The following is a 144,179-nucleotide window of genomic DNA, read 5'->3' on the forward strand; positions in this document are numbered from 1 at the left end:
TTTAAAAAGATGTTTCTTGAGACTTTAACATAGAAATAAAGCCTTTTGGAAAAATTGATATTTTAATGGAAGAAAAACTTCACCAAAAATCTACTGTAAAACTGGTCCTATTTTATTTAGCAAAATAGACACAGCATTGAGCAGGCTATTTTTGTTTTTGTCTTTGTAGCATAAATAGGTTAAAATGAAAGTATCTGAGAATTAGTGTGATAAGGGAGCAAAAATGCACCACCAGTCAACTGCTACCCACTGAAAATCTACAAAAAGTTTTATCTAAAAAGCAAACACTTTGCACTTTCAGAGGCAAAGACTGAATGAACAATTGCAGTCTCAAACATGCATTAAAGTGAGAGCTTTTGCATTCCTTAGGACTACTGAAAAAAGTGAATTCCCAAATAGAAAGCTCATGTCTTGAGACCATTTTGCTCTCAGGTGCCCAAGACACAATATGGACTGTTACCTCTAGGTCATTGGCCTTTATAGACATTCATCCTGGTTAGACAGTGTGCCGTGCAGTTTATTAAAGGTTCTCTTTCATCCCCTGCAATCTTGTGTAAACTGTCACTTCTCCAGAGCTTTGCAAAATGTGAATCCAAGCATGCAAACTCCCAACTATACAACAGGAACTTGTACCAACACATTCCGGCTACTGCGTTAAGGTCAGGCCTGGAGGTCACTGTTGTACTTTCAGAGACACCAGTCATGGTAAACTCCCAAATAATGTGTTCATTGGGGGTACAGTAAAAGAAAACTCACTTGAGTGACAGGAGATACCAAGTGGCTCTTTCACAATATTTACATATATTCCAGTACCATCAAGTATTGAAACACAATAAAAGCCTTTGGAAATGAGATATGTGGGGGTCTTTTCTCCACAAACTGAATTTGTGCTGAGGTTGACAGCTCACAATGAAGTCTGTAGTAGGAAGCAGACTAGAAGCCCTTACCTCCTGCGCCTTCCTCATATATAACTGTATTTCCTGCCTCCCTAAACATGGACTTCAATAATTTCTTTAATAAATCCCATATCTGCCCACTCTTACCCACTCTTTGTGTGGAGAAAAGTAGTTGTGCCAGTTGTGCTAGTTAATTTTGCTACAGCTTGGTATCAGATACATTTAGGATGGTACCCTGGCACAGTTCTCTATTACCATTTCCCAAATCCTCATTTATGGTGGGGATTTACTTATTCTCTGCTTGGACATGTTTACTCAACAAGCAGTAATGATTCTACACTGTGAACCAGTCATGACATTTGTGACACTTTAATGGCAACTGTCGTTTCCTTTCATGCAAAGGAAGAGCTCTGGCAGCACAGCTCAGCAAGGGGGATCATCTTTTCTGGAAAAGAAATTGCCTCAGAAAGAAAATTCCCATTTTGTGAATTTATTTGAGATTTTTTTCCTCTCCAAGAAACTCTCGAAGTTGTCAATTAAAAAACAATTAAGACAATTAATGATAAATTTTGGAATAGACACAGGCTTTGCGTTTATGGTATACAGCAAGGATATAAAGAGTCAGTGTTTAGTCCTATAAAAGAGACTTTGGATGCTTTTTTCCACCCCTCCAAATATCTTTGCAGCCCCATGTTCAAATCCTTCACATAAAATACAGGAGAGTCATGTTCAACTCTTTGCTTTTATGTGAATTTAAATTATTTAAAGAGCTCCAACAGGGCAATAAAAGAAATCTGACACACTCCCCACCTACCTCCCCAAATAATAGTCTTTGTGGTCAAAGTAACTTTTAATGCCCTTTGCAAACAGCGTCACAGCAAGTGTTGGATGTGGAACTCGCACCAAGCAAATGTCCTTTTCACCATATCAATGGCTTTTCTGAACTGTGGCTGTAAGAGATTTGTTCCTACCTGGATATTCCACCATGGAGTAAAGAAACCTTTCCTAACTAAACTGATCAAAAGTATCCATATGTTCCCATGAAACACTTCTTTTCAGATATGAACCATTTTCAGTTTTCGTAAGAGAAGCCCTGCATCAGCTCTACCACCACCTCTTTGTTGTTACACATGGCACAGCTAAAGGGAACCCCAATTTGTCAAGGATTCTATTGGTCTCTTTTTTTTTCTTTTTTCTGTTCCCACACTAATTTTCCCCTTATCCCAGATGTAACCAAATTCTGCTTTCTCCCACCATCCATGAGAAGAGTTTGGCTCCTGGCACACTATACCACTTCAGCTTTTTGCTCCTGTCCCTGCAGGCACACAGGAGCAGACAAGATGTTGTCATTGGTACAACTACATAAACTTGCTTGCACACTGCTGTGGGGTTCACCCAGCAGATGTCAGAGTGGTTCAAGACCCATCATGAGAAGCAGGGCCTGTGATCAGGGCACTTCTTCCAGTTTTTTAAGGAAGGCTTTGCTCACCTTCTTTTCTTGAGTTGGCAGTCGATATCAGACTCCTACCACTGTGTCTCCTTTGTGACTTCCCTACTGATCCCATAAACTGTTGACAGAAATATCGTCTTTTCCATACCAAAGCTCCATGCACCTGTGCTGCCTCCTTGTGTACAGCACACACCATCAGAGACCTTGAGTCATCCCACAGCATCGTGGCAGAAGCACTGATTGAAGAAGAAGCTTTGACACGTTGTTGAGGGGCAAATGTTTGACTGCCCAAAGGGTTTTCTTATGGGTCTTCTGCATCTTACCTCCAACCCAGTGCTGATCAGTCTGGTAACTGGTTTGATAAAACCCCGTAGAGAGATGGCACTTTTATGCTTCCCTCTACTTAGAGAGTAGTAATCAACTGCTGTTAGACGGGTCACTTTATAGACAAGCAGCTCCTATAATAGTTCAACAAATGGGAGATGTTCTGATGAAGACCAGACTAAATTTTCTCATTCTGTAGCTAGTGAAAATGTAACTTTTCTCAGTTGCTTTAGGTTGTGAAGTAGCATTTTAAAAGAGCAGCTTAATCCCCTGTTTGGCATTGCAAGTTTCACACATGGACCATCTGCCTCTTGTTTATTCTCTTCTCTCATGGACATTCTCTTTCATTCTCACCTCATATTAAATTTCTGGCTGAAGATATGCTGAACAGTTGGTCCAAACAGCAGAGACACCTGATATCTGTTTGCAGAAAACAAAGCTAATCAACTGACAACTCAAGGACCAGACCTTTTGATTTTTTTACATACACTTCTGAGCAGCAGTGTTGCCAAATTTCTGGACGTAATGCTTTATGAGAGTAATGTCTCATTAATCTGAGAAAACACTCATGACTGTGCTAAGCACTCTTGAGGATTACATCTGTTATACTCTTATCAGTATTAAGGACTGTATATAAATCCTTCCTTCTTCATATCCTATAGATAATAATGTTCTGCATCATCCATGGAAAACAAAGGTAATTTTATATCTTAGATGATATTGTATTTGTACACACAGTGTGCACATATAAGCATATCTACAGCTTTCGAGTGGCTCTCAATACAAGTACAAAGGCATACATTATGCTATAGAAAGAGAGAACTTGGGAAAGTATTTGTTCATAGAGGCTTTAGAATACATCAGAAATTTGAATGTAAGATAAGGAGAAATGATCAGAAGTTCACAATGAGCTAATATATAGAATACATAGAAGAATAGGAGACTAGAACTTAAATTTAGTCCCAGCTCTGTCTGCTCCAACAAACTACAGCCTGCCTGCACAGCAGGTACTTCAACTACAAAGCTGACAATATGCTTGGCAAGACCTGGGGACTGAGTTACTTGGTAAGGCTCAAAGCTAGCATGAGCACTGCAACTAGAGCTGGATAGCTGCCTTCCTTTACTAAATTAAATAGCTATTGCCACCTACTGGCTACCTTGCAATGTCAATATAACAAACTGGTGATTTCAAGTAAATGAAATCATTCACCTGTGTTTTCTCCATATGAAAATTATATAGAGTAATAGTAGAACAATTAATGATTTCCATCTTTTTCAGTAAGGAAATTATACTTAATAGAGTTTTCTCCTTTTACAACGTATATTGGTAAAATTGTTTTGTACATTTAGAGGTTCCATCATGTGGCCATATCTGGCTGTGCTAGAGGGTATAATATGACTATTCATAAATGTAATTAGTGTCCCAGTCTGCCTGCACCTGCCTTTTTTCCTAGACACACAACATGTCTGAGGTTGGAGGACATATTTTTAGTATGTTTTACTAAAGCAGAATAGATCCCAATTGCTGGCTGGGTGTAGGTACTAGAAATATAACCAGATTTAAGAAGGGTCTGCTCACAGTCTAGCTGAAGAATGGTCATGCATCAATAAATCTATTGTATCATTTCTGCTGTTAGGAGTCAATGAATTTAGCTGCACTCAAAGCACTGCTGATTATCCTAACCTATGCAGCATCAAAGCAGACTGGCATCACATTCTGAAGAAAAAAATTATATGAGCAGAATTAATCATATCTGCAACAGTATTTTTTCCCAGAAAATCCAAACAAGATGTAATTTGGGAATTTCGGTAAATGATAAAGACAAGTTGCATTTGATTCTGGTCCAGCACCAGCTTTGCCAGTAAAAACCCGAGAATTAGACAGGATGAAGAAATTCACCTTCATTTACATCAGCTGTAAATTTGTTCTGCTGCCTTCTTCCAGCTGATTGAGGCTGTATCACATGAATGTTATTCTACCAATTCAGTACCAAGCCAGTAAAGTGCTTTATTAAAGCTTCTTTAACATGACTTAGTTAAAAAAAAAAAGTACAAATGTGGTTTGCCCAAATTTATTTTGAAACATGTCACACAGCGCTCACTCAACCTGTACCAAGTAACCATTCACTTAACCTGTACAGTAACCTTTGACTGCTCAATGGTGGTGAATAGTAAAGTTTGTAGTAAACATAGTAAACATTGTAGTTTTACCATTTGGCTTAGTCTGCAGCAAACTGAAATGTCTTTAGTCATGGATGATGTTATATACAGAGGAGTTGAAGATACAGTAATTTAGGTGTATTGACTTTATATATTCAGCTGATTTCCTTACATTTATAGATTGTTCCTGTGCAGACCAGCCCTCTTATATTTCACATATGGCTATGTCTTCAGATTTCATTAGTGTCAAGCACAATGCAGTGAATAAAAATGACTTATTCAGCAGAAATCTGTATTAGATAACATCATAAATGCTCTTTTCAAAAACTGGCAGCAGCAGTCAACATCTCTAGTAAGACACACACCAACAAGCAGTCTCAAACAAACAGCTACTCAACTTGTATAAACAAAAAATTTCTCAGTCCTTCCCTCCAGTTGTTGGGGTTTACTTTGAGGATTTCTATTTAAAACAGAAGCAGTACACTTAGGTTAAGAGAGCTCTGAAGTCATTCTACAGACAACACTTGGGGAACAAGCAGTTGATGTTAGCTTATCTTAGAAAGCATCCATAAAAACATCTATGAAGGACAAGCTGTCATGGGTCCCTAAACAATATTAGGTATTAGACCATCTCCTCTGAGAAGCTAGAGCATATTGAAGTACTATGGAAATATGGAATTACAGTAGCCTCACAGTTTGCCTCTTTACTAAGTAAAGTTAAGGTTCTGTAAAGAGAGTAGGTTTAGATTGTGTATTATAAAAAAATTCTTTACTGTGCAGGTGATGAAGCACTGGAAAAGGTTTTCCAGAGAAGCTGTGGATGCCCCACTCCTGGAAGCATTCAAGGTTGGGATGGATGGAGCCCTGAGCAATGTGATTTAATGGAAGGTGTCCCTGCCCATGATGGAGGGATTGGAACTAGATGATCTTTATGGTCACTTCCAACCCAAACCATTCTGTGCTTCTATGATTCTATGATAGCTCTGCTGCAGCATTTAGCTTGGCAAGTAGCAGCATCCAAAATACTTCTTTTAGGATGACAAAATATCTGTTATTTTTTAGCCTGGGGGTCTATAATATAGGGTCCTTTTTATCTGTCTATGCCATAGTTCTGCTTTCATCTCTTTCCTGTGCTCTCTTACCCTTTGGTAGCTTTCCAGAGCTGTGAAAGTTACCTGTAGTAGGCAACTGAAGTTGGCAGCTGGGAAGAAGTTTAACGCAGTGCACAGCATGGCAAAACATGAAATTTAAAATACGGTGAGGACAAAGTGTCACCTAGTACAAACACTCTACAAAGGGAGATGGTGAGGGGGACAACCACTGTGTGCTGGAATTACCATGAAAACTAACCTGTGAGCAACCATGGGATGGCGGTCTCGATTCACGCAAGTACAGCTTGAACACCATAACACAGAAAGACTTGCACAAAACATGTACATATGTACTTGCTCTTCATCCAAATCCATGACAAGGTAATCAATTCCTTTTCTCTCAGCTAGGCTTAGTGTTAGTAAGGCTACTAAGACCTACAGGCAGAGAAGTCTAATGTTTACCCACCATACAACAAGGAGGCCTTTCCAAGAAAATATTATTACAGACTTCGAAAGTATTAAAAGAGAATTCAAGAAATTGTAGCAATTTAAGGTACATCCAGTGGCATAACAAATAATGGCACTTTTAAAAAAGTGATCAATCTTATATTCAGGTTCTCTATATTCTTAAAATTCAAATTTGTACACTATTTTCTGTTTCAGTTTCATTAATAATTTATTTTTTTTCAGGCATCAGATTAAACTTCAGGGTAGATACTGTAAAACAGGTACAATCATAACAATTTTATCAGGTAGAGAAACTGAGTTGTAGTATTAAAAATGACAGTAGGATAAAGAAAGATATTTTTTTTAATTCAAAATCTTGTCACACAACCATAGTGATAACCTTGTAGTTCCCAGCCCACAAATCTGATTTGGATGAGTTTAATAAAGCAGAAGATGAATTTTCTTCAGGTATGTCACAGACAATCTGAGGTCTCTGTGGAAAAGCAGGAAGTCAGGAAAATATGAATCACATCAGCAAAAGCACGAACAAAAAAGACACAAAGCACCTTAAAAATTTCCAAGCTGCAGCTCTGCATTCTGAAACCATACTAAATTTTCCAAGTGCTTTCCATCTTTAGATCCATTTGGATTCAAATTCACTTAGTGAAAGAGCAGCAGACATCAGAACAAGAAGTTGCAACCTACAGTTGTGTGGGGACAGGCCATCTCTCATTAATGTATAGCTCTTCAGTACGTTATACAAACAGTGAGAAATGCTTCATGATACACTTCGAACTCATTGACTTGCAGGGACATATTTCAGACTTGCCTGATTGCTTACCGGTCCCTGCCTGCCAGGGAACATGAAAGTGCACACATTGAGGCATATAAAATTAGCTAAAGCTTTAACAGATTTCAATTCCAAAGGCTTTACTTATTCTGTGCCCTCTCAGTCACTTGGAATTTCCCTCACCCTTCTCTGAAGATTAAAGCAAGTTAAATACTTTATTAAATTCTGAGTCTATGTTCAGCCTCTAAATTTCTTCAAAGGGGACTTCCAACTGATAGCTAAAGCATAAAAGCCCAGAGAATAGCCAAAGGTGTCCAAGCAGAGAAATAGCATAAGATCTCTGGACAGTTATTAAGTTCACAGCTCCATTCACTGTGCACTGACTTCTCTATGCAAACAAGCTCTACGGCTTGAGCAAGATCAAGAGAAGAGCGTGTCTAATTGACAAGCGAGATTTTCTCTGAAGACTTGACTCCAGGAACATGAATTTAGCAGGCAAAATATCTCCACGGCAGCATTTAAGGGTGAGTGGCTGAGTCCTTGTGCCAAAGCCCACTCAAATGGCTTGTTTTTCAAAATAAATGAACTCATACACGTATTTGGTGGTGGTGCCATAGTACTAAATAGAGCTCTAGACCTTTGTCTGAACTAAGGTTTCAGTTGTACAGGGAATATCTGGTTGCATTGAAATAAAAAAATTATTTTAATATTTTAATGTAGCTTGCTTGCCACATACCACATGTACTCTGTTTCTGAAAAAAAAAAAAAAAAGGCAATATTCACAAATACATGTTACTAAAAACTTGGTCTCATTGCTTTTAAACAGAGAAGACCATACCACAAGGCAGGTGGAACTTACTGTATTTTAATGTCACCCAAAATACTTGCCTGCCTCAAACTGACCCCATAGTCCAAGCTGAAGGCTGCATTGTTTTATCTGATGGGTCACAAAATACAAAAGCAAATGAAGATGGGTGGTTGTAGTTAGTGACATTCAGACAGCATTCAGTACTGTTTGTTCTCCTTAGCTAATAGCAAAATACTTGTTTTGAAAAAATTTTGTACATATCAGTTAATATCTTACTAGCATTTTGTAATCATATTCATTTTGTATCTCCTTAAGAAATTTGTTCTTTCTGTTCAATAGCTGGCTTGTATTGAAGTATAGCTTTGAGTAACATTTATTCTGTAATTTCTTGACATGGCAAGAGCTTTTATGTTCCACTTGGTAATCCATCACTGTGTATATAATAAAATATTTTTGAGCTACCTCAAACTTTCATTTGAATCATCCATGTTACCTTTCACCTGAGGAAAGCACATGCCCCAAAACATTAAGATTTATTTAGGCAAAGAAGAGGAGAAGCCATGTACCAACACAAGCTCAACCACCATTGCATATACAGCTGTTAAACCTTTTATAGCCTAACAATTCTTCTGTATAACTACACTCTATACAGAGGCTCATATCTGAGGTTGAACAGTTGGTTCTTCAGACAACCATGTAGTAAACTAATTATGGAGAATATGTGCATCTCCATAAATACACATTTCTTGCCTGCATTCCAAGTTCTTAGACATGTAGCAAATATTCAGGTCTATTAAACCTAGTGTAATAGCAAGAACATTTATCCCTTCCTTGATTTGAAGATGCTGAATCAGGAACAGAGTATGTATTCTGTTGTGCATTTTAAATTGCTTGGCTGCTCACAGAATATTTTTTTGCTTCTATTTCATCCACAGAGTTGTCTTTACTTCACATCTGAAAATCCTTACTGTTAGTGTTGCCATAACTAAAGGCAATACACTTTAACATTCTACTTCCATATGTTTAAGCAAACAGTGATGAAGACCAGTATCTGTCACCACATATCTCTGCTTAATCACTACAGGCGAAATTCTCTGACATTTCAAAATCAATAAGTAGAACCCTGGAAAATGCTGGGGTTTAAAAATATAACTGTTTCCAAAAATTATGATAACACGTTGGAAGTACTGTATCACACCTTAAGAAATCTTTTTTGCTGTTTAAAGCAACCAACTATACCTCAACTCAGGTATTATTATTGTAAATCAGAAAACAAGCAAGGTGAAAAATTAGGAACCGTGAAATACCATTTTTTTTCCAGTTACAGTTATTTTTTGCTTTTTCATTACCCCTTTATCAAATAGTAGGGAATCTGGATCAGAGGAAATATTCATTTTGGCATGTGTTTATTAGATGTTTCTTGTTGATGAGCACCTGCCTCTGCATCCTAGGCAGGATAGAGTCAAACTAGATCAGTCAGTCATTATTGTATAGATCTCATTTTCTTGTGTTCTAAGAAATTAAAGGGGTTTGTTTTGTTACACCAGAGTTCACCACTTTAGTTCTTGTTATTCAATCGCTTATGCTTGAAAAACCTCTGAAAGTGAGCGAGTGGAAGACAAAGTATTTGTTGGATTTACCAGCCCTCTACAAAACTTTAAGGTGAAGGATAAAGATTGTGCTATAAATTTCTTTTCCTATAGCTCCACAAAGAGGTACTCCCTGAACAAGAGTCATTGATTACACTGAGATCTTTACAAAGGACCTTATTACTGCCTGGAAGTTCCTCTGACTTTTCGAAATACACCAAGTAGTCTAAGAAAAGACATTGTGTCTACATACAAATGCCATGCTACACACTTTCTCAGAACACTATGTTACAGTAAAATACCACTACTACATATTTCATTTGGCATTTTTCGATGATTACAATCAAACAGCTACAAAATTATTGTTAGGCAATGAAGGATTGTTTCAGCTGAATAGACCAGCCTTGGCAATACCGCCTTATGCAGAATCAAAAACTGTCATCACAGTCTTCTACTATGGCAGTGCTCAGCACAACTGCTGAATCATCACTTTGCCCCATAGCTTTTCCACAGTTACAAGGGAACAGCATTCATCCTATTGCCTTTTTAGAATTTATTTTTCATGTAACAGCTGGCTGGCTGTGGCCCAGACTTTCAGAGTTCAGTGCCATAAACAACTGCAAGAAGATTCCCTGATCTAATTCCTTGAAGCCCTCTAAAATACAAACTATCACAAACAAGCAAATCAAAGGCTCCTTCCTTACCAGAACACTGAAAAAGTATGTAAAGAATCAAAAGAGAGAGTTACAACTGATGTAAGACAGAGAAAGTTGTCCCGATTCTCAGCACTAAGCAGCATTGACACCAGGTACAGAAATGCACATGCTGTTATGTTCCATGACATCTCTTGTGTTCGTGGGGAAGGGGAATTGATCTGGAAAATTCAGAAAGGCTCAGTATAGCTCCGGCACGTTAGTTCCTCTTGTTTCCAGTTATGGCAGAGGTTTTGTATATATGGTCTGCGGAGCACAGATGCTCTGTGAAATGCTGGAAATAGGTCTGGAAACATTTCTGAGAAGAGTGATGCTAACAATGCTAGGAAACTACAGCTTATAATGAGGTCTGAACTTCCACTGGGGAAGCTGGTGAAAGACTGCAAAGCCGTGCTCCATGGTTGGGGAGAGGTTCTTGCAGGGCATTTGGACACTTTAAAGAGTTAAGCAAAAAAAAAAGGTACAGTTTTATAACTGCTGACCCCTCTGAACAGGAAGCTCTGTGTCAATGGCTAAATGGACTCACAGTACACGTGCAGACTTCAAATACAGCTTCAAAAAGTTTCTGTGTGAAGAAAAAAGGCAAACTAGGAAAACTTGAATATATGATAAACTTATTCATACATCAATTTCAATTTGCGATATCAGATTTTGTTGCACCTGGATGTTTGATGTTGTCAAGAATGATTTAAATTGAAGTGCAGCTTATCTGTTAACACAAACCCTCACATTCCCTCAGACTCTTCAGTGCAAAGATCATATCTTTGACTTCTGTAAAGTGCCTGAAAAACAGCCCTAGAAGCCATGAAAAATATTAATATTATCTTCAAAAACAATGATGTGATATGTGAAGTGAAATAACATTGAATATATAAGGAAAAATTCCTTATATTTGAGCACAAGAGAATAAAAACAATACAAACATGATATTCCATGAGTTCAACCCACACAATGAAACTGTATTTCAGTTAAGTTGATGTAATGTTCAAACCACAGGCAAAAAGTTTCGGTGTCAGAAAGTGAAAACTGCAATTTCCATTCATTATATTAAAATCCTGAATCTATCTTTCACTAATCTAGGATGACTGTTTTTTGATTGCTATAAAAAAAAATTCTGCTTTTATCTCGTGATTTTAATTATTAAAAACTCTGCTATAGTGTGCTTAAATCATGTTGCTCTGGAAACTAGAAAAAAAATCATGCTAAATATGAATTACTCTTTACAATTGACATCTTTTAGAGTCCTGAAAACTTAATCCTTATATTAATAAAGACCTAGTCTATCCCAAAATTCTCCTCCCTGGGGCCAAAACTAGTCTGAGAATTCACGGAGCATGTTATGAACATTAGCATATTTCAAATGTAAAAAAATTTTCAAGATGGCCATAGCAGATGCCATCAAAAGCAGAAAAGAACAAGTATAGTAGTATTTGAACAAACACTTTCCAATCTGGAACCAGTTGTGATTTGTAGAAAATCTGTAACAGCCTGCTTTAAAAAAGATTAATCATACTGGTACTTCAGATCCCATTCCTACAGTATCCCCACACTGTTATTTCGCAGTATTTAAAACAACAAATTCTCATCAGCACCGTCAGAACTTGCAATGCTGGATATTTACAAGGAAACATGAGGAATGTTGATATTGCTTCTCAAAGAAAGAATTCAACCAGAAGAGTACCAGGCCCCTCTTGACATTCAAAAATGCTACAGACATCCCAAAAGGCAGCTTCTTAAACAAACAAGGAAAAGACAGAAATTAATACTAAAAGGAATGCTTTTTGGTTTTTCATGTGCTATCTTCATTAGAGAACTTTGTAAAAAAGTTTAATTTTTTACAAAAATTTAATGAGAAACTTAATTGTATAAATATGTAATATGTTTTAATGCAATGCATTAAAAAATAGAATCATAGAATATTATGTTAGGGGAAAGATTTTATGTTAAGGACATTCTCCTTAAGAATATAACCTATAATTCATATTCCAAAGCACATTCAGATAGTCAGTAGGATGAAAGCACATAAAGTGAGAGGAAAGGATTTTGCTATGCTAGTAATGAATTAAAAATGTCTCATGGGTACTTGAACTGACTCATGCAGCTTTTGGTGAAATCAGGAGCAGAAAAGAAACAGAAACTACTCAATCATTCCTGCAAACTTCCTCATTTTCCTGCTTTTTGGTCTTGTTTTCTTTTTTAATTTGAGTGAAATTTACTTCTTTTGGAAAGGCCATGGAACGAACATATAAGCCTCGAGCGTCCTGATGACCCACACTAATCAGACACTCTGTCCTGTGGCCATCTCACAAGAGGAGGGCTGAGGGCACCAGCCAAGTCACATGAGAGGTCATCATGCACTCACATGAAATCTCCCAAAATCTTCACTGAAGCTGAATTCTTTCTCTTCCACAATTCTGGGAGGAGTGCAGCACCAGACTTGACTTGTAACAATTTAGGCTGAACTCAGCAGGATTTAGGTGGTTTTTTTCTCTTCATCTGTTATTTTTGGGATAATTTTCCATGAGGCATTGATGAATTCCAGAATTTCAGGCAATAATAGCCAGGAGTATAATTATGTGGGGGGAAAATTAAAGGAAGGTGTTTTTCACTTCTTGGAGTTGCTACAAAGCAAATTGCTCCCACTAGCAGCTTGTCACAACACAAGACCCCTGCTCAACCCCTCAGCAGAGTGATCTGATTGACACATACCTAGGACAGAGGCAAAGGGTAAATCGTGTGTGCTGCTCCTGCCTCTGAGCAGGGATCGTGAGGGGAAGAGAAACTGAGCACAGGACCCCTGGCAGGGGGAATATGGGGAATTCGAGTGAAGGAAGAAAATTGAACCTCACAGAACTGTCTGCTCTTAACAAAAAAGAACGAGAGGAAGGAGTGGGTAATGGGAAAGATCAGAGACATGGGACATACACAGTGTCTTACACTCAGAGTACCATCTTTTTACATGGAGAGAGACAGGATGTTGCTTCCAGGGAGCTAATGCAATGGGATGCTGAAGGTATGCACAGAGCAGGCTCTTAACGAGCCAAGAAGCATGAATGCATTTTGCTTTATGTTAGAGAGAGAGGAAAGCTGTAGCTGAGGTTATGTTGTCATGGAAGCACAGAAAAAAAAAAACAACAGAGAAAAGCAGCCCTCCTCTATGAGAGTGGCTATTCTGTATTTCAAGGTGTTGGTCAACAGAGGCAGCTCTGTTGTACTTAGTACCACAGCTGCTACCACTTTATTTCAGGAGTATTCAGAACTCAATAAGGACCTCCTGGGGTCCTTCACAGTCCTGTTTACTCTACTCCTTGGTGTGGGAGATGTGTTTTCTGATCTCATTTTTCTAACTGCCATCTGGAAATTTACTTATCCTCTTACTGCACCCATTCAAAGCAATTGTGGGCAATTGAATGCACTTTGAGTACTCCTGAGAGCTCTCACTTTTGAAAAGCCACATACAGAGCTACTCGCTGGAGGAAAGTCACATTTTGGCAGATATCAATGGGTTAATGGCTTTGTTTAATCATAGAAAATGGGGCCACAGAGAGTTGAGATATAAAGGAAGTGTTTTAATAGCAAAGCAAAACGAAAGCTGGAAATTGCTTTAGCGCACTGCAGTGTGAGGACTGCAATTTTTTGTGTGGTGAAATCTAACTTAGCAAGTTTATTCTGTGCTTCTATTCCTTAATGTTTTCTTCTTTAGTCACTGTGTTTTCAGTTACTTCAAGGTCCACGAGTTTTTCTTAGATGAATTTTTTTTCAACTTTTGTCTTTCTTATCAGATTTAGACACATGGTATTTTTAAACACCACTTTTGAGGACTCCTGATTTTTGCATTACTGTGCATGAACCCATTTGAAGACTGACAAACAAACCACTACCACTAGGGTGGATTGTCTAAAGACATTTCCACTTGTGCTATTTCTTTCACTTTCATACATATCTGTGTCCTGTTACTACTCCTGACCTGGGAAATGCATCCACTACCATACCAAAAGGGTCCATTATGCATATCTCGATAGTATAGCTTTTTTTATCTATATAAAAAAGGAAGTTACTGGAGTAAATGGTAATACTAGAGCTAAGCTATATATTCCTTTATTCATAATCATAATATGCTTGATAAATAACTGCAGCTAGAATGAGGTGTGTATCTGTCAAACTGCCATGACTTTCAATGCAATAATGCACACATTTCCTAGACCAGGCATAGTTAGAGATAAGCAATTTACTGTTAAGTACAGGGTGACCAAGAATGAAGAGACTGAACAGCTCAACTTCATTAACTTGCCTTTCATAAATCTTTTAAATCATTATTATGCTTAATGTATCAGTATCAATTTTCAGCAAATAGCCATTTCATTTAAACTGGAAGCAGCTGTATAAATAGAATAAAGAAAAATGACCTTTCTGAAAGCTGAATTGCACATCCTTGTAGAGGATGACATGTGCTAATACTCATGAGCTTCCTTCTCTCCTGCTTCCCATTCTCATTGATTCCTGCACAGTTTTCCTCTCACAATTGCCTTTGACACAAGCTCAGTAGTTCTGGTTTATCCTTTGGCAAGAATTACCAAGCCACAGAACAGCAACACCCAGGGACTCTGTGTGACCTGTGACAAAATAGCGACAAAGGAGAAACGAACCCTCCATGTCAAGTTTTATCCTTTTGCTTCTCACCAGTTCCATAACATTGCTCTTCATTCACAATGTGTTCATGAATGTTAGAGGTTCACATTAATGATAAGAACATGTTATAAGCAGCTGTAGCCTAGAAAATCTAATATTTTACTCTCTCGGGCTGCCTGGCTGGGACCTCAAACTGCCTCCTATTGATAAATGAATAAAACCATCATCATGTGAGCAGATCCACAATTACCATTTGAACAGAGGAGTTCAAAATTAAAATTTTATATATGATTTTGAATGTATGGAAATTTTACATCATTTTAACATTTTGCTGTTCTAGAGATAACATAATAACATCGTGTGTGCACAAAAGAGCTGTTTGTAAATGAGCTATTTAATATCCTATGCATGTACTTTAATTTTCCCTTTCTTCACAACCCAGTTCTTTCGTTTATTTCCCTTTTCTCTTGCAGATTTTCTTTTCAACATATTGTTCTGTAAAAACAGATTAAAAAAATGTTAAAGGAGTAAATGAGAGGAGGCTTTGTGCGTTCTGTTTCATATTAATTTCAATTTCATGTAAATAAACACTGCAATAGGTCATAGTTGCCTATATATGTCCTCTACACAACAAGTGTCATGAATTTAAGAAAGAGGGAAATATGAAGAGAAATTTGAAGATATGAAGATATTTTGAGAAACACGAAGAGATTTTTAATTCTTGTGTTCTAATTCCTCACACGTTACTTAAGATATATTCTAACATCTGCGAAGAGCAACCAAAAATTAAGAAAAAGGTAAACTAATCAAGTAATAGAAGTATTCTTTCACAAAACACTAACACAAATGGATAGAACAGAAATTTAACTGACAAATGATAAGAGGCTTTTCTTCAGAGCCCTAAGGGAGTTTAATTAACTTATTTCTAGAAATGGAATAGAAGCATCATACTGATTTTGCTGTCAGATATTTGGCTAGAAATCAAGAGCTTCAAAAGATATTAATGGGCAAAAAGGTAACATCTGATGATGTAGAAGACAGACTCATATAAACTCCTTAATTTAAGTGTTCCTGAGGACATACTGAGAGCAGAGAAATGATGGGCTGCAAAAAGGAATCTGAAGTAAGTACCAAAGATGAATCATACCAAAAATAGATTATCAGCAAAACAGCAATTTCCTTTCCATGTAGTAAGAGCTACCAGCAGTCTGAAAAATGAGCAATGAAGTTCAGAAAATAGGTTACAGGGTTTGCTCTGACCTGCTGTGGCTGCTCTAGGATTCAAGCCGTCAGCATATCAGCATTGCATGTAAGTACATGAAATCATTACTGGATATAGGCACGCTAACTCCTCATTTCCATTTATTACTTTTTTGCCAAGGTCATGAAAAAATATCTGATGAATGTGCAATATTTCAGATGATGTTACAACTAACAGAGCAGGCCACATGCAAGCCTTCATTTATTTAATATTGCTTACTGACTGATGCTCTTTTCAAAGGTGAATTTAGGTTGGTGTTAGTTTCTATGATATTCTACTTTTGATTAGCATTGTTGTCAGTGCCATCTCCTACAGCAAAAAAAGGGTCCATCATCTTCAGGAATTTACCATATGTAAACTAGAAGACCTAAACTATATTTTTTTTTCTCAAAAAAATACAGAAGGGGAGAAGGTTGTTAATGGTACTATATGCAATTCTCCTGAGACAAAAAGCTTTCCAAAGGAATGATATTTATAAATACAATCTACTGTACTATACTAATTAGATCTGATGAAGTACAGCCCCTTTCCAGGCATATATGTTGTAAATGCATCTAAATTCTCTAAGGGTAGGTTTAGGGGTAGAAATTCCAAACCCAAGACATTTCAGAACTATGATGGAGATACTGTGGCTTTCAGCAATACTCTAAAAAGCATGGAAATTTTTTTTCTCTTATAAAATATTATTTCAGTTAGAGCTGTAAGCAAGAAACTGTTCTCTTAATTGCAATTTTCATGAATGGTCACTAGTTTGCTTTTAGACAGTCATTTTCAGCCATTTCCATACTACCTGTTTCCCCTTTACTGTACATTTGTGCTCCCACTGGGCACCCACTGGACTGGACACATGGGAAAACTGCAGAAACAGAAAACTCCAAATAATTTTCTAAAAGAATTCAGAGTTAATTGATTAGTGTAAGATCCACATCAGGTAGCTGTCTGATGCCTTGACTCTCACCTGCTTTTTCTCTTTCCTATGCAGATGTCTTCACACCCTTAAAACCCAATGCTACTCTTTCTATATCCAGACTATAACTGAGGTAGTAAGAACCTCAATCAAGGAGACAATAGTAAAAAGTGGGGTTAATCTTATCCAAGCTTTATACCCCACCCAAATAAATGATAGGCGATACTTACAAAGACCACCAAATATTTCTGGTTTCAACAGATATAACTCTAGTTTTAACATACATAATTTCTAAACAGTCTTGCTATTTGAACCGTAGCTGCCATGATTCCAGCTCCGTCTCTTTATACTTATATTATGTTGTTTAAAACTTTTAGCCCTTAAAGCAATAGAATACAGAAATTGGGTAAAAGACCTTGAGACCTACATAGTCACAATGACTGCAAAGCAAAATTCAGAATGATACTCAAGGACAGAACTTAATGAAAATGGCCATTGTGAATGTCAGAACATTTCAGTTAATTGCTATCTTTGCATGGCACTGTAATGACTGTAAGAGAAGAATAGAAAAAAATACTCTCAGGTAAAATCACTGTGAATGTAGTTTCTGTTTTAGGAAAACAAGATTAAAAAAATAAAAAATAAGTATCACCACTGACCTCTTTAAAGGGTGACAAAAAAAAAGGATAAAACCCCAATGATTCTTACTTCATTTATTCCACAGCACTGCTTCTAGGGTAAGATGATATGCAAGCTAATTGCAAAGAAATTGGCAGGCTACTCAGCAAGAATAAATCAGTGTAGCTCCTCTAACATCACCTGAGTGTTGTGAATATGTAATTTCTCTCAGTCTGATTCTTCAACACACCTACAGCATTTTTGGCTGACTCTGGAACTGCAGACCAGCTTAGGAAGCAGCCTTGAGCAGTGTCAGTCATAATATTTTTTAAATTGTGAAAAATTTAAAATATTACCCAGGTCTAGTACTAGGTATAAATTCGCTGTATGACTTTCTTATATTCTACACAGTTTCCCAGTGCCCTGTTCAGAGTTACAACATCTTTCAGTAGAGTAAGAACCAAAGACAACTTATAGTCATCTCCCTTAAACAGTGGTCAGGTTTTTTTTTCTAAGGCAACAAAACTGCAGTTTCAAAAGCACTTAGCCTTGAGCATTCCTGGACACACTCCTCTGCACCTGGAGCTGAAAGGATGTTTGCTGTTCCAAAATGTGTTCTTTCCAGGCTTTAAATTGCAAGATGATGTGATAAAAGTGATGTGTCTGTGATAAAAGATATGAATGTGTCTGTGAGTAACTGACTATTACTAACCTTACACCTGCAAGAGATGTACATACATACATGAGTATGTACATACAGAGTTGAAATATATGCCATATATTCCCACAAGCAAGATATTTCCCAGCCGATTTTCACCCCTCTCCAGAATCCAGACATGGTTAGGCAACAGTATAAAGAAAAGATGGGACATTCACAGATTTCTCTGGGAAAATTAAATCACATTACATTTTTCTAGTTAAACTATCAATGCTCTTTCTATTTATATGCAAAATTGCCAGGACCAATTTTAGATTTGTATTCTCTTCCCAGCTTTATGCCAGCAATTCTTCTCTAGATGCTAGTGATAACGTCATTAGCATCTCACAGGTTATTGGCATCCATGCCTGTGAGCATGACTCTGAATGAGCAGACTGCCAAGAAGAGTGCAAGCTTATAAGAATAACTAAGCAGCAGGCAGTTTGAGTGTCACAGAGGTCAGTATTTGGTAGTTCCCAAATTGCCACATCTGTGTCTTCAGGTCCCATGAACCACGAGCTGCTTTCTCCAGCACTGAAAGCCAAAGAAGAGCAGAGCAGAGGTGGCTGGGAGAAGACATTCACTGCAGAAGATGTTCACACTGTCCACATGTGCAGCTCTCGAATCAGAGCATGAACAGTGAAGCTCCAGTTTCATTATAAATTTCAATCAAAATCAACAAAATTTACACAGGAGTTATTCCTCTGACTTTAAGGATCTTTGGGTTAGGAATAATCCTTTAAAAAGTATAAAATTAATTTCTCCAGGTCTGATGACAGTCAGCCAGTCCAATATACAAAGACTGTATTCAGTTTTGCATGTTTGCACAGAATTCAGTCCCTGTCTTGCTAGGCACCATCATAGTAAAAAAGATTAATAATAAAATCTCACTCCACTTATTTCACAATGTGTCTGTTTTCTTATAGGGTTACACAATGAGAGGATACATGTTGTAAAGTGCAGTTATCTCCAACAGTTGGCCGAGTGCCTACAGCCATAAACCAGAAAAATTATGCAGTCTTATCAGGTCACTTGAGTGACCCATCTGAAATCAGACTGCTGCACTTAGACTGGAAACAGGCCCCAAAATGCATAATTATTGAGAATACTCATGCATCCACTAGCTAAGGAAGCTAGTAGGAAAGGCAAATGGGAAGGATAGAAGTACTTCACTTCAGAAGAGATTTACAGATGTTTACATATGTTTCACAGTGAGGAAGCCTCAAAGCTAACACTTATTTTTCATACCAGTAATTCTAAAATATTACTAGCTGTTTTATAAGCTGGGCAAAAATATTTCATCAACATTTTCTTTGCTAAAAATGCTGAGGCTGGATCAAAGATGCATTTCACAGATTGATATGGTTCACAGCTGAAGCATGCTGCCAAGTACAGTGCTGGAAATATATTCTCTGTGCTTTACAGTTGCTTTTTATGATGATAGCCAGACTATTTTTTCTACAATGCAAAACATTCATTGTTAAAAATGTTCAGCACTACTGACACCTCAAAGCATTTGATGTGAAATGTGATAACATGTTTCTTTGGATATAATTCTGCACACTCAGTAAAAGCCCATATTTTAAATGTTGTAGTTTGAATTATTTATTATTGGTAAATTCAGCTGACAATTTCCCACAGGCCCAAACCACTTTTAGGCAAGAACAACAAGCCAAAAACATATTCAAGGTCATATAGCTAGAAACTGAGGTTGCCAAGAGGCAGATATTGCTGCCATGCAATTCTGTAAAAGTATTTGCAAATAATTTCAAAAGTTTTGGTTTCCCAAGCTTTGCTTTGAAGCACCTTTTTCTGACAGTACTCAGCTCAAATGTTCTTTCTATTCTTTATCATGCTCCTAAATAAAATGCATTTGTTGACTCTTTGGGGCTTTTTGTGCTCCTTCTTTTACTTCTTTGATTTTTCTGTTCCCCTTTCACAAGCTTTTACTTACAAGCTAAACTGGGTTCAACCCCTGCCCATTGGTGTGCTGTATGCTCATGTCTGTGTTTACTTTTGAGAATGATATTATTTCAGGTATCTTATAAAGGAGCTTAAATTTTCTTGCGCTTACATTAAGAGAGAGGTTATGTTCACATACGATCTTCAACAAAGTACTACTGCTGGAATAGTAAGTTGAAGGCAGACAATCACAGGTCATTCCATGGTTCTTGGTACTTTTTGGTTCCTATTTGGTTCTATTCTTTGTTGCAGTTTCATGATACTTAGCCTGCTGGGCAGCCAGCAGTAAAGAATAATTGGCTCTGTACAGACAGGAGGATTTCTTATCTGGAGAACACTTCACAAATATCCTCAGATATCATGTAGCATGATCATGTATTTTTGCTCATAAAGTTACAGTATCAAAGTACTTTTCAGGAGCATATGAATTACATATGAAAGCTCTGGTAGAAATATTAACATTCCTTAGCTGACCAGTGAGAAGTGAGGAAATGTTTAAACTAAGTCTTTTTCTTGCAGCCACCAAAAAACCTTGCACTGACAAGACCTTAATTCCTCTGACACCACATAACACTACAGTTCAAATAACTGCTTTTACTCTTCCACAGCCCAGCTCAAATCCAGAGGTTCAGTTTTTCATCACCATTTCCTTCCACTGCAAAGGCTGCTGCAACTATTTAGTGTTTTCTTAATCAAAGTTCAAGCAGATTTATCTCATATGTATCCCCCTATCCTAAGGTATGTCCTTTAGATCCATAATAGTGAACAAAAAAAAAAGGCCTCCACTGCACTTCATGTGGGTGACATGAAAACTAAATAAAATAATAAAATGTCAAGTACATGACAATTATAGAATTTTTGACTATTTTACTATAATCCAATCAAAACACACAGACTACACATACAGCCATTTATACATGACTGAAAATAGTGACATTAGTGAAGACATTTCTTTCAGAGAACAAAGAAAATACCGTTATTTACATCATTCTCAAGGATTATTTTTGTGTATTTGTAGTATTCAACTTCATTTACGTCTTGTTTAAGATAAGTTACAAGCTGCATTTTGAGCCACTGAAAATACTAAATAATTCTATAGCAAATTAGGAGCAAGTGTCATTCTGTGGGGAAACTAGTTCTTCATCTGTATAAGTTTGCTGCATTTGACCAGAGAAGGTATGTCTGGAAATATGTTAGAAGGCTCCTTTCTTCTGTTTGGACAGATGGTGCCCAAAGGACCAGATGAGACTGTCTATTCCATTTAATAAATGTGCATGATCTGGATTATGATGATCTGAGTCTACCAGAAAGTCAGAGGTACCTGATGTGTGTAAGGAGGTGATTTGAACCAGTTATTGGAATACAATGAAGGAGAGTGGCAGCTGAGATTCATCTGTCCTAGTTGGGGTATCTGAAAGCCTATGCACAAGAGCCATCCTTTGTTCACTTTACAGAAAGGACATGGTCATCTTCAGAGAACTATGTGTCCCAACCTAAGATTAGTCAGATTCAGTTAGGTAATCTCACTTTTACCCCCAATTACATGTTTCCATATAACTTCATAAGAATCAAACCACCAACCATCATGCAGAAGTAGGGGGTTATTCAACAGAACATGTGTGGGAGCTCAACAACTAATGCCAGATAATTACTCAAGTGATTATCTGATCATTCAGTCATTATTTTAGTCAGAAAGCTTCTAAATATTAAGGAAATAGGTGCTCAGGAGGTCCCTTTCTGACAGGTTCCTTCTTGTTGCAGTACAAGCAAATTCAAAGTTCTTCAGACTATGCATCTCTACTTCCAACCTTTATTGTACAGTGGATCTATGCAGTGATTTCCGTCAGCTATCCCATTGCTGACTTAATAATCCTGTCTTTAAGTTTGTAAAGTGCATGGCTCTGTATAACTAATTAGCTTGATTTAACCTCAAAGACAAAATAATATGAATGAAAAGCTCAATATTTATTCTTATTTTACATTCCAACAGAAGAAAGTAATTCCTATACTGCTCCCCCGTTTTACATAAGTTGAACTTTTCATGAACAGAATTTCAACAGGCAACTGTTTATCACCAAAACCAAAGGCAAAACCTACACCTCCCACGGTGACTAACAAGTTCAACTCTCTTTCTTTGGCAGTAGAATTCGTATACTACCTCACAGGCTTATTACACTTATGATCTATTACCTTTTCTCTTTGTCCAAAGTACTAAGGTTCGAGACAGATTCTGAGAAAGTATTGTAGGATTTGAGGCAGAGAAACTACTTCAATGCTGCAAATATTCACTTCTAATTATTTTCAAGAAAAGGCTTGGTGAATTTAGAGCTGTGATTTTAGCAGAGGGCACCCTGTAGGAATCACATTGACTGTGATTAACTTCAACCTTTTTTCTAGGTATTAAGCCACAGCTAAGTGCTGTAAGTTAACACAAATCTAACAGGGTCAAACCCAAATCCCACAACTCATGGAGCCACCACCAGATAAAACCAAGTATCAGGTAGCAACTTTCACTCACCTCACTCCAGAAAAACTTCTAAATAATAAAGAATTGTCTCCTCATAAAACGGCTTTACAATAGTAATGGGCTATCTGCCTACAAGTTCTTTCAATCAGTGGAACTGATATATTTAAACCAAAACTTCTAAAGAAGAAAGAATCATCTCTCAAGTTCCTTTTAACAGCCTTTTGACTATGCAATTCCCATTAATCTTTCATTGGATACCTAAACAAGGCAAATATTCAGGAACTTTCAATAGCTAAAAGAAATATGGGTTTATGTTTCAGAATAATATGGAAGAAATTTAACCACTACAGAGGCAGAAAACAACAGAGACAGAAGAGACAAAGTGTCTCAAATCCCTTTTTACTAAGTTGGAGAACAGATGATTGCACAGATGAGAATAGGAGTGAGAAGCATTTTTTGTGGTTTTTTTTTTCCCAAGAAGGGTAGTCTCACAGCAGGCACAATGTAGTTTATGTTTTCATCTAAGGAGGCTGGTCACATAGGCAGGTCTGAAAAACCCTACTGCAAGGCCAAGTTCCTCTCTTAGATGCACACATTTAATTCCCATTGAGAAGAAAAACCTTAATACATCCCAGACTAGAATCTGATCCTTTTCTGTTCTCTGGTTTCCTTAGTTGCTATTAATGAGTGGACTAGAACCAGAACACCATTAACTAGTTGTCAAAGTTCCCTACTTACATGCCAAACTTGTATGGAATTAATACATTTAAATTATAACGTTTCATTTCTCTTTAAAAGTTTGTGACAAATTAACCCCCAATTTGTTGAAGCTAGTGCACAGAAAATACAAATACACAGACACTCTTGACCAACATCATAACGTAATATCTCAAGAAATGGGTATTGTACAAAAGCTTGAATGTATTTGAACTGGTTTCCATTAGTTTTTATATCCCCAACTTGGCAATACTATGAACACACTCCTTCCTGTTCTGGTGCTTTAGAAAGGGTAAATGATACCTTGAGACCTGTGTTTTACTACAGAGAAACAGAAACACAGACATTTGTGGTATTAAACATGTGCCCATGTGTTCAGAATTACCATGAAACACGGCTATCCTGAGGGAAGCAGCATCCCCCTCTGATTAAAGACTGCATTCACAAGACTCATTAAGGGCTCTGGCAACCCCTGACCTTGACAGACATAGTGTGGCCCAACAGAGCAGGGACAAGCAAGAATTGACACAGCCATGCATCCAATTTTATGTATATAACTTCATACTGTTTCACAGGGGATTCTCCTCAGAAAGCTTGGTGTGTGCAAAGCAATTCTGTCTACAGGGAACAACTGCTGGGACTTGGATCCGACATTGCCAGAAACATGTCACTTAGCTGGTAACACACAGGCACTGTGGCCAAGTATCCACCATCCAGCCAAGCAGAGCACAGGACATTGTGCTGGTTTAGCTCATCATCTGCAGCATATTTCCACTGTGGTGTGTACACATGGTCAGCATCTATCCCAAAGGAAAGGTAGAAAGGGTATGTGTTTGGTTTTTAGCAGGGAACGAGAAGACTTAACAACTTTGTAGACTTTAGAACAATCATACTAGAACACATTGTTTTATTGACACATCTTTAAAAGAAAAATAGATCTACTCTGCTCTCATTGTTCAGAAAGGAAAAGGAATCTAAAACTGTCATCATCTCAGTTTTTGAGTTTTTGTCACGATTCACCATTTACTAACCATAGTATTTTATTACTATAAAATAATTTGGATGCTAAGAATTACAATTATTCTGGCCATTAAATTCTATCGTGCTTAGGTTTTTTAATTATAACTAGTGTTTTCAAAGGTTTTTTTTTCTGTTGGAAGCTATCCTCTGAAGATAGACTCTGAATTGTTCTAGAGACACCAGAAGCGGAGATCTTAGAGAAGGCAAGTTAATTTCAATTCAAAAAAGGCAGAGATGACATTATTTTAGCTCTGTGAGAAGAATAAAATAATGTAAACATCTGTTTGTATAGAATTTAGACATAATGGAATAACATTTATGCAACCATGCTGTTATCAAATCTTGGACTTTTGTGACCACATAAGTGGTAAGTTGTTCATGTGGTTTACTCACTATGATACCAGAAACAAATGCTACAGGTAGATTTTAAACCCATAACATTTCCAAATTTCCATCCAAGAGCTTTAGCAAAATAGTCTACCTCCTTTTACTAAACTAGATATGGTCCTGAACATCCCTTCACTCTGAATTCAGACCAGATTCAATGTCCATTTTTATAAGCTACCTAGTCAGAATTTTGGATTTGGATTTCTGTTCATAACATGATAGCATAGGCTCAGTTCTGCTGTGACAGGCAATTCTAATATGAGGAAAAAGCTATTTTTAAGATCTCTCCACAAATCTGGAAGATAGCCTGTCAAGCTATAAAATCTGTTTCCACCCTTTGTTTCTTTTTTCTTAGCCCTTCAAGTCTTTCTAGAAATAATCCACACAGAGAAAAGCAATAGTGTAAGAGCAGGTTTACATACTATCAAAATGTGGAGCATATATTCAACATGTGTAATCCAAGTTTAATGGAAAGATTATCTCAATTTGACAATTGTAATGTTATAACTTTGATGTTATAAAACACCTCCAGTTTTACAAAGACAACATTTGCTATACAAACTCATTTTACAAGGGATTGCTTTGTAGTTGCAATAATTATCTTGACAGATTTAATGGTAATTTTCAAAGCTGAAGAAACAACACTGCTTATTAGTTTTACTGTTAATTTGAACAGACGATTAAAAAAAAAGTATTTAGCTTAGTATCTCTCAAATTTCAAAAGTATTTTGTTACAGCTGGCACCTTTAAGAAAACCTCCAAAATGCACTTTTGAGAGTGACATTGAAGAAATCAGGTAATAATAATTCCCCCTTTAGCAACAAATTTCCACCTTTTCTCTGTCTCTGTTGCATCTTAGTTACCCCCAGTGCCTCTCCAAAGTGAAGTTAACAAGAAAGCTGTGCCTATTAATCTGTTTAAAATCTATTAGAAACATAAAAGTGAAGCTAATTTATTTATGTCAATATATGCACATACACCATTTTGCTCATTAAGTGGGACACAGGAACAAAAAAAAAATTAAACTACTACATTAAAAAATTAATTATTTTTTTAAAAAAGGCTGCAGTGATAGTCAATTAAGGCTTTATATTTTTCTATACTGTGAGATTTTTTTTTCTCCTGTTTTGGTATTATGGAAGCAATGTAAGTGTAAATGTACACAGTTTTCTTTACACATCTGCCAGTTTTCCTTGCATCATTTAGTAATGATGCAGATGGAGTCCCAATCCAAAATAAACAAAGCAAAACTTTGCATATAAATATCTTTGAGCAGACAACTCATTAATCTCTCTCTGAGACCTGACTCTCTGTGGCAGTATCTCACAGGAAAAAAACATTCAGATATTTGCAAAACAACAACACAATGGAGTGGCTCTGAAAAATGAGCAGGTGGAGATGGAAAATGTTCAACCCAAAGCTGTTGACAAAAAAATAGACATCGAATTACTCTCCAAAAGTGCTCCTAAAGTTAGAAGCCTGAAGTGGTTTTGGTCAGGATTTGGGGTGTTCTGAAGTCCTACAGTATGAATGCAAGCAGGTTGAAAAGATAATATGACCTACCTTCAGTGTTTACCTGATTTAGAGAACTAAAATCTAGTTCTAAAATCCTTCCACTTTTTGGATTTCTCCATCATTTAAGAAAAGCATTTGACTGACAAAATTTGGAGAGGAAAAATTTTTTCTAGGTTTGAACACCCTAGATTTCTTATGGTCTAGGAATGAACTGTGCCTAGGTGCTCTCTTTCACTAAAGACTAGTGATATGGCACATCAAATGCAAGCTTGTTTGTGTTTATGTGTGTTAATTTATCTCTTTATATCCATAGTTATATGTAAATATATGTAAAGGAGTAGCTTGAGTGCACAGAGGTTTTTCCTGGGACAGGTGATAAAACAGCAGAGAGAAATCACACTGAAGCAACCTGATTGTTTTCTGTGAAAAGGTGAGTAACTTTAGTGGCTAGTCAAAGCACAGCTTTTGCCACTGTCCCCTTATCAACAAATTAGTGGCCAGTAAGGCAGGCAGAAAACTGGACATATTGGTCTGGCAAGGAGTTGTGATAAGTAGTACAAAGTCCAGCTGGCAGGCAGTGACCAGTGGCATCCGTCACGTTTACGTACTGGGGTCCATCCTGCTTAACATCAATGGAAGGTCGCGGTGCATCCTCAGCATGCTTACAGCTGACACTTAACTGAGATGAGTGCTGCCAGAGGGCAAGGCTGCTATTCAAAGAGTCCTGAACAGGGTGGAGAAATGGGTTGAGAAGGCCCTCATGAAGCTAAATGAAAGCAAATGCAAGTTTTTGCATCTGGAATGGAATACCACCATGTGGCAATACAGGTTTCAGAAGCATTGGGAAGCAGCTTTGCAGAAGGAGCTGTGTCCTGGTGAGCAACAAGCTGGCAAGAGACAGTACTGTGCACCAAAGAAGGCTAACTGAATCATTGATTGCATTAGCCAAGAGTGTGGCACCTGTGAAACCAGATCTGGAGCAGTGTGTCCACTTCTAAATTCTCCAGTTCAAGAAAAACACTGACATACTGGAGTGAATTCAGTAGAGGGCCACCAGGCAGGTCAGGGATCTGGAGCATGTGACATATATAAAAAGGCTGAGAGAAATGTGTCTGTTCTGCCTTAAAGAGAAGGTTAAAGAGAAACTTTATTCATGACTTACAACTACCTGACTGAATGATATAGAGAAGATGAAGCCAGGCTTCTTCTCAGTGGTACACTGAAATAAGACAAGAGACAATGGACACAACCTGAAACATGGGAAATTCAAATTAGATATAAGGAGTGCATTTTTCCTCTTTTAATGAGGGTGGTGAAATATTGCAAGAGCTGTCCAGAGAGGTTGTGAGATATCCACCCTTTCAGGTGTTCAGGACTTGACAGAGCAAAGTCCTCAATAATCTAATTTAATTACAGCTGCTTTGAGCATATGAGTGCAATAGAGGACTTCCAGAGGTCCCTGTCACCCCAACTTATTTTATGACTCAACAGATCGATTGACCAATTGATCAGTCAATCAATCTGTCCAACTAACTATTAATACAAACACACACACAACCTATATCCAAGGTCTGAGAATGGATGGTGTGGGAAGAGGTAGGTTTCTCCCAGAATGCAATTTGGGGATTATTATTAGAACTAGTAATAAAAATTATCTCTGAAGATATGCAAAAGTGATAGTCAGTTGTTCCCTAGGTTCCCATTTTAATTTGCTTTTTCCTTCTTTCCCTGAAACAAATTTACTGTAATTGAAAGAAATCAGTTATGATTTACCCAGCTTATCAGCAGAGTGTTGTGGGAGGACAGATTAATGAGTTTTATTGCCATGTCTCTCATAAAAGAATGAGACAAGATAAATAATAACCCAGAGCTTTAATAGCAATGGAGAAGGAGATAGTCTTCAGGGTGACCTATTTTGTGATTCTGTAACACATAGCAAAGGAAGATGCCCTTCTGAGCTGTGGAATGCCACATATAATATAATGCAACTTCTTTGCTACAAGTCATTTATATGCATTGGGTTTTATAGCAGTTTTGTTTAAGGCTTTACTCACTGTTCTAAGTGCTGTGCTATCTTTTGAGAGAAATAAATTTAAAAATATAAGCAAATGTTTCGATGTCCAGAGAAGAATTTCCCCAATTTACCAAAACTTATTTCCTCTTCTCAAGTCACTAATAACAAAGTCACTGTCCCAGCAGGAAAAGAATGCAAATTTTTCACAATCATACCATAAAATTTCCAAGTTAGGTTATGTTAGATCAGAGAAAGTATAGAAAAGAAACAGTAACATTAAGGCATGCAATGCAATGCAATCTCTTCATATTTCAGCAAGGAATGTCATTAAAAAGTGTGATGCAGAGAGACAGAGTTTGGTGTTATCATTACCATAATTTTTGGGTTAAGCTGCCTACTGAAGACAATGGACCACTTTTTGTTTACCTTTCATCTGTAAGTCAGAATTAATACCTTCTCTAAAAAAACAAATTAGAAGGTAGTACAGAATATATATGCTGGTTTATGCTGCCATCCCGACCCTGAGTATCTAAACACCGTTATCAGCAGCACCACCCCAAGAGAGGAATCCAGCCTATGCATAAACTATGCATCATCATTCCAAACTTGTGTATGTTTATTCTCTTTTTATCAGTTGATTCATCTTGACTTGGTGGTGCTGCCACGTTTTCACATGTCAAATTCCAGACTAGCACAAGCAGCAAACAGTTACAGCAGAAGAATGGTCACTAGTGGGATTGCTGCTGCTGGCCTATCTGAAGAAACCTTCAGATGCTGTAATTGCCACAGGAAATGATAGCTTTAGGATACCTCTCTGACAACTCGTCTCCACCTGGATTGCCTACATCACATTTACACCTAGAACAGTGGAGAGACTGGCAGCACACACACCCTAAATATCAAACTTCCAAACTGAGCTTATACTACAGAAGGTCATCAGTGATTTCATTTTGTGTTTTGCTGAACATGAGGCTTGTTAGAAAAGACAAGGAGGATTTCATATTCTCAATCCCTGCAGAAATCCTCCTCAGTTGAAAGTACAGGTCAATCTAATCCTCAAGGAGAAAGTAAAAAAAAAAGAAAAATACGTGAGAAAATACGAAAAAAATAATTTTTCTGATGAGACACTTCTTTAGTAAATTAGTTGTTCAAGAAATCTAATATAACATTCCTATATGGACCTGAGTCACAAAATCCATGTTCAGCCATTCAATTCCTGTCATAGACCAGAGCTCAAAGGCTGAAGTTTCTGAGGAATGCCCCCAACACACAGGAACTGACCTACTCACTTCTAAATCAAGAGCTGCATTCTATGCAAATAAAGCACATACAGTTATGAAATAGTAAAAAGAATGCAATACATTGTGTGCAGCACAAAAGAGCACAGATTTTGGAATGAGATGGCTGGGATTTCTCCACTTTGTATTTCCTGCCATTCTTTCTCACATGGGGCTGTTTTATCAATTAGCAGCACATGTGTGAAAAAAATGATCAATTATATAAAGAAAACCAGCACAATTATGCACATTAAAACACAGACAGACACTGGCATTCATTAAGTATTATAATCTGCCTCCAGAAAACACTGAACAGTCAGGGACACAAAGCAATGCAATTGTTTCTAAAGAAGAGATTTTCTCCAGAAACCCATCTTGTTCAAGGCAGGAGATGTAACTTTGCTCTCTTAAACAGATTGCTGGGGAGAGACAGGGCACTGTACATTGTTTTCCAATTCCAAGAGATGCAAACACAAAGTTGCCTCTCTGTACATTATTAACTGCTAAGATTTATACTGTAAAAAAATTAATGTCAAGAACAGAAAAGCCCTTCTCTTACATAAAGGTCAGTGAAAAAGACAGTCCTCTTCAAACACTGAAACAAAATGGTTTTAACTCTTACTTATTCCTTCTTTTTTTCTCAGCACGATGTCAAGTCTAGCCTGGGCAGTCAGAAGTTCTGGATCACAATCCATCTTTTTAGTTTTAATCTTCCTTCTCAATGCATTCTGCTGCTTGCATAGCCCATGGGGTCTGCACAGCTTTCACTTTCACCAGAGCTCGCCATTACTCCACTAATGCACTGGATGCCTCCCACAGGCCAGACTCTCCTTTTTAACAAACTGCATATCATATGATTTATATCTAAGCCTAATAAACATGTCTCTTTTACTGATAATGGTATTGGAAATGGCAGACTGCTGCAAAATGTTAGACAGCTTTCTGCCAGACTTAGAATCATAGAGACACAGAAGGATTCATTAGCTACTAGTGCAATTTCAAGCCATGGCATATCAATTTCTTCTGCTTCCAGCAAGAAGATATGTGACTTCTTCGTTGTGCTGATTGTAATTAATGATAAAGAAATTAAAATCCAAATTATTGAGCAAGCCAGGTGATTGATTCAACTTTTTGGAAAGAAGCAGTTTACCTTTTCTATCTCCTATCAGAACACTTCTGTCAAGATACAAAGGACAAAGAACTCCTACTTTCGGGATTTTTTTTCCAGGAAATGGTGATTATATGACTCAGGTGGGGTTAAGATGCAGAAACATTGGGAATCACAGTCGTTAAGGGCAGAATTGCTTGGAAATGTTGTTTAAATATATTTCAGATTTCCCCTTCGCATACTCACAGACCCATAATGGAAAAGGAGAATTGATACTGTAAGAAGTACAGAGAAAGCTGAAATCAATAAACATTTCCAGACCTCAATTTCATCTTGAAAGCTTCTGAAATCTGTGCATTTCATCTGTGACAATTTTGAATTATAGGCCTGCAGGAAGGGGCATTAGAAAACATTTGTTACAATAAGACTGATCCTATGCTCGTATTTTACCCACATGGATCTAAGATGTTTGTAGGCATCTGTTCACTAAGAAATATCCCAGTGTCCAATCCCTCATGGTGACTCTTTATACAGGAAGTGTGATTACACAGCACAAATGCAATTACAGACTAGTGACAAAGAGTCTGTAATTCCACCCAACCTAAACTGAATTTTAATTTAGCAAGTCAGGATTAGCCATTACTCATTCTCATAAACCATCTGAAGTTACTATGCATGGTCGAGAATGATGATACACAAAATACACTGTGTCAGGTAAAATCACACCAAGGTAATGGCTGCAACTGCTGATATGAGTCTGTTTTTGTTACTAGCACTGTAGAGCTCTGCAGATTACATCATTGTTTCTATACCTGGCATCCATTCAACCTGCATCTATACTTATCCACCTCCACCTGTCTGCTTAGCCAAATCAGCAATGGGAAAAAAAAAAGCCAGGAGCATATAAATCCATCTGCACTAAATACAGAAAGTTAATATTAAATGCTGTGCAGTGGGGAAGTACTTTAGATTTCAAAATGGAAACACTCCCATCTAGAGAAGTGGGGAATTCAGTCCCCAGTAGGAACAGAAAAAATGAGCACTCTTACATGTTTAAGCACAGCAGATACCAGATACCAGTGGGATACAACATTTCAAACAAACCCAGCAGGTATACAGCTGTCTACTCAATCCTACCATCAGTCACAGAATCACAGCATCACAGAATCACAGGATATGTTGAGTTGGAAGGGACCCACAAGGATCATCGAGTCCAATCCTTAGCCCTGCACAGGACCATGCCCAAGAGTCGCCATGTACCTGAGGGCTTTTCCATCATTCCTGAACTCAGACCACAAGTAATTGTAGAAGAAATGAAATAACACCTACCAAGCAGGCTGAAACACTGATTGCTTTTGAGCTTTCATTAGCTGGCTGGGCTAATTTAGAACTATGCTGTGCATTCAGGGGAACAAATTGCTGGTTAGTGGTGTGATCAAGGAGGCTCAGAAATATTGCATAAATTTTGAAACAACAGCTATTATTTTAAAAGCAGTCATTTTCCAGTTACTGTGGTAAGCACACCACGCAATGTGATTGAAGACCGAAGAGCATAAGAATGGGATATTTCAGGAGGTCGATCTTCCAGGCAAGAAACTGAGCATGATGGCAGAGCTGCTGAAAGCCTTCTGGAGAGTTTATGGTGAGAAAATAACAAAGTTCTTCAAGAAAAAAGCTGGGAGGTCCTCTTTATCTGAAAGTTGTCATGCAAAGGTTAAACATGGAAACTTCTTAATGAGCACTGTTATTGTTTTCTGTTTGACACAGAGAGTAATAGAAAGCAGATGTTTCTGCATAGTCACCTTTAAGAAAAGGAGAGGAGGGATGGGTGGGGGAGAAAAGCAGTTGGACATAAACACTATGGCTTCAGAGTACAAATTTATTTACAACATGTACACAGTTGGGAAGGGGGAAAAAAAAGCAGCAAAAATATTTTCCAGGAGGGACCTAAGGCATACACTTAGCTTTACACTGTGCCTATTAGTAACAGATAGATGTTAAACAGATGTTTATTGTAAAAATTTCCATAATAATACATCTCCACATATAAGCTTAAGATATATGTGGCTCACACGCAAAATTTAAAGGAGAGGAATCCATGTTGGAGGAAAAAGTTTCAAGACAGAGGGGTTAAAACCAAAGAGATGGATGTCTACTCAGAAATGCAAATCATAGAATCATAGAATGGTTTGGGTTGGAAGGGGCCTTAAAGATCATCTAGTTCAAACCCTTCTGCCATGGGCAGGGACACTTTCCACTAGACCAGGTTGCTTAAAGCCCCATCCATCCTGGCATAGAACACTTCCAGGAATGGGCCATCCACAATTTTGCTGGGCAATCTGTTCCAGTTCCTCATCACCTTCACAGTAAAGAATTTCCTCTTAACATCCAGTCCAAATCTCTCCTCTTTTAGTTTTAAACAGTTCCTCCTCATCCTGTGAGTATTGGAGGGCTCCAAAGAGGTGTCTCAGGAGCATTCTCTCAAATGCAGAAGTGAGATTAAGTGCCACTCTGGAAGACAGAGTGACAGGTACAAAAGTAGTGAGTGGTGAAAGATGTCTACATTACCTAAGGAAATTAATAGTTCGCAAGTCCAGAAACCTGCAAAGATTTATATCCCTGAGAGCAAGAGAGAAGTTCAACTTCAAGAGGACAGTCCTGATTATGCAAGAAACACAGATAAGTAATCTTCTACCTGTATCTCAGACTGGGACCAAAGCCAATGAAAACAGTTTTAAAAGCACCAGTAAAGAATGAAATGTGTACACCTGTAAATATGAAACTGTATCCACTGAGTGTTTATGTGAAGAGTCCTTACTGAAAGAATAAACTGAGTTTTATAAAATATTGCATATTTGGTCATTTTTTCATTTGACTTAATTCTGCATTACTTCTATTTTTTGTCAGATCTTCTCTGGATTCTGTTAAGATTTGTATGAGGGCAAGAATCATAATATTTACAAGAAAAAGAGGTAAAGGACACTGACCAAATGTTGAGGGAATTCAGACAGTTCAGTTGAAGAGTAAGAACATGTTCTCCAAAATTTTCATTTGACATTTCAGTATCATATTTGATGGGACTCCAGAATCCTGAATGATTCCTGCATGGTTGCTGGGCAGTGAAGAGAGCATTAAAGTAATAAAAGCTCTGTGAGGCTCTTCCTTTCCAAGTATGATTTTAATCAGAAAAGGTTTACATGCTTTTTGTGTTTTTCTATCTTATAATTTGTAGAGGATGCACAAATGTTTGGTTAGTTTATAGCCAGCTTTATAAGCATCAGAAGATGCCACAAGAAGGATTACAAAGTATGTTGTACTAGAAAGCCATTGTGTTTTCACAGACTGAGAGGCATTTTTGCAGGAGTTCCTAGGAGCCCAGAAACTTAGGTGATATTATTTATTTTGTCCTGATTGGCCTCATGACCACTGACAATTTCCCTAAAATGTCAGGTGATTATGAAAAGATGTCACTAATTTTTAAAAGAGTTTTCCATACCTCTTATCTGAAGAGAAAGTTTAATTCTCTTAATAAGAAAAAAAGAAGATTTATTACTGATCTTAAATATGTCTTATAATTTAAAATTTTTAATTGCTATGAATAAGATAAAGAGTACTTCCTATAATAGAGTTTGTAAAACACCTTACAAGTGACTATGGGTTTTAAGCAGTACTGCAACTGAAATGTTAAATGGTAACAGTGAAAGTAATAACAAAGTTGTGTCACTATGGATTTTCATGAAAATCCCTAGAATTGTTTAATTTAATCAAAAGAGTTCAGAGTTTTTAAGAATTAGATCAAATGTCAGACCTATGAATTTCAGATTGCTAGTCTCCTTCCTCAATTAGTTCTATGAAGTCACACCTATTAAATGGGTTACAGTCTGTGCTTCCCCACTAAGCTAAGGTTTCTGCATTGTTACTGAGCGTGCCAGTACTGAGATGCTTGAGGAGAACAAAAGAGGATATATCTTGAGAATCCAAGTAAAACAGAAATCTCTAAGGGCAGCAGAAATAGCAAAAGCTGAAAAGTAGCAACTGTGGACCCATGATAAGTTCAGTCCAGCCCTACCTGGTTTAATCCTGACATTTTTTCATTCTCTTTCTATATGCTAACCTGTTACATTTTGATGATTCAAATAAAGAGGGCAAACTGTTAAAGCTTAAACCTCCAAAGCACTGAATGACAGGACAGTCAATTAACATTTAACACTTATTAATATGTCAAAATAAAGGTATAGATTACATGAAATTTACATTTTTTTAAACATAGTATTGCTGAACAAACTTTAAAATCACTGTGTTACAGTGTTTTTTCTAACAGAAAAAACCCAAAAAACTACTAAGAGGCACCATGTTATTGGGCTACCATATGGAAAGTGTTATATATAAGAGGATCAACAGTGACTGAATTATTTTTGTTACAGGCTAATGTAGGCAAGCAGTGAAAGATTTGTATGTTAGTATGTAGAGAAATAATATGAAGAAAAAAAAGTCTAAATCTTCTTGGCAGGAGACCTGAAACTAAGGAAAATCACATCAAAAACCAGGAAGTTATACTTATAAAATTCCTCACTGAAACCCACACAGTGATCTCCTATTACATTCATTCATAAAACTTCTGGAAATGGCAATCCCTGACGCAGACATGGATTGCACAGCTATCAATTAAAATTGGCCAGGTGGGAAACAAGGGCTCATATGGGGGGCATTATGTATTAGATACTTGGTGTTAGGTTCTTCACATGGGACATGCAGCACTTTTCAGAGCTTAAGGTTTAATTTAAAAATGCAACCCTTTCCTTTCTATGGGGAAAGGATACTCAAAATGTGGGAAAGAAAGGGGCAAACCTAGTTCAGCTCTTCCATAGCCTCATAAGCCATCTTCCCCCCACCCTTCCATCCCTTTGAGTATGAGAGCTACTGCCTCAGAGGAAAAAAAACATATTAAATCATGGTACAGTGAGAGTTGTGTCAGGGCCTGTACTTTGTGTACCTCCACTGTGCTGTAGAGACTGAATCTCCTCCCCTGCATGGAAGCTCCAGGGTCCATGAGTCTATAGAGCAGTTCCACAGTAACTGTCAGAGAGGAAGTAGCAAGTGGGAAAAGTAGGAAAAACCTAAGCAAATATGAATTTGGTGTATTTCCCAGTACTTTGCAAAATACGTCATGAGGCAACTGAACTGCATGAGGAGACCTAAGGTCTTAATTGCCAGGATTGTATGAAGGACAGAACAGGTTTTCCTAAAAGCTGAGTGAGATTCCTGTAAGACATGTTATATATGACTCTAGAAGCCACAGGCCACTCTTACAACAGCTTGGTACGAAAGAGCCCCTGTGAGAGCTCAGAGCAAGATTGGGAGATTGGTCCAAAAACTGCCAATTAGTTTTCATTTAGGAGACAACCATGACTGCAGTCTCAATAAACATTTCCCTAATAAATCACAGGGAATGGGGGAGACCCAGGGCTAGTCCCATTCCAGCAGGCAATGTGAAATACTACTTAGCAGGGACCACCAGGGCTGATAGACCATGGGGGAGATCATGCTGACATCTGGGACCAGCCCAGAAAGCCAGTGTATTTCCTTGAGCCCTGCCATGAAATTTTTCCTCTCCTCTGAAGAGGTGTGAATAAGAGGTTATTCTATTAAAATTTGCTACTATCGAATCAATGCAGATTTACTGGTGCAAAACTGCAGTATTGATAAAAATGAAAAAAATATTATTTAGATGGCCAAGGAATGTGAATGAAGAGGAAAGGGTGTCAGGTGTGAGACAAATTCCTCTGAAGTTCTAATGAATCTTCATGTCTTGGTGGCAAATCAGCATGTTTAAACTCCAACAGACATCATGATTTACACACTGTGGCTCAGGCTGATTTCCCACAATTTTAGTTCTTATTATAACCAAGTGAAGTCATAGTTGAAGTCTTGACATCTTCTGTGGAAAAAGATACATGTAACTTTCTGGGTGGTTAAAGCAAAACCAAATTAACATGGTAAGTGTGAGTATATGTGTCCTGTCTCACTCTGTCCCATCTTTTCAGGGATGAATCGTGACCTGAGACTTGAGATTTTCTCACCTTAGGAATCATACAGCAAAACTCCATGACAAGGGGACCTCAGGTATCTTGCAGGCTAGAAGTTCTAAAGAGTGCAAATATGAATATCCTAGCACGTACAAACATGATCCATTAAATACATTGCTCTTGTTTCTCCAATTATTGTTCTAAATTAAGGACAGAGTTTCAGGTAATAATTTTATTATCTATCCGCAAGTCAGTCTTCATAAAAAATAAAGATTTTTGAGGAAATAATTATAGCTCTTTACAGACTACATGCACCACAATTCAGAAACTAATTGTCTTTTGACCAATAAAACTTGTCTTAAACACTGATCAATATTTTAATGGCAAGCCCAGCATCAAATTATTCATTCATACCCATTTGTTGAAGTAAATGTGCATACTAAAACTGCAAATCTTTGAGTATAGTTTTAAGTAATTAGAATGCTTTCTACCTGGCGCTGACTTAGCTAAAATCAGGACTACTCCTCCCATATAGGAAGACAGTCTAAAGAAGAGAGTTAGAGAATCTCAAGGTACTGCTGCTTTTCAGAAAGACAGAAGAACAGCTGAAAACCAACGCCTTTTGCATCCAGCATCCGGAAAAAAAAAAAGTGTCTCTACCATCCTGCACAACACACAATCAGCATTGCACAGATTTGTTTCTTTTAATTAGATTAATTTTAATTTGATGTCGTTTGAATTGTGGCACTAAATTTGCCATCTTTTGGTCCCTCTGCTCCACTCTACAAGGTGACTTAAACCTATTTTGGGGGAACATCTGTTATTTCAGGAGTCTAAAGAAATCAGCAGTGGATGACAACAGCCTGGCAGAGGCTCAAAGCCAAGAGTAGATCAGCAATTCAGTAAAATATCTGTTTTAGGATCCTTAGAAAGTTATCTTGTTCGAAATGTTTTGATACAAGCATTGTGGAAAGTCCTGGAAAACCTTATTAGCAGAGATTTTAGACTAACCCAAATAGACACTATTGCTTTAAATACCTCTCTTGAATATAGGTGTTGATATTGGCTCATCAGAGAATTAAGTTGGAGTGGCTAAAAAGAGTTGCCATCCCAGGTTTTCTGGACATTCCCATTCCTATGGCAAAAATGAGAGAAGTAAAGCTGGTCAAAGGCTTCTGCTTAAAATGCTGAATTCAATATGCCAGCATACAAATGCTCTCCTGCAGCATTCCTGGTAATCCCAAGGGACTGCAAAGAGACAGCAGCACTGGCTCTGTCAACCATCCCAGACTCATCTGCTGAGCCGTGCTTATCACCTGCTGAACAAAGCAGAGAGACAGATCATTAGCCAAATGTGTCCTTTTATAGTATGAGGAAGTTACCAAGGGACACAACACAGGCAGAACCTATCTTGAACCACTGAAACATTTTTAATTTGCTGGCAAACATCAGTCACAGCTTAAACATCACTACAGAAAGACAGAGTTATTAGTTAATCTTGGGAAGAACCCTAATACAAAACCCAGCACCCCCGAAGTGCAAGCATTATTCTAGAAGGATATATCAGGGTGAAGCAGTTTAAGTGCAGTGGCAGCAGCAGAAAAAATGTCACCAATGAGCATACACAGTTTAAATAACAACTTAGAATCATAGAATCGTTTAGGTTGGAAAAGACTCCAAGACCATTGAGTCCAACCTTTAAACTGACACTGCCAAGTCCACCAGTAAACCACGTCCCCAGGCACCACATCTAAACGTTTTTCAAACACTTCCAGGGATAGCGATTCCACTGGGCAGACTGCTACAATTCCTGACCACCCTTTTAGTTAAGAACTTTTTCCTAATATCCAAGCACTTTCTTTAGCGGCTTAAACAAAGTTTGGTCAGGGATGGTCCTGCGACTGAAAAGCAAAGCCTGGAAACCTTTCAATGCAAATGCCGCTTCCCGGTGACAGAAGCCCATCGCAACGGTGCCACGGGGGACAGCGGGTGCCCGCGGAGGCAGAGCCAGCGGGACACGCCGGCTGTGGAACGGAGTGAGCCTGCAGCACCGGCCAGTCTCGGGCCGGAGCGACGCGGCTATCCCAGAGAGACACCGCCGTGGCTCCGCGCCCGGCCCTGTGGGGCAGCCTGCCCTCCGGCTATCCCAGAGGGACGCCGCCATGGCTCCGCGCCCGGCGCTGCCGGAGGTCCCTGCCCGCCCCGTCCCGGGACGCGCGGGAGGAGCGCGGCCAGAGGCGGGTCCGTCCCGCCCCGCCCGGTTATAGGGCCCCGTCCCGCCGCCTGCCCGCGCTCCGGCGCTGCCGCCCGGCCAACGAGGGATAGACAGACACCGCCGGGGGCCGCCCGCGCCCGGGCGATGGTGCCGGCGCCCGGGAGTGTCCTGCTCGCCGCTCTGCTCGCCGCCGGGCTGGCCGCCGCGGGCAGGTGAGCGGGGACGGCGGGCGGGGAGGGGGCGGGAGAGGTCGGGGGTCCGACCAGGCTGGGGCTGGGTCCCGCTCCTCGTCCATGCCGTGCCCGCCCGCGGATGCGGGTGCTGGCGAGTCCTCCCCGCGCCCGTGTCCGCTGGGCTCTCCCGGCCGGTGCCCGGGGCCGTAGTGCTGAACGGCGCCCGCCCGGCTCGGACGCTCCCGCGGCGTGTGCGCCGCTTACCCGAGGGGCTCACCGGAGCTCACACCAGAGCTGGGGCTCTTCTGCTTCGGGAAAAACGGCAGCGTCAGTGACGATCCAAACGATGGGAGCAGCTGCACCACCTGTAGAAAGGTGTGAGCTTCTCCAGTTCTTGATCTGCCTGGATAAACAGGCGCTTCACAATCATCCCGCCATCACAAGGTTTTAGGTTCTGCAGAGACAGGTACGCTCTGGAAACAGAATGAAATTTTGAGAGAGGATCAATAAAACCACTTACTCCTAATCAAGCCATTCTAGTGTTCCCCCTCCTAGTTCTCCGGAAGCACAAGTACTGCAGCAAGGGAGTAGCTCGTAAAGGGGAAATTCACAGCAACTGCACGTGAAGCCTTCAAGATGTTGTGTGGCTTATTTATTTGGTATCAGATCTCTGAATGGGAACGTTTGTCATCAGTCAGTGGCAGTGTGCTGTTCCAGAACATGTGGGGCTGTCGAGTGGTCAGCTCCCCAGTAACTGGAAGTTTATAAACTCCAGACTTGCTCGTATATCTTCGACAAAACACATTTTATCTCAAAGAAGAGCTCTGTTTAAATGCTTGTGTTTGTTGGTCATTTTTTATGTGTATTTGCATTCCAAGTACTTAGAAAGATGTAAAACCACAAAATAAGGATGTTATCTCTTTCTAGAAGAAAGTATGGCCTGGAGTTAACTAAAGCCAAGAGTGATATGTTTGATAAAAATTGTTTTTTCACATTAAGTCAAGAAACCTACGGGAAATGTTCAACCTGCCTATGACTGATTGCTCTATACCCTGTCCTGTCCAAGTTGGTGTTGGGTGGTGATGGCATCTCACAGTTCTACCAAGATTGTCACTCTGCCATTTCCATTGAAAGAAAGGGGAAAAAAAAGATTTTCAAACATATTGATGGAAGCTTTGGATGACAAGGGATCCTAATTTAAGAGGATCCTATCTGCCTCTGAATGGCTAAGAAGAAGGAACAGGAAGTAGTAAAAATCAGATTCAGTTTTGAGAGATTGATTTAATTATGATTATTTATGTCTCTTAGAAGTGTAGCTTTCACACCTAGACTTTTAATTTCTCTGCTCTAAGCACTTCTTTTAATGAGTTTGGTGGGCACATGAAGCCCTAAAGAAGAAAATTCTGCAAGCCCAAGCTAAACTTCATTTATTCTTTTGGGAGGGATTCACAGTGAAGCAAGACTGTTGTCATGTTGAGTGCCTGAAACTGGCTGAAGGGTTACCTAAGACAGAGTTATTAAAAGATATTAGGTGACTCACTTTTCATTTTATTTAATGTGAATATGGGTGAACTTTTTTCCTAGAAGGAAGTCACCCCTCAAATAAACTTTTGTGAAAACAGACAAACCGACAAAACTCCAAAAACCCAACCAAACAACCAACACAGAGAAAACACCTCATGCCTTCATTTTACACAGTGTTCAAATATACCTCTGTATTGCATACACTCAGAGTTTTAAGGAATCTTTTTCAAATTGCTAATTTCTGAAATACCATCTTTTTGTCCTTCTGAATATAACAGTTGATCAAAATTTTAGGTTTGGTGATAGTTTTTGCTAGCAACAATGTCCAGAAATATTTTCAGAGGAACGTTAAAAAAAGGGATCACATCCTGCCTTTAAGTTAACTGAAAGCTGACAATAATGTAATGGAGACGTTTCCCCCCCACGCCCTGCCCAGCAGGCAGCTATTGTGTGCATAAGAGCTGACCAGAAGTGTTCTGTAGAGGTCTTATGGAAACAGTGCATTAATCTATTCAGCAGCTGTTTAAAAAAAAAGTAAAAACTCATAAATGCTTCTTCCTAGATAAAACTTTAGTAAAAGACAATATTAATAGGACTATATTAACTCAAACTAACTTTGTTATCTACCTACCTGGTTAAGTTAGGCTTCTGAAGATTTGCTTGCTCATCCTCTGCAGCTGCTACTGTCACATCACTCAGTTCAGGCAGGGCTCACACTGCAAATGGTCACTGGTCAGGAGAACATGACAAGTATCTTTTTTCAGTGTGGAGGTTTTTACTTCTTTTTATTTTAACTGTTATGGGTAAAATGGCTGCAAATGAAATTTGTAGTCCAGCACAGTTAACAGTTATTATATTTGAAATTTTGACTGCCCATTGGTATACAGACATTTTTAGTGGCTTGGATTTGGCCTAGGTCATGAACTAATTTTGAGAAAATGATGCAATGTAAAACTATTTCCTTATTTTATGGAATGAAACAACAATAAAGGGGGCTAGGAGTAGTAGGAAGATTCTTTTGGACAAGTAAGTCCCAACATTTAGGTGTGCTTTAGTCCCCTCTTTTCACCCTTTATTGTACTTATAATATTTTTCTTTGCAATTGTTTGTGTATTTAAGGTATTGGGGGTATCAGGGATATCCGTCCTACCCTATCAATCAACTTTGCTCTGCTAAAAGGTCTACCTAGACAATTGATAAGTGGAGCAGGTGAACTTTCTGAATACATGCTATTGTAAACACATTTTCTTCTTTTTTAACATCAAATTGAGTAAATCACTGTAAGAAGTCAAAGGCCCTGTGTAGCAGCTTAACATCTGTCCTCACGTCACACATTCAATTTATTTGGTCTGCTCCTCACACCACTGTAGGAATAAAGTTACATACTTACTTGATCCTGGCCAGCATCTTGATGTTTTGCTCTGAATTGGTCTGATTTTTTTGGGATAGGATTCATAATCTTCATATTACTTCAAAGAGGAAAAACATTCATGCCTATGTTTGTGTCATTACAGGCAACATTAGGTCTTAGTCTGTGAAAGAGACTATGTATCTTAAAATTAGGAAGGAGTTTTTCTCCTAGTTCTTCAAAGCTCTTCAGGACTCTTACCCTTCTTGTGATGTTTATATTCATGTTTTCCCCTCAGAGTATTAAAGGAGGTAGCACAAGAGTAAATGGTTATAAATTGGTCTTTATTGTAATGAGCTCTTCTCTCTCTCTTTTAGAGATGCCTGGCATGCAGTAGGAAGCAATTACATTCCCCTCTCAGCTTTTGGTTTGTTCAACTGAAGCCAAGTTCTTATAATCCTCTGTAAATAGGCCATTCTTCATAGCTTTTATTATCATATATACCATATATAATTCAAATTTCTTCACCATGGATGTTAAGAACTGTACACAATCATTCTGATTCCAGCCAGGACAGGGTTAATATTTGACAGTAGCCAGGAGGGCTTGGCCAGGACATAGATGTTATTCTATACCACCTCACGTTATTGCTGGGGGTGGAGGAAAGGGACTGTCTTCCAGGGAGGAGGGGTTCCTTCTAGTCAAGAAAACGTTGCAGAGGGAGCCATCCCATATTGGAAGTTTTTTCATGTGCATAGTTTCTTTCCTTATACCCTCTGTCATTAGTATTTTTGTTTATACGGTTGGTTTTCTTATCTCATTGCTGTTTCCAGTAAGTGGTTCTTAACCCATGATCTTTACCTTTTGTGCCTCCAATTCTCAACTCCATCCCACTGCAGTGGGAAGCAGGAGAAGAAAACAGGTTTGGAGAGTCTCAGTGGGGGCACTGAATTGGGGAGTACCATTGCTAAAGCACAACAACAATACAGCCTGGTACAGCAGCAGTAAACCTTTCCTAGAATTTTAATTGAAACACCTGAGGGTCCCACTTAGTTTATAATGGTGCTAGGGGCTCACAGCAATCTTGTGATAAATAATGCAGCCAGTTTTCTGTCATCTCAACTAAGGAGGCCTTGGGTTGCTGTAGTTGCTATTCATCTTCACTGTTCTTTGCTAAATACCACCCTACTGATGTCAGCAGCAACAGAGCCATATAAAATCTCTCCTGCTTGGGCACTGGACAGCTAAGTATGCCATTTGTTACCTTTAGCACCAGTGCTGTAAGCTGCTGCCTCTCAGAGGACAGAGTTCTTCACTAGAAATTCGGAGACCGCTCTTGCCACTGACCTGCACAGTCTACCTTCTCTTGCCCTTCTTCTTGAGTTGTGTATTTGGGCTGCAGGTTCTTCAAGGCCAGGAATTTTTTGCACACTGAGCAGACAGCGACAAGCCCAGCCATCACACTCAGGCCTCTGAAATCCTACAAGAATGTCATACAGGGAAGGATCAGAAGTGCCCTGTGCTTCCAGTCTACATTACTTCTCCCCCAATATCCAGAAGGGTTCTGGATCCTTTTTCCCGGAAAGGATCTGCCTGCATGAAAGAATCTCCTCTTTCTAAATTTCTTTCTTTTGCACAAAATGCTGAACTCCTGACAGCAATGGCAGAGCTGATGGATGTTGATTCTTCATGGGTGAGAGGGACTAAGCTGGCAAAACTGGTTTTCCTCCCAGATTTTTGGATCCAGGTGGGCTCTCACTAGTCTAGTTGATCTTTCCCACTGCCAAAGGTAAGTTTTAACTTGGCACTTGTTGTGAAAATCTGAACACAAGAATGACCTTGTCCAGGGCTTGATCTATAGAGTACAGCTATGTTAATTTCATTTGCAGTTTTAGGAAACATTTCCCAGTTTTAAGAGAAGTTTGTGCTGAAGTCTTGAGATATATTGTATACTTCATAAAGTCACTGTAATTTGATTTTGAAGTGAATTACTAAATAAAACATTACTGAATTAAGTAAGTTTTTTCCTGTGAAAATAAGCACCTTTTGGAAAGGAATGAGATCCTTCTTGCTCCAAGCTTTAGGCATTTTAACCTTTCAGGGGAGTCATAGCACTATCCAGATGCATTTAAGGGGATTTTCTGGGATGGAAGTGGAATGTACATTTACTATCCAGGTAAATTCAAGGGCACTTTCTAGCCTGCAAACAGAACAAAATGGAAAAAAGTTATTTTATTGTCTATGGATGCAGAGGCAGGGTGCTGATTTCTCACAGATGCACACAGAGGAGTTATAGCTATTCAATACACTTTTTCACCTGTCTGAAGATGAGGTACATGTACTCCTGTAAACTGCATCACTGGGTTGATGGCAAAGGTTGGGTAACTTCAGAACAACTTAGTCCAAGACTGAGGCTTTTTTACTTGTCCGGTGACATGAAGACCATCTCTTCATTCAGAGTATCTCAGGTACATGAGCTTATGCATTTCCTCTGAACTCCCTTCTCTTTTCAATGGTTCAGCTACTAAAGAAAATGCTGGTGTAACATATTGTATCTTTGAAGTGTATGCATTTATTTGTTTTATTAGTTTGCCTCAGTGATGTTTACAGTAACTGTTCTGATATGAGTGCAACCCTTACAGATAAGCAAGCACAGGATAAGTGCAAAGCACTGCTGTAATGTGATAAAGCAATGGATTTACTGTGCCTCAGACTAAAAAATACAAAATTTCATGCCTGATTACTTTTTCCATCTTTCTTTTTCCCACCATGAGATATTTTTTGTTGTGTATTGCCCCCTCAGTACCTCAAATCCCTTACTATAAAGCTGCCATCAATAAGGTGTATTCTGTGTCAAAACTAACACTTTGGACTCTTTGAAGAATGCACATTTTAAATTATGGATTGGAAAAAGCAGTGGGGACAAAGGATTTTGGAAAAAGAATTTCATGAAGGGGACAGGCATGTGGTATCAGAGAACTTAAGTAACAGCAAACAGAGGGAGAAGACAACTAAATCCACAGTACTAGTTGCAGCACAGAGTAGGTGGAATTGCATCAGATTTATAATTTCGGCAACTAACATGGCAGGTTTTCCAACTCTTGCAGTTGTTGATCTGCAGTGACTTTGAACCCCCTTGGCTTATCAGCAGGTGAAATTAACATTATGGTCAGGAAGTCCCGTGCAACCAGAATGCTCAAGACTGTCTGCACTTATGCAACCAATTTGCATGTGTGCAGGGACTATGAGCCTGCAAGTCGCTATCTTTTATGGGGCTGCCTGATGTTCAGAACATGCATTTCTGTAGAATCAGTATTTCATCATCCAAAGCAAAAGTGCTGTCAGGTGTGGCATCGTATATTCGATCCAGGTTGTTCATGTGGCACAAACTGAGGCAGCCCCATTGACTTCACTGATATTAAAAATGACTCATACTAGCAGAGGACCTGGCTGTATTTTTTGCCTTTGCCAAGTTTCTTATTAGAAAGGGTTTATGTTGCACAGTTAATTTATTGCAGGTGAAACATTCCCAGCTCCCCTGTTTCTCTAATCAAATGTGACTTTGCATTCCTCTCTAGGAACACTGCCCTAGGTTTTGTGAAATGAAAATGCCTAACAGGATAAAACATAAGGGAAATGTGCAATGGAGTACACAGAGGAATGAACTAAAGTGCATTTGCCTGATGAAGCTGCTGTTTGTCCTTCCTTATGCAGCTTGAGAGCTAGTGGGCAGCTGGTGGCTGTGAGCCAGCCTGGGGTGTGTCGCTATGGTTCCAGGTTGGATTGCTGTTATGGCTGGAAAAAGAACAAGGGCCATTGCGAAGGTAACATTAACTTTATGCTTGTCTCCTCTCCGTGGCTGTGTACTTGGTACTGATAAAGGGGTTTCATATATGTCTGCCAGAAGTTACAGAAAGAAACCTGAGGAGTGAAATTTCTTAACTCTGTGAAAGAGTGAATAAAACATATTTGAAAGACCATCTCCTAAAAAAAACAGAGCTTTGGGTAAATAATAACAAGCCATCAACTGCATATTCAGAGATTCTTAGATCCAGAAGGGACCATCTGTTCCAATCTCCTGCACAGCCCTGGTCAGTGCCTATACTCTTACAGCTGTTGAGAACATGCCAAAACCACAGTGTTTTCCAATGCTATGTAAGGACCCCTAAAATAGTTTTCTATCAGTTGGTATTCTTTATCTTCAGAGTACACAGCCTCTGAGAACCAGGAGGTTTTAACTTTCTGAAAACATAAATAAAACTCAAGCAATAAGTGCACCTGACTTGAGCTTGGGTAGCCAGCCAGCGTTCGGGTCTGTGGATCGTTGGCTTAATGAAGAGACAATGGCTCTTAAGACATTTCTAATTTGTAAAAGGTCTACAGATCCCAAGGAGAAGGCAATGTGGAATCTTTCTCTTCAACCGTACTTGTGCAAAACACAACAAAATCATAAAATATATGTTTTAGAAATCTTTTTCAGATGTTGCACCTGTTGTCCCAGAGGGTTTGGCATTTTGTATCTGGTGAATTTGTATAGAGGCTTAGGGTTATTCATTGCTGAAGATCATAAAATGTCTCTGCTTTATATATATATATAACATCATTTTAAAAAAGGAAAAAGGGATTATTTTCATATTTTTGCATTGCTTAATAACACCTTAGTTTTGATGCAAATGAATAGCTGGAGGGACAGGTGACAAATACAGCTCTGATCAGCCAGTGGAGTAGGTTGTCTTGTTTTAAAGCAATAGGTTTTCATAAACTTTGAAGACTCTTCTTTGGCAAATTACTTTAAGCCACCTATAATGTAATTCTGCATTGTAAATCCAGATGTGGTGTTCTCTGCTTCAGTGCTAACACTGCAAGCTGGTCTTTTCCAGTCTTGGATTTCCTCAGTTACAGCTGTGGAATGTGTCCATCCCATGGGAGATCATGCCAAGCAAGGATGCATGGGATCCCAGGGGAACAAGCTGGTCTTACAGTGTGTCATGTTGCCTTCAAGGACAGAAACAGTGTTGAAAAATGCCTCAGTCTGTAGAGTTAGTGGATCAGTACATCTGAATGCTTCTGTAAATGTAGGGAAGATACTTGAAATCAGAAGTATGAATTTTAATTATTCATTTTATTATATAGTAATTAACACTGTGACTTTCCTATAGTTTGCAGATCAGCTTAACTACACAAGGTATCGAGATGTGCATCCTGGTGCCTACTCTTTCACTGTTTTTACAGAGCAAGTCCTGATTTAAATGCATGTCTTGTTTGCTCTTCCTGCATAACCCCCCTGTTGACAATCATATTGGCTTTAAGAGCCTTATAAGCCTTATAAAAGTCAGTTTAATTTCTGATTGATGATCTAGAGGGCTGAGAGTTAGAAAATGTTACTTTTTAATCCATCCAGGTTAAGCATAGCCCTCTCAAATTATTGTAAACCTGATGCAATTATACCTATTGGGATGTGTGGTAAGGACAGTTGCCTCATGACAGATGTGCTCTGGATGTTCCACCATGGGATAGACACGTTCCTCAGCTGTAACTCAGAAGGTCCAAGACTGTAAAACTGCTGTAGGATAATGTGTCTCCTTTGGCTGCAGGAGAGTCTTGTTGCCGCTTTCCTACTCCAGATGCCAAGCCTAGCAAGTCAAGCTGCTGGCCAGTTGCTTCTCACATAGGCTTTTTAAAAACAGGAAATATGCAAGAGTACAAAACTACTAAATGTGAGTTGTAAGCACGGCAGAAAAAATATGAGAGAGAGACCTAAAAGTAATCCCTTCTTTTCCAGGTCTTTATAAACCTGGAAAAAACCAAACTCTTTTAATTTATGTTAGTGTCACTATTCTCAAGCAGATATAAAGTGCTGATCACTAGCTACCATGCTCAGACTAGAGGGAGAGGTATGGAGGATGCTGAACTTGTGCAAAAAGTTTTTAGGCAACTAAGCAGGGCAAAAATTTTCAAATAGAATATTTCTAACTTTTTCTCTCTCCTTTCTCTGCCTGACTCCACCAGCTACCTGTGGACATGGTTGCAAGTATGGAGAGTGCATGGGACCAAACAAATGCAAATGTTTCCCTGGATTTACGGGGAAAACCTGTAATCAAGGTTAGTGCATATGCTCCAGAAAGCACTGTTGATTTTGTGTCTCCTTATCTTGTACTATGGTTTGTGTCATCTTCCAAGATAGTAAACCAGGATATTTTCATGTTTACGTAGAAGAACTTAAGAGTTTAAGGTTCTTACATCTCCAGCATCCCAGGCAAGCTCTAAGTCTCCTTCAGCAAACAGAAGTTTGAACCTATATTGTGTATGTCCTATGGGCTGATGACAAGGGCAAACTGTCATGTTTATAGTCAGAGGATTAAGGCATGGAGAGATTACACAGGAAAGTATCAGAAGAGATGGCAGTCAATTCCAGAACCCATGTTATTTTCTTAACTAGCAATCCATGTTTCTTTTTTAACTAGCCTGCTAATCAGAAAGACATGCAATTATATGCTAGACATGTAATTTATCAACTGTCTGGGCTGTTTGCAGATGCTGAATGGTATTTCTGAGAATCAGAATTGGGAGTCTTTAGAATTGCATTTTCAGAAATTGTAAATGCACCACTTTCCCTCCATAAACTTGCAATTCAACATGGAAATATTTCAGTTAATGCATTGGTAAGAATTCAATTTTTTTCCTGTTCCAATATATGAGACCCCTGTGTTGGATCAGACGAAAGGAGCAGGTCCATCCTACTGCAGCACAGATGAGTGAACTGCAGGTACTTTCTACCTTACCAAGCTCCTGCAGCCTTTGATTGAAAATTTTGCATTGATGTCCTAAACACACTTTTTTTTATAGTCAAAACAACCCATTTATTACACAGTATATTTCAAACAATATACCATAAAGCTATATTGTTAAGTATTTTAGAAAACTCCATCTTTCGACTTTTGGTGTTTTTCGCAGGGAAAGAACTTAATTCCTCAGTACCACTAGAGAAGAAAGGGAAACAGCAACTGTGGTTATATGTAACAGATATGTAGGTATTACTTACAATTTCTGCCTTTAAACCCAGAAGTTTAACCTCAAAAATTTTTGGCAGCTTAAACGTTACCAAAAAGCAACAGAGAAGCCCCCAGTTTTTAGGTGTTTTCTGTGCAGTAACTCCATCTGCATTTGAAATGCCCTCTGTAGGCAATTAGATCAGTTCTGTGCCACTTGCAGTAAGTTCAGAGTCTGAGGCATGGTGGAAGCACCACACAGACCCACATGTGCAAATCACCTCTTAGACCCTGGGCTCTTCTACCTTCTGAAGCACAGCCAGGATTTTTTCGGTAAAGTGGTTGCTGGCACAGGCCAGAAGTCTCCCAGAGTCTCCAAGAGCTGTTTCAACAGTATAGCCATTTAGGTGGTTGTGTTCCAGCAGCCAGGAATGCTCATACCCACTTTTAATTTACTGGAGATGTAGCTTTGGTCTGTCCTTACACAGGATGCCCTGCTGAGCGCTCAACATGAGCTAACTAAAATAACAGAGATAAGGGGACTGTATTAGTCTGCCACCAAGTCTGAGCCAAATTAGCCTTATCTCCATAGGTTCTTTTTTAGAGCTGTGTATGCTATTGGTTCATTGTGTGAGATAGGTGCAGATAAGCACTTTTGAAAATGTATGGCCTAAGTAGAATAACTTTTGTTCTCCAGTTCGCTCCCTAGTTGCTTTGTTAAGAGGGTCTTGATTATTTAGTGGAGCCACAGTAGCACAAAAATCCAGTGTGATTTGCAAGCAGATAGGTTGCCCTTTTTCAAACACACCCTACATTTAAATAATAGAATGTCTTTTAGAAATAGAAAACCTCTTTATTCCCTGGACTGAGCTGTAACAAACACTTCTGCACCTCCACAAAGTTTATGCTTCGAATGGCTGACCCTGTGGTCTGCAGGGTACATAGGCATGAGAACAGATGCTGCTCCCATTAGAAGTGGAGCTACACAAACTCAGTGCTTGCCTGGAGAGCTGCATCTTTACTGAAGATATATTATTGGTCCTATGTTCTGTTAAACACAGCACATGTTGAAAGGGCTGCATATGCTGGTGCATTCTGTTAATGCATTCTGCCTGTTTACTCATCACTAGAAGAGGTAGAGATGTCAGTTCACAGAAGTCACAAACAGATTTTTGTCCCCTTGTCATAGGCCAAATATTATTGTGAACACTGCTCACCCTATACCGCACAAATTAAACTTTTTAGAATTCTCATTTTCTCCCTGTGAAGAATAGCTATTGGAAATTTGAAATTGAGTTAGTTTCTGCAAAGTCTTTACATCCTGGATTTTGAGAAAGATTTAGGATGCTTTCATTCTCACGATTTTGAGATTTTTGAGATTGGTCCTTTTATTTTTTAAGTCACATAATTCTTAAATACAATACATATATTGTATTTAATTTCTGCTACTGATAACCTTGATGCCAATGTGTAGCTCAGAAAAACAAAAGTAAAAGTCTTTGTTTCACTTAAACTCATTTGCTGTTCTCAGTCTCATTTTTGCCTTTCTAGTACAGAGGTCAGCTGGAGGGCTAAAATCTCCAGCTAGAATCAGAGAAATACAGACAAATAACTCCCAAAAAAAGAGTAACTAAATTCTCTCTCCACCACTCCATTTCTTCCTAACAAGCTGCCAGATGTGGCCAGAGTTTGCATTAGTTTTTCAAGTGTAGAAGTCTGTGTATGTTGGTTTTACTAGCAGTCTTTCAGCCAGATGGTCTGCTAAACTCTCATTTTGCAAGGGGCTGGCTCATTTTCCATCCAAATGATTTTACTCTGGGGAATCCAATGCATTAGGCAATATTATCCACCTATATGTATGAATATATGTATAGAAACCCAGCACTCACTTAATTCCAATAACTTCTGCAGATCTGAACGAATGTGGACTGAAGCCACGTCCTTGTGAGCACAGATGTATGAATACACATGGCAGCTACAAGTGCTATTGTCTCAACGGGTACATGCTTATGCCAGATGGCACATGTGCAAGTAAGTAATAGAGCTGATGGGACAGGCACACCAAAATCATCTAATCACATTTAATTCCAGCAGATTTTCTTCTTGTGATGAACAGATTTAGCTTATTTAGTATAGGGTTTTTACCCCAGCTCTCTGGTACTGCCACAGCTGAAAGAGGCTTTTCTATTTGGTAGTTCCTGGATAAAGTAAACTAGGTCATACTTGTATTTTGGTATTCAGAGGAGTTTTGATCCTTCTAGAATAAAAATCTTTGATAGTTTTACTTCAGATGAAGGACAGCTAGTACAATCTCGGTGCATAGTCCTGCCAGTTCATCTGCTGAGTAAGGATAAATTAATCTATCCAAGCAAAGCACCAATACAGACTACTTTTTACATGCCATTATTCCTTGCTTTACCTTTCTGTGCCCCATGACTGATTTATTTTATCTGTATTGATATGCCTCCCACAGCTGCTGCCAGCTTCTTGCAAACATTTGTTCCTTGAGCTGAGGCTTATCTAAACTTCTGGGGAAAATAGATATTTCTACGTATCTTCTTTGTCTTTAAGCCAGCATGAAATGGAAAGCATTCTACTGTTTTAGCCAACCTGATTTTCAGACCTGAGGAAGCATCTTGTTTTTCAATGATTGAGTTTTGTTTGTAGAAAATACTTTTGTTTCTTCACCTGAGCAGTTCCATACAGGTATTTTGGCTTTGAATTTCACAAAACCCAGGTAACATGGTGACAGTCCTTTATAGCGTTCACTGGACTGGAGCAGATCCATCAGTTGGACAAGGAAGCCAGTCATCTGAGCAGTGGAACAACCTGCTTGAGACCTCTATTCTAAACCAAAGGACCTGGCTGTATGGGGTACAGCACAGTCTTTCCCATGAACACGATAGAAAACCATAAATTCTGAAAGTAGTCTTTGATCTCCAAATCTTGTAGAAAACCGTTCATCAGGCAGGGTGCCCGTCTGGCAAGTCAATCAGAATAATTGTAAAGGTACCCAGCCTTGGCAAATACTTGCAGGAGTGCAGGGTCTGTAGCTGTAGAGCAGGTCTGAAAACCAGAGCTACTACTCTCTCTCACTTATGGCAGGGAGACTGAAATTGCCACAAAAGGTGCCCAGGGGCCAGAGCTTCTGGAGGGTTTCCCTGCCATACATCACATCTCAGGTTCGTGCCACTGCATTACTAACCATGGTGTGTATTACTGGCAGACAGCAGCTGCAGGCCCTTGAGATCCTTGAGAAATGGATATTTATTCCTTCCATTTCTCTCTGAGTCTAAAGGGTGGTATTAAAAAGTCACAGAACTGGGATCAGCAAAAAAGAGAGGAATAAGGGCTGATAAGGAAAGAACAAAGTAGACAGGAGTGTAAGATCTATCACATGGACTCCAGAATTATTAATGTGTTAATGTATAGACAGCTTTATTTATGATGAATGGAATTTTGTTGTTCTGATTAATTTGTGTGTTCATCCAGATCTAACTTAAGTGTGTGATCCCAGCCTAGAATTTTGCTCTTTTTGTTATTTTAAATACTGTTTTCAGGTTCCCGGACATGTGCCATGGTGAATTGCCAATATGGATGTGAAGAAGTCAAAGGGGAGGTGCAGTGTCTCTGTCCATCAGGTGGCCTTCAGCTGGGACCAAATGGAAGGACATGCACTGGTATGCTTAGAGAGCTCACTCTCTTTTCTGTAGGATTCCTGAAACCATAAGATTCTGGGGAAAGGTTAGGAAGTAGTTAATCCTCCTTGCTGGATTGAATAATTCTTCTTGTTAATCAGAGTATGATATAAAGTTTTCATGCTTTTTTAAAAAACTGTTCTTGTACTATCGGCCATGTAATTCTTCTGATAAGTCTCATCTCCAATAAATAATTGAATGTTTTGACATGATTTAGAGTCATCAACAGATTCAGTTTCTCCCTATTGCTATGAGGCCATTAAATACAATGTTTTGTCTTCAGGAAGCTGTCCAGGTTTATTTAAATATTTTTGAATTGTTGTCCACTTCCCTTTGATCACCTAAGCATGGAAACAAATGGTAGAAATTATAAAAAGACTGACCATGGTGTCCAGCAGCGCATCACAGCAGTTCTAAGCCATAAAGGGCAGCAGTGTGGCATGATGAATTACATTCAAAGTCACTACTATGTGCTAAAATGTGATAGGGAATGACAAATGCCAAATACCATAACTGGCAGTATTTTAAATTTGATGTTACAACAAAACAAATTTAAATTAGTAGCATTAAATTACAATGGTTTTTGAATATCATGTTCTTAGGCTCCTCCCATACCAGGCTTCCTTCTTCACTGTCCCTGTCATCTGCCTTCCTGGACAGACCACTCACAGTCTGGAAACCCTCTCCCTGTTACATCTTGCCTTAGCCCAGCAAGGAAAGGTGCAGAGGTTCAGTAGAAGAGCTGCTGCTGTTCCTGGAACTTTCTCTTAAACTGTTCTCTGACATTTCCATTCTCTGGGAAATAAAGGAATTTTTGTACTTCCTCCTGAGCCTACTCCAAGACCTTAGGGGAAATCATTGTCCCCAGTGAGGAGAATCCACACTGCCAGTTACCCTAGATTTTACCGTGCCAGGTCTCAAAATCTTCCACGAAGTTAGTTCACATTTTGCTGCTTCATTCAGAAGAACACATGCAAAAGCCAAAAGCCATCACCAAGCATGAAGTTACAGGAGCTATTTATTAAACAACTTGTGATAGCCAAGACCAAACCATTCCCACGCAAATCCCAACTAGTTCTTGCTTTCCCATTTTACCTTCTCATGGCTCTGACCAGCATCCCTTCTGCTCTAGACATTGATGAATGCTCCACTGGCAAAGCTCTCTGCTCTTACAACCGCAGATGCATCAACACCTTTGGAAGCTACTACTGCAAGTGCCAGCTTGGTTATGAACTGAAATACGTCAGTGGCCATTATGACTGTGTAGGTAAGAGTTAGCTTGTGAATTTTCCTTCTTCGTTCTTTTTTTTTCCCCACAGTGTGCATCTTCCCTGTCATTGCCTGAAGCATGTTGGCCTAGCCTGAGGATACTGCCTCAGAAGTGGATAAAAGATGTCACCCTAAGGATATTCTTGATGACACTTTGAATTTTTTCTCTGGGTTTTCTCTGTAGCCTTATGAAAAAAGTAACCACTGGCACTTGCAATTTAAATTGCCTCATCGTACCGAGTCAAGATGTGCAAGAGTTAGTAGTAAGGTAGCAACAGTTGACTAAAATAAATGCCACTTCTGGTACAGGTTTAGTTCAAGAGCCTTTTTTGTTGTCTTGGCTTTCAAATGGTGATGAGCAAGTTTTTTTTCTTTTTTTTCCTTTTTTGTGTGTCATTATTGAGGAATGTGAATCAAGTGCCTTCATGACTTTAAAACAAGTTGTTTGGATGGACAGTACAGACCATGGAAAAAAAATGTGTGAAAATAGTAGGTTTCAATTACTTTTCAGGTCTCTGTAGCATGCCAAAGTTTCTCCCTAACAAGAATAAATACAGGCAGAAAGTTATCTTGACATGCTCAGGTGTCAAAACAAACGTCAAATCACCTTTACTCCTGTTTCAATCCATTAGTTGAATGATGGAAGAACAGCAAAGTATAAGTTCCTGCAGCAGGTGCCACAGGAGCATTGTTCAAGCTGTTGACGACACAAGGGCCTGGAAGGGTTAGAACTACTACAAGTGCATAAAAAAGAGAATTCATGTGTTTTGTTTATATTTGATTGATATTGACTGAGGGGTAGGAGGGAGATCGTGAGGCAGGTTTGGAGACCTAAATTTGCATTTCTTGTTGTCTGCAAACCCTGAGAGTCTTAAACTGGAAAAAATATTTTTTCATACAATATGTGTGGATGGGGGAAACACCGGAGAGGTCTCAGTAGTCAGGATTTTATCTGCAAACCTCAATCTCACTTTCAGAAATACCAGATTTTTGAGTCAGTCTTCCTGCTACTTGTCTGTTTGCTGACTTATGAGAGGACTTGTCAGCTGCTAAAAATGATGCAATCTGGATAAAATGCCAGTGGCACAAACATTTGTGCACCAGCTTGACTCCCTCATGTGGGAGAAATCAGAAACATCTTTGTGATGGAGAAAAATAAGGAAAAAGGAGAACAAAATCAAATACTCTTGTTGCTTGTACATTTTGCTGTGAGTTGACCGCAGTACTTTCTACTGAATTTTCCTGATTATGCTTTTTTCATACAGCATTATACGTATGCTAGAATGTGAGGGGTAGATTAAAGATCTTATAACATCTTGGCATACTCAGGTTTACTTTCCATTGCTTTTCTTCTACAGTGAATGAAAGATTGAGAAAGTTTTGGTGAGCTGTTTTTTAATTAATGTCACACATTCTCTTGGTGCCTTTTGCATTCTGTTAAAAGAAGAGTGTGTTCAACCTATAGCTTGAATCCTGTTCTCAGTCAGAAAATCACTACATTCACTTCGTCTTTACTGAGATGCTCTACATTTTCCGTGGATGCATATACCAGTAGTTGTGCGTGTGGACCTGACAGTCAGCATTCTCTCCTACTGTGAATTCTTCTGCCCCTGATGGTCGCTGGACTGTCTTGGTCTACTGTTAGTGCTCACAATACCTGGAAACAGATGGCTGGCACAAACAGGCTGTCGTGAACCTTGGGTTTTCACTAAAGCATCTATATCTCTCCCTAGATGTGAATGAATGTGTGACAAATACACACAGGTGTAACCTCCATGCAGAGTGTCTCAACACTGAGGGGTCCTTCAAGTGCAAATGTAAACAGGGATACCGAGGAACTGGATTTGATTGTGCTGGTGAGTACCACTGAATGTCAGGAATACCGCTGTATTGTTTTTCTCCAACAATTGATCATTCTAAGGCATTTTCTTGGAAATGTCATGCTGAACAGTGCTGCAATACCAACCAAGCAAGACTTCTCAAAAAGCAATATATTAATTGTAGGAGTCATAGCATAGTTAGTACATGTATAAGTTGTTCAAATTAATTTTGCCTATGAGTCTCCAAGTCTCATATATCTCTAGGAATGATAAGTAGAACAGAGAAGAGGATTTGTCATGAAGAAACAGAGAACATAGCTTTAAAAACGTACTGTGAATTTTCCATGAACTCCCAAGCCTAGCCCTTTGGAGGGCTGTGCAGTTCCTTCCAGAAGAGTTTCAGGCTAACTTAGCAAAAAATCAGAAAAGGGAGGAAAGCTGTCACTTGTGTTAAACTATTTTCCCTTAAAATTTTGACTTTGTTTCTCTACTGAATATTGAAGACTTCCTATAAAGATGTCATTGCCCAGTTCTAACTGAATATGACCCTACAAGAAGGAAGAAAGAAGGGTTGTTCTTGTCTTTCTATTTAAAAGGAACCTTTTTATTTATACCTTTATTAAATCTGGCAGAGGTTTCTCCTGCAAAACCATCAGAAATGTTTTCCTAGGGAGGACATCTGAGCCCTGCACAAACTTTTTTAAAAGTTTTTTTCTATAGCTGATGAACTCTACATAATATATAAACCTTCCTGGCCTTTTTTCAAGTAATCCTTGATCAGATATGCATTATGATTATATTTCATGGTCACAGATGTTCTATGAGACCCTCTTTTATCCATGTTCCTACTCCCATTATGATAGTCATTGAAACTTTCGATATACGTTGATAAGTTAGTATTTTCGCAGAATCACAGAATTTTCTGAGTTGGAAGGGACCCACTAGGATCATCAAAGTCCAGCTCCCAGCCTGGCACAGGACAGCCCGAAGTACTGAACCATTTTGTTAAATTTCTATTTCCAGTAAAAAATGTTGATTTCTAATGAGCAAAAATAAACGATCAAAAACCTGACTGGTACTGAAAGGTTTGATTTGGACATAGATTGCCACAGCAGAGCTGTTTAGAAGGTTCCTCTGCCCAAATTCAGAGGAATTGAGCCAGTTTCCTTGCTAGACCACATCCCTTGTGATATGTCACTGCATTTTACTGCAATAGAAGGATGCAGTAAGGGGCATTGAGACCTGACTGAACACCACAGCAAGCTGACATGACACATCATGATATGGTTTTGTTAAAACAAAATGTACCACTGATGAAATGTTAAACAAATACATCTCCAAGCAAAATGACCTGTTTTTTTTTTATTTGTTTGTTTTCTTTTTATTAAGATGCTGACAATTTCCAATCTCTTTTTGGCTAAGTCTATGTATAAAACATTCTTTCCTCAAGCACAAACAATTCAACAGGCATGATTGCTTAAATATGAACAATGGAAATATTTTTGCTTGTGGAGAGGCAGCTTTTTAATGTCTATCCCTGTAAAAAAAATCAGTCCTGAAGTCAGGTGATTCCTTTCTTCTCACTGATGTTTCTTAGTTGTTTGCCCTCTCTCTGACTACTTCTTAACGTCATCTTTCCAATTATTGAAGTCCATTATTTGCTTAGCAGAGGAAGGAGACATGCATTCATAAACTTAGTAAAATACACTAAATGGAAAAGAGATTTACTATGAGAAAGGATAGAGGAATAACACATAATAATGAGAGAAATCACAGCCATAGGCAGAAGATCAAAAGGTGAGTGTCTAACTAGAAAGATATATGAAACAATTAAGGAGGAGAAAAATACTAGAGTCAGTGGTAGGTAAAACCTGAAAATCAGTGGCGCTAAAGAGAGACTGGTTTTTCTGGTGGTCATTCCCCCACATACACCTTTTATGTAAAGGGAAGAGGAGGAGATTCTTTTAGCCTTAAATGTTTCAATAGTTCATTTTTACTGCAATCCTCAAAAAAGTCTGACCAGTATAATTGATGAGGACAGGACATGTGTCTTGCTATTGGGGAAAATGTTTTTCAAACAGTAACACAAACACCAATTGGATGTACCAGTGTATCAACCAGTACACTGAAACATTGAGTGTTCTCCATGTCATATGGTAATTGCAGAAAAGCTTTGGCTTTACTGAAGCCGAAAGTTTTGTTATTGGATTTAATAGGATGAGGACACGATCCTGGGACATTAGGGGCTTAAGGATTTTTTGGGGGCTTCACACTTCTTTTGGTGACAGCAACTACAGCTCCTGTGTCCCATCCCAGCTCTCAACAGATGGGCCTGGGGTTGTACTGCAGTTAAACAAAAGGCTTCTTAAAAGTGTCCTCAGTACTCCACACAAGTATCCCCACAGGGCTGCAATCCTGTTTTCATAGGGAAGCATTAATACTTTATAGCAATTGCCTCTAGTATATAACAAACTGGCTACCATGGCAGCAGTATTTGCTTTTTATAACAAAGGAAAAATATTTTAATGAAAAGAGAGTAACTAAGTACATTGTGACGCCTATGGCTACATCTCCTCATGCCACCAAATAACCGAATAAGTGAGGTAATATATAATTCACCTTTGCACACAAGGTGGGGTAAATTCTTTCATTCAATTTGTATGTCAATATAATAACTTAGGAGAAAGCTGTTGAAACATCAGACAGCAAATACTACTGCTGGCATGGATATGACCTGTGATTGTTCAGGCATCCTTTTGCCATTTAACACTCCTAATATGCATGAAACACTAGAGGCTGTTTCTGAACTGTCTCTAGCCCACATTTCATTTGAGAATCCGTAGAGATGTAACCTTTTGAATGATCCCTAAGAAGGTCCTAGCCATTTCCACATCTGGTCTCTCTCTTGCTGCAATCTGTTGCTCTTCTCAGGTTCATGTGTTTCCTGATTTCCTATTGTGCATTGAAAAACCACATTTCCCTTGCCACATACTACTATGTGTATTTCAGCTTTTATTTAAGAATAGAGTCTCACAAGGTTCCATAAGCAGTTAAGATTCCTGTGGAAAAAATGAACCTATTTTTGATTCACTTTTATGGTACTACAAAATAACAGGAAAAAGGATTACTAACTTTGTCTACGACCTTCAGGCATCACTCTAAGGAGCTCAGCAATGACACTCTTGTTATTGCTGGGCTGGAGGCAGGGGTTACTACTCTTCATTATGTTTTGCTGGATATCTAAATGTCAATACAATTTCATGCCAGCTCTCTCTGTGCCTCTTGTATTACTCACTCATTTTTTGCTGATAAGGTAACTCTCAAACCCTATATATGATTTTGCTTTTTTATTAACTTGCCAGTCCTGAGAAACATTGAGTTTGACACAATAAAGTTTCAAAGCTTAAGAAGTAATTGTGGTCATATCACTGGTGATATTCTTTATCAGTTCAATTCAGCATGAAGTCAAATACTGCTGCTATCCTTTAATGAATAACAGGCTTTTGTCATCACACATTTCCTACTGGAAGCATTGCTGGCGGGTGTAATCAAGTATTAAGCACAGTCCAGTGTGATGAACTTGCCCTAATTTCTCAAAGTATCCCTCCCTAAAAAAAGACATGAAACAGGGTAGGAATATGTGTTGGTAGATGATGTTCCATGGTGCTTAAAAGAGAATAATAGTCCACAATCTGTGTTTTAACCTATCTATGAAAGCTTTCAGACTCTCTTAAGACTGTCTAAAAGAGGTTGAGAACTTTTAGAAAGATTTCTGAAACTATGTCGTGCTGATCTAATCTTTACTTACATCTATAGGCTCCACCTAAATATGGTAAACGGTTGTCTGTATCCCTCACCACCTCTCCAAAGCCACAACAGGAGCTACAAAAGGATTTGTAAGCTAATCTCCTAGGCTTGTCTCTCACCAGATTTTTAAATATGTTGCTGGGTGTGAAGGTGGAAGCAGTGGGGAGCCTGCTGGAGTGCAGAGGAAGCTGTCTCCTTCTGCATCCTCTGTACACTCAGAGCCCTGGCCAGCACTGGCTGTAGTCACAGGATGTGTGGAAGGAAAATGGATCACTGTCTGTCCCTCTCCTGTATCATCCCCTGAGTACTTCACTTTATACAACGCAGCATGGAGTCAAGGGGTTGGCATCTGCTCTCTATTTTTTTCAACTCAACTTTCGCAACTTGGTCATTAGACATCCTACACCAATCCATTTCTATGGTTTTATAATCTTGTACAGCAACTAATGACAGAAAAGATTTACTTTTATCCCTCAGCCACTATTTGCCTCTGTTTTTCTACCTCTTGCTTTAATTCTAATTCAAAGAAAGAAAATGTCTTTGAAAATTGAAATCTTTTCATATTAGGTCAATAAACACAAACTGTAGGAGCAGGAGGCATTTATCTGCATGCTTTCTGATGGAAGGCACACAAGGAAGAGCTGGGATGAAATGCACTACATTTATTTTCACTTTCCAAAATTCTCTATGCAGTCACATGCACAAATATTTGTGACCAACACCTCTGCATTTATCTCCATGTCCTGGGGCAAAGGGCCCTGAAGAATCACTGCCTCAGCTGTAGCACCCCCAATTGCCAGGGAAGGTGAGCTGCTCCTTCAGGCAAGTCCACAGGCAGTGGATTCAAAAGAACAGACTGACTTTAAGGTGGGGTATCCTTACACTGGATTATTCCTCCTGCAATGTATGTATAGACATAAAATACCTTAAAACCACATCTCTAGCTACTCTAAAGCTGACTGCAGATAAGAAAGGGAGTAGTGCTATATCCTAAAATGTGCTTCTCGTCTCTTCCCTTTTGTCCCCATGAGCAGATTTTCATAGTGCAGCAGCAAACTGGAGTCTGCAAGCACATGGGAATTTAGACATTTTCATCTCTCTATTTTTGTCACTCCCATCATTTGATTTTCTACACTTCTTAATTTCGCACATACAGGGAGATTGGTTTTCTGACACCACAGAGGTTATTATGTTGAGCCGTAAGAATTTATAATTTCACAAGGAAGACTTCAAAGCAGAAACTAAATGCAGATGTTCAGGTCTGCTGAGCAGTCAGCCCGGCCATGAAAATCCCCATAGCCTAATTAACAGCATGAAGTTTCTTGTTACTGATTGTCAAGAGGAAATTTGTTTGGAATTAAGCTTTCCTGTTAATTTTTATTGATACATTCTGAGTTTAGACCCAGAAAACCTTACATCCTTCATGACATCATCCTCCAGAGGATACTTAGTGCAGTACTAGAGTTTACTTGCAAGTATGTGACAAGCAAGGCTACAAGTTTTATCCAAAGGAAAAGAAAAAAAATCTTAAGTTTTTAGTTTTACTGGCATCCATTTACTCGAACTGCAACTTCCAAAAATCCCTGAATGCTCCAACGAGCACACCAAGAGAGTCTGATTCTGTTCCTGACATACTAGATAGCATGTAGTTGCATTTCCCTTAAATAAAACATGACAAATTCACAACGATAGGATTCCATTTTCCAGGAGTGAACATAATTTCAGGGAACTTCCCCCTTTTCCTACTAATCCACAATTATGTTTTATTAGTTGGTGTTTTTTCTTCTGCTATGTCTCTGTAAAAAGAAATACACAGAAAAAAAGTACTACTCAAGGTTACAAGTCCTGTACATCTGTCCCAAAATACTACTATGAAGTTTTCATTATTACACAGTAAGGAGCAAAATAAGAACATATTCTTGTTCTGTTAATAAAATCACTAGACAGCAAAAGCAGAGGGAAATAAAAACAGCTGACTTCCCCCACCATTTTCAATCCAAAAAGACTGTAGGTACTGCAGCATCAATGCTGATAAAGAATTAAAGACAGAAAGCAGTATATAAGGCCCACTGGTAGAACTAGTCTCTCTCTATGGAAGAGCTTTTGTACAGCACCCAGGAACTGCTCAACTCTCATTGTGTCCTAGGTACTTCACATAAAGGACTCAAACTACAGAAGGCTGACAGTAGCTTATGACATGTTAATTTTTTCCTACTCACCAGTTTTTCTTCCTCACCCACTCAGATTCAGGCTGTGCTAGAGGACTGAGTTGGTCATGACATAGCAGTTGTTTCATTCTGAGTTGTTTCAAAAGCTTCATTGTCTCGAGCCCCAAAGTCCATTGCCATGGACTTTAAACCCCAAGGATATGTTCCTCCTTAGTAGCTTTGGTACTATGACAGAATAAGGACTTGATTAGGTCTAATGGAAACCTTATAATGGGATGTGATCATCTTATAAACTAGAACTCCTCAGATTAACGTCTTCTCTGAAACTTGGATACTTGTCACATAAAGCCTTCCAGGTCTTGTTTTGGCACAGTGGTGTTCTTGACTGATGCTGAGCAGTAACTGATGTTGCTGATAAAAGGCAACACCTGCAGTATTGCCATAATTTCTCATTTGAATTTGCTTTGTACTGTACACATACCTTGAACAAACTGATCCAAAGTAGTCCTCGCTTTAACCCTCAGTTGTGATTTGGCCATCAGCACAAAGAGCCATCAGTCTTTGTCAGATGAGAGAAGAGTACATCTGGAAGGGACTAAAAAAGATCAGTTAGGCTGTTCTTTTGCTCTGAGGCAGATCATATCCAGCATATTAATGACAGATGGTAGCCTAACAATTTTTTAACTTCTAGTGATACAGTTCAAATAACCTAAGTGGCTTGCTCCTGTGTTTCACTATCCTATAGCAAGGATAGTAAGCAAGTTTTTCATAATACGTAACTAAAATATCTTGTTTCACGTAAACTGATAATTTTCCTATCTTAAGAGAACATGGAGAACAGCTGCCCAACATACAGTCTCAAAGGAGCCCTTTGTTCTGCTATTAGGTTCCACCACTGGTGGAAAATCAATCCTGCCTCCCCACATGCCTAGAAGTTCAACTTCAAATGCATTCCTATGAAAAACCTCCCTCATTCAAGCATCCAAACATAGTTTAATGATTGTAGAGAGAAAAAATTTGAATTCTAAAAGAAATAAATGGCTTGTGTCCTGAAACTCAATACATTGACAAGGAAAGCATGATTAGAAAATCAGAGTTGCCATGTAAATGTAAAAATGTCCTCTTACCAATTAATGTTTTGAAGTTTGTGCCTGAATATAGACTATATTGACTTCATTATACTTCATAATAGGTAAAACTCCAAATTCAGAATTTTCTTTTGTTTTGCAGATTTGAAGAATCTTGATTGACTTTTACCCTACTCTTTAGTTTTCACCTCTGGCAGCCCTTGTGTTTTTAAGCAGAATCCAAAGCTGCAAGATACTACAAGAATGGTTATCCAAAAAGATAGTTAGTATTACCCAAAATGATAATACCAGGATAATTAAAAGGATAATACCAGATTATCAAAAGGATAACCTAGAGTATTTCATGGCCAAGAGGAATCATAAAATAGTAAAAATCTGAGGAAATTTTACATTTATGTTCTACTCAATCTTGGAATTGCAAGATGATAATAATTTGTCATTCCTGGATGCCTCTGAATTTTGAGGTTTACCCCTTACATCTAAATAGCCCTTAGAGCTAAATGAAATATGATGGAGCAGCTTGATGCATCTCAAAATATGCTCCATTTCAGTGGCTTTCAGCCTGTCATGGAAGGAAAAGTAGGCCAGAAAAGTTCACAAAAGATAGCTAAGAAAATTGCTCATTACTAATAGGCTGACAGTTGTGCAGGGAATCTCACCTGCACAGACAATTTTCAGTAGTTCACAAGTTGAAGCAGGATTTATTTTTCTTTTTTTTTTTACCTAAGCTTCAGTGTAAAAATAATTAATGTAAGGGGCGGCATGGCCTGTGTTACCCAGGAGTCCAAAGCACTCATGACAAAGGATCGCTTTGGTTTTTTTCACTGTAACTCAGACAGAGAGCTGAACACGAGCATGTGTGTTTGGTTCTGTGCAGAGCTGAACTTATATCTCATAGTAGAGAATTTAGCTGTATGTCTCTAGACATTGTAAAAGACACCATGGTCCCATTTAAAAATGCTGTCATTGCTGAATGATTCCTCAGATATATGTTTACTATTTTCTTCTTGGTTCTAGTTATCCCTGAAAAGTCAGTGAAGGAAATTGCAAGAATCCGTGGAACAGCTAAGGACACAATTAAGAAACTTCTTGCACATAAAAATAGTGTGAAAAAGCATGAAACAATCAAGAATGCAATCCCAGAAGCAGCTGTGACACCACCTTCTAAGACCCACTTGCAGTTATTGGACTATGAAGGTGGTATTGATCTTGGTGGGAGCTACAGTGAGGAAGAGAAAGAAATTGAAGCTACTACAGAAGACGAGGCAGAAGAGTCTGATGAAGAGGAGAAGGCAGATTTTGAGAATCAAATCGATGATGAGCAAAGCCTGAGAGGAGATGTCTTTTGTAAGTTTCTTTGTTTTTAAAAAAATCTGGCTTCAATATAAAAATATATAAACGCTGCCCCCCCCACAGGCAAGGCCACCAGTTAGACCATGTTGTTCAAAGCCCCATCCAACCCGGCCTTGAACACTTCCAGGAATGGCCCATCCAGAACTTCTCTAGGCAACCTGTGTCTCACCACCCTCACAGTTAAGAATTTCTTCCTAATACCTACTCTAAACCTACCCTCTTTCAGTTTAAAGCCATGCTAGAGAGATTTTATTTTGCCAGGGGGTACTGGCAGAAAGTCAGTGTGCTCTGTGACACAGAGATAGCAAGTATGTCCAAGATGTAGTTTCATTAAGTATGTGAACTCTGTATTATTTATAACTTTCTTGTTTGATGCCAACTGTGATTCTAGGACTTCAGGCATTGTGGCATTTGCATTTTCATTTCAGGATTTGTTAACTTGTTAACTGTGTTTCCTTTCCTTTTAAATTTCCATGTGCTATAATTGATCCTTGTTATTAATAAAAATTCAGTCATGATTTAGGCACTTAATTACTTGAACATTTGGCTTCAAAACCACTTTAATTTTTAATGATATTGAATGATCCTTTGGACTTCTTCGTTAGCTCAAATTTACAGCTCGTAAATTTGTACGTCATGTTTTTTCCCTTCTTTGCTGGTGTCTATTCAGCAGATTCCTTTACTACCACATTATGTTCCTCCATATAATCCCCTCAAGTATTCACATAGCATCTGCCTCTTGTATTATTAATATAGGTATTCTTTGTCTTCCAGGAGGAGTAGTTAATTAGGAAAAATAGATAGGTCACACTTTTCAGAGATCTTAATTTTTATTTTTAAGTTGACCTATTATTTTATCATAGCAGTTTTACTACATAGTAAGTATATAGGGAGTCACAGAAAAATACTGTAGGGAAATAAAGAAATTATTTGACAGAGATGGAAATTATTAAAATAGGCCAGCTATCAAAATACTGAACCTTCATCAAAATTGCTACTCACTACTTAAAAACCAAACTACAATAGTTAAAGGTATCACAGTGAAGCCCCCAACATTTAAGAAATATCAAAATTAAGGACATCCATGAAAATTTTTTTCTTATCTTTTTATCTTATGACTTCAAATTACTATATTCCATGGGATCTTTACCTTGTTCAGTGTGAAGAAAGAATCTGTCTTGTTGTGAAAGGTGCAGTTTAATAAATAGGAATATTTATTTATCAATAGACTAATAATTTATCCATATTATTTTTATTATGAATTCTTAATATTAAATAGTTAAATATGTCCTATTGATTGCAAAATTTGCAGATATATAGAAAATTAGAGTAAACCAAAGTATTGGAAAGCTCCTTACTCTGTGAGAAACGTCCTTTCTGCACACGGAAGAAGATACAGAGAGTTGGACCAAAGTACTTGGTTGTACAAGCAATGATTGTAGAGATGCTACACTCAAGCTAGACTCAATTAATCAATTAAGCACAACCTTAATTCTGACAGCTTCTAACATTTCAGTGCTTTTCAGGTACCATTGGTAATCTAGAATGGTATTGCCAACTGCAACTAAATTCTATATTCTCTACTTTATCAGTTTATGAAACTCATATCATGCTTGAAACTCCTGTAGTATCATGTAACCAGCTATGTTATTACAGAGACATTTACTTTGGTAGCACCAAGAGGTTTTGGGTTCTGGTTTATTTGGCAATACTAAAAGTGCACTGTTTCCCTTCTGGCTTCGAGGTTCTTAATTTTGAACAAAAGCTCTCTCTCAGTTAATCATGATGTCTGTTCTTAATCTCATTCTTTTCTGATAATTACACCACTCTGTGAGCTACAATGCTCAGACCACAGATCGGTCCAGAGCTATAGATGTCAGATGTCTGGCAAATGTAATTCTTTCAGAGCAGGACATGGTAGCACAGATATGGTATATTCCTTTGAGTCTGACATAGTGATATACTGTATATATAGGAAGTGAGTCTTAAATTTACTACTTCTTATATTCTGCTTGATTTTTTTACAGTGCCCACTCTGGTTTTCTGTTTTGGTTTTGTTTGTTTGTTTGTTTGTGGGTTTTTGTTTGTTTTCGTTTTTTGTTTGGGGGGTTGTTTTTTTCTTTGGTTTGGTTTGGTTTGGTTGGTTGGTTTGTTTTTAATGAGCTTTGAACATTAGAGAACAGTGTTAGAAACAGAGCAAGTGCCATTTTTGTGAGAGTTCTCACATGCTGCAGTTTCAGGCACTTTAGAATTACCAAGAGTTAGTTACTTTTCCCAAATTCAGTGTGTTATTTTTACATTAGACTAACTAGACTACCTAGGCAAAACCAGACATCAGCATTTTCCAGGGGAAAGAAAAATCAAACAGTAGTAACAAGAAATAAAAATATACCACATTGCCCACAACTAGCACACTTAAATACATGGGTGCTTTTATTCTGCTATATATCTGCTCTTCCAATATAGCCACCTCAGCAAAAGTTCAATGTGATGCCACAGATGCTTTATAAAAAAATACAGTCACAATAATGGGGGAAAAAAAAGGGATCAAAGCTTTAAGGATAGCACATGCATTACTGCAGACAAATAGAAAATTAATTCCAGGCTATAAACAAAGCCATATTTTTTCAGATTAAAATACCATTTCCAAATGCACTATAAGTAACTTTATATACAGCACTTGGCAAAGCAGAGAGGTGAAACCAAGTCCACAGAAAGGAAAATCTATCAGTGTTTTCAGAAAGCTCCTTTAGCATCAGTCACTTACCAGATGCTTAACAGTGCTTTTGTACTGTTTTCTGAGGGGTGTCCATAAAACAGTGCTCCACAGACCTGTTCTACTGAGCTTCTGCTTGTTGTGGTACAGGGTTCAGTTTTGGTTTGGAGTTTTTTTGGTTGTTTTTTTTTGTTTTTTACTTTGAACCTTTAATTGTTGTAGTTTACTCCAAGCACTGCTTTTCCAGATGTGCTCCTGAAACTTCCTGTTGCTCTTGTGATCTCATTGGCCATCTTATTTGACTTACAGACTGACTTGAGGTTCTATCTATGTGGCACTTTTCAGACAGCCCTGAGCTCACACAAGGGGTACTCCAAGCAAGCCAGATCCAAGCCAGCTCCAAAGAACTTTTGTGCTCCAAGTTGGCACAATTGGCAGACGAGTGCTAACAATTCTGTTTGACAGGCAGAGTGAACTGGTATCTGCCTGCATTTCTAAGAGGGCACTGCTGTGCACTGTATAAAAGGATGTGCTTGAATCTAACTGTCTCTTTTTCTATATCTTCTAGTGGCAGTGTCTTTCTTTACTTCACTATCTAAAGGTCCTCAGACAGGGGAGGTGGCCTTCAAACCTTATTTATTTCAGTACGTGCAGTGCTCCCTGTAAGTCTGGTGTTTTTAAAGTGGAATTCTAATTTCATGTATAAGTTTGTTTCTAAATCCCCTTTGTGGCACTCTTTTCAGTCATGTTTACACTAGAATAATGTCTCAATGCTTCTTTTCAGCCCTACTCTCTCATTTTCTTAGGTTATTTGCTAAGAAGTGTTTCCATGATTGCAAACAGTTTCAGTAGTTCCAGAGTTTTTTTATGCAAGTCTTACCATTTTTTAGGGAAGTACCTTCAGCCAGGTAGACCTGGCTGGGGCTTTTCTATTGTGCAGAAAGTCTCCTTTCCTGCTGCGCTTCCTGATATATAATACACCTGACAAACTACATGACATGGCTCGAAGAGATTCTCCCTCCTAAGAACAAGGGCAATACTCAGATATATGTTGCAGGTAGCAACACTGAATTTCCTGCAGATGCAAGAACCTGTGTCAGCAATGAGGTGGCTGTTTTCAGGACCAGAAAACCTCCAATTTATTTATGCTCAGCTTGTCACAGACATTCATAGACACAATTCCTGTAGAATTTGATGGTAGTGTGTTACATGGGTATTGTCCTGCTCTGAAGATCAACCCATCTTGCCTGGTAAGAGTATCATGATGACATCAATGGTTAAGAATGTGTGCACCAACATACAAAGGGGTTTATATGTAGAGATTTCACAGCAGCTAGTGCTGCAGGTAAGTAGATGGGAGGGCATCAGCAGTACAGAAAGAAGGATGGACTCTGCTGTGCCTAAAGTGGGACTATGTGCACTTTCATTGGTGAGAGTATGTTCTTAGGGAACATGGGATGAGGCCTGCCTTTCTACAAGACCACTTGACAGCAGAAGAGCTAAAAAGAGTAATCCTGACTCCTGCCTACTACTTATGAGGGAGTAAACTTTGTATCCTGGCTATGTGTGATGATGGTTTGATGTAAAATGTAGGCACTTTCCAAGCAGTAAGGTTTCTTGGAAGCCTTTCTCTTAGCTGAAACTTAGTTTCTCACAATAAGCAGCTGATATCTTTCAGTAAGTGGAAAACCTGACTGTCATGCCTGACTGAAAACAAAAATAGATTTGGATACAAAACTGGACTCTTTTTCTGTGCATGACAGTTCTTCACTTGATAGCACATAGCTACACCTGGTTGTATATCCCTCAAGTGAATGCAAGTGTAATTCAATAACTTCACAAATAAATCATGCTGGCAGCTGTTGTCTTCTGTTAAATCACTCTGTCCAGAACTGATCATATTTTAATAGCTCTCTTCATTTTGGCAAGGATTTTCACAGTCTGAGTCTCTTTCAATAAGTATGAGGCCAAGTTTATTGCATGACAGTAAACTTAACACCTAATCTCCATGTGCCTATTCCTAAATGTGTATATGTAGACATATATTAATTTGGAGAATGCTATATTAATCCTTGCCTTAAGTAAGAATATTATCCAAGTGATTTAAGCAATGGTCTGCCTGAGGGGAAGGCTGCAAGGACAACAAGAGAGGACACGCTCCTGGCAATTCATCAGAAAGCTCATAAGATTGCATGAGTCTCCTTTCTCAGCTCAGTTTAGCACCTCTGGAAATACCTCCAGGGCTTCTTTGTTAGAGTGTGATTTCACTGGTGTACATAAAGCAATTTTTGACAGTTTTGAAGGAGAAGAAAGATTAAGTAGATGGTATAGCCTTTATGGTGCTAGGAGGCTCTGGATTGCATTGGGTTCCAAGTATATTCTCAAAATTGAGTACGTGTTTACAACTGTATGTTGGAGTATTTAGATGGAAAGCACTAGTTCAGCTGAACTCATGGGAAAAAAACTCCCCTCTGAACAAATGTGCATGCATGTGAAAGTAATGACTTTTAAAATATTTGGCATTTGCATATATGATACAATGCTGAGTAGGGAAAAGTAATTTCCATAGCTCCTATCATCTGGCATTGTTGAAGCAGTTTGAACTTTTCTTAGCACAGAGGCCCACAGGTTGTGGGTGAAAAGTGAACTTCAGTCTTTTGGACTTTACACTAACACCTTCTGTAGGCAATAATCCAGAGGATCTTCCCTCATTCCTCCTCTTAAATGACACATTTAATCTCCTCCTGTTTTCAGAGGTGTGCATGAATATATCATAGGTATCATCTGCTTATGTGTTTGCAAAGGATAGAATCCTCTACCAGTGAAAGCAGATCTTCCTTTTCTCTCATGTGTGATTATTTACTTACATAGGATATGCATAAAGAAGTTGAGACTGTCATTATTTTTAGTGAGTGCACTTCTCTATTAATCACTTAAAATAGTACAAGAGAAGCTTAATCACAGAACTTTAAAATACTTACAGTGTTTCAGAGTGTTATTCAGCATAAACAAGAGTATGTAAGCTTCTATAAGTTTGTACCTCACCAGACAGGAGAAGTTTTCCCTTGGTCTCTTTGCTGAAAAATAATGCTTCTTGAGCAAGTACCTCCTTCAGGCCAGTGTCTTGGAGAATGCACCTAACATTCATTGGCTGTACTGACTCTTCCAGTTTGGCACAAGACACGTCTACCAATTCTTACAAAATAACTTGCTCAGGGCTTTCCATGGGGTCTGGCTATCAAAACATCAGCCTGTGCTTACCAGCTGTAGCAGGGAGAGTGAGGAAGAGGAAGTGCAGTCACCACAGCCTTCCTTCCCAACAGACAACGCAGCTGATCAGGTATTTAAGTTTTAAAATTCAGAGTTAGTATCTAACTGGGGTTAGGAATGGGAGTTTGGTAGTGAAGTGGAAAATATATACATTGACTCATTTAAATAAACGATGGCATCTGGTATAAAGAAAAGAAGTTCCATTTTCTGTTCCCATGATGACTCAGCACTTGACAAGTTGTTTTCCCTAGTTCCCAAGGTGAAAGAAGCAGCTGCCTTTGGCCCTCACCTGGCACAGAGGAAAGTTCCAGTGGCAAGACCAGAGCAAGAAGGTAGATTATTTTTTTTCTACAGTATTTAGTTTCTTGTGTATTGTATGTTTTCATGACAACCTACATCAGCCAAGTCACAATGAGTTTAAAAGCCTTTAACACAAACCAAAGATTTGGTGAACATGTTAGAGACAGTATCTGGCCAAACCATTCTGCCATTTCCCGTGTGAGAAGCTGGTTTTGTGTCCTTTTCCAAATAGAACTGTTTATAAGCCATGTACAGAAAGTTCCCCCACAGTGGAACTTGACTTGTAATTGAATTTCACTTGAATAATTTCATAGTCATAAAAAAATAAAGTAATTTCAATTATGTAAAAAATGAGAATACGTTTCAGGGCACACAATAATATGCCAATGTCTGTCTGCCATATCTTGGTTTTACTCCTGGTCCTCTGTCACAAGTCAGTAGGAGTTTCCCCTGCACAAGACTGAATAAATATTTCCCCTGAATCTGACATAGCCTGGCAATGAAGTTGTGATAGTTCCCTATTCATCAGTAAGTCTCACGGATATCACAGTAAGATATGTTCTTTTTCACATTAAAAAAATCATTAAAAAATCAGTCAGGGGAGCATAGAAGGTCCAAGACCTGTCAATTTATATACACAACTTAAGCTTCTGCTGTGCCTTAGGAAATGGCTTCATGCACTTTGAAGCAGAAAACTTCACTGCCTATTGGGAGCCATAACAGACACTGCAGTGTAGCTCTGGTCAAAGAAGAGCATAAAGGAATAAAGAATTTCTTCACCAAAAGGGTTGTCAGGCTGCCCAGGGAGTTGATGGAGTCACCCTCCCTGGAAGTGTTCAAGAAATGACTCCATGTGGCACTTGGTGCTATGGTCTAGTTGATATGGTGGTGTTCATTTGAAGGTTGGACTTGATCTTGGAGGTCTTTTCCAATCTTAATGATTGTATGATTAAAGGGCACTCTCCCTCTCTTTCCTGGTGGGAAACCATTTCTCCTGTGATGGACAGAATCATGAAGCTGACGATAAGGACCTGCTTTTGAGAACCATGGAAAAAAACAGAATCCATAAGGAGGGACTGAGAGATCTTATTGAGCTGATGCATTTACAGGGCAGTAGCAAACTCCTGGGGAGGTACCAGTGAGTGGGCAGGGGCTGAAGTGCTGGGATTGGCTGTAGCTGAGGTTATTTTTAGGGCAAGGAGGGTTTCACCCAAAACCGATCCACAAATACTTCCAAATCTTAAACAAACAAAATAGACAGATGTTCTGGCTGACATTTTTTCCTATTTAGAAATAGTCAGAAATAGTCAGTTTATACAGCAGAGCTCTCTAAATGCCATATACTGAATGTCTTTGTCTCATGATAAAATACATTAATAGAACAAGAAAGATGCTTCTTTCTGAGGAGACTCAGATGGCTGACATATTACTCTTAATTTGATCTGTCATGCTTGCATTGCATAGTGTTTCTTTGTGTATGTAGTGCTTTTCATTTGCATAGTCATGAAGGCTGTGGTGTGCTCTGGGTGACAATCTTTTTCAGTTCATCCTTCAGAACCCTCTAAAGATAAACTCATTTGGGCTATTCCCAGCTCCATGTAGTAGGGGTATCAAGTGCTGACATAAGGAATTCTGCTCATGGGAGGCCAGCTTCTCTCAACGGATAGAACTGGAGCTGATCTCAGCTGATTACAACTACATCAGTGTAACAAACGGAGAGGAGAGCTCTAGAGTTGCCAGATCCCAAACCATTTCTCACACTGGAGTTCAAAATAACACCTCCAACTATACTTGGGGATCAGCAGACACTCAGTATACAGCAGTCATAGCATATAAACTCATGTGCAGATGGGAGATTGGCAATAAAAAGACACAACAGACTTTCCTGTGAGCTAAAGAAAGGATTACTACATGAATTCTAATGTTTCACTTTTTTTTTGCAATTTAATCTAAGTCAAGACTATGTGAACTCAGATTATAGATAATTTTAGAATTACCTGTACATTAACAGTGGTGTGAATAATGAGCAAATTATTTTAGCAGTACCCATGATATAGTGTTTCTCTTACCTCTTTAACAATTTTTTTACAGTTGATTGCAGCTTTAGTCGAGGAGTCTGTGACTGGAAACAAGACGCTGATGATGACTTTGACTGGAATCCTGCTGATCGTGATAGAGGTATTTGAACATCTGTCCTCTATCTAAGCTTTGATGTGATGGCTTACCACCTCAAAAAAAAATGCAGGAGGGAGGGGAATCAGAATCAAAAATTAGCTTTTCAATCAGTGGGTTATTTTTATAAAAGAAGAAAGGAGGCAGAGGATACTGGGAGTGGATATTGTTTCTTTGAAATATCCAGTGGCAGCTGGTAGTCAGCAACATATTTCAATACAAATTGATCAAAATATAAGAAAAAATATTAGAATATGACTGTTCAGAATTGCAAGGTACAAGGCAATGGAAACCTTATCAGCTACATGTTGTGTCTCTCCAAGATTGGTAAGTCATTTAATCACACATCCCTAATTTAGATGGATGTGGCAATGTAGTCATTCACATGGCTTAGATCACTGAGATAACTGCTCAGAAGTCTTAAACTCTGCAAGACAAACTAGTGACAGCATTCCTCAGAATGAGCCAAGGGCAAGGTGCTATTCAAGAACAACCAATATCTGCCGAGGTGCCAAGAGGAGGCCTGCTTAAACCTGAGAAAGAGCTCCACGGGTGCAATGTGTGACTGCTCCGTGGGTGTACATAAAAAAGTGTGGCTGGAGGAATTTGTTCGAAAGGATGTCTCTTCCCTTGTGACCCAGGAAATATTGCAGAAGTTGCTGCAGTAGGGACCAGCAGATCCTACAGATCATGCAGGCCACTTGCTCCAGTTCCTGCATGTACATTCTCTCCCTCTTCCCCCACAGTCCTTCCATCCCAGTCTTTCTTCACTAATCCTTTCTATCCTGCTCCACATAATTCCCAAAATCCCTTCTCTGTGCTGTGACTTCCAGGAAGACCTTATCCTGGCCTTACTCTCTCTCCCTGAACAAACATCTGGTGATTATGACTTTATTTATGGGCTCAGATGTCTTATTCCTTTGTCACTTCGTGTGTGTGTCCAATGTCACTTCATTGGTCCTACAGGACTTGGGGAATAAGCTATCAGTTCGCAGAGGACAGTGGAGAGAGTATTGAGCTAGCTCAAGTACTGAAATTATCTGACCACAGAGGCACAGCAGCATGTTTCAGATGGTTTTGCTTTAGAAAGATAGTGTGAGCAAGAATGACTGTAATTACCAGTGAAATATGAACTCATCTCCTCTGTAAACTGATCTGACTTCCAACTGTACAAGCTTATTCCTTGCAAAGTACACTCCCTGCTGCTTTTCTCCAGTCTGATTTTAAATTATTCAAGTAAACTAGCTTCCCCTTATCTTCTTAGCAGAGATGTATTCAATTTGTTCATAAATGACACAAACCCATTAAAGAAGCTTTTTTTCTTTCTCTTTTTTTTTTTTTTTTGTTACAAGGTGATGGGTACTACATGGCAGTTCCAGCTTTTGTGGGGCACAAGAAGGATATGGGGCGTCTAAAACTTCTTCTCACTGACCTGAAACCAAAGAGTAGCTACTGCTTGATTTTTAGTTATCGGCTTGCTGGTGAGAAAGTGGGGAAACTTCGCGTGTTCCTGGCAAACAAAAAAACTGCTCCTATCTGGGAGCAGAACACAGGAAAAGATGAAAGGTGGAGAACTGCAAAAATAGAGATATTGCAGGGAGCTGAGACAACTAACAGTGTGAGTATAACAGAATTTATAAGCCAATTGCCGTAATCAACACAACAGTTTAATTTCTTAATCCTCAAGTGTTCCACCAACTGTTTTACAGGCATCAGCAATTGAAAGGCTTATCTGAAATGGGAAACAGGAGCCCACATTTTAGGAGGCACAGAAGTTATCACCTGGTTGTAATTTCAGAACTGAATTCCCACAGTTGATTAGAACACTGATGCCAGTAATTCCATCATTTTGTAAAATATTGCATCACATCGTAAATTAACACAAGTTAGCAAAATCGCTCCTTAATATCTCATGCAACAGCAGCATACCCACATGCCTGGAAAAATGAAAATTTCTGTTTCATAGAAGAGGATGCTTTCAAACCATACTAAGCCAAACCATTAGAGCAAAAGGAGGCATCATGTATAATCAAGGGTGAGCAATCACCTCAGAAGCAGGACATACCAACCAACAGGGAATACTGTGCACTGGTGTATGCCTGAAAACTGTCTCACTCAGGACTTCAGAAAGTTTCTCCTTGAAATTCTAGGGCCTGCTTTCCATTTATGTGACTGAATGTTTTCAGTGCTGTGCAAAGGCTTCTACTGTATAATTGATTACTATGAGTATAAAGGAAATGCAAGCCCTTTCAAGGTCCTTTGCACAGCTGGAATGACGTAGAAAAGCCCTCACATAAATCAGAAACAGACTATAAAATAAAACTCCAGGCATTCTATTCATAAAAATGAACCTCCTCTCTCTATATTGTATACATAATACACTGAATACACGAGAGTAAATATATATAGTATATACACAAAAAACCTGAGGATCCAAATAGATTGAAAATGAACAGTTGCAATGTCTTCAATAAATGAAGTGCATTAACATCACATACTGTGATAAAACTACATTATTATCAGAGGATTTCACTCCATTTGCATTTTCTTTGTACAATGAAAATAAATAATCTTATTAAAGTAATCCATTTGGTATTGTAAATCTGCACAGAGGATTTTAAATATAGTTCCAATAATACATGGAAGCCCTAAAAACGGCAAGGATTTAAGTCATTAAGCCCTGTATTGTGAAAAATATTCCTCAGATAAAGACTCATAATTAATTAACATTAAGAGTTGCTAAATGTTTGGATAATCTATATTTTCCCTGCTAATACATGTCTTTTTTTGTGACAGGTCACTTTTGAGTCAGAACGTGGGAAGGGAAAAACTGGAGAAATTGGAGTGGACAATGTTATACTAATTTCTGGTCTATGCCCAGAAGATACCTGATAATGGACATTTGAGTATACTGGATTTAATCTTATTTTTCATATTTGCCTTTTCAGTAGTGTATTTTTGTATCCTTTTCTTTATAAAAAAAACCAACCAAAACTATAAAACTGTGCCTTGAACTTAATGCAACAATGGAAACGGAAAAATGCAAGGTGTGGAGTACACTTTTTTATGAGTCATTCTAATTCTAATACATGCTTTGAGTGTAACACTACTGTATTTTATAATTCAAGGTCAGGGTTTCTAAAGTATTATTTGTCTAACTTTTTTACAAATTCTACACGCTTTTATTTCTTAAAGTTCTTCTCTATTCTTAAGTAGTCTTCTATTTCACAAGAACATAAAGCAGTATTTAAGAGGATGTTGCTACTTCTGGTGACATAATTTTAACTTCTTACTTAGTGCGTATGTTGTACCAAAAATCAGGGTTCATCACCCGGTGTGTAGTAAGCCAATCAGACACAGAGCTGATGTATTTGTTTATTTTATATTTGTGCAAATGGGTGCTAGGTGGCAAAGCCACAAAGTTAGCACACCAAGGAGAAAAGATGACCAGTATTTATATACTGTTAATCTTGATATATTCCGCTTATCTAATATATATTCAGTGTTTACTACTCTACCATTGCTGAGCTGGCTTCTTATCTTGGGTGACCTGGTGGTCCTCAGTGTTTACTATCCTATTATTACTGAGCTGTGCTGAGCTGGCTTTGTTAGTTTCTTCTTATCTTGGACGTCCTGCAGCGGCACACCCTTCCTCCCAAATTTTGTTACCCCTCTGAGTCTGTGGTCTTTGAAGCATGTCAAGCCCTAAACTTTAATAAGGCAATTCTATTGACAAATAATTTGTCATAGACATCAGGTAAATATTCCACCTACTGAACAAGCAGGAAGAAAGTGAGGAGCTTTATTTCCTTTTTTATGGAGCTAAGCAAGTTGTAAGTGGATCCATGCTTTTGAGGAATATTTTCATTACCAATAAAGTATGTAAAATACCTTGTTTGTCATCACTGTCTTTGAGTCACACAAATCATTGTTCAGAAATTATCCCTTTATAGTTTTATAAGCATTTAATGTTCATCATTAACAGATGATGCTACTAACTGGTACAGAAAAGAAGTGCAAAAACAATGACCATTATTAACATTTAAGAAACTTCACATTATGTACTGACCTTCAGGAACAAAAGATCTGACTGCAGCCTACTTTACGACACAGAGGTGAGAACAAGTAAGAAAATGATTTGCACAGATCAGTACAAACTGCAACAGTTGCCGCAATTCCTTCTGTAGTAGATGCAGAAGTTGTTTCTCCTTTGCAAAGGATTGTCATATAAAAGACAGTTTGCATCATAGCAGATAATAAAAATAATAATCTAGCATAATAAAATCTGAGTAGCAAAAGTGAAACCTTTTTTTGTTGTGTATAAATTCAAAGACAGCTTCTGCAGAAGCACCCAAATAAATCCATTCTGTATAGACATTCACATAAACCACATCAGCGCATCACCAAATTAACTGCTATTGTTTGCAACATTCATTCCAAAGATGGAACTGCTCAGGGCAAAAGCTACATGTTTCTCCTTCAGATGAAAACAGTTAAAGGGCATATTAAGCCTACAGTCATTAATGCCTCAAAATGTTCCTGACAGTTTTCCATTACTGTGAAATGTGAAATCCATTATCTGCTTGATTATTTTAGACAGCAAGGGAACTGCATTGGTAGTATTTGTGAATGTTACATGTGTGCTATAATCAAGTGGCTTGAACTTTGATAACATAATTTATAACTTTTAGGTCTGATAAGTCTACTTATTCACTTTGGAGACAGTACTCTGCCTACAAGTTAATGGGAAAAAAGAGCTTCCAGCTAATTACCCAAATCTATACTACATCCTTCAAAAGCTACTCAACAGATGTGATCACTTAATCTTGAATGTTGTAACAAAAGGTTTGAATCATGTTTTTTCAAATGAAAAAAGAACTAATGGAGACATTTTGTCAACAATGAATACATGGAAATGCAGAGGCATATTCTTTTAATCTGCAATTGAAAGAAATGTAAAAACATTTTCCAGCTATCAGATGTTATTTTTATGTTTTTAAAAAAGGGTTCATATTTACTTCATAATTTCTATATTGTTAATGATAGATTCATACACCTGCATATACTGGAGATGTTGAAACTCATGACAATATATTAATGAAAAGGTAAATAACAAGAAAGTGTGAATAATAATTTACTTGGTTATATGGGTAACTGTTACATTAAAGCTCATCACAGCAGAAGATTTTTAATAGAAACGAATTTCTGATTTCTATAGTTATTAACCTCTCAAACACCTGACCTTAAAGTTTGATTTCAACAAAGTTAGACATACGGTCTCTGTGACCCTCCCCAGTTCTTCAGGAAGAGCACATAATAGAACTGTAGAGAGAACACTGATGATTAATTTTTATTTGGGAAATATTTAGCTGGGGAATATTCAGCCTACAGGGATTCAGTGATTTTTTAAAGTTTTTTTCTTTTAGGAAGTAGCCCAATACTCAGTCTGAAAAATCTCTCAATTTCTCAACATTTCTGTAATGCATTATACCAATTTCTATTTCAAATAGAGTCCTGAGAAAAAACTTCTCTTCAGACATAATTGAGAAATCATTTTAAAAGTGATCTTTCTAGATTCTCAGACTAAAGCTAACTTAAATCCACATTTAGAGTGTTTTATTAATTCATTTCAAATGAAATGGAGATATTTTAAAGCTAAATATTATGTAGAATAATACAATACATTACAAAAAAAGTGTATTTGATGCTGAGAGAATATTTCCCTAGACTTGTTTCAAAACAGCATTTAATCCTTTTTTCTTCATATACTTCTTTTTACTTCCATGAAAAGATGGTGCTTCTCCAAGTTGGATGGTGTGCAGGAGCACTGAATAGCTCCCCAGACATGGTCTGACAGGGCCCAAGTCCAAGCTCTTCCTCAAATGATTCCCAGGCAGAGCTTGGGAGTCAAAATGCTCCAAGAATCATTCCCAGGAGGCAGTTCACTAGCAAAAGCCCCATTTTTTTTGTTGGCATGTTTAATTTTCGACTGTTTGTTCTGTAGACAGACAATAGCAAAGTTAGCAGCTCATTCAGGCACTTGAAATCTTCCAGAGCTGGCTGCCCTGCTCCATTGCTTTATTCTGGCTATACAGGGAACATCAGTGCTTAACTTTGATGCCCAAAATCTGTTTGCTGAACTGGACACCTCTGGTGTAGAGTCAGTAAATCAGACTTAGGCAGGTAAAGCAGGCAATCAGAATCTGGCCTTAAGTTCAGGTTGATAGCAGTTTAACATTAAATCTCTGAGTTTTTATTCACTGCAGGTTATTACAGTCATCATAATCTCTGTGTTTTGACTCACTGCAGTGTTATATTTTCTTGCTATATTTGATAGCTTAATACATGGTATTTTTGTGTACTGCATTAGGATTTGTCTTCCCACCTGAAAAATTACTCAATTTACAATTATATTAGTACCATAAAAAAAGGAAGTCACAAACATGATAAAATGGTACAAAATACTGATAAAAACTTTTATAAGTACATGCCATAATCAGAAACAATATACTTCAAATTCACCCACAAAAAAACTATTCTCCCCTCAAGCACTAATTTTATTCTAAACTCAGTAATGTTCACAGCTGATTTTAAAAGTGCTAGAACAGATACTGTACTCAAGAAAGCCACATGTTCACTAACAGTGAGTTACTCATTAACATCATCTTCCTACCCAGGATGTAAATATATGGCAGTCCTAATTTTCTCTCTCTACTTTGAAACTTCCAGAATGTTAAAACAGTCACCTTTTCTAAAGGTAAGGGGGACTTGTAGAATGGCCTGACTATGTGCACTATTGAAAATGTGTGTCAGAGTGGGAATAGCAAGATAATAATGTTTGCCTTTATGGTTCAAACAGTCAAACTGAAAGGTGGCTGCAAAGAATCTTGTGATACTGAGTGACTGTGCAAGCAAATGGGATATGAAAATTAACTGTGGATCACTGCAAAGTAATGGAATAGGAATAAATAATCTTTATATCACAGACGTAGTCAGTGGCTCCAAATTAGCTTATACCTCTAAGGAAAATGATCTGAGAATGACTGTGTTTTCCTTTGGAATGCTCACTTGCACTGAAAAAGACAAAAAAAGCACATCAAGCATGTAAATGTCCCCTGTCCAGATCCATTTCCCATGTATTTGTCCCATATTTCCTGTATTGACATTGCTGTCCACCATGTCATACAGGGGCACTTTGTAGTTGATCTGCTTGCTGGTTCCTTCAGGAGAAGCGTCAATGGATTTAAATCATCTTCATGGTAGTTTGAGAGCTCTGTTCTTTAACATCTAGTTACTATTTCAAGGGCACTGTGTGTATGTAAAGAACCCCAGGGCTGTCACAACAAATTCATATTTGACTAGCTAACATTAGATTGGTTCACTGTGTATGTATAGCAGAAAAGGAGACACGGAGAGAGACGGCTGTTTATCTCAGTTTCTCTCAAGTGAAGTACTCTGCAGTACTTAACTAAGCAAGTTACTCAGATGGCTTTATAACACTCCACTGACTCTGGCAGAATTTCTTCACAGATACTCCTGGCAATGCAATTTCAGGTCTTCCTGGTGGCATGATACCCCCACCAAATAGTGGTAGAAGTGCCAGGAGGAAGAGCCAGGAGGACGTGCCAGGAGGAAGAGCCAGGAAACACATGGGAGATGTCTCATTAACACTACCCAGTTAACTTTATGTGCATCATCCTCATAATCCTCTCTAAGTTCAGGACATTCCAGTGTTACAGAAAATGCACAGGGATCTCAGGACATGGAAGTAAACAGCATGGACAGCCATACCAGGAGAGCTGAGCAGCACTACTGCCAAGCTCATCCACTGCTCGGTGTTGAAGGTTTTATCTGATCACACATAAGCAGCATCAGTTCAATGCCAGCCTCAGAAAATTCAGGGTCTCTTCCATCTCCCTCTCAGAACCGGATCAGAGCCTAAACACGTGAAAGTGACTCTAGAAATGAACAGCCACCCAAGACATTATACTTTGTGTGAATCAACACACTCCAAATGCTGTGATGGGAGGCACTCTCACAAAATGAAATCTGTCCAAGTCCCAAAGTATGGCCCAATTCTTGGACTTTCACAGTCTATGGACACGACATTTGTGTAGGATTCTCCTCCACATATCATTAAGGATGGAGGAAAAGATGACTGTTTAAAACATTCCATTTCATTTCATTATGATTCACCTCATAGTGTTCACATTATATTTTTCCTCACTTGCTAGCAGAAAGGTAGGGAGCCTTTTCATGAACTGAATCATATTCCTATATCATAGATAGATTTGGGCTTTTTTTTCTGGGAACTCTAAAATCAATATAAATTCAGACTTATTGGCATGATAACCACCTTCAAACAAATAAACCTTAAACTGAAGAAAGGCCTCCAGAAAGAACTACAGTGGTGAACCATGAAATGAATGTCATGGGTCCTGTTATGACATGATATGACATAATTTTAAAAATAAAATAAAAATATAAACAGTAATTTTATGAATAAGTAATAGCCAAGCACTTTGTTTTGATTTTTTTTCTTTAAATAGAACCATTGTTTTAGGAAAAAAATATGAAAGCTTATTTGAAACTTATTTTATTCTTTACAGGAACCTTATGACAGACATTGACCAACATTTTTCCAACTAGTTCTGTGGATACTTAATACTTTATCAGCTGGCAGAATATCTCACTTCGTTGAATAGAAGCCTATGTTTTTAGAGAAGCAGATATTTATCACTGCCAATACTCAAGGAAGTCTCAAGGAAGTTGTCACTGTTAGAGTAGCACTGATATTATCCTGTTAAACCATGTAAACACAAAGATGTACATATATATCATTACACACATATACACAACTGTATGAATTTAATGAGCATATAATTTTAATCATATTTTTGTTTTTATTTGGTTTACTTCATAGGGAATTGAGAAAACATCATTGGATCTGTTCTATAAATGGGAAACTGGAATAATGATCCCTTATTCCTTAGATTGAAGACCATTTAATGGTGATGCCTGAGCAATTCTTTGAGTGAGGAACACACTTCCAGGAGGGACATCCTCCACTTTGATCCCTGCTCAGAGGAGGGCTAATCATGAGGAACAAGTCATGTTCCTTTTTGTGCCTTCCTGCCAAAGGAGCTCTGTGCCTTTGCAGTAGGCAAGGCATTTCCAGCTGAGTGCATGAAGAATCCTATATGTACTGTGCTCACAACCATACAAACAGAGAAATACTAAAGAAAGCTATCATTCAAGAGCCCTATCCTGGGAGCCCCAAACTGAAACTAAACTGCTAACTCTTGAATATTGCAATGATAGTTGCTGCTGAGTTCATGACATATGAATGCTGCATAAAAACTTCAAAATATTTAAGATAGACCATTGGATGACAATCCATATTTGGACCTGGAAGGTTCTGATCCTGTTCTGCTAGTATGTTAGTCTACCATTTCTGAACATGCTTCATGTCATGCTTCAAATTCGTCATCTCTTGTTTCATAAAACTCTTTGGGATAGATTTTGTCCCACATTTTGTTGCTGTGTGAGCCACAAAGAAAAGGCAAAAAGGAAGCCTGGCTGCAACAGTGGCCTCTAGCTAGCCAGGGCTAGCCATTGCACCACGTCTTCAATCAGTGATAAATTCGTGAGCTTGGCACAAACACATTGTGAGTTAAGTATTAAACAGAATTAGCACTTTTTTTGGGTTCTTCAGCTGTCAGTGTAAAATGTAGCCACTGCATCACTAGCATCGAAAGGTTTGAGACCACTCAGTAATGAGCACTGATGACCTGATTCGATTTGGTACAATAATTTCATAAATTAAGCAATTTGTGATTTTTTTACATCCTATACAACAACGCATGGCTTTTTTTTTCCTTTGTGACTAGTACTGGTGATGTTCATTATGTGAAAATAGGGAAAAAGAGATATGTCTGCAGTATACAATATTCTTGCTGAAACATATTGTCAAGTTCAGGTAGGTAAAGTCAGATTACTGACAGCAGAGGGCAACACAGGCCTCATTAGTGAATAAGCCCCAAAACATGTATTAAAAAAAATCATAACGACTTTTTACTGCATCTGAGAATAAACCCCAGCATTACCTGTACGTTTGCTGTAGAGCCAAAATTCTGTAAGTATTAATCATTCTGAACACCTATGTAAAACATATGTGAAAGAGGAAAGCAATGACAAATACCTTTACTTCAACTAAAACACATCAAATTTTGACGCATAATCTGATATCTCCATCACACTTCATTATATCCAAAAGCTGTAACTGTGTTAAGTTTTATAATAGTTTTTTCTTTAACCCCGTGCACAGCTCCATGTGTCATCCAAAAGATGAGCTGATTATACCTAAAGCAGTACAGTACCATGTTGAAAAAGAGAAGTTTTACAATGTTTTTTTCTGCTCTCCATTAGCCTTAAGGCTGATACTCACCTGGTGTGTTGCACTGCCTTTCCTGAGCTGTGTTTGCTTAAAACGGACCATGTCATGACTGAGGTTAATGTTTAAAATCACATGAATACCACCTATTTTTCATTCATCTCAGGGCTAAGGAGAGCATGGCGGGGCTCCCTCCACCACAGTGATGGGCCACTGGAGGAAGGCCATGCTCTGCACAGGGGCCCCTTTCACCCCATGGCCATGTCAGGTGCCAGACCCATGACCAAAATGTGATGGCAGTCTCAGTGGAAGCTGTGCACTCACACCTGAGGCTGCTTGGGAAAGCAAGTTATTTCCACAGCTGTTGCCCTCTCTGGAATGCTTTCACCCTGTGGCAGCCACAGAGGACAGCACTGGAGACCCCACTGAACATACCCCCCACGGCCCTCTGACAACAGAATCACAGATTCATGAGATCATCAAGTCCAACCTATGACTGACAGAACACCACCATGCCAATTGGACCATGGCAAGTGCCAAGTCCAGTCTGCTTAAACACCTCCTGGAACGGTAAATCCACTACCTCCCTAGGCAGTTCATTCCAGCATCTAATTGCCATTTCTGTAAAGAAACTCTTCCTCATGTTCAACCTAAGTCTCCCCTGGTGAAGTTTAAGATTATGCCATCTCATCCTATCACTTGGTTGCTTGGGACAAGAGGCCACCCCTCATCCAGCTGCAACCTCCTTTCAGGTAGGTGTAGAGAGCAGTAAGGTCTCCGCTCAGCCTCCTCCTCTCCAGGCTAAACAACCCCCAGCTCCTTATAGGATTTGTGCTCCAGATTCTTCACCAGCTCCATTACCCTTCTCTGGACTCGTTTCACCACCTCAATGTCCTTCCTGAGTTGAGGCGCCCAGAACCGGACACAGCACTTGAGGTGCGGCCTCAGCAGTGCCAAGTACAGAGGCACAAGCACTTCCCTGGTCCTGCTGGCCACATATTCCTGATACATCGGGACGTGGCCTCTCTGCCCAGGGGAACCTCCCGCGCCGGTGCTCCCGCCCACAGCGGGGCCTCCCGAGCCCGGAGTCCGGCGGCGCTGAGGCACCGCCGGGGCCAGCGCGCAGCCGCCCGCCCGCGGACATGGCGGCGGAGCAGGAGGCCGCTGGCAGGCGCCATGTCGAGCCCCGCTGCGGAGGTGAGGGTGCCGGCCCCGCTGCCGGGGCACGGGAGGCGCGGGGGCAGCGCTATGTGTTTGGCCGGGGGTAGCGGGAGTGCGGCTTCCCCTCCTCAGTGATGTCCGGGGAGCCACCGCCCCGTGCCCTGGCGGTGGGGGGGAGGCGCGGGGGGAGCCCCGGGAGACACGAACCGTCCCGCTGCTCCACTGGGCCGGTTTGCCCTTCAGCACGGGGCAAGCCCCGGCTGGCCCGAGGGGGCGGAGGGGGAGCGGGGAACAGCGGAAACAGCGCCCTGGGTAGCGGGGTTCGGTAGGTAGGGCCGTGGTTGCATTTCTTCCTGTGCCCGCGCCATGCCAGGGATCCGAGGAGGGGCGGCGTTTCGTCCCCGAGCAAGACAGCCCCTAGCAAGACAGTCAAACTCCAGCTAGACGGGTCCGAGGATGTTTAGCAGGAACGGGCATGAAGAGCCAGGGAAACTTTAGGTTGGACATTAGGAAGAATTTCTTCACTGGGTGGTTAGACATTGGAATGGACAGCCCCTGGAGGTGGTGGAGTCACTATCCCTGCAGGTGTTTAAGGAAAGACTGGACGTGGCATTCAGTGCCATGGTCTAGTTGGCAAGGTGGTGTTCGGTCATAGGTTGGACTGCATGATCTCAGAGGTCTTTTCCAACCTAATTCATTCTGTGATTCTGTGAAGTTTTAATGAAGGATTTGGAGAAAAACCATAGAGTTAGTGGTATCCTGGATCAGAATTACCGTGTGCACTGGCCCACCCGTTGTGTGGGAGCAAGTGCTGGTAGATTTGCAGGCTGATCCCCAGCAAGTTTCTTGGGCCAGTGACGGAGATGAGGGTTACAACATTGCTCAGCTGGTGGTGCCATGAGTCCGACCCCAAACCTCGGCCAGACAAGGTGTCACTGCGGCTGGCTTCAGCTGCTTCCTGACAAATACATACTGGGCTGCTGCTACCTGCTGCTAGTATCATCCTTCTGATATATATCAAAAGTGTCTGTAAGTCCACTCAAGCATCTGACCTTGAAAATTGCAGTAACAGTACTATTATGGGAATTTTTATGTATTTGTTATGTTGGTCACTATGCAGCATTGATGTCTTGAGATAAGACATATGCTGGGCATAAGTATTGAAGGGAATTAGAGACTTCACACTTTTCAGTGTAGTACATTTAATAGTTAAATATATAAACCCGTTCTTCATTTCAAGTGTATTTCGTATAATTTCAACCAGAACATCAGGTGTCTTGATCAAGACTGAAATTATGTACTTTCATATCTAATTATTCATATTATAGCAGATAGAATTTTAGCGGACACTAATAATATCTTACAAATACCTTTTGATTATATCGCACACTATCTCTGTAGAGGGGTCAGGAACATAGGTTCTCTTCTGCATACAAAGCATTTGTTTTTGAAGGAAAAAAGTTATATAAATTTTCAGTGGAAATCCTGTAAAAGAACGATAAAGTGATATCTAATCTAAGTATGGCCCTGGCAATGGAATGACAAATAGAAATAGTATAGAGCTGATGCTTAACTAAAAAAATGAACATGGAAGCAATAAAGTGTCTGTGTTCATCTGAAAAATGACGAAAAGCTCACAGAAGTTCATAAAGCATGTTTTTATTATTTACATGTTCCATTTTTATATGAATTTGTCAGCACAGTTATCCATAAAAAGATATTGGAGACTGAACATTTACTTTTGCTCGTAGTGTGCTAAAATTGAAGTCCTTGCTAGCTCTATATAAAAATAATCTTTAAAGCTATTTTGTCAAGGAAAGGTATTCAAGAGAAAGAATTGCTTGTTCCTCTCCAAAATCATTCATATTTTCTTTCTAATGTATTAAGTGAACAAATACACTTTGGATAGGTATGTCTTAAGTACATTTTTACTTGTTTATTTCGACTCCTAAGTTCAAGCCAATCTGTTTTGTTGGACTTTTGTGCCAATGCAAAAGCTCACTGAAAGGAGGATGTGAGATCCACCTTAGGAAAGCTTCATTTAGGTTGAGGTTGTCCAGGTTTCAGACAACCTGGACATCTGCAAGAGGATATAAGCAATATTTCTGAGGACTGAAAAATAGGTGGACACACTACCACTTAAAAGCCAGTGTTAGACCTGCACTTCACAACATGTTCTTCTCTTCGGTAGGTTTAAAAAATTAATGGTATTAATTCTAACCAAACAAGAAATTCCAGAGGAAGATACAAAATAGTGGAGAAATATCTAAACTCTAATACCAAGCATGAACATGAGAGGTAACATCGTTGTGGATAAATAGGGAAAGAATTATCTGTCTCCTACAGTTACGACAGAACAATCTCAGTGAATTGGGAATTCTGAATTATGATTTCCCAGTGTTTGGAGGACATTGTTATGAATGCTTCTTTTGCGCAGACATTGAGTACAGGGAGCAGACCAGATGTCTGATACAATCCCAGTGGTGTTCAGAGGCAGAGAGAGCACGCACACACTTCATGAACTGTTACCTGTATAAGGCAATATGGTTAATATATGTTGAAGAAACCAGTTTCCACTTTGAAGATGTCACAGCCTTCCTGAAATTCTTTGGCTGGTTTGCCTGGAGGAGATTGAGGGGAGACCTCATTGCAGTCTACAACTTCCTTAGGAGGGGCAGAGGAAGGGCAGGCACTGATCTCCTCTCTCTGGTGACCAGTGACAGGACACGAGGGAATAACCTGAAGTTGTGTCAGGGGAGATTTAGGTTGGATATTAGAGAAAGGTTCTTCACCCAGAGGGTGGTTGGGCACTGGAACAGGCTCCCCTGGGAAGTGGTCACAGCAGCAAGCCTGACAGAGTTCAGGAAGCAGTTGGACAGTACTCTTGGGCACATGATGTGAGTCTTGGGGATGTTCCTGTGCAGGGCTAAGGGTTGTACTGGGTGATCCTTGTGAGTCCCTTCCAACTCAACATATTCTGAGATTCTGTGAAATATGGATATGAACATTTGCATCCATCCAGATGAACAGTTTAGGAGACTAAGCTATATTGAATAAAAGTAGTTAATTAGTAAACAATGACACAGAGCTGCTTAGATTATATTTCTATTGCCAGGTAGGTTTCTTGAGTGAGGAAGAATGTTTATAGCATCCTCTTGCTGTGGGAAAATAGTGAAATATTGTTCATATGGTCTGTTGGATTTAACAATAATAATTATTTTTTCTTTTAAAATCTGTTACTGTTGTAAAAACATGAATGTTAGGAAATGAAGCAATTATTTCACAAAGTGCAAAAATAATTTTTAACACAGTGAAGTTTTGGTTGGGTACTGAGGCAAGTGATGCTACAGGAGTGATATTGTCATTTTTTGCTTGTCCCAGCTTAAGTTTTGCCTTCATGATAGAGGCATGTTGGGAAAATGCTAGATGTATTTCTAACAAACTTGGGGTTTTGGTGCAGATGATAAGCTGTACTCTTTAGTTTGCAGAAGACTCTGTTAATTTATAATCACAAAAATTATTATATAATTTTTGAAAAATTGTGTGCAGCCGCACAAAAAGCCTGAATCCTGTGATAAACTGCACTGTAGCAGGTCAGCTTAATTAGTGCAAAATACATCTGTCACAATCTGTGTCTTTACCATAGCTAGGTAACATTAATTCATGTCTGAGTCATCTACTTTAGTTTCATTCAACACTCTTCTTTTCTGATGTGTATTTGTCACTTGTAGCCACAGTGGAAGTTCACGTTTAGAAAATGTACCCTGTGTGTCAAAAGCCTGACTTTTGACCTGCTTGAAGCCCCAGCTAGTACCTCATACTGACAAGCATTAGAAAGAGGCTGAGAGAAAAGGGATTTCTCTGCCAGCTGTGATAAGTCTTTGTCATGAAAATTTGAAAAACCAGATAACCCAATGGAACATTTCTGTGGCCTTGTGCCCAAACTAGGAAATGGGATGTAGAATAAAGTTAGTAAATACTGAAAAATGATCTGGTTGTAGATTAGAGAAACTATGCAAGTGTTTCTTCATGTGAAATGGTGCAAATTTTAAAGCAAATAGAAACACACATTATTTATACATAATTTCCAATGAAACTGTTGATGAAAAATCTCTCAGAACTCTATTTACATTTTACTATTGCCATACTGAGTCATAATGTATTAGATTGAATTGTGAGTATGTATAGCTGTCCTGTTGTGGAAGAGATTAGCTAATAACTCCACTTGATACTTGTAATCTGTAACTTGTTAAAAGTAAATTTAGTAATTTTTAACTCCTTAAAAGTATTTTATTAAAAAGATCAACCATATCAATAGAAATAAAGATATCAGAGGAATAATGCATTACTTTTAACATTTTCAGGGTTTCATCTAGTTACCTACTTAATTCAGTAGAAGAATTCACATGGTTAAGGCAGATAGAATATGTGAAAAGCTAAAATATCTTCAAGGGAAACTTGATTTCATTCTAAACTAAGTTATTAAAAGAAGCCATTAGCAAGGTAAAGTCTCTGCTGGGATGTGTGCGTCCACTCTAACATCAGCTGAATGTCCTAGAACTCAAAACAGCTGCAGCTGTTCAGTTTGTAAAGAATTTTCCTCATCTAGTAATTTCTGCTGTGAAACAAGCGAGGGTGTTATTCCTCTGGTGTAGCTGTAATATTTTGAGCCTTTTCCTGAGCTCTGGCTGATGTCAAACGAAGCCAGTGGCTAAGCAGTCTGGTAAGGACAAGAGCTTTTCCTATCTCATTAAATCCATGTATGTTTGTTTGATCTTATTAGAAAAATGTGCTGACAGCTCTAGTTTGGAATTGATCCCTGAGGCTTGAGAATTTCATTATGCACTCTATTGATTGTTTTATCTTTTTCCTTTTTTTTTTAAAGAAAATAAGAATTCTATTTTAATTAAAAATGGGGGTTCTGGGAGAAGCAACTCCAGGATTAAAAATTTGCCTTCTAAAGGAGGCTACTGTGTACCTCTTCACATGAATGTGATGCACTGTGCCATTTCTCCCCTGCAAACTCCCTGTTTTAGGAAGAAAGCTGTGAAAGAGTGATTTCTGTGAGAGAAACACGGGACAGAGACAGTACAGCTCCAGATTAGTTAAGAGCACTGTAGTTGAAGCAGTCACTGATGTAAATGATACAGAACAAAGCTATTTCTCCTTAGTAGTGCTGTGCACTCGGCTGCCTCTGGTTCTGTGACCGAGAGGTGACTCTCTTGGTCAGTGAGGTGTCTGCAGCCACAGACAGCTGGCAATTATGCTGTTGTGTTGCCTCACTTCTTATTGTATTAACTTAGCTTTATTCATGTGGCTATTCTTTGAAGATGATTTTCTGTCTAGTTCAGAATTTTTAGAGGTGGGAGGCAGTCCTGCTGAGAGGCAGGAAGAGCTCTGATTTTTGCCAAGATAAAATAAAAGCCCCAGTAAATGGTTTCTTGGTGACATCTTTGGAATCTGCTCTCCCACTGCAGATAGGATGAAGGACTGTTTTTGGGTCTGGAAGCTGGCTGTGAGAATTCTCTGATTTCTGCTTAGACTCTTGAGTTTAAAATAACATTTTAAAATTTTATTGTTTATATGGAATTTAGGTTGCTCAAAGTAAGCTGGTGTTTCCAGGACTGTCCTATGCATCATCTCTGCTATAGCATAAACCACATATTTTTCAGAAAATTTATTATGCCATTAGGAGTACTTGACTTCTGATCCTCATATTGGCTGTGGTTTGGATTTTCTTCTGAGGTTGGGATGAGGGAGAACTGGTGTTCACCATTCCAAGACATTCATACCTTTTTGCTTGGATGCACTCTGAGTTTGTCTTGGTTTTTCAGGTTATCTGTGCTAAGACAAAATAGGCTATGGCTTTTCACCAGATAAGGTGTATAGCAAAGACAAGGCATTTACTCCAAATGATTTTGTAGAGGCCAGTGTTTTTGCCAGGGACTGACTTTGCATTTAGCAGCAAGTGTCTCAGGCTGGGGTTTTTTTTGTTTGGTTTTTTGTTTTCTCCTATTTAGTCATTATACTGTTTAAAAATGTTCTGATTCAACTTGGCATTATTACAGGATGGCCATATTTTAAACCTGAGGTAGCCTAATCTTTTGTTTGTTTGTTTTTGGGAGCAAACTGACTTAGAAGATTTTTATTGATTGTCATCATTTATTCTTGTACACACAAGTGACTCATTATGCTGTGCAGTCAGAGTGAAGACTCTTAATGATTTGGCAAGAAAGTGCTTCACCAGCACAGCATTACAGAGTCTTATTGTAAATATGAGCCAATCTCTACCTTGTAACCTTCAATATACTCTTGGAATTTAAACAAATGTTCTCATGCATATTTGGAAAGCCACAGTGGTCAGCCCTGGTGACTGGAAAAAGGGAAACATCACTCCCATTTTTAAAAAGGGAAGAAAGAAAGATCCAGGGAACTACAGACCAGTGAACCTCACCTCTGTTCCTGTGAAGATCCTCCCAGAAGATATGCTAAGGGACATAAAAGACAAGGAGGTAATTCAAGGTAGCCAGCACGGTTTTACTAATGGCAAGTCATGCCTGACCAGTCTGGTGGCCTTCTGTGATGGAGTGACGGCAACAGTCTTTACTCAGAGGGTGGTGAGGCACTGGAACAGGTTGCCCAGAGAAGAAGTGGATGCCCCATCCCGGGGAGTGTCCAAGGCCAGGATGGGGCTCTGAGCAACATGATCTAGTAAATAGCATCCCTGCCCATGGCAGGGGGCTTCAAACTAGATGACCTTTAGGTCCCTTCCAACCCAAACCATTCTCTGATTATGTGATTCTATTGCTTAAGTGAAATGCCTTGTGTAGTTGTGGTAGAGGTGAGAATGTTTGTGTTGTACTGCACAAAATTATGACACATTTGTTCTTTGCTACATCTTTACCTTAACAAACACACATAATTCATTTCATAACTGAGGAAAGAAAATGGTCTTGGATTTTTTGTCCCTTGGAATTAGGAAGACAGCAGAACAGTGCTGACAGAGTACAATTCAGTTAATTTTATAAATATTTGCTCAGCAGCATTTGTCAAATTGCAGTAAATCAGGTAGAAAAGCAGTCAAACTCTAAATTTAAAAAAGTCAAATGAAAGAGCAATGTAAAGGACAATGGCTGGATAAGGGGTGCACCCTTTCCCTCCTGTCTGTATCCTAGCACCTATGAATTCTACAGGGGTTTTTTGCCAAATTTTGGCAAATAGATACTGTAAAAATGTGAAGTCTCCTAAAGGTCATAGGGAAATTGTTTTATTTTTTTCTTCCCAGGCTGGAGTTTCTCATTATGCACATTTCACAAGATTCCATGGGTTTTCTATGCTACAGCTCCCTCAGGTGGTAAAATAATTTTCCATTTGGAATTCCAGCTTGGTTTCTGTGAAACACTTGATTTCTCTTCAGAAGGTTTTGAGGCTTCTCCCGACTTACTGTTAGTTCTATCTGATTTGTAACAGAAACATCAGAGTTCAAGGAACAAGAGTTTCAGTGGGAAAGAACTCACTCTTGCTATACTTGGGTTCCCACTAGAAAATACACTGCAGTATTACCACAGCTTCAGTGATTTCTTATTTCTCCCTATAAGAATGTGAAAAACATCTTTCCTACAGTTGTTTAACATAATCATGTTGTGCCTTGATTAGAAAAGCAAAATTGGTGCTTGATTCAGACTTAACATGAAATGGTACACAGGATTCCCAGTAGTAATTCCTAGACCTTTGCTTCATCCTTTGAATGGTAAGATCAACCATTTGATTACCTTATATGTTCCTTATAAGTTCAGGAGTCTATGTTTAATTTCTCATTGCATGAACAATGGCCTGTCTCAGCCTTGGTGATAAGTCCAGTCCTTCCTTGATTTATAGGGCAACAAATGCACAGACAACTTTTTTTTTTTTTCAGCACAGTTCCTTTTAATTTGGAAACAGAGATGAAATTTATTAGTTAGTGTAATATTTTAATAGCTAGTGTCATACTTCAGAAGTGTATATTGGTTTTCATCTTGAAGGATCTTAAAATCTTTTGCAAACTAGGTACACACCATAAAGCCAGGGCCATTCCAAGAATATTTTCCCTGCAGAAATCTCTCTGGTGTCATTGATTATTTACCTTTATTCAGTTGTTTCTCTGCTGGCTGTTTCTTGTGCTTCTGCCAGTTACCAGTGCATATCCCACTCCATTGCAGTATTTAATTATGGATTTTGTTCTGATCTTGTCGTATTTCTGATTACTTACTTTTTCTGTTACTTTTACCTAGGTTTGGTTAGTAAGTTTGAAGGGAGTCAGTCAGTCCTACCTCATATAAAGTTGTACATGTTGAGGGAAGCATTCCCTTAGAAGCGATTGTTTTGACTTAAATGTGACTAGTCTAAGTTATAGGACAATCATACTGGTCAAACATAAGACTGTCTCACCAACTCTGCCCCGGATTGCATGAAAACCAGTAAGTCAGCAGATAATAATTTTCTAATGTCAGGTACTTAGTGTTCTGGAGACAGAAAACTGTCCTGCTTAGTGAGGGCAGCTGTAAATGAGAAAGCACCTCTTTCCACTGACAGCCTCTGTGTGTTCCTGCAGCAGAACAGAGGAGAGGATGCACTTACATGTGCTTTTCAGTATGATGATGCACAGGGTTCAATTTAAGTATTTGAAAACTGCATCCTATTTCTCTGGTTTTAAAAATTCCTGAGCAATAAATCAGTTTCTGTAATAGCCATTACTGGCCTTTTCCAGGACTTCAAAATGTTAGACAAGAATGCACTGTTCAAATACAGGTTAAGTGAATGTTCAGAGCATTCACTGTGGAGGTTGGGTTGGTCTGTGGTTCAGGATTATAGAAACAAGTGAAGTCTTATGCTCTCTGTCCTTTTCTTTTGTGGAGTTCTGAGGCTCTGAAGTTTAAACCTGAAGTTTGAACTTATTTCTGTCATGCAGAAAATGAATTATCTGGGCTGGTGGTCATAGAGAGCAACAGAGCGTGCACATTCCGCAGATGTATCACTTGTCCCTCCTCTAACTCCGTCCTCAGGAATTTTCATCATAGAAACAGTGATGCTGCAAGAACCCTGCTTATGAGCTCCTTTACATATGGACGTGTGTAACTAGCCTTGCCTCCATCAGGCAGATGACTTTTTCTGGAGTAGAATCAGGAAGTATGCAATTTCAGACAAAACACTGATTTTGTGCATAAATTTAGAGGACTAACTGCAGAAAAGAGGAACACAACGTTAACACACCATCCATTTCTGCATTCTACATTTAATTCTCCTTTTCAGCAAGTAGAAGAATAACATTAGTAATATCAACATTTTTTTGTGTGTAAATTTACAATAACAATGCACTGAGCATTTTTTTGGTCAAAGGGGTTGATGCAAAGGAATCAAAAGAAAATCTTATTCAAGCCATGAGAATGGCGTTTGCATTCTGAAAATGCCATTTTGTTTTCCTTTACACACTGGAATATATGGGAGCATGCTTTAATAATGCTACAGCTGTAAGAAAATAGAGGGATGTGTCTTTAAGTTTTAAGAATTTTTAAGAATTTTCCAAATTGGTAGATGTCATTGTTTTGAAACTGTTTTGCTGGTGTCAGTGTTTCTAAGCTTCCCTATCCTGATAATCCAACTGTAATATGAAGGCAGAGCTAGCAAGAGAAAGGCAGCAGTGGGGACATCAGTTAGAAGTTTGAATTTTTTCTCTGATAACACCTATAAAGAGAAATTTTTAGAAGAGATATAGCATAGCAAGTGAAAAGTTGAGGATCATGTAGGAACCAGAATGGTGTTTTGGGCTTAAGTTTCACTGATTTATGTCAGTTCACTTGGACTTTCTGCAGAGTACCCCCAAAACTTCACTTTGCAGCTCCCAATACAGTGTGTTCACCTACTTGCTGTTCACTAATTGAAGAAATCCCTAATATCAAGTTATGGTGACAAAAACGTACTCCAAAGGCTTGAAAACTCTGGCATCTCCATTAGGTGCTTGAAAAACTCATTTAGGTCAGTAACTCTTGGTCAGATGCCAAGTCCTCATTAGCTGGTTAATTTTATTCTTTTGAAGTAACAAAGGCTTGAGGAAAAAGCGTGAAATGAAAAAATCACAATTCACAGGTATCTCATCTGTCTGCTGTAGAAGTTAAAATTTTAACTAAAACAATGTGACTGTGCAAATTTTCTTAAACTTTCTAACTTTGTATGTTTTCTGGGTCATTCTTAGTGCATGTGTCTATTTTCTGCACTTACCAGTAATTCCATTGCACAGGCTACAACATACACTGGCAAAACCAAATAAATGTATGGAAAATGGAGCTATGATACACATTGCTCCCTATTCCAAGTTAGTCTTCTAATGCCAAATCCCATATATTTGAGTTTATCTAAAGGATTTCTTATGAGAAACCAAGTGGAAACTTGAAGATTTTGCTGAAACAAAACCACAGATAGCCAAACATCTCAGCATTTGTTATGAGAATTTGTGAAAAAAAAATAATTTAATATATGGTTACAGGAATGACTAATTTATGAAACCAAAACAAAAAAACCAACTAAACTTGCAATCCTCCAAAAACAGTAGCCAAAAAAAGCACCTTACAATGTGAAGGTTTTGGACCCACTTTGATTTTTCTATTATTCTGTGTCATTGCGCCTTGTACTGAGTTCATTTGTAGTCACTTGACTACCCCAGCAGAAGTCCCTCTGGGCTCTCCTGTCTGATAGTATTTTTCTGGAATGAGTTAGACTAGCCTGCCCATTTGCATTTTTCCAGGACCTGGGCTCCTCTGCATTTTGCATTTGCTTCATTAATTCTTCTGTAAACAATTTCAAGAAAATGGTGGCAAACCCAGTAATGTACACAAATAAAATAGTGTAAAATAGCATGAAATGAAAAAGAAAACCTTGTGTGAATATACAGAAGATGAATTAATGCCATAAATGCAGTAAATATGATAATTTTTTTTTTGCTTTCAGGTGTAAAAATGTCTGATCAGAAAAATATCGTACACAGAACCCATTGTATTGAAAAACTGCTGTCTGAGAACAATTTGCAAGATATTGAGGATCATCTTAAAGAACTTGAAGATGTTGATATGACTGTAGAATATCTTCAGGGGACAGAAGTTGCCAAGGCTGTATACAGAGTACTCAAGAGCTGCCCTTCCGGACGGTTGAAAAAGAAAGCAAAGCAGTTACTATCAAGGTGGAAAGCACTTTACAAGAATAACTGTGTTCAGTCAATGCAAGTTAAACAGTCAGTTTCTCTGTATGTGAAAGAGGAAATTGAGTGTTGCGGTGTGGTTCCTAGAGAGCAGTTGCTGTCTGAAGGACCATGTCAACAGGAGGCATTAGGTGGTACTAGTTCCAACATTTTGGTCCCATCACAAACTGTTAAAAATGTGGTATGTAACAATGCAGAAGGCAGTATGAATCAGCTTTCTTCTTTTGAGGAGCAACACACTGTTAATGAAGATTCTAAATCTGTTGTTAATGAAGCAAGTCTGCAGCAGGACCTAATGAGAGCTCTTAGGTGTAAATGTACAGATCTTCTATACAAAGCTTTGATTGGTTCTGCCAAAGATGAAGAAGAAACTGTTAAATGTCTAGAGTTATCTAAAGAAATTGAAAAACATATTTTTGCTCTTCATGCTAAAAATGACAAAAAATATAAAAATTGCATCAGAAGTAAAATCTCTAACCTGAAGAACCCTAAAAATTGCCACTTGAAACATAACCTTTTTACAGGGACTTTGAGCCCAAAGGCTTTTGCTGAAATGACAGTGATGGAAATGGCCAGCGATGAACTGAAACAGCTCAGGGCTCTGTACACAGAATCATCTGTTCAGGAACATCAGCTTCCACAAGTTATTAATGGCACACAGACAAACAAAATAAAGTGTAGGCGCTGTGAAAAATTTGATTGCACGGTCACTGTGATCGCCAGAGGAACTCTCTTTCTTCCAAGTTGGGTGCGAAACACGAATCCAGATGAACAAATGTTGACTTACGCTATTTGTAATGAATGTGGAGAGCAGTGGTATCACAGCAGATGGATTTGTTTGTAACACTGTCCCTCCTTAATAAGTGGTTTGCAAACATGGATATGAGAAGGTGACTCTGTTGAAACTTATAACTTTAAATTCTGTATTGATACTATGTAGATGCTGTCACTAAAAAGTGCAAGATCAGTTTTAAAAAACTGGTAATGTATTTTTGAAGATGACTTCAATAAATCTCTGTGGTTTTAAGTAATGTACATATGTAAAGAAATGAAAGAGTAGAGGGAAAAAAATTGTGACATGGTTACGCTATATCTGAGAGTGAAATATTCACTAGTAAATCCATTAAAAATATTCCAAGTGCTGCATTTTTTTCTCAAGGGGCTGAGTATTTAGAAATGTTGTTATATTGAGCAGGAGTTCTTTTACAAAACCTGAGTTTCATTTACAGTAAACAAAACTGTTTCCAAAACTGCAGTTCATGTACTTGCCTGCATTGCAGAATGTTCAGCAAGGATTCAGTCCTTAATTAGATCACTTTTTGCAAGTAAGTGTTAAATTATTAAGTTGGTTTGAGAGGTAATTTCTAACAGGAAAAGAAACAAAAAATAGAATGTAAAAGGGTGAGAAAACAGCTAGCAAATGAAAACAGGAATGACATCCTGCTTTGGCTTTTTATAGCTGTTGGAAAGAAAACAGGACTTGTCACAGTCTATCAGTATGCAGTCCAGATTTACAATATAAGGTGATGTGTCCTGCAACTGTTAAGAAATTAATGCAGGATCAGAGAATGGATTATTTCAGAAAATTATATAAATATATTATTGAATTTATCTTTGTTATAAAGGCATGAAATTAATAGGCATTAATCACTTTCTGAGTGGATATCGTCTCTTGAATTGGGACATCTGTCCTGAACTGAGAAAATTAATGTTTTTATATTGTGCATTCTGGTTAATCAGAAACAATGAATAGAAGGAAATCTAATAGCTAAAGTTTTTATACGTATTTTTGTTCCAGAGTCAACGGGATGTTCACTGATTGTATACTATAAGCATTTATTTATTAAAAAAAAAATCATCCTCGCATTTTTCTCACTTAAGTAATAGCCCTGTATCTCTTACAAATGCACAACAGGCATTCTTCAGTTCAAGGCTAAAATGCATCAGCAGAGCAGAAAAACCTGGTGAATATTGGCTGGAGGAGTTGAGGCTGGTTCCTGCACCCGTCTGGCTCTGACAAAGCTGGGGCTGGTCAGCTCCTCTGGGCTGAGGCACTGCCCTAGAGCTCTCCAGCCACATGACCTGTCGGAGAAAGGAGTTAGGGACATGAGGTGAGAAAATAGCTGTTGGTGAACTAAAAGCCAGCCAGGACTAAGAGACAGGCCTTTTATCTGAATATGGGGAAAAGGGTGTGTAACCTGTTATTAAGAAGAGACACTTAAATTATTTTACTAAAAAAAAAGAAAAATCTTTCAATTCGGTGAAGTATTAACAGTTAACTTTCAATGTTGTAATTTACTGTGGTATTACGTAAGATTTTTATCCTGTGAAAATGTATGTTCTAGGGGAATTACACTGATGTAAAATATATATTAAAGCTTTACGCCAGACCGCTGGTGTTCAACTGTGTAACCAATCAGTTAATATCTGCCCTTCCTTCCCAGCCCCTACCCATGTGCTGGAATTGTTGGTTACAAGTAGTCCTGCTTGTTTTAAGTGGGAGTACTTCTGTGTAAAGTATTATTTTTAGCTTTCAATGAAACTACAGGAAGGCAAACACTTCTGTGTGACTGGCTCACAGTAGGCATAGCATTGTTCTGTGCAGTCATTTTGAAGGTCATGGTCCTGTTGAGGAGAGCTGTACGCCAGTACTGTGCTGTGTCAGAACACCGTGTAGCAGAAGACTATTTTAGCTGTGAATAACAGACACTTATAAATAATTTCTGCCTGCAGTTGGTTTTGAAGCCATTCCAGTAATGTAGAGCTCATCCAAGTTTTATCTTGCCAAAGGGAAATGTTACAAGGCATGGACAGTGTTTTTGACAGAATATATTTCAGGGGTAAAATTTATAGCTGTAATACTGACTACATTTGTGACATAATATATAACATAATTTTCTTTTCAATTGCTCATCCCTAAATATGTAGTGCTAAGCTATATCTATGATCCATATTTACTGAGCAGGTAAACAGTAAGTATGCAAACAGCAGGTATCTTAAAACTTTTAGATCCCTAAGCAAGCCTGCCTCACTGTGATCTGAGTGAGCCATGCCAGCGGCAGCAAGAGGGTCATTTGGTTTTAGCCTTTCATATCTTGATCTTATCTTTTAAAATGTGGGAATAATAAAATCCAGTTACTAGCAACTGCAGTTGCAGATTATGGTATAGAGACCATAAGGTTAATAACTACAAATAGTCATCAAATGGATTATAACCATGCCTCTTTAAAACTGTACCTTAACTTTATTCTGTTACAAGCTGAGAACAGTCAGAACTCTTAGGGCAAGTACTTGTACCCTTGCAGTTGTAAACTCAGCATTTTAAAGTAGTTTTCTGTGGTAATACATTGTGAGCAGGCATTTTTCCATTGTTTTCCTTCCCAATGACAATTGAAGAACCTGAGAGCTGGCTTTGTAGCAAGTCCAGTTAAAACTAGACATTAAAAGATGATAATATATTTGGTAAATTTTGTGAAATCCAGTAACCGTGAAAAGAATTTCTGTTCCTGTTGAAAGAGACAGAGCCCTTAACCTTTACTCAGGAGTTACCTAGTCTAAGCTGCTGGCTGCTGGTGCAATGCACACATAATTTTAAGTATTACCTAAAAACCAGGCAAAAAATACGCTCCCGCTTGCTCAGATGGTAGTCTGGGACAAGGAGGACATCTGGGAACACTGGCAGAATAGAGCAGAAAGTATTGGGGGACAGGAAGAGTGAACTGCACTGTATTAAGTATGCCGAGGACACAAATCTCTAGGAAACAAGGCTTTGTTGTTCTGGGGCCGATGAAAAAGCTGATCTAGGTTCTGTTTCACTTTATGCTTAGTTCATGCTGATAAACATGCTGCCACAACTTCACATCACAGTTAGCGAAACTATACAAAATCATAAATTACTGTATTACTTTCTTGATCATCTTATGCTTTTGGTTATTTTTACCTCACACAGTTCTTTACCAATCTGGCCATGTTTTCATCTGTATTTGTATCTGATGCTTGTTACTTGAAATATTTAGTAGAAGCCAAATGTCATGTGTGGCAGCATGTACTGCTACATATGAGAATAGTTTACAGACGTAAAGTGCCAAGTATGAGAAACGGTCATTCAAGTGAACCATTGCTCTTATTTAAGTAGGTGTGGTCATAGTTTCACTAAGCAAAGTACTGCTCCAGGCCATAGGTTGTCTGTCAACAGGTTATATTGTCCCTACCCAGATTGTGTAAGTGTGCAGGCTTAAAATATTGGACTGGATAAGATTGTATGCTTTGTCTCAAAATGTCTCTAAAAAGTCAACTTGCAACTACACAGTGTATGTACCAGCAGGAGTGTGTAAATCGCTGGAGTACAGGGAGTACAGGATCCAGCAACAAGGATAAAAGAAAACTGAGATTCTTTTGTTGAAGTTGCCTCATTTCAATGTATTCCAGGTGGTAAAAAGATCTCTTAACTTTTTTAACCATAGACAATTAGTTTTGGTATGATGTTTAGCTTGTCCATGGTGCTACTCCAAAAAGGAGTGTGACATTAGAGGTGATCCACAAAAACATAGGACAAATGTATGCTGAATAAGGCTAAAGTCTGTATTTGTTTTCACTGGGTTTTCCAGAGATGCTGTAAATTCAACTGCTTCTTGGATCCTGTGATTTAGCAGTAGCAATAAAGTCTTAAACATAAATTGCACTCAAAGATCAAGGAGCCTGTAGCTACAGAACTTGTGATACATATCTTGAGAAGATGAGAGCTAGATTAACAATGAATTTCACACAATTCTCAATGTGAAAACAAAGATACTGTTCTGAGAAGTGCTCTATAATTGGAATCAATGTTGCTCCCTTAACACCAGGGATAAAACTCCCTCTAATTCTTAGAGATCCACTACCAGATCCATTTCATTCTGTTCTGTTGAGCACCTTTTCCATCTCCCTCATAACCCTCTTACTGTGCACTTTTTAGGGAGGTACTCAGCTGCCATTTATTGTTTATGACTCTTTCTTCCTTTCAAATCCAAAAAGAAATTTGTGCTGTTTATTTTTTATTTAAAATGTGTTCCTTTCCTGTCTGCTGTGCTATGTACATTTGGTACTAAAGCCAAGAACTGCAACCCTTTAAACAAAAAAAACAGCTTTCTTTTCTAGCGAAAAGGAAAGTTACCTGGTAACAGACTGTGGTTAAGGAGCAAATATGTTGAATTACAGTCCTTCGGAGACTCTTCAGGGTGTAATGGCCAATTCACTGACTGCCTGAAAGATAAGGAAAGAAACAAGAGCACTTTGATAATTTCTTGGATTGCTTGAGGGCTGGCCTGCTTCATTCTGGTATGAATGGAGCCATAATGGCAGATGACTTCATATCCCCTTATTTTGTACTGCTGTAATTCATCCAAGAGGTGACAAAGTCATGTTTTATTGAGGCCATGTCATCACTTGCCAGGATGGGACAAAATCTCCTTGCCAACTACAGATGGTAAAAAGCATTCACAAGCTCTATTATACAAGAGCTTTGCTGATACAGAACTTCCCATACACAAAAAAAATTGCCCTTTATTTGCCATTAGGATGTTTTTTGTGCCCTTGGCTATGATGTGACATAACAACACCGCTTCATGAATACACCTCTGTAAAATCCTCAAGGTGCAAAGTCAGCTTTCAGAGGAAGGTGCACGTGAGGGAGCAGCAAGGGCGGATTGCTGCGCAGGAGGAGAGGAGCCAGGAGTGGAGGGAGGGTGACAAGGCATGGAGGGACAGTGACTTCGGTAAAAAGAGTCACTGTCCCACAGCACTCAAACAGGAAGAGCAGGGCAGGTCTGTTGACAATAATCTGCCAAAACTCTGTTGAGAACTAGGCAGGTCTGGGGAGGAGTTTGTGCTGTTGCATGGGTGTTGGGGCACAAGGTGGAGTTCCGGGATGGGGCCACCAGGCCTGTTCAGTGTCTGAGCCAAAATGTGGCTTTTGCTGGCAGCAGGACCCTGAAGTAGCTGCCCTCACCAGCACTGCCCCAGCCCTGCTCACCAGCAATGGAATGGTCAGGGAGCAGCCTCGGGCAGGGGCAGACTCCACAGCACCCACCACTGGGACCCTACACTGTCTGCAGAATTTAAAATGGGAATGATTTTGTTGCACACATTTAAAACCACATCCTAGCTGGGCATTTTCTTGTACCTAACCTCAGAACTGGCAGGTATACTTGATGTGCCCAGCCCTATCAGTGGCATTATTTGTTGTCCGATTTTTGATTGTTCTTTAGCAACTATTGGTTTTGTTACGTACATGAATAATAATACATGTACATGAGGGAAAAGGGCCTTCAGTTCCTGATCCTCAAGCACTCATGGGTGTGTATTAACCATGAGTGTAACCCTGTGATACTCCATTATGCCTATAAAATCATAGGCATAATAGCCATAGTTATACTATGGGTTTTTTTTTTTATGTTCCCTTGGAAAAGAAATAAAATACATCTTATCTGAGAAATTTAAGAATTTTGTTTTCTAACTAGAACTTGAAAAAAATGAGGTACCTGGACAAGCTGAAGAAGTGGGTCCATATGAACTTCATGAGGATCAATATGGACAAGTGCAAGGTGCTGGACCTGGGTCAGGGCAACCCCGGTGTCAATATAGGCTGTGAGGAGAATGTAAGGAGAGCACCCCTGACAAGAAGGACTTGGGGTTGCTGGTGGATGAGGCTGGACATGACAGCCATGTGTCCTTGCAATCCAGAAAGAATCAAAAGCAGCATGTTCAGCAGGTCGAGGGAGGTGATTCTGCCGCTCTACTCTGGTCTCATGAGACCCCCACCTGCAGTGCTGCATCCAGCTCTGGAGTCTCCAGCACAGGAAGGACATTGACGTGTTGGAGCGAGTCCAGAGGAGGGATCCCAAGATGATTAGAGAGCTGGAGCACCTCTCCTATGAGGACAGTCTGAGACAGCTGGGGTGGTTCAGACTGGAGAAGAGAAGGTTCCATGGAGACCCCATTGCAGCCTTCCAGGACCAAAAAGGGGCTTATAAGAAAGGGCCTGTTGCAGTAGGACAAGAGATAACAGTTTTAAACTAAAGGAGCCTAGATTCAGACTAGGCAGACTGACTATATTCAGACTAGGAATATGATTGTTACAATGAGGGTGGTGAAACATTGGAACAGGTTGCCCAGAGAGCTGGTAGGTGCCCTATTCCTGGAAACATTCAAGGTCAGATTGGATGGGGCTCTGAGCAACCTGACCTAGTTAAAGATATCCTTGCTCACTGCAGGGATTGGACTAGATGACCTTAAAAATGTGCTTCTAAATTTCCTTAAATATATCCAAGTGTCTGAGAACCAATGTTGTCTCAAAACAAAAACATGGTAGCTTCACCCCACAAGGCATTAAGTGCAAAATAGAGTAATTATTTCTTCCACTTCTAAATGAAGAATTTTTTTCTTTTTAAATTACAAAATAATGCCATTACTGATCAGAACTTTTATGTCTTAGAATTATCTTAATTTAAAGAGTCCATTTTCTACCTCTCCAGCACTTACTTGTGTTTTACTTTAGTATTGGATGAAATCAGATCCCAGGAATAAAGTACTTGAAAATTTTCGAAGTCCAGCTTTGTTAAATAAGAATGGATCTCATGTCATCAGATTTGCCTCTAGCATGAACTGCCTTTTAATAATCCTGCTCCTGTCAATAGGAGACATCTCTTTTTGATGGCACTGAGATCTTGTTTTCCACTCCTGGGGCCGTGTTGTAGGTCCGATCCAAAACAAAACGACTCTGCCAAGTGGCAATTCCAGTCTGATTGCATCTCCCTTATGATCGGAAGCATGTGATGACTGTTTGAGCTAATGGGTGTACTGTCACCACCTATTCCTCTTGATGATGTGGGAACCTCTTTAATTTCAGCTCTTTTCATTTTAATCATATTTTGCCCTATCCTCGTGGTGAGTTGTAAGGGCACAGAAAAGACTATCACCAGCTTCTTTAGCCTTTTTTCCCTGTGATCTTGTTTAAACAGTCAAGTCATTGTTATTCTGAATTACTACAGGGAAAAAAAAGTGCCTGGCTACTCTTTTTAAATAGTGTGCTTTGTATTTCGATTAATTCTTTCATTGACACAAGTATAGTTTTAAACGTTTCTGCTTGTAAAGTGAAGCTGCCTTACAATCGTGAGTTTGCTCGCCTGGGGTCCTTAATGCGGAGCACAGTGAGACTACAAGGGTTGGACTTGATGGTCTTAGAGGTCGTTTCCAACCCGGCTGATTCTATGATTCTGCTGCCTTTAATAAATAACTCTGACCTCCAAATGGTTTTAGGTGTTTTAGGGTTTAATGATGCAGAGCATTCTGGAGCAAGTAAGTGTTATCTGTTTCCAGCAGAACGGTGGGCCGCTCTCAGACGTCACACGACACTGATCGATGAGAGGTATGGCCCTCGACAGGCCCAGCCGTGCCGTGTGCTGGCTGTGGGCACAGCCGTAGCCATTCCCATTTCCCATTCCCTTTCCCATTGCCCCCTCCCGCAGCGCCGGGCTGAGCAGACGCCTCAGGCCGGGGGCGGGGCCTCTGTGCCGGCGGGCGGGGCCGTGCGCGCGCGGCGCGGATCACGTGGTGGTGGCCCCGCCCCTGCCTGGTCCGCCATGTTCCCTCCTCGCCCAGCGCCCGGCGGTGGCGCAGCCCGGGAGCGGGATCGGGGCCAGGAGCGACGGCAGGAGCAGGCACAGCCCCTTCCCGCGGGCAGGGATCGGCTTCCCCAGCGCGCCCGGGAGCGGCGGCAGTCCCCTTCCCGCGGTCTGGAGCCCAGTGAGGTTGCGTTCTTTTCCTTCCTTTCGCCGCCGCGGTCCCCGCTCGCTCCCCCGGCGCTGTCCGTGCTCCCGGGCGCTCCCCGTGGCTCCCTGGCGCGCCTGGGGAGCGGGAGGGCAGCCCCGGCCGGGGCCGCAGTGGGAGAGGGCCCCGGGCGCTCCCCGGGGCCGGTGCGGGTGGCGGGGAACGTGGTGTGATCCGGGATCCCGTGACTCCAGGACAGTCGGTGGCTCCTCTGGGACGCGGCTCCTGGCAGGCGGTTCCCAGCCTACTCTGGCCCGGCAGCGCTACCTCAGCACTGATAAGGATCTCTGATCAGTCAGGGTGAAGCTCGGTTTCGTACCTGTGTCCTTAACACGTTTCAGATCGGAAAAAGAAGAAATATTAGAGTTTTCTTGATCACTTTTTTTCATTGCTGTGTGCTTGGAATTGGCTTCCCACGGGGGTGGTGGGGTCAGCGACCCTGGAGGTGTTTAAGGAAGGACTGCTTGAGATGGTGGTATTCGGTCATAGGCTGGATGATCTTGGAGGTGTTTTCCAATCTAATCGATTCTGTGATTCTGTGCTGAAGAGGGACAGAACTGCTCGGGGCGCCCTTGGGTTTCAGTTCTTTTTTTTTGAACCAGAGGCTCGATCCAGCCCCTCTGTGGGGCCCGTGGAGTTTCCAGTGGTGGCAGGTGGCTGTGCAGGCTCAGGTGTGGGGATGACTGGGGAGGGTAGGAATAGGAATAGGGATAGGGCATGATGGGCGAATCGCTTCCGTCTGGGTGGTTAGTGGGCAGTGCAAATGATTCCGTGTCGCATCTAACTTGTGCAAAACAATTGAGTGGATAACAGAAAAGTGCAAAAAAACTAGTTCTAAGAACCTCTGAGTGGCCTTTATAGCAAGGTTACATATAACGAGCTATGTAGAGAGCATTTAATTTTTATTAACTTGGGTGGGATAGGCAAATAGGGGATTTCTTGGCTAAATTTTGGTCAGGAATTAAAGCACTTGTCTGCAGTTAGCTGTTATGCAGCCTCCTGTCCTACATGTTGTTTTCCTTCTTGTCCACAATAATTTACAGCTATACTAAATAAGCATGTGGGTTTTATTTGTCTTTTAAACTGTTGTGCAACACTGAAGTTGCCAGTGCTTGCTTTTTTTAGAGCAAGGGTTGTTTTGCATGGCTGGGGTTTTTTGGTGTAGGGGTTTTTTTTTCTCTTTATGATTATTTTTTTTTCTATTTTTCCATGACTTTATAGTAGATTATCAGGTAATAAGCTGTAATGGCAGACTGGAGAGAGAGCTCTTTCTCAGACATAACCAAAATACTTTTATTTCCAGAGAAACCTAACCAAAGGATCATACAGCTGTATCTGTGGTTCATACCAACATCAAATTTATAATGAACTCTTCTTTTCCTCTGTCTTTTTTCAGGTTGTATGGAACTCTGTTTGCTGTATTAATTTTAGTAAAGCCTTTTCTGTAAAGTTAAAAAGTGACAGTGTGTAGTAAAAAACCCCAAAACTCTAGCAGTCCTTGTTTTGCTTTTCAGTAGTCAAACCAACCTTCCATTTCCATAAGTTAAAAATATGTGCAGAGGGTCAAATAAGATATTTAGATTTCAAGCTTTGTTTTATTTTGTGTCAATTTTGTAATAAATCATGAGAAACAGATTTTTCAGCTCCTTAGGATTGGAATTTTACATAAACATTTCACAATGAATAAAACCTTCCCAGCAAAAAGGTTTGTAAGAAGTCCTTAGGGTTGGTTTTTTGTTTTTTGTTTGTTTGTGTTTTTTTTTTAAATAATGTTCATTCTCCTTGGTGTTTTGTTTTTGTTTTCATTCTCTACAGAGCAGACAGTATGTTGGCCTGGTACAGTGTTACCCACTTAATGCCTTGGGGATGGGCTTTAGTCACATAGTTATACTGGGAAGAATATGAATGTACGATGTAGCCTTACCAATAGAGGCTTCTATTACTAAGATTCCTTGAAGGAAAAGGGATACTAATGCAAGAGAATAAGATGAGCACATACGAGCAGAAATAATTGTTGGATAAGTTATTGAAAGAGTGGAAGAAGTAACAGAGAAGTAGGTTGCAAGGAGAATGTCAAATAGCTGATGCATTATTAGAAATGTTGGACCAAGAGCAGCAGCACTGAAGGGTGTTTTGAAATTGGCTGCAAGTAATAGAATATTTAAGTTGGAAGATGCTTAACTGTGATCTGCTGAGAAATGTCAGCTCTGATTAAATCCCAATAAATAATAGTTTGCTCATTCTGCTTCAACCTGGGGAATGACATAGGAAGTGAAGCCAGGTCTCTGCAAGATTAAACTGGCAGAGGTGTAAGTGTGTTTCTCCTGACAAGTTTTGCTGATTGACTTTGTGGCTAGATAGAAGTTAAAATAAAAGAAGTGATTCTGGCAGTAGGTACTGGGATGATTTCATGATCCAAAGGTTATGGGGACTGGAGGATTCCTCCCCTTGGCTGCTGCTTCATTCATAGTCCTGAGTCATGCCAGGCAACTGTTTGAACTAGAGTCCTGAACTACATAGGAGTTAAAAACAAGCTTATAAAGAAACTGCTAAATACAACTTTTTCAGTATCCAAATGAGTGGCAACAGCTGTATATCAGTTCAGTTTGGGTTGGGTTCATATTAGAAATTACGAATAAATTCTGGTGATATTCTGGTGTTAGATAAAGCATGTCTAGGCTGCTTAAAATAGAGGCAATTTTCAGATAATCTGCCAGCAAATTCTTAAACATCTATCTGAAAGAAAACACGGACTATCTTCATAGGAAGGAAGACTTGCAAAGAGATTAGGACTTTGGTAGGTGGAGCTGAATGATTGAAGGGCTTCCAGGCTGCCGGAGAACTAGGCAGCTGACAGGTGGCTGTCAGTAAAGGGTTGTTCCTGATCCACAGCTGTTACATCAGTGCCCTGTGGAGGGGAGGGTCAATTTGGAGGCTGAATAATGTTTGTGCTTGTAACACATTCAAAAATACAAAACATGTAGCATCTTGACATCTGGATGTTTTCCTTTGAATTGAGAAAAAATTCTTTCAAGGTCAAACAGACTTGTGGCCTCTTATGCATTAAAAAAACATTTTCGTGCCACGTAATTGGCCAGGGTGTAAACCACTGCCTCCTAAATACAAGAACAAGGATTGGCTAAGGGGAGAAAAGTGAGAAAATTTGCTTCTGTCCTTTCTTTTCAGATTTTTGGAAACTTGCAGATTATAAACAATAAGTTTAGAGATGTAAAAACTCCACAAATAGTAAGTGTTGAAAACTACATAGTTTTGGATTCTGCCCCTTGTGCCGCAACTCTGATAGTTCTTGGGACTTCTTTTCAGATATTTTACAGAGCAGCAATTAATGACTAATGAGGTAGTGAATTTACATTTCTATTGAAAGCTGAGTGTTTTTGTCAGTCAAAATACTCGAAGTGTTGGTGTGTCTTTTTAAACTATTAATATCTGATGCCAGTGGTTAACAAAATAAGGTGGCTTAGCAAATAAAACTGTGAATAAGCTTCAAAGCTGAAAGGGATCTACTGTATATGTGTAAATTTGAGGATAGGAAGTTATGAAATAGGGTCAGTGTTTTCTGACATAACTTATGTGGAACTGCTAATTCTGCTTGTTGGTAACTTCAGCGGTTTTTTTCTTAAATCAAAGATGTCCCCTTTTTTCAATAAGTCTTGGCTGAAAGTGTATTAGGTTGTAATTAAACATGATTAATTGGAACAAACTTGAGTCTGTCTTACCTTATCCTTCTCCAAGTCAAATAGGTGTTCTCTAACAGCTCCAGTGAAAGGACAGCGTACCGCATCTCTTCAAGAAAACCTTTGGGTTTAGTCTTGCTTTTGTACAGCAGATGGTTGGTTCATCAGTGATCACTGAATGAAAATGCTGATTGAAATAAATTTCGTTGCCTGTTTCCAAGGCAGAAAGTAGATACAAGTGGAAAAACAATAGTCTGGAAATTAGAAGTGTCCTTTACATCTATTTCCTCAAGAATGCTGAGGGAAGTCAGTGGTGGTATTTCAACAGATCCAGTTTTTGGTGTCTTATTGAAATAAGGGGGAGTGGAGGTGAGATATCAGTTCCTATATGTGTTTTTCTGTTTGACTGGATTTTTTCATGGTGCGCTGTGGTGGCAGCTATCAGTGTGGTGAAAGTGAAATTATAAATAGGTCCAATTGACTTGGTTTGCTTAATAGTTTATGTGGGGTTGTTGCTTGCTGACATCATAGATACAATGCAGTTACTGTGTTGGCAAACACTTTTTCCATAGAGAAAACTTAAATTCATCATTTGTCTTCAGCCTTCAGTACTCTGGTGTGAGCAGATCCTCCTTAATCTATGAAATTATTTTTGTAGTTAAAAAAGACAAGTCTGTAGACTAAGAAATAAGACAGTCTAGATGGATAGACTGGACAAGACAGTGGTGTTTCACTAAGCTTTGAGGGACTGAGGATCAAAGATTTTGTAATGCAAACTGATTTTTCTGAGGTTGCTTAGCATGTTGTCTTTAGTCTCGACAGCAAATATTTGGACTGATAGTGGAAATGTTTGACTTGCAATTCATTTCACTGTTTAAAAGGGACATCCTGAAAGGCACAATTAATTTACTTTTTGTATTATGGCATATGATCATGTTAGAAATTATATTTAGTAGAAAATGGTCCATGTTTTTAACAGGAATATTGAAGTCAGTGATTTAAGTGCTTGAGTCCTTCTAAGTTGGTGGAAGCAATTAAGAAATCATTATCAAAATGAACCTGAGTGGGGATGCTTTTTATTTATTTGCTCTGACTTTCTTTGAATATTGAAATGATAGAGGAACATGAGGGAAAATTCTTGTTACAGACTCCTGTGTGTAGTAGGTTGAGACTACTTTTACTTTAAACTAATTGTGAAGCTCAGTAAGAAATAACTGGAACAAATAGTTACCTGTAATTCTGTCTTGCAGTTTCTGATGCACAATCAGGTGCACATTAGGAATTAAGCTTTTGTTTTGTTTTCAGATGCTGAATGATGATTTAAGCTGAACAATTAAGGTAATAAATCTTCAGAAACATGGTATCAGATGTTGACCATCCCTTCCAAAAATACTTTCAAAAAGCACATTATACAGATAAGTTCAAAGTATATAATAGGATAAATAACATTAATTCTCCAAGTGTCTTAAGTATTTTATAGTTTTCTTTTTTGAACTAAAAAAAAATTACAAAAATCGAGCTCTTAAAAAAATCTTAACTTATCTAAAGATGTGTAAGCAGAAAAAAAATGCAGCAGTCTACTGTGCTGGAAACTACTACTCTGGTTCAGCAGATACTCTAAATCACATAATCACTGAGGCTGCAGATGAGTCCCTTATATAGTAATAAAACTATAATTGTATAAAGACTTTGCTGCTTCCAAACAAAAATACTTCTTAATACTTTTAACATGCTTCTTTCCTGCTTCAGGTCCAGCTTGTAAGCATTTATTTAAATGACTGAATATATATTACATTATTTTGTATTAAAAACTTGACAAAAACTTAAAAGCTAGCCTAGCATGACAGTTTCTGCTGTGGAAACTGAATGTTTTGAAAAGCAAGGTGTCCTGCAATATCTGGTTGAGATAGTTTCAGTTAGTCCTGGGAAGATTGTTTCTGTAGCCTTTGTGTGAAAGGACCAGTTTGGTTCCAGTTGAAAAGACACTTTTAATAGTTTGTGGTTGGTGTGTAATTGTCTGCCCAGTAAAACTAATTTGATGGTCATCAGTCTCTTACACCTCACTGTAATGGCCCACATAGTTGAAATTGTGCAAAATAACTTTTGCAGGTTCTGGATGCATGAAAGTACTAGATACTGTTAACATTTTCCTTACCTGTATTTCGTTTAAAATGTGGCTTCATGGACAATTCTGTGATAATAACTGCCATTGTTTAAAATGCAGAAGCTAAAGAAACAAGTGCTTAGTACCAGTCAGAACTACTTAAGCCAGTTATTTATTCACATTGTGTCTTCTAGGGAACTTCTGATTTCTGTAGGACAGAAAAAATAAATTGTAACTTGTTCCCTACACTGGAGTGGAAGAACAGGAGAACATTCAGTACCCTCTGTTCTCATGAAAACATTATTTATTAAGAAGCAGCTCCTATCTAATGGTGTAGCTTAGATAACTCATTCGTTAACCAACAGTAGAAATGAGGGAGATAAATGAATACACTGGACCATTTTCAAGAGTTAAGCATGAATCTGTAATTCATATGCAGGTAGTCCAGTGACCCTGCTAAGGCTTTTCACAGACATTAAAATGTATGTGTTCATACCCTGAGCCATAGCAGTTATCCCCTAGCTCTTTGAAGGGTAAATGAACAATCTACTTGTTGCTCCTATGCAGTTTTAACATTGTTGTGACACAAATCTGTACAAAATTAAGGATTTATAAATATTGTTATTAATTACACAGTATGAATTAATTAAATTACTTGCTCTGAACAGATCTTTCGTGGAAGCAGCCAGGTCCTTATATTTTGAAATTTCTTTGTGTTGAGGCTTCAAAGTATTCCTTCTGTCTTACTGTAGGTTGTGTCTAGCAAATAAACACTCAAAGATGGAAAGTCACTGATAAAAAAATTCCTGAAATTTCTCACTCCCGATGTAGGCCTTGATTGTAAGGCGGCATAGAGTCATATGACTCTCATGCCAGCTTGTGTCAGGTATTAATTCTAGAGTCATACTCTGTGGGTGATGTATATGCCAGTAACACTAATTACAACTAGCAAGACCGCATTCCTTCCTTCAAAGGAAAGAGACAGACTAGGCAACTTATGACCCATTTCCATTTTAAATAGATGCTATTTTCAGAGAAGCCTGTTTGGGCTGAATACTTTGAGCTCTTTTACTATCAGGCAAGTTTAGAAACAGCAGTTCTCTTCATACAGAAACTTAAGTTTGGGCTTGTTAAAATGAAACTTTACCCCCAAGCAATTAAAACACCTCTTTAAAGTATTAGATAAACACTGCAGCAGTGATGGCAAAGGTTGGGCTGGTACAAAGTACTGATGAGCAAACTACCTTAATGCTAGAGGTTTTGTGGTTTTTTATTTTTTTTTTAAGTCTGACAGTTAAAAAGCCTTCATTGGTTGCCATCTCTATGCTGGCAGCCAGATTATTCCCTAGCACTTCCAGACTTTTTGACAGTTTTACTATGGGAAGTTGACACCTACTAACTGAACTGTCAGTGTAGGCTTGGCCTCAGTATCTGGCATCTTGAGTACCATTGAAGTAGCAACAGTGAATTTGCTTTTGTATGACTTGTAATAGTATTCCTTTCATCAATGCTGTTGTGCAAGGAGTAAACTATAAAATATTGAATGTTTGTCTACTGATATCTAGTCATGTGACTTTTAAAATAAAATTACAGCATTTGCATTTGTTCTATAGATAATTGTGTTCCCAGTGAGTTGGTTTAGAATAACTTTGCTAATGAAGTACAACACTGAAGTTATTAGTTCAAGGCATGTGCTCTATAGTTTTCTCACTCCACTTTTTTTTCGTGGATCTTTTTCAGTGAACATAAATGAATCACTGCATTTGTTGAATGTGATGTGATACTCCTTCTGCACAAAGGGGGGTGATTTGAAGAGTTTGGGGCTTTTAAATGTTTTAAGTGACAGACCAGTAATTCTTGCAGTGTACTGCTTAGACTGCCATGCAGACTGCAGTCTGTGGAAGAGACACCTCTTATACATGGTATTTTTGAGAGGATTTTCTTATTGGAGTATCTAGACTTTACCTGTTTAGTGTATCCTTTTGCTTTAGTACATGAAACTTGATGTTGGTGGACTTTTACATATTCTAGGTATTTCTGTGTGCAAAATTTGCTGCTTACAACTTTCCTTTTTAATGATTTTCTTAATCTTTACAGGTCTAGGGAATCAGGAGGATCTTTTCCTGTAACAATGGCAGCAAAATCATCGCTCCTCAAAGTAATACTGCTGGGAGATGGTGGAGTTGGGAAGAGTTCGCTGATGAACAGATATGTCACCAACAAGTTTGATGCACAGCTGTTTCATACAATAGGTGTGGAATTCTTAAATAAAGAGTTGGAAGTTGATGGACATTTTGTTACAATGCAGATATGGGACACAGCAGGTCAGGAACGATTTAGGAGCTTGCGGACTCCTTTCTATAGAGGTTCTGACTGTTGCCTGCTAACCTTCAGTGTGGATGATTCTCAAAGCTTCCAAAACTTAAGCAACTGGAAGAAAGAATTCATTTACTATGCAGATGTCAAGGAGCCTGAAAGTTTCCCTTTTGTGATACTGGGTAACAAAGTTGATATTGATGAAAGGCAAGTGTCTACAGAAGAAGCCCAAGACTGGTGCAGGAATAATGGCAACCATCCCTATTTTGAAACCAGTGCAAAAGATGCCACTAATGTTGCAGCAGCCTTTGAAGAAGCTGTTAGAAGAGTTCTAGCCTCTGAAGATAGATCAGATCACTTTATTCAAACAGATACAGTAAACCTTCATCGGAAACCGAAACCCAGTTCATCTTGTTGTTGACTTAAATTTCTTTTTGCCAAATTACTGTTGACTAGCTTGCTCTATAAATGAATGGGGAAGGTGTAGTAGATAAAATAACAAATGGGTTTCACTCTAATATTAAAATTGTAATATTCTGTTGCTTTCATGGGGGAGAAAAAAAAAATCTCCCTTCATGAGTGACCCGTTACTGAATTAGTGACACTTTCTGTTTAGGAAGATGTCAAGTAAAAACATAAGAATGTAATTTGCCAACTTTATTCAAATGATAAATACTTTGAATATAATTAAAACTTGAAAGTTCTGGAAGCACTACTTTGGAGAAACTGTTCTGGAATTCAGGCACAAAGATACTTTTATATGTGTATATTTTTATGAAATCAGCATTCCACTTTTGTTTCATTAGGCATCAGTTTCTTAACAATGCTAGATATTAAACTTCAGTCTCACTACATTCCTTTTGCTGTGAGTGGTACTTCATCTCTAAATATTACAAGTTAACATAAATTACCTCCAGGTCTTCTAATTACCTAATGTAGCTGTAATTTGTGTAGGTTTTTAAGTAGGAAATAAATTTCCTACATATTTAATGTCCGTTTTCTTTTCATTTACTCTTCTAATGCTGCACTAATTTTTCCAGCAGTTTAATTCAAAATACTGATGATTTTTAAAGCTAATGTGTCTTTGCCTTAAGTCCATTCTAGCATGTTTCTGATCAATAAGGTGAAAAATCTGAGTAACTTAAGTATAACCAACCATTTTTTGAAAAAGAAATGCTTTATTCAGTCAGCTTTAACAGCACTTGAAAGGATCCACATTATGACATTTTTTAGGAAAATTTTTAGTGTACAGCCTTAAAGTTCCAAACCTCTTGTTCCTGTTAACCTGAGCTATGAATGTGTTGACCAGTAATAACCTGCACTGTGAAACTAAGGATTGGCAATATGTAGAGAACTCAGGAAGCTCTTGACTTACAGTAGATTTTGACAGCTTTCAGCCGAATACAAGTATATAACTATGGACAGTGTTTGAGCTGAATTTGACCCTTATTTAAATGGATGTTTTAGGATATGGACTTGTACATTTAAGATAATATCTTTTATATTACTGAACTCATTTCATAATGATGAACAGGAGCAAATTCTGTATTTAATGGAGTCTTTTTTGCAGTCATGTAGACAAAACCACAGAATGTGTATTTGAGGCTTTCAGTTGCAGTTTGTGGTAGAATACTTCTATGAGAAATTGTTCAGAATTGGCCCTCAGAGTAACCATTGTCCTTGCAGTAGCAAAACTGATAGTGCACTATTGCTTCTATCTGTAATCTGACTGCTAACAGGCACACATATACACATCTTGTGGACTGAAAAAGGAAGTCTGAGGCCTGTAGGACAGGCCATGTTATTCATTAAACAATGCTTTCTGTACAGGAACTTTTTTGTTCCAATAGAAAAGCCTTTATTGAGAATACAATACCAGCAAGCATTTTCTCTTGAAGTATCTGATCAGTCTGTACCAGGTGTACTTATTTGGAAGTAAAGCTTGCAAAAACAAACCCTCTTTGTCGCTCTTAGTACACTTTTCTGAATGCACTGTATTCTTCCTTGAACCTGTCTCTAGGGCAACTTTACTCTGTAGATCTGCTACTCCTGCTTAAAAGTGACATCTTTTTACCTTTTGTGCATTTCTAAGGCTGATTCATTCTTGCAGACCTGCATATGCAGCAACAGAACTGTGTTTTAAGCTTCAGTCACTGAGCAGCTAAATATAAATTGAACTGCTACTTCTGTTATGTTTAATTTCTAGTCAACGAATCAAGAGATCTGTGAAGAAAATCGTAGCTAAATGGTTCCTAATCTGTGGATGAGAGAGCAAAAAGCTTTAGAAATGAAGGTTGTTTGCATTAATGGCTACTAAGCTAGTGACATGAAATTGTTGTAAAACTACTACCTTACTACTTAAAGCTTCCTTTAACATTCATTTTAGCAGAGATTAAGGTTGAAACAAAACAGGAGCTGAAGATACTGTGACTAGAGTATATGACTATAGATATCCTTAATTTTTTCCTTTTAGCAAAAGAACCATTGTGGTCTTTCTTGTGCCAAGGCATCCATCTGTGTCTTCCCATCTGTCCCCTTTCCATGTAACATCATGGTTACCAAGCCTCCATCTGAGAATTAGGTTTAATAAAGTTAAATAAAACATAATCCCATAGAAGTGTATTACTCATGCCCTGGGAGCTGTTGTACCACAACAGTACACTAATCACAAAAGTGGCTGTAGTAAATAAGACAGTATAGGGATTATGTTGAGGTCAGGAATTGGTCTCACAGGGAGACTACTGAGTACTTACAGAAGCAAAAGTCTTCTAACAAGCAGTTATAGGTACAAAAAAAAATATAATGCTTAATAACAACCATTCATTTCTGTACTTTGTAAAAGCTTAGTATCATTCCACTTGGATGTAAGGTATGCATTTGTGACTTGTGTTTCAATTCATTGTTTTGTTTCAAGTGCTGATGTACTTCAAATATTATGGGGTCCTGTTAGCAGTTATTTAGAGTTCTGTAGAGTGACAGAACATACTGTATAACATGTATGTAGAGTTCCAGATGTCCTTGAAAATGAGGAGCAAAAAATAGTGTTGTGGCAGATTGGTGGGACTGCTGAAAGCTATGCTTGTTAGAACAGAGAGCAGAATGGGAAGGGGCAGAAGAAACTAGCCGGGGCAACTGACAGCTCATGTCACAGCAAACTGTATCAATGCTTAGCATAAGACTGCTGCCAGAACCAGGCTGCTTCTTCCAACAGCCTCTCTTACCTCAAATGGATCTTCCTTTAATTCATATGACAGGTTACCTAAACAGAAATAGAACCTTGTAGAAAGCATAAACAGGTGTTCCTCCATGCACAGAGAACTTAGAGCTACCTGGCCAAGGCCCTGGAAAGTTGTCACAAGACAGTGCTCCTCAACCACAAACTCTATAATGATAAATGAAGTGTTAGGACATAATTCTCCCATTCCTGTGGTCAGTAACAGTCTTTTTTCATAAAGCCTAGATGGACATGAGACTGCATTTCCCATCTACAATTTCTATATTCAGAAGAAAGAGGGAAAGATGTATTGGGGGCATAAGAACAGGCACCATTTGGCTAACTGCCTCCAGAGATCAGGCAAGAAAAAAAATGCTTTCATTTTACTTAATGTCCTACTACAGCAATGAATAAAGTTATTAAAAAATGCACAGTTTCTGTAAGTGATGGGAACTGTTGGCACTATTCCTCCATCCTTGCCAAGCCTTTTTTTACTGCTATGTATGTGATTATTTAACTTAAGTATTTCTTCAGTGAATCTTAATTGTTAGTATTTTTACAACCAGCTGGAAGAACCTACTGGGGAGGACGCAGAAAACAACAGCTGCTCCTTATTATTATGAGCAAGAATGCTTTACCTCAAGTGTGCTGCTGTTCCTTTCATGTATATAGAAAAAAAATAAAAATAAGTTGACTTATATAAAATTACATGATATTACCAAAATGCAGTTTGCATGAAATAACATTGCAAAGACAAGCATTCCCATCTTCACTTGCCACCCCACCAGGTAATGTTACCGTGGTTACCTAGTTTTCTTCTAAATCACTTCAAGTATACTCAACACGCATACATACTGCATCATTCCATGTTTTATTTAAGGTAAATACTGGAATCTTTATATCATGTTCTTTTTTCCTCATGGTATATTTTACAGTGCCAGTGTAGCAGTAAGTGTAGAAATAATAACATTTATAGCACATATATGTAGTCCCTTTAATTATACAGACTATGCAAAATGTACTTCTTAAAACACCATGCCACTTCCTTTGGAAATTACTTTTCAGACATTTAAAAAAAAGTACAAGAAGATAGCTTATACAGACTTGCTGCAAAAAGGAACAGAATACTTAAAGGATTGTAAACCTGAGCAAAATATTAGGTACATATATGCCATATTAAAAATTACTGTTTTGGAATGATGGTAAGTTTTGCAAAAGGGTTTCTAACACGTTTTACAATGGAATAGGAGCCAGACAGGCCAAATAATGCGTTTCTGAAACTTCAACAAATGGTGTTTCATGGTTCAAAGATCCTACTCTAAATATATTTGCAAAAAGAAAGTTGTCAGTCCTTGAAAAATAATGGAAAGGAGTGCGTTTAAACAGGTAAATTTAGTTTGAGGGGGTTTTGTGCGTGAATTAGAATTAATGTCGGTAGGCATGGCTGTTCTGGTCTACTTCATTCACTTCATTGATGCAATACTGCAGCTAAACATGTATTGCACTAAACATATGGTAAATTGGAAATTATAAGCTTTTAAACTTTAAGTTTTTTTCTCAGAGCTTCTTGAAATACTGGAGACAGCTTTTCTGTCTATCCTGTTTTGTTTTTATTGAGCATTTATATACACACAATTACACATTAATAAATAGAAACCTGATTTACTATCACAAAGTGTAAAGTTAGTCTGGTTAGTCTGCAGAGTAAGTTTTCTAGCGAAGGAATGCAAGTAGCAAAGTTTATAACAAAATTAACCACACTGTTTTTCAGTCAAGAATTCTCATTTACTCATATTAATTCAGATAGGTGGAGACATCTTTTGCATTTAGATCTGATTTCCTCCTACCCTGTGTAAGAGGCTTACACTTCGCATATGCATTGACACCCACATGTCTTAGTTTGTACCTGTGCAGCCTCTGACATTTTAAAACTTCTTCATACCACATAAAAGGAAACTTCTTAAGATACGTATTTTAACCAGAGAAGTTTGGCTGCTCTTATCTGTACCGTCAAAAAGAAAAAGTTCCTTCAGCACCCAATTTGTCAGTCTTCAGAAGATGAATCTCAAACATGCAGGGAACTAACCAGAAGAATAACAGTTCAAACAGTCAGGAAAATATGGAAAAACACTCACTCAGCGAATTTATTTATTCAGCTTAAAAGGTGTTTCTTCCCAAGGAACTGGACTTTCCTTTCAAAGGCAGTAGATCGAATAGGAGAATTGAGTTCATAAAATGGATTCATTGCAAACTGGGGAAAGAAGAAAAACTTATCAATAAGCACAAATCCAGCCCTGGAAAATGTCACTTAGGTGAAATCTACTACTAGCTTTTGGCCTATTTAGTGCCACAAAGAGCACAGAACTTCTAAACAGTCCTTTCTTTCCAGGCCCTTGCATTCTTCCCATATATGTGCAGAGCCATCCCCTAGAACCAGTTCCTCAGAACAAATGCATCACAACACCAGTTGAAATTTCTCTTTTGGAAATGAGCATCATTTGAGTGCCTAGGGGAGGCTGAGATTGTGATGCTTCCCATGACACTTTGCCATTACCCCATCTAGTGGAAATACCACTGGGATGTGAGAACAGGGCTACATGTTCTGAGAGCAAAGCACTGCTGCCAGGCTTTGTAGAACAGTCCTTTCCTTTTTTATCACCATTAATGACACAATACTGCCCCAAAATGCCTCAAAAGAAGTTGCCTCCCAACTTCTCTGTTGCCCAGAGCAGCTGTGGATGCCCCATCCCTGGAACCGTTCAAGGTCAGGTTGTGTGGGGCTTTGAGCAACCTGGTCTTGTGGAAGGTGTCCCTGCCATGGCAGGGGGTTGGAACGAGATGATTTTTAAGGTCCCTTCCAACCCATTCTATTCTGTGAAAAAACCACTGGACTAAAATGAAGAGTAAAGTCTAAAAGAGCACAGTTTATAACAATTTAGAAAAATCTACTCTGTTTAATGCAAAACAAAGCCTTTGTGTCACACGTTACCAACTCTGGTTGATGTGGACGGGTTCTTCTCCACTTACACTGGCCCCCATGAGAAAACGTGCTAAAACACGTGTGCCTGACCACATACAGCAGAACACACTTAAAAGTACTGCAGCAAGACCATAAGAAGTGGGTTCTTACCTTTATATACAGCTCATATACATCATTAAAGAAGTTCTTAATTCCATCTTCTAGCCTTACATCATGAAGCATTATAAATCTCATATGTACAGCAATTAAGGAAAATAGAACTTTCAAGAAGAAAAGAGATATGTAACATATCCTGAGATAAGCATTTACACCTAATTCTGCATATATGTTTAGCTGTACATGAAATAGCAGTGACTCATAGGAGGAAGCATTTAAAGAAGTATATATTTCTGAATGTGGATGACACTCTCTGAACCTTTGCCATATACCCCTAAGGTTAAAATTACATTCAATGTTATTTGCTATGTATAACAAATGTTTCTCCACAAACGCTGCCAGGACTACCTGGCAGATTAAGCCTTGACACTGCATTTTCACAACTGGTGTGATTGACACCAAGCATGTTCATCCCCACCTCTCCTCTCTAGCACAATCAAAGGGGTTGGAACAGAGAATCATATAAGCTTGCTTAGACCCTCTCATACTTCTCTCCTCTAGTCCATGTGAGCTCCATATTTCATTAGGCTATTTCAGCTCCTCCAGAAGTAAAAATCCACCTTTCCAACTGTTCCCAGTTTGAAACAGCTGCTGTGCCTCCCAACACAGTTCTTCCTGAAGCTGGTGACTCTAACAACAACAGTGAATAGCCAGAGAAACTGCTCCAAACTCATTTTATGTCTTTCTTGTGAAAGGCTTTTCCTATAGAAATATAAGGAAAGAGAATAGGAAAGGATATGTCCAGCTGTGACAAAAGCAGAAACAAACCATTCATTAAACTTGTCCACAGTCTTCAGATACATGTTGTTAGAAAGCCACATATTCTCATCCACTAGGTCAAGAGCAGCATGGGCAATGAACTGGTTGAGATGACGATGATCATCCTAATGTATTCCCAGAAGACAGAGGATTAGTAATTCAGTGAAAGGAGTGAAATATAAACAATAATTTGCTCAAGTTGCTAAACAACCAGTGCTCAAGTTACATAGTTACATATACCCTACTTTTCTGCCACATGTGCCATCCCGTAATTAAATTAAACGAGTATATATTGTCATGATTCAAGGAAGAAAAAAGGTCATCATAATATCACAAAAACACTGGTCATCACAAAACCAGTCTTGAGAGCAGCAGAACCAATAAAGCCTATATTTATCGCTCAGGAATGAATTCAAGCATGAATTCTTTTGTTTACCAATGGGTAAACTTCCACTGCTAACTCATTCCACAAGAAAGGCCCTGGTATGTATTTTTCTCTTCCTTCGAGACACCTATTTTTGCAACATTTACACCAATGCAGCAGTTTCTGTCAAATTTGGCAGAAATTGAACAATAGGTTACAATGTGTAAAATCAGGGGCACAGATGGGGAAAGCAGAGAGGTACAGAGGACAGGTGTCCTGATAACATCACCTAAAGATTTTGTTCTTTTCATGTTATTTACTTAGAAACAGGATTGTTTTACTGTTTTGGAGGTCTTCCTTTTCCTAAAACCTAGTGCAGAAAAACATCCTGCAACTAGTATTAAATATGTGCTTACAAAAGTAAATTGCATCTCTTCCTACAATAAACATCAATGGTCTTCATGAGAGTGATCAGTGTTTGGCCCTATCACTAAAGAGCTGTGTAGGCAAAGACCTACAACACCAGAAGACATCTGCCAAGAAGAGATACAGAACAGAACGATACTGTAAGCTTTTATTAGACTGGAAAAATAAGTAGTCTTGCACTGTTTCTCATAATACAGGGATGCTGTTACTGCCATCGTCACCTCAGTTTTTCCCACAAATCAGGTATGGCTCAGTCCATTAACAGCTTTGCAAGTTCCATTAAGCCATACTGAGGAAGAGACTAGGTAGCAAAGTTAAAGGGGCAAAAGCTTCTGCTGATTCACCGCATACAGTATGCAAACCTCTTGCCTTAGGGGGTGTGCATTGCCACTGAATTCACTGCAGGGGCATGCCTCAGAAACAGGCGTAATAGTTGCAAAACATATCAATGTCTACTCGTTCTCCTTCAATGCACATCAAGTTTAGATTCTTAGGACCAAAATTAGTACTCCAAGCTCAGTCAGACAAGAAGCTTACCTGAGCCAAGTTATTTCCATTAGCAGAATACAGAAAATGAATTTTTCCACAATCTGACACACCCTCCCACTAAGTCTAGTCTGAGTAGCCTTATTTATGATCTATTATGGGACACTAGCTCAAAATACAGATGATGCCATGCAGTTCAAATCAGTGACAGCACACACTTCCACTTTTGGATACACTCACAGATTCACGTACTTTTATTCTGAAGTCTGTTTTTTCTTGCATGTAATATCACTATGCATAGATTTGTTCTTTTCCCACTGGAAACACTACTGATTGAGTAGTCTTACATTTCTGATGTTTTCAAAGTCTTTATTTATCAATACAAGTTTTAAGCTTTTCTTACTTAAAAGCAAGTATGACTAGTGAAGATGATTAAAAAATATTTTATAGCATAAAAAATGAAGGAGCTTTCAGATTTATGTTCCTTACTTTACTTTATTACTGTATAGAAATGCCTTAAAATTAAGTAGTTAATGAACAGCTATTATAAAACCTCTACACACTAAGAGAAATTACCAAAGCATAACTAGGATATATATTCTATAACATATAGCAGCAAATATTTAAGGAAGATGTGTTTTATGAAAAACTAGTATGATCTGACAAAGATTTTTAAGAGACTTGAGAACTCCAGAGTATTACTCCCTATGACAAAGTTTCTGGTAAAAAAAACCCCAAAACCAAACAGAAAACAGTAGATACTACTTCTAATAACATGCTGGTTGTGTTTCTAATACACTGTAAAACTATACAATAACATGCACTGTAATTACATCATAGGAATGTCACAGGGGAAAAAACATACCTTAGACTCTACTTTTCCAGGAGGCAGAAATTCCATTTCAAATATGGGATTATCATGATGACCAACTATCACGAAGTAGAAACTTCCAGACATTCTTCACAATAGTGCTCCTTACCAAAAAAAACCCAGACATGCTGATGAGTCTATATATTAGTCCGCGTAGAAGTGATCCTAAAAATTAGCCAACATGCTTCCTGTTCGTATTTACCAGAGGCTGAAGAAAGATAAACACTTAGGTATGCATATGAAGAGGATGGAGCCAGTAGTGCCAACTACCAGGACATGAGGCAACAGGCAGAAGCTGATGCACAGGAAGTTCCACCTGAACACTAGGAAGAACTTCTTTACTGTGTGGGTGACCGTGCACTGAAAAGATTGCCCAGAGAGGTTGTGGAGTCTTCCTCACTGGAGATATTCAAGAATACTATGGATGCAAACCTGTGCCACATGCTCTGGGATGACCCCGCCTGATCAGGGAGGTTGGACCAATTGATCCACTGTGGTCCCTTCCGACCTTCCCCGTTCTATGATTCTGGGGGGAAAATATCCTTAGAAAGCTAAACATCTCCTGGAAGTGAACCTCTTTACTGGTACCTACAAACGCCCCCTGCACCGCTCACTGATGATTTACCCCCTGACAGCCCCCTCAGCCACCTGGACGCGGCGATCCCACGCAGTAACGCGGGGCACCGCCTCCGAGGAACCTCCTCGCCTGTCTCTCCCCGGACCCCGCTCACAGGCAGCAGGAAGGGGAAGGGCCGCCGTCCTCCCTCGCACACAGCGGCCGTGGGGCAGTCCCGCGGCCCCATCCCCGGGCACTCCGCAGTTACCCAGGAGGGATGAGCCGTCCCGCCGCCCCCCAGGGGAAGGACCGCAGGGTCCCGCCCGGTCCCGCCGCTCACCCCTCGCCGCGATGATCCGTCCCGGCTGCCCGCGGCCGCCCGGAAGCGCCGCGCTCCGCCCGCCCCATCCGGCGCTTCCGTGACGGCGCAGCGGCCGCCGGGGCCGCGCCGCGACCGGCGCCCCTGCCCGGCCGTACCGGGAGGAGCCGGGCGGTGCTCCCCGGCCCCGCTCCCTGTGGGTAGGGGGAGGCTGCCCTGGGAAAGCCTGAGGGGGAGGCTGGGGCGGCGCTCGGCGTTTCACTGGCCGTGGGTCGAGCTGGGAGTCATTAATGCCCCTTTTTCTCCCCCCGGTGTTGTAGGGCAGGATGGCTTCGGTTGAAAGGGAGGCGCTGTCCCAAGAGGAGCTCCGGAAAAGGCTGTATCAGACTTTTAAGAGCCGAGGCGTGCTGGACACACTTAAGGTGTGCTTTGTGTGCTGCCTGTGATCCGCTGTACTGCTTAACACTGAGAGCAGTGAAAGCCACGCCGAATACAAATGTCTCACTCTCTCCACTAATGTATTATTTTTTGTGTCGCGGTTGCATACCTGCTTTTGAAAGCTTAAAACTCTGTTTCTGTCGTGATCTGTTAGTATGCTATAAACAATTTGTATAACTATATAATGAAAATTATTATTTCCTCCTTTTACAGGAGGGAGATTTTCTCATTTTAGGTTACTTTTTTCTTTCTTTTAACTCATAGAATGCAAATATATAATGAAAAAATGCCATTTAATTATTATTAGTGCCTCTAAGCTTGTTTGAATAGTACCCTTTTGCTTTCCTACAAAATAATCGATATTAAATTGAATTTTCTGTTTGTTTTCTCATCTCCTTTATGATGGCATTAGCAGCTTCTTGATGTGAGACTCAAAAGGGGACTAGTGAGGGTTCCAGGTACACCTGCAATTGAGGCCACATCAGGCAGGCTTTAAACCAGAGGGAAGGAGAACAGGAAAGCAGCGATTGGAAAATTAAACTGGGGGGTAGGAGAGTGGTATTTATGTGAGCTCTTGACTGAGAACAATACTTCTTTTCAGCCCTACATAGATCTTGAGGGAAAGTCAGGGATTACTGTATCCACAGTTAAGAGTGTTTTGAAGAAAGGCATGGTGTCCCAAGTGCACTTCCATATTTTGCCAAAAATTACTCTGCCCTGTTCTGTTATGTGGGTTGTACAGGTAAAATGAGACTCACCCTAGATTTTGAAAAATTAAAACTCTCATTGAGTAACATGTAAACTGAGAATACAGTGTTTTTTCTGTATCAGACACAACTCCGAAACCAGCTCATCCATGAACTAATGCACCCAATTTTGAGTGGAGAACTTCAGCCACAGACGGTTCCAAGCGATGACAGTTCACTTTTGATCACAGCTTCCAACAGTCTGGTGGCAGATCATCTACAGAGATGTGGCTACGAGTATTCACTTTCAGTTTTCTTTCCAGAAAGTGGATTGGAGAAGAAAAAGGTAAGTTCAGTAATTTGCCTCTTCCATGATGTCTAAGCTTTACTTCCTGGGGGTTGTCGTATTCCAACAATTGAAAAAAATTTAGTGATAGGGAAGTACAAACACAAGTACACCTTCTGATGATCTCCATAAAACATTTCATTACTCAGGGCCATTTTCATGAATACTTTAAACTGGCAATAAGGTAACGATGCTGTTCTGGAAAGATGTAGCTACAGTCTGGCTGTGTGGCAGAGTGTTTGGGGAACTGATCCTGGTAAAAGCTTGTTTGGCCATTCAGTGTCCTGAAACTGTGGTTCCTGGTCAGTTCAAGCTGTTCTAACTACAAAGTGTGGCTGAAAAGGGCAGTCCTTGCCTTTTCTTTGTTTCTTCTCTGTAAGTCTGTGATAGGGTGAAGTTGTTTCTAACTGAAAATTAATTTCTTGACCTGGTGAGTAGTTAGTTGTCATTTGGGTCAGTGAGCTCATCTGACTTGTATGATAAATGAAGAAAAGAGGCAAGGAAAGTAGCAAGGGCATGTATCTAGGGTGGGGAGAAAACAAAACTATCTTTTCAGAGCTTCAGCTGATCATAAAGCTACGTACTGGCTGCTGTATGTCTTAAGTAGGGGAGATATGTAAATGTAGTACTAGAACAGCAGCCTCTGGATGATTTTACAACACGATAAATAGATCTTACATGAATGGAAAACATTGTACAACTGTAAAATAGGGCCTGTTACATATTTGAAATTATTTTCAATCAGTTTACCTTTTCTCACTTTTCCCCAAAGCTGTGGACTATGCAAGACCTTCTTCACTTAATGAGGATCAGTCCAAAGTCCAGTCTTTACAAATCACTGGTAAAGTTATTTTGATTTTGAAAATAAGCTTAAATTACAGCGTTGATGAAAATAGACTGGCTAAAACTTCTTTTCTTTCTTACAGACTTCAGGAACCCAGAAGGAAAATAAAGGTACAAGATATTTGTATATGATGCAGACAAGGATAAATGTGTTAGCTTCATTTTTGTTAAGATGTGAGCAATAAAAATTCAGATTTCTTGAGTGCATGTTGGTATGGAATAATATGGATTCAGTTGGATTTTGAAGTACACTAGGGTGATGAATGTTATATTTCAGGATTATCCAGCTCCTATTTGTGGCATGGATTAGGTGTTAACATTCACTTACAAAATAAATGACTTGAACATTAGAAACATGAGAAAAATCTGTAATCAGGTATTAAATATAATGCTCTTTGGAAGCTTTTCACACTCCCTTTGGCAAACTCAGATTTTGGGTTGTGTTTATAATACTTTATTAGCTTGCAGAATGTACTTCAAAACTAGTTACAGGTTTAATTTACTTTCCATTGTTTTGAATAAGAAATAATTCTTATGTCTGCATGATGAAACCTAGCTATACTGTATAACCTAAAATAGCTTCATAATTAAGTAGTAATAATCTTCACTCTCAACTGACCTTGGGAGTGAAAGAGACAGAGACATGGATGGGAGGAAAAGTTGCAAAAGGACAGCTTTTGCTGAATGAGGTGAAGTGGATCATGCTTATAATAAAACCACAATAGTTTACTTAAATACTTGTTCTTTCTATAAATCAAGTAGGTTTTCTTGTAAATTGAAAATTACTTTGTTAATTACAGGCTCAAATTCAGTTTTGTCATGAAATGAGAACTAATTGATCTATTGGATCTTGCCAGGTTTTCTTATGCAGATTTTAATCGGACTTACAGAGCATCATCTGAATAAGGAAACTCATAACACAGAAACTCAGACAACCTCAGTGCCTCCTTATAGAGAATCTCTTGGTAAGTGCAGCCTGTGCAAGCAAGTCTGCCCAAATACTTTCATATTGATAAATGGTGTGGATTTATGTATTGTATGAATGGTATGCTTTCATTACTTATTCAAATGTAGCCTAAAGTAATAATAAGTGAAGGTCATGTCTATCACTAGTACATGGAATTTCTAAATTTTCTTTAAAAAGGCAAGAGTCTTTTTAAGATTTTTTTTTTTAATTCACTCAGGTGTTTTCTTGGACATTTAGTTATGACAGATGGACTGTAAATGTTATGTGTTGAAATATGTTCTAGAAAACGTAATTGTAAATGTGTGCCTTGCTTCTCCTTCTATGAGTTTTTCAGTGCAAGTTACACGTAGATTGGGAGTTCTTGAATTATGAATGCTGTTGTTAGTATATTATTACAAAAAAGCTAAAAATTCTAGTCCACCCATGGAAAAGAGGATGAATGACTATGTAATACCACAAATAGTGCCTAAACAGCTAAGTGCCTCCTCCTAGATATGTGTTGTGTGGCATAAAGCAGATCAATGGCATTTCTGTCCTGCCTCTGCTTTTGTAGCACGCAAGTGTTTCTAGGATAGCGCTACTTAGATAAGCTGAGGAACATCCTGCATAGAGACGGATTCCTACAGTTTTTGGTAAGATAACTGTGGTGACTTTTTTAAATTATGGTGGATATGTTGCCTTTTTTATAGCTGAGAAGCTTCAGCTGATTGATGAGCAGTTTGCAGACTCTTATCCCCAACATCAGAAATACGAATCTTTAGAAGTAAAACTTCATGAATATAGAAAAGAAATAGAGAAGCAGCTTCAAGCAGAAATGCATCAAAAGGTATAACTCTGGTCTATGAATTTGGGGGAGACATTTGTTAATTTTGACTTTGCACATTGCAAACTTTTAATACTTAAAGTAAACTGAAATTAAACATCTAATAGTTACAGCAAGCACAAAAGGTTAAGTTAATCCAATATCAGTTGTTAATTTGATGATATAACGTGTATATTTCCAATCTCCCTTTTTTGTTACATGTGCATAGAATGTTAAGCTTTTTATTCTGATGTTGATTTGTAAGAAAACATTTACTTACTCTGGTTGTTTTAATTTGATAAATTTTATTTGCTCTTTGATTATTTTGTTTTATGGAGAAATGTTTACTCTGCTTAGTCATGTTAATTATTTTCCTTACCAGTTATGATTTTGAAGCTTGAATTTCAATATAATGCATAGCAACTGAGAGCTGTGATTTGCTGCTCTGTGGCTTGGCAGATAGTTACTTTTTAATACTGGTGAGAATTTGCATAGTATTTCAAAGCATTGCACAGAAACACTAAAGTCATAACAGACAGTATTATTAATTATTTCTGTGGGTTTTTTTTCTTCCTCTAATTGAAGACAGCTCTTTTAGAGAGTTTTCCTTCATTTTGGGAATAAAATTAGAATTTTGTTGTGTAATCCTTCGATAATCCCTGTATCTGAAAAATGTAGCAGAAAGAATATACTGCAATTCATTTAAATACATCTTTTTCTTTTCCATTAGTTTCTGTCAAAATCAACTGTTTATTTAGATAGAAAAAATTAACTGTAGTTCATTTAAATAATTTTTTTAGTTAGTTTCTATCAAGATCAGTAGTTTATTGGGATATAAAAATATAATCTAATAATCAGAATTCTTAGACACACTTTTAAAGGCACTCAGCTGCATATAAGCTGTTTGAGGAAATCAATGTAGTCATATTTATTCACCTAGACAAGTAGAAGGATGCAGAATTAAAACTGCCAATGTATTTTACTTTCGTTTTTCATTTAGTCTTTATTCCCTAACTGTCACTATCTGTGTCAAATTATCATGTAAAACATGATCATTTGTGTATTGTTAAGTTTGTATCAGTTTAAGCAAACCAGTTGTAAGAAAGGAGATTAGAATCTTAACCAGGTATAAATCTGTTCTAAATTCAGTTGACTTTACTTGAATTCCTTAACAATGTGGGGTGAATTACTGTAAGACATTTCTAATCGACTTTGTCTGTATACAAGTGGTGCTGTACTGTCTCACTGTTTCTTAATTTGTCATAAAATTTATGCCCACAGACCCGAATTCCTTGATTAGACATTGCTTCTGTGCTTTTTCCCCTCTTTAATCTTTTCTTCAGTCTCACAATTTTTCCGTCATTCTCTTTTTATTCTTTTGCTCGTTTTTTCCTTACATTTTCTTATCTTGTATGCTTGCTTTCCCTTGTCATCCAAATTTTTATTGTAATTCTTTATAATCCCATTTGTTCTTGCATACATTGTATTTCACACACTGTATGGAGTCAGTTCCCTACAATTCTTCTGTGCAGTTGCAGGATTCATACCTTCCTGTTTGTGTGCATTTACTTTTATTTTCAATTGTTCTTAGAAGTCAGTGAATCAGGACTGTAACCTGATTGTGGAATCTCTCTTTATGTGGAGTTACATGTTCTGCATTTTTTATGCCAGTCCAGATGAATTTCTGTGGTTGCTGAGCAATGCAGGATTGGTCTGCTTCTAACCATTTTTTGAATCACTAGTCAAAAGTGGTTCTTTGGGAAAGGGGCAAGAATAGAGACAGTGTCAGAAGAGGAATTACAGAGTGTGCCCTTTCCTTAATCCAAGCAGAATATCATATCTGCAGTGTGTTTTTCTTCATAGGTCTCTATTTTGCTCTTGTCTAAAGTTAATAGTTTTGTGTAAGATCTGCTTTAATGGGATGCCGGATGAACACAAGAAAACTATGTGAGATATGCAGGTAGTATGTCCTGCTAAGATACTTTTATCACAGTAATTAATTTTTATCAAATTATGGTTTCCTAACTAGATTTTCTAAGTGAAATTTAGAATTGTCTTAGAGGGGATTGTCTTTGTCAATTCTAAAATGACCCTGCTTAGCCCTCTCTTCCTCCTTTATGTAAAAGCTGGAACATTTTAAAGAAGTTGAAATAGCAAAGGTTAAAATGGAGGAGAAAGTGCAGACCCAGAAAGAAATCTCTGAACTGCGTCACGAGTTAGAGAAGACACATCAAGCAAAGTCTGAAGCCTTGATTTCTCGTGAAAAGAATGCTATTGAGAGGCTTCAAAAGCAACAAGAGGTAAAGTTCCAAGTATTTTTTTCTTAATCTATTAAAAATGATTCAGCGAGTTGGTGAAACTGTTCTTTTGTCTTTGGGAGATTTACCTTCAGATCTTACTTGGCTTATTAGGAAAACTTTGAATTTACTTTTGTTCTCATAAATAGGGGAATTAATTTAGCAACTGCAAGAATGAATATGGTTAAATACCTGAGTAGAGGTGGCTAGAAAAGGAACAGTTCTGGAAGCTGGGATTGAAGGATCTAAATGTAATAAAGACTTTAAAGTCTGTTTTAATAGTTTTACTGAATTCAGATCACTGATTTTATTTTTTTTCATGGAAAGTTGAACATGGTTTTTATTTAAAATCTGAGTTCTTTTAACTGCTGAGAAGGACTTAACCTAAAGGGAATACATAGCCTGTAGGGTACAGGTAGAGCGTTTCTGTTTGTCTTTATACCTTGAATATTTTGAATAGCCACTGTCTGTACTGTAAGCTGGCATCTCTGTTTGTTACTTTGAACACTTTTGTGTTGATGAGTTACTCCTTTGGGCTGTTAATTCTTGGTGTTTTGCCAGGGTAGTAACTGTTACTACAGCGCACAATAATTTGTATGTAGTTCTAAATTGCTTATCTCAGTCTCTATTAACTCAGTCTTTGAGAGAATAGTTTGTTTGCTCTCCTGTTGCCTGTTTGCCTGGCTACCCCCCTGCTGTCTGCAGCAGACCTTCATATCCAAGTAACAGTCATCCACAAATGCTAACCATATTTTTGCTTTGTTGTGGTGGTTTTATGGTTTTGTTTGTGTCTTGTTTTTTTTCCCTGAGAACACGTGGTATTGGTTAACGAAGAAGTCATACAGGTTTCTGTATAGATTTTTGTATTATTATATTATTAAACAATTTGTCACTGTGCCATGAATTTATTTCATGGTTATGTCCTTAGAAGCTTACAAGAAAACCATCTATTTTATGCTTTCAGTCTTCTTTTGTGGGTGTGAAATTAATTCAATAATTAAAAAAACCCACAACAAATTACTAGATCAACATAGCTGTCAAGTACTGTGTATGAATATATAATTTCTCTTGTCAGCTTCTGAACTCACTGAGAACTGTACGTTTCACATATCTAGGGATTCTTTTAACAGAATCCAGGTATATTTACATTAAAGATGTCAGGTCATTTCACCCTTCACTGTGATAACTTGGAAATGCGGCTTGAGAAACTGCTCTATTTTTTGTGCCAGGAGCAGCAGCTGAATCTTGCAGCACTGTCAAATGCACACAGCTTTCAAACTTGATATAAGCACCTGTATGGCAAAATCATAATTTTCTTCCTAGACATTTATTACTTCTTTGGAGAGAAATAATGTCTTTTGTGCTTACGAATGATAAAAGCCATTTTTATTAATAGGAAGATAGGTGACTTTTGGTATTAACGTTCATCACTTACAGAATCCCTTTTACAATTTGTTTGAGTTCTATAAGTTAAACTGCAAAAACTGAAAGGCTGTTGGTTTACTCAGTTTCAGTTTTAAATCATGTTTCATCAGGGAGTTTGGTATTTGTTTTTTCAATTATGTTTTGTGAAAACATACAAAACTATTTTTTATTTTAAAAAGTCAAGTGTTTGAACATATTTATTCTGTAATTTTTCCTTTTACATAAGTTTTAATCAGTGCTATTTCTTGAAGGAGAAGTGTTTACAGGTAACCAATAGTGACTCCATTTAAAACATTTTTACTCAGAGTAAAAGTAGAAAGGGAATACAAAAAGATACATACAATTGATTCGGGATGTTATTTCAAATTATTACTCTATAATTAATATTTATGGGAGTAAGATCAGTTCCAGAAGAAGATCCTTGTAAATTGAATGTGTTAAACAGTGAATACACATATAAAGTGTGAAGTAAAACTAGGGATAATATTTTGTGATTCAGATAGAAGCAAAGGAAGTGTACGCTCAGAGACAAAGTCTGCTAAAAGATATCGAAGCCGTAAGAACCAGGGAGGCGGAACTGAAGGACAGGATGGAGGCATTTGAACTGTAAGTTGCTGAAGGGTGTATATAAATGATGCTGTTGTCCTTTTTCTGAAAAGTGTGCTTCAGGATGTTTCTGCTACTATGACGTTGAAATAGATTATATATCCCAGCAGTTACATTTTACATTTTGAGCAGTGTTGTATACTGTATTAGCAGGATACCCCACACAAAGGCTGGGTTTGTTTTTTTTCTATTCCACTTCATCCAACCAAAATGGTTCAGCATTGCTTTGGGAGCAAGAAACCAGATGTTTGCTTTGAAGTGCTTAAATTAAGAAAAAAACCAAACCCCCAAACAAAGAACACAGTACGTAACCCTAATGCTCATGAGTCACATATATGATATTTTGCCTTGTTAGTCCTATGTTTTGGAGTTGAGTTTTTTTATTTGTCCTTAATAAGATCAGTTTTCTTTAGTTAAATAAAAAAATAACTAAACCATTTTTGGTCAAATTTTCAATACTACTTAATGTTTGTGAACAAAACGAGTATCCCGCTAACAAAAACTTGGGTTTTTTTATCAACCCAGCAGAGGGTGCTGATAGAATAGCCTGCTCATCACTCTCTCCTCTGAAGTATTTCTGGTGTGGGAAACTGAGCCAGAGTTAACCCAGAAGAGCTGCATAATTGATTAGTGCTGGATTTTAAATAGGGCAATTTAGTTTGTGTCACATGTCCTTGTTCTTAATGAACTACAGTGACAGATTCTGATGATAATTTCAACTTGCTACAGTATTCCAAGCAAACACATTACCCTTTGATGTCTATAAATGTTGTTGTAGAAAAGAAAACAAAAAGTTTTGACTTTATAACTGGTCATTATATTATATTATATTATATTATGTTATATATATAATATAACTGGTCTATATATTTTTGGATATTACAGCACTCAGAAACTTCAGGAAGAGAAAAATAAAGCTATTGATGATGCACTTCGGCGTCGAGAGGTTGCTGTGAAGAACATAGAGGAAACATATGACCAGAGGCTGAAGACAGAACTCTTAAAGTAAATTTTTCTTTTTTCTCTAGTAGGACGCATGCTACTTCCTTAGAAAACAGAATATTAAATTGTATAGGATTTCTTTTGAAAAGCGTAACAGAGCAATGACTTTGAAAATGTACGCTTATGTTTTTGTTTAGTTGAATTCTTAACATTATTGCTTAGCTCTTTGCTAGTAAGAGAAAACGTACTGTCAGCTTCAGAAGAAGCTTGCTGTAGAAAAAAATTCTCTTTTGATTTTAGGTTATATTATTGTTGTAGTTTAAATTCTGTATTAATATCTGGAAAAGAGAGGTGATATTAGTCATATGTTTAGAGAAGAGAATCTGAAACAGTATTAGTGACTTCCTTTGACCACAGTTAAAAGAACTGACCGTTTTATGAATGCAGAAGAGGCACGAAGGGGAAATTAACATGAAAGAGATGTGACATGTTTCTTGGAAACAGGGTGAGAGACACACTAGTCCATTGTACAGACAGGCTTGCTCTTACCTTCTTCACCCCTTCCCATTTTTGGAGAGGGATTCTCTGATATAGATCACCTTCTTTTATTTGGTACCATCTGCTTGAACATAGTTTCAAAGAATTGAGGCAGAATAGCCCTATGAGGTAGTATAAATGGAGAAAATTAATTGACTGAGGAAGTGCATTTCTGAAGAGGAGATGGATGAGTTACAGTGAATGCCAGGTTGATTATGAGCCAGCAACACGCTCTGGCAAATGAGGCAAACAGCATGATGGTAAGATTAGTAGCAGCATGGCCATCAGACTCGGGGAACTTATTGGCTCTTTCAGGTATTGGGGAAGGCTGTTCTAGGAATACCATGCCCAGGTTTTGGCTCCCCAATTCAAAAAAGTCATGATGAAACTGGAGGGGGCCTAGTAAAGACCAGCAGTATAGTTATTGGATTCTCAAATGTGACCTCTGAGTTCATATGGCAGGGCTATAAATTGTGATTGGAGAGATTTAGCTTGGACATAGGGAAAAAATTTTTAATGGGAGAGTAGTGCAGCATTGGCACAGATCATCCAGAGAGGTGGTGGAACATACATCCTTTGAGGTTTTTCAAGACTTGGCTAGGAAGAGCCACAGATGACCTGCTGTAGAGTTGGCAGTAGTCTTGCTTTTTGAGCAGGTGGTTGAATGAGGTGATTGGCAGGGCCCTTTCCAACCATTTTGGTGGCTCTGCAATAATTAATTTTGTCAATAAATAATTGTGTGATTATAGTTTAGTTTGGGAAAGACTGGAGTTCACGCAAATGCCCGTGCATGTGTGTACACACGTACTTTGGGAATACATAATTCTTTTTGCTTCTAGATATCAGCTTGAATTAAAAGAAGAATACATAGCCAGAGCCAATAAAGTTACTGAAGATGAGAAAAAAAATAAAGGTAACCATCTGTCTGAGATTGATAAAGTACCTGTTTATCTCTAGAGCTTTTACTAGCAAATACCAAACCACTATTGTTACTGAACAGTCACAGTGTTAGTAACAGTGATATAAGTGACAGAAAAGCTATCACAACAGATTTTAAAAAGATATAGCAGGATTCAGTTACAAGTCAGCAGCTCCTTGCTGTTCAGAACACAATGGGAACCGTAAGCTGCCGCTTTGCGCAGAGGCTGCAAGGCATTCCGGTTTTCCAGTTTCCCCTTTCCTTCTGAAGTCCTACTACCTCACACTCTTTAACTGAACTCTGGCACTGTACCCTTGAATGGTTGTCAGTTTCTACATTTATTGTACACAAGATGCTTAAGTGGAGCTTGAGGAAGAGAGCTGGAGCAGATAACATGTTTAGACTTTTAGGTATATGTGTAAGAAATGATATATCACACACATATGAATTCAATTTACTTCATTCTAGAAGTGTATATACATGTGTATATATATACACACAGTGTGATTTACTTAATTTTGAAGGAATGTGTATGACATTCAGTCATTTTTATGTCTTGAATTAAATTGAATGTTGGGCTTAGCAGCTTAAAACTGTTTTTTGCTGATACAGTTTTTTACTGTAATACTCTACTAATTTTAATTCAACATTTGTAATCCTCCCTGCAGAGAAAGCCATGCTTTTGCATGAAGAAGCCATTGCTGTTAATTCAAAAAAGGAGGAACTCAAGCAAGCTGTATCACGCACGAAAGAGCTTGAGGTAATTGTAAATATGAATTTAAAGAAGCTGTATTCTAATTGCTGCAGCTAAGGTACATTAATAAAAAAGAAAATATGAACTAAAAATAATTTTTAAGTAGTACAGAGGTTCATAAGCTTCTAAACTATTCTTTATTTGCAGCTGGACTTGGAGTCAGTGAAGGCTCAGGTTCTGTTGGCAAATAAACAGAATCAGTTGTTGACAGAGAAACTGAAAGAGTTATCAGACTATCCTTTGCTAAAGGAGGAGAAATTGGAGCTCCAAGTGCAGACTAAACTACTTAGGCAACAGTTGGATGAGGCTCGCAGTGAGAACCAGCATCTCCGAGACAGTCAGTGTGAATGATTTAATAATTCTCTTGTTTATCTTTCTCTATAATTATTTGTTTAGAAATAGATTTTTATTAAAATACTTTCTCTGTATTATGTTTACTTGTAGTTTGCATGAAACCCAAGCTAATGTTTGCATAAAATTAAACAGTCCTTGGCATAAGTTTATTTTCTTTTATATGTCTGTATGGTAGAAATCCTGAATTAAGTGGTAGCTATAATATGAAGGATATTCCTTTCACCCTTTGAAAAAAGCAGTGCAATATTCCTAACCATGGCATTAGTATGATTAATAATGGTAAAAGAACATGGCATTATTAAGTGCTTGCCTAACTATAATTATAAATACCAAATATTTTTAATGTGTGTTTGAGATTATGGGGGAGTAGAGATGTATGACTACCCCAACAAAAATGTCAGTCCTTTGTAAAAGGAAGAAAAAAAATCCCCAAGTAGTTTATTCAGGCAAAGCCTTGTTATGTTCATAAAACCAAATCAATTATGTTTTCAAGGGGTATCATGTAGAAAAGTGCACACTCGTCTGAGTGTCTCGTATTTCTCTTTCTGGGTAGAGCTGTCCCAGCCCTCAGCAGAGTACCTGGCCTGCCAAGTGGAGCTGAGGAGAGTGGAGCACTCTAGGAAGCTGGTGCTGGATGAATTTGAGAGTCGTAAGCAGATTTTGGAAAAGCAGCTACAAAGTAAGGTAAATTATTGTTTCTAAATTATTTGAATCCTTTCTTCTTCCTGTCATCTTTCACGTTCATCCATCTGCCTGTGCAGACTGTTTGGCATGTAGTTAGAAGGATTGTTTGTACAGTGCTTATTTTTATGTAAACAGCTCTAAAGAAAACAAAACACATACCACACCAAAAAACTACCAAAAAATAAAACCAACCCAACATAACCAAAGTAAATCTTTCCAAGTCAACAAGTTGTCAGTACTGACTCTCAGTAGGATATTATGTGATAATGGTTTGACTGGACCTGAAAAATATTTAGAAAGCAAGTATTCAGCCTGTTGAAATTATTTATTTTTTTGAATTATGCTGGGCTTTGTTTTTCTCTTGATCTCCTATAGGTTGAGCATTGTGCCCAGCTAGAGGCCCAACTGTTAGAGTCCGAAGCTACTGTCAGAAAATTAAACATGCAGGTTGAAGAACTGAAACTACAAGTGAAACAAACACAGGCAGGTTTGTATCTTACACCACAGCAGTCCTTTATGAAGGACAAGTGTAAGAATTTCCAGAAGCTTAAAAAAGCTGCAGTTGCACCAGGGAATAGATTTAAAGTTTAAAATCAAAATCTATTTAAAAACCTAGTTTAAAAAGCAAACTCATTAAAACTTCCTTTCAGAAAATAATATACAGGAGGAAGGGAAAACTTTCCTCCCTGAACAGTTGCATATTTTTATTGTCTGTTTTTCCTCAGTATGAAGACAATAATGTTTGTTGATAACATAAACAGCATTTTCCAGCAGGCGAGTTATGTTTTAATGCATTTTGATTCCTGAATGTTCATAATAAGAATAATCAATTTGAAATTGTATTACATACCTCAGAAATTTAAGTCAGACTCATTAACAGAATTTGTCAAGGCTAATAACTTTTGCCTAACCTATCTTATCTTGTATGGGCATTAGAAATAGAGGCACTTGCATAAAGCAATTCAGTCCGCTGAAGAAATGTAGTTCCAAAGATGCCTATGTCAAATTGCTAATATCAAGTATTGTAAGTAAAAGTTTTGGGATGTATATTTAATGTAAAAATATGCAATTGAATTCTGCAATGATTATACATTATATACAACATGTGTTTCATCATAATTCAGTATATGCAATATTTTACATTATTCACTAACTCAATATGTACATTTTCATTTATGGTACAAGTATCAGTACCATTTGGAATTGGAATTTTTTTTGTGTCAAAATAGCAAATATATGTTTTTATTAAATGACTGTAAGTACTTCAGGGACTTATTTACATCAGAGTTAATGAAGTCATTGAAGAACTCTTTATGTACAATAAAAAACAAGGCTGTAATTTTGCTGAGAAAGAAACAACCCTATAGATTGGTCTTTTGGGCTTGTTGAAGCATGCAAGTGCAAGCCAGGAAGCAGACAGCCCCAAAACATTCAATTTAACTGACACTTTTTGAGTACTTTAGGATAAACAAACCTATAATATTTTCTATGTGCTATGTTGTTTTTCTCCAAAATTCTTTTTTGTTCTAAATAGAAGGAAACTGTTAAGACTTGTGACATGCCTTGTGTTCTTCAGCCTTTAGCAGCATGATTAGATATAAGGTATCCAAAGTGGTGATGTTTTCATGTTTACTTCTTTATTTAAACATAATTTAAATAATAACATTGTAGAGTATGTATTTAAGGTATTTTTACATGGAAGGATTATATAATAAAAAATAGTAGTGTTAATTTGCAGCTTTGTAGCCACATTAAAAATACATTTAATCAACCCATTAAATTCTCAAAATACAAGCCAATTCCATGTTAAAATAATTTTGATCAAAATGGAATTTAAATGCCACGTTTTACTGTTTCTGTTTTGTTATGGATCTCCCTCTCTCTCTTTAGTGTCACTCACTTTCTCTTGCTATAATTTAGCTCTGGAAAATGAAGTGTATCGGAACCCAAAACCTTCGCTTGTCGATCGCTCTGTCCTTGACTTCACCAGTGACAGAGCTGTACCCCATGATATTTACGTGGATAGTGCATTCCTGAAGAATCACGTTATGGCTGATGTGATGCAGGTAAATGCTGTGCCAAGAGTTGGCTGTCAGCAGCAGTTACAGCCACGCAGTACTTCCCCAGACTCTGACCTGGAGTACATTGCGCAAACCTGGGCTAGAGTAAAAGAGCTATCAAAAGAGGCAGAGTACTTGGAAGAAGCTTACAGGAATTACCAACACAGAGTCATACAGAATGCAACTGCAAGCAGAACACCAAGAAAGATGGAGTCTCCTTCAATTCTACAGCATGCTCTTAGTGGAACCACTTTGACTACCCAGCATGAACTTGTAGAGGATAGTCCCAGCTTCCCACATTCCACTCTGAGCAGTCCAAGAGGTGAAGAACACATCAAAAGAACTGGGCAGGCCGATATCTTTAAAAATCCCTTAACACCACCACACAGAGGGGCATCATCTTCAAGACGCCTTTCTTCTACTCCCATTTCCAAATCCATGAGAGATCTCAGTAACAAGAAAATTCCAGATGGTAAGTCATGATTGTTAATGTGCAGTACTTGAGTTTTATTTACTGTTCCTCTTGCTCTATGGGAAGAGGAAGATTTTGCAGTGTGAGTCTTTCACTTGTTTGTTATTTGCGAAGATGCAGAAGTCAGGAGTTGTGGTTTTGCAAGAGACAAAATACACTAACTGCTTGGAGTATTGCTTATTCCTGGAAACAAGTACTGGAGAAATACGATGAGGGAAGTTAAACATGTCTTAAGTAGCTCTCAAGAGAAGACTATGCCATATAATGCACTACAGGTGTAACCTTATGATATGCAGAGTTTCATTCAACAGTTGCTATGAAGTATAACTACTTTGCAACATTGATTGTTTCCCTTTTGTATTTCTAACTTTTCATTTAACTGTTCTGGTTAATGTGTGCAGCAGAAAACTGCTTTAACTTCTCTTAAATTGAGCTTTCCAGTCTGAAAGGTCCAGATTTGCTTTTGTTTGTTGTTTTTGCTGTGACATCTTTATCAAATATTCCTGAGCAATTGTAAGGGGGAAGGGTTTAGTCACGGTTGATAAATTTTAATTTTCTATTAATTTCAGAGTGTCTAATAATTACTTAGTCTCTTTTTTCCTTTTTTTTTAAGTGCATATACAGAAAAGCAAGCAAAATAGAGAAGAAATTTAATTTTTTTAGAAAATTATGTTGTTTCAAATCTGCAGTATTTCTGCTCCTTGAGTGATGCAATTCTTGTCACCCTAGCTCAAAGTGGATTTAACAGGATGAAAAAAAGAGATAGTAACAAAAAAAAAAGATAATGATCAGCTTCTCCATAAAGGAAGGTTAAATACAAGGGCAGCTTCATTTGGAAGAGAGTTGGCTGAGGTAGGCTGTGGGAAATCTGGAAAGCAATGAGTGATGTGGAAAAGGTGAAAAGGGATCGATTAATTACTGCTTCACAGACCTCGGAATCCCATGACATTGAAAGGAAAGAATGAAGTGCTTTTTCATACCGTAAGTTGTGTAATTTATTGCTCTTGTGGCAACAACTACAGATGTAGAAATAGAACTTCTCTGTCAGGAGAATCCAAAAAAGTCTCAATTGAGGAAAGGTTGGGTGGATATTCTCCTTTCCAATTTTAGTGTAGTTTTGTTATTAACAGGCACTGTTAAAAACAGGTTACAAACACTGATTGATTGTGGCTGTCCCTGTGTTTCTGTATGTAGAGTATGAGGCTCCGTTACTGAAAACATATTTGAAACTTAAACTTGCAAAGCAGTCTTTCATGTTTTAAGTTCTCTCTGTCAGCTTGTGTATAAAGTATCCGCAGACTATTTGTTTAATACTACACACACACAAAATCGTTCATAACACTAGAGTTTTGTTGAAAAATTAGGAAATGTTAAAACTAGAGTTGTGTGCATACACTTAGCAATCCTTCCTGTCTTTGTACTTTTTTGCGGCTAGTTACAGGATGGCAGATCTCTTTTTTTCCAGTGGATTAGTTCTTTTATTAATGCACAAGACTGACTGACTCTGGAGAGGGATAAGAGTGCGTTGCCTGATTTAGGAGTTACAGAAATTGGGTGGTATGTAGTGTAGGAAACCAGGCTGCAGCTGGTATGTGCCCCAGTAAGCACAGGAGCTTCAGTGGTAACGCACCATTAGCATGATTTGTCTGCTTCCGGTTAGATTGCTTCCCCACTGGTATGTCACCTCTCTTTCAAGAGTCTTCTGAGTGCTTTTATACTGGTGTATATGTTATCTTTTTATGCTGGAGATGGCTGAAACACCAGATGTGGTTTTGCTAGAAAACTGTAAGTCATTCTGGAAACCTTCTGTGAAGCTTTGCCGTGCTGTTGAAAATACCAGTCTGAACAACTTAGGGTAAATTTAAAGAGGTAAAAGATACCATGCATGTGAGTCTGAGATTTGCTTTTGCTTTAAGTGAGGTTAAGTGCAGCTCAGCTTCAGCACCTATCTTTGGAGAATAAAAGCAAGAAGTATGTCCTCCTCTACAATACTTGCAGTTGGCAGATCTAACAGCTGTTTTACTAAATTAACTGCCAGTGGAAGGATTATGCAGTTTTTTTCTCTTCCTTTAAATTAGCTCATGCATTTGACTGTTTTCCTTCCCAAGCCCACATTGGACATATTTCAGCTTTGACTTTCTGCTGGGAAGGAGTAAGCCCATTTCTTTAAAAGCAATTAGAAGTAGGGCAGGATCCTTTTCTGTTTTCTCATGCATACTGTCTCTAACAGGCAGTAACACGAATCAGGAAACAGTTACCGAGAAAGAAGTTTGGATTTCCAGCTGACCCATGCTTCCTATTATGTGATCAGTGCTTTTCATCTTGATCGTTACTTGACCAAGCTTTATACCTTCTGATGAAAAAGGGCAAGGTTGATGAGTCTTGCAGACAGCATACTGTGAGCCAAAGATCTCAGCTATTTGTCTTTTAGTAGAAAATCAGGTCAATCCTAGATAATTTCTAAATAGTAGTAGGTTGTAGTAAATTATTGTATGAGGTGACCTGTGTGTCACCTGTGTCTTAACATACAGGATGTATTATGGCAGGGACATACATGCAGTAAGTACTATGTGCTGTTCTTGTCCATTTGTTCTGCATGTGAAAATCTGACAAGTTATTTTGTAAAGAAGATTGGATGTGGATGAGCTGAGGGCTTCCCACCACAAACAGGTACTGCCAGTACATGAGTACTATGTGTCTGCTATTAGTGTCATTCTGTTGGTGTGCATCTTCCTTAGAGGGTGTTCAGCTGTGTTGTGTGGGCCTAGGGGTTACCTGGAGATAAAAATCCATGGGCAACTGTTGTCTGAAGCATCTTGACTTTTGCAATGTGATGTGCACCATGAACAAGTAGCACTTCTATATGACCACCTGAAAGAACTTCAGGTGTGAAAGTGTTAATAGTGGCTTTACATCTATCCCTTGAACCAAATAAACACTGAATCTTTGATCAATAAAGAGAAAAAAAACAACAGTTCCTGCTTGTTTAGTGAATACCATATCTTGTGGGAAAATTAGTAGATTGTAGTTTAGTAGTGAAAGACCTGTGCAGCTACACAGGAAAGGAAAATTAGACTTGCAAAGCAAAACTTAACCAAAGTGCTGGGCTTCGCAAGTTTTATTAAAAGCCTTCTTAATGCAGTTTTGTTTTTTACCTTGGTTTCTTAGAAGACTCAAGACTTCTAGTCATACTGTCTGTTTCTTTCTGCAATAACTTCACAGCTGTTGATAAAAGGATAAAATCTTAAAGTATTTTCTTCTTTTCTTTGTCACCCACTTTCACCAATCTGTAGAAAGTGAAACCTGTAGGTTAAATTTGATAATGAAGAATAGCCTTTGGGAGACCTCAAGCATTGTCTTTTGCTGGTTAGTAAGCACAGCTTGAAATCCAGGTCTGTGAGTGCTTCCTCTAATGCCCAGCATGGGAGAAGTTATTTGCTGTTGGACTTCAGTTTGTGGTGAACGTGGTCATACTATGGGGTGATGAGAATGATCGGCTTTGTGAGGAGTAACAATATGATGGAGAAGGGTTGTGGAGAAGAATTCCCATACAGGAGAGGTAAAGGAAGAAGAGAAATAACCAGTACAAGAAAGTTCATGTTAAGATCTGGATGTTAGTTGCCCTTGAGTAGTCATGCCTGCGCAGTTCAGTAATGCATGTGTTGTACAATCAGCCTCGTCTGAGAAATGGTAGGAAAAATAACTAATATAAATTGTGGGATTTTTATTCTGCAGACATCAAGAGCTCATCCCTCACCTCTTCACAGCGGAGTGTTGACCCAGTGCTTTCTCCTATTTCAAAGCCATATCTGCTTTCATCTTCTGAGTCTGTTCCTTCCTCACCATCCAGTCATGCCCAGAAAATCAGGTAACATTGTTAACAAAGCAACATTTTTAACCTGCTTTTTAAAGAAGCGTTTATCTAACTGTTCACAGTGATAGCTGCTTTTACAAATCAAGCAAGCCATTAATTTTATAAGTGAAAACTTTTCTAAAGGTGGATAAGGATTTCTATTTTTGAGTATCATACCTCAAGAGGAACTTAGTTATAAAACACCATGCAAACTCTTTGGTTTGCTTTGAGCGAAGCTATGTCTCTTTAATTGTGTCTATTTTTCACGTCTGTGACCTGACTGATGAGCTTTTGCTGATTGAAGCATTTGAATTTCTGCTGCCTGTTTGGGAATTTAAATGAAGGCAATTGTACATTCTCATTTCATTCATTAATGAGCTGTAATGCTAACTTTATTACTTTTTTTTCCTCTCTGAAGACCTTGTTCACGTGCCTGTTTTCAAAATAGGATCCTCCAGTCTCCTTTCCATGTGGGAATGGGATGGGTAGCACAACTTTTCTCTTTTTCTTTGTTTTTCTTTTTTTTTTTAAATCTTATTTAGATAAATAAATAACTTGACAAAATTAAAGATTTGCATAAAAATGACTTGTCTTTCTTCTCTGTTTCTCCTATTTCCATATGTAAAGTTCTATTCTTAATGGCCACTGTTGCCTCCACTCTCCAAAACTGAGAGTCCTGAATATGTATTTTCAGAAAAAGCTTCTATTAGAAGTATTTAACTTATAATGCTTTTTTCCTAAGAAGAGACTGTGGAATTGGGCTTAACTTGCTAGCCATCATTCCTGATTTGATGGGTGAAGAAAGACAGCTTGTCCTGGGACAGCTGTAGGAGGCATTTGAAGGGCTTTCTTATTTTGTTGTTATCACGGCCTCAAGACACATTTAATGTAGAAAGGCTCTCTTATGTGGTTAGAATTTTTGGAGAGCCTGTATGTTCTTGGCCTTGAAAATGAGCTGTTGGGATTTTTAAGGACTGTGAGGTTACTTTCCGAAGTGTTCCTTTAAGGCTGTCTCTCCCTACTCATTCACCTTTTCCATCATATGTCAGAGATTTCCTTTATTTCTGTGACAGACCTTAAAAAGTGAAGCTTGAATGTTAACCTGCTTGTGAAGGTGATATGGGAAAATGCTTTAATCCTGTGAGGGATGGTACTTTGAAGGACGTTGTAGAGTCCATCCTGCTTGAAGAGTGAACAGTATGAGCAAGTTGTTTTGCAGAGAACAGACGTAGGTCTGGGCAGGCAGCTATGGGTTGCAGTTGCTTTCTTGGGTTTCTTATGACAAAGCAAGGGTATAAGGTCCCAATAGTTGTCTTGGACTTGCTGCTTTCCCAAGACTTTCTTAAAGGAAAAACATTCTTTTGTTGCATATTTTTTTAATTTCTTGTGCCTTGGACTGTTTTCTGTTACGTGAAATATTTGAGAAATGCTTGTGTGGGCTTTTCCAGTTGTTTACTCTCATTATTAGGCAAATACCACATTATTGATGTGTATTGTGGGATTAGTTTGTGACGTGTAGATTTTAAGTGGCAATGGGAACTTCTTTGAAAAGAAAATATCCTGTAACACCAGTAAGCCGTTAGAAGTCAGACCTATGTCAGTGAGGAAGAACAATTGCTTCTGTGACCACAGATGCTCCTTGTTTATTTACGTTCCAAGATATGAGTGGTATGAAGGAAGCCAATAAACACAGACAGGAAGACTAGAGTGATAAGGCAGATTATTGTCTAAATTTTTGTTTGTTTGTTTGTTTAGGCCTAAAGAAACTGATTGAGGGTTGTTACTGAGGCAGTGGGTTCTCTGTCTTTCTAGCAGTGTTGCAGAACACAGTACTGAAGAAAGTGGCATGCGCGTCCTTGAAACTTGGATCCTTAAGAATTATTTAACACTTAGCCATGTCTGTGAAGGAAAGACTCAAAACATGAAATAGATTTCCAAAAATTTGAAGTTCCATTTACTCTGTCCTATTTAATTTACAGGGTGTTTTTCCCCACTGACACTAAACTGTCTTTCTGACAATGCAAATTTATTTGTTTGTGCCCAGATTTACATTTTTTTAATGAACAAATCTCATTATGGGGGTATGTTTTGTTTGTTCTCCACTTTTGCCCCATGGAAGACCTTAGAAATCGTAAGCACAAACATATTTAGGCTGTGATGAAGAGCACCAGCTGGTGTGAAGTAAGCTCCTTTATGAAGCGCTGCTGCTGAATTTCATTAGTGACCTGCACTCCTTTTGCCATTCTGGTTCTGGTCAGAGTTTAGTGGCAGGGTCACATGGGAGACATTGTTCTTTCATATTATCTTTCTGATGAGATAAACGGGGATTTAGAATGAGGGCACTAACCCCATTTTTCATAGCACCCAGATTTTTTCACCCCTGCGTCTATGTTTTGCCAGACATCTAATCCTAATACATTTCAAACACATCTGCTCAGATGACACCAAAATGGGAATTAAACTGTAGCACAGAGCTTAAAAAAGCAAATTTCCTAATTTCAGTTGACCAAGTGTCACAGTTCATTGTGTTTCTCCTTTTTTGTTGTTTTTTCTTACTCATTTGTATTCCTTTTGATAGT

The 144,179-nt window shown here is 38.5% G+C and overlaps 5 protein-coding genes across 18 annotated transcripts in view; 4 read left to right on the forward strand and 1 right to left on the reverse strand.

Moving 5' to 3' along the window:
• Positions 1-39,221: 39,221 nt before the first annotated feature.
• EGFL6 (EGF like domain multiple 6) lies at positions 39,222-76,081 on the forward strand. Of its 2 annotated transcripts, XM_027689188.1 has the most exons (12): positions 39,222-39,300; positions 45,848-45,957; positions 48,143-48,235; positions 51,034-51,153; positions 52,683-52,802; positions 53,953-54,087; positions 55,823-55,945; positions 63,990-64,319; positions 70,563-70,643; positions 72,703-72,789; positions 74,136-74,401; positions 75,580-76,081. In XM_027689188.1, exons 1-12 carry the CDS (start codon positions 39,233-39,235, stop codon positions 75,673-75,675), a joined length of 1,629 nt encoding a protein of 542 aa, XP_027544989.1. In that variant the 5' UTR covers positions 39,222-39,232; the 3' UTR covers positions 75,676-76,081. The 2 variants fall into 2 exon arrangements, with proteins under 2 accessions (XP_027544989.1, XP_027544990.1); XM_027689189.1 differs by lacking the exons at positions 39,222-39,300; positions 45,848-45,957; positions 70,563-70,643 and having other exon boundaries at positions 48,149-48,235; positions 75,580-75,910.
• Positions 76,082-84,270: 8,189 nt separating this feature from the next.
• On the forward strand, positions 84,271-96,696 carry TCEANC (transcription elongation factor A N-terminal and central domain containing). Of its 7 annotated transcripts, none has more exons than XM_027689132.1 (2): positions 84,271-84,373; positions 95,318-96,696. In XM_027689132.1, the coding sequence occupies exons 1-2, from the start codon at positions 84,319-84,321 to the stop codon at positions 96,406-96,408; spliced, it is 1,146 nt and encodes a 381-aa protein (XP_027544933.1). In that variant the 5' UTR covers positions 84,271-84,318; the 3' UTR covers positions 96,409-96,696. The 7 variants fall into 7 exon arrangements, with proteins under 7 accessions (XP_027544933.1, XP_027544935.1, XP_027544934.1 ...); XM_027689134.1 differs by lacking the exon at positions 84,271-84,373 and adding an exon at positions 84,588-84,666; XM_027689133.1 differs by lacking the exon at positions 84,271-84,373 and adding an exon at positions 84,594-84,662.
• Positions 96,697-104,196: 7,500 nt separating this feature from the next.
• On the forward strand, positions 104,197-115,091 carry RAB9A (RAB9A, member RAS oncogene family). Of its 4 annotated transcripts, none has more exons than XM_027688930.1 (2): positions 104,197-104,350; positions 112,266-115,091. In XM_027688930.1, the coding sequence occupies exon 2, from the start codon at positions 112,300-112,302 to the stop codon at positions 112,903-112,905; it is 606 nt and encodes a 201-aa protein (XP_027544731.1). In that variant the 5' UTR covers positions 104,197-104,350; positions 112,266-112,299; the 3' UTR covers positions 112,906-115,091. The 4 variants fall into 4 exon arrangements, with proteins under 4 accessions (XP_027544731.1, XP_027544732.1, XP_027544730.1 ...); XM_027688931.1 differs by having other exon boundaries at positions 104,197-104,345; XM_027688929.1 differs by lacking the exon at positions 104,197-104,350 and adding an exon at positions 104,496-104,597.
• Positions 115,092-116,553: 1,462 nt separating this feature from the next.
• On the reverse strand, positions 116,554-122,694 carry TRAPPC2 (trafficking protein particle complex 2). Of its 3 annotated transcripts, none has more exons than XM_027688932.1 (5): positions 122,637-122,694; positions 121,735-121,844; positions 119,574-119,718; positions 118,829-118,914; positions 116,554-117,949 (listed from the first exon to the last, which is right to left on the reverse strand). In XM_027688932.1, the coding sequence occupies exons 2-5, from the start codon at positions 121,825-121,827 to the stop codon at positions 117,851-117,853; spliced, it is 423 nt and encodes a 140-aa protein (XP_027544733.1). In that variant the 5' UTR covers positions 121,828-121,844; positions 122,637-122,694; the 3' UTR covers positions 116,554-117,850. The 3 variants fall into 3 exon arrangements, with proteins under 3 accessions (XP_027544733.1, XP_027544734.1, XP_027544735.1); XM_027688933.1 differs by lacking the exon at positions 122,637-122,694 and adding an exon at positions 122,472-122,491; XM_027688934.1 differs by lacking the exon at positions 122,637-122,694 and adding an exon at positions 121,943-122,064.
• A 42-nt stretch (positions 122,695-122,736) lies between these two features.
• OFD1 (OFD1, centriole and centriolar satellite protein) overlaps positions 122,737-144,179 on the forward strand; it is a 29,959-nt gene continuing 8,516 nt past the window's right edge. Inside the window, exons 1-17 of one of the 2 annotated variants that reach the window (XM_027688918.1) lie at positions 122,737-122,815; positions 122,936-123,037; positions 123,885-124,085; positions 124,858-124,926; positions 125,012-125,039; positions 125,786-125,893; positions 126,585-126,721; positions 128,824-128,997; positions 130,919-131,025; positions 131,911-132,030; positions 133,344-133,417; positions 134,092-134,183; positions 134,325-134,514; positions 135,085-135,215; positions 135,591-135,702; positions 137,136-137,747; positions 141,483-141,615. In XM_027688918.1, the coding sequence (XP_027544719.1) occupies positions 122,942-123,037; positions 123,885-124,085; positions 124,858-124,926; positions 125,012-125,039; positions 125,786-125,893; positions 126,585-126,721; positions 128,824-128,997; positions 130,919-131,025; positions 131,911-132,030; positions 133,344-133,417; positions 134,092-134,183; positions 134,325-134,514; positions 135,085-135,215; positions 135,591-135,702; positions 137,136-137,747; positions 141,483-141,615 (2,384 nt within the window). In that variant the 5' untranslated portion in view covers positions 122,737-122,815; positions 122,936-122,941. Of the gene's footprint in view, positions 123,038-123,884; positions 124,086-124,857; positions 124,927-125,011; positions 125,040-125,785; positions 125,894-126,584; positions 126,722-128,823; positions 128,998-130,918; positions 131,026-131,910; positions 132,031-133,343; positions 133,418-134,091; positions 134,184-134,324; positions 134,515-135,084; positions 135,216-135,590; positions 135,703-137,135; positions 137,748-141,482; positions 141,616-144,179 lie in introns of both variants that reach the window. The other variant, XM_027688919.1, reaches the window with a different exon arrangement.

This window comes from Neopelma chrysocephalum, unplaced genomic scaffold (assembly GCF_003984885.1).
Source record: "Neopelma chrysocephalum unplaced genomic scaffold, ASM398488v2 Primary Assembly neopelma1_76, whole genome shotgun sequence".
NCBI classification, from domain to species: domain Eukaryota; kingdom Metazoa; phylum Chordata; class Aves; order Passeriformes; family Pipridae; genus Neopelma; species Neopelma chrysocephalum.

Excerpts from the sequence above, each read along its gene's own strand:
- EGFL6 (XM_027689188.1), top strand. The coding sequence starts at position 39,233 with ATGGTGCCGGCGCCCGGGAGTGTCCTGCTCGCCGCTCTGCTCGCCGCC. Across the intron at positions 39,301-45,847 it reads GGGCTGGCCGCCGCGGGCAG|CTTGAGAGCTAGTGGGCAGC; the intron begins GTGAGCGGGGAC and ends TTCCTTATGCAG. Across the intron at positions 64,320-70,562 it reads CCTGAGAGGAGATGTCTTTT|TTCCCAAGGTGAAAGAAGCA; the intron begins GTAAGTTTCTTT and ends TGTTTTCCCTAG.
- TCEANC (XM_027689132.1), top strand. The coding sequence starts at position 84,319 with ATGGCGGCGGAGCAGGAGGCCGCTGGCAGGCGCCATGTCGAGCCCCGC. Across the intron at positions 84,374-95,317 it reads TGTCGAGCCCCGCTGCGGAG|GTGTAAAAATGTCTGATCAG; the intron begins GTGAGGGTGCCG and ends TTTTGCTTTCAG.
- RAB9A (XM_027688930.1), top strand. The coding sequence starts at position 112,300 with ATGGCAGCAAAATCATCGCTCCTCAAAGTAATACTGCTGGGAGATGGT.
- TRAPPC2 (XM_027688932.1), bottom strand. The coding sequence starts at position 121,827 with ATGTCTGGAAGTTTCTACTTCGTGATAGTTGGTCATCATGATAATCCC. Across the intron at positions 119,719-121,734 it reads CTGGAAAAGTAGAGTCTAAG|GATGATCATCGTCATCTCAA; the intron begins GTATGTTTTTTC and ends GGAATACATTAG. Across the intron at positions 117,950-118,828 it reads TATATGAGCTGTATATAAAG|TTTGCAATGAATCCATTTTA; the intron begins GTAAGAACCCAC and ends TTCTTTCCCCAG.